The 144,179-nt window shown below is 40.7% G+C and overlaps 4 protein-coding genes across 8 annotated transcripts in view; 2 read left to right on the top strand and 2 right to left on the bottom strand.

Annotated features, from left to right (window-relative positions):
• Positions 1-18,117, bottom strand: part of LOC124124549 (calmodulin-binding transcription activator 2-like) — a 39,287-nt gene extending 21,170 nt beyond the window's left edge. For both annotated transcript variants that reach the window (XM_048402753.1, XM_048402752.1), the window contains exons 1-9: positions 18,057-18,117; positions 17,224-17,381; positions 13,924-14,019; positions 5,348-5,439; positions 4,306-4,373; positions 3,164-3,299; positions 2,299-2,370; positions 1,566-1,704; positions 502-548 (exon numbers count right to left, since the gene is read on the bottom strand). In XM_048402753.1, the coding sequence (XP_048258710.1) occupies positions 502-548; positions 1,566-1,704; positions 2,299-2,370; positions 3,164-3,299; positions 4,306-4,373; positions 5,348-5,439; positions 13,924-13,966 (597 nt within the window). In that variant the 5' untranslated portion in view covers positions 13,967-14,019; positions 17,224-17,381; positions 18,057-18,117. The remainder of the gene's footprint in view (positions 1-501; positions 549-1,565; positions 1,705-2,298; positions 2,371-3,163; positions 3,300-4,305; positions 4,374-5,347; positions 5,440-13,923; positions 14,020-17,223; positions 17,382-18,056) is intronic.
• A 3,127-nt stretch (positions 18,118-21,244) lies between these two features.
• On the top strand, positions 21,245-47,858 carry LOC124137696 (dnaJ homolog subfamily C member 11-like). Its single transcript, XM_046504110.2, has 17 exons — positions 21,245-21,350; positions 25,657-25,786; positions 27,442-27,515; positions 28,834-28,935; positions 30,165-30,241; positions 32,554-32,728; positions 33,036-33,103; positions 33,738-33,802; positions 34,243-34,367; positions 39,974-40,059; positions 41,020-41,136; positions 42,415-42,570; positions 43,139-43,208; positions 43,531-43,640; positions 44,945-45,038; positions 45,771-45,900; positions 47,093-47,858. The coding sequence occupies exons 1-17, from the start codon at positions 21,276-21,278 to the stop codon at positions 47,137-47,139; spliced, it is 1,701 nt and encodes a 566-aa protein (XP_046360066.1). The 5' UTR covers positions 21,245-21,275; the 3' UTR covers positions 47,140-47,858.
• Positions 47,859-52,734: 4,876 nt separating this feature from the next.
• Positions 52,735-85,013, bottom strand: LOC124137695. 4 transcript variants are annotated; one of them, XR_007223053.1, is made up of 11 exons: positions 84,826-84,966; positions 82,489-82,617; positions 73,511-73,667; positions 73,140-73,151; positions 69,259-69,344; positions 68,146-68,243; positions 56,267-56,343; positions 54,495-54,581; positions 53,535-53,609; positions 53,078-53,192; positions 52,735-53,018 (listed from the first exon to the last, which is right to left on the bottom strand). XR_007223053.1 is itself a non-coding variant. In XM_048402750.1 (10 exons), exons 2-10 carry the CDS (start codon positions 82,602-82,604, stop codon positions 53,136-53,138), a joined length of 765 nt encoding a protein of 254 aa, XP_048258707.1. In that variant the 5' UTR covers positions 82,605-82,617; positions 84,895-85,013; the 3' UTR covers positions 53,031-53,135. The 4 variants fall into 4 exon arrangements, 3 of the variants coding, with proteins under 3 accessions (XP_048258707.1, XP_048258706.1, XP_048258708.1); XM_048402750.1 differs by lacking the exon at positions 52,735-53,018 and having other exon boundaries at positions 53,031-53,192; positions 84,895-85,013; XM_048402749.1 differs by lacking the exon at positions 52,735-53,018 and having other exon boundaries at positions 53,031-53,192.
• Positions 85,014-85,259: 246 nt separating this feature from the next.
• Positions 85,260-121,528, top strand: LOC124137694 (delta-1-pyrroline-5-carboxylate dehydrogenase, mitochondrial-like). Its single transcript, XM_046504103.2, has 15 exons — positions 85,260-85,411; positions 90,856-91,063; positions 92,934-92,981; positions 93,448-93,603; positions 95,486-95,566; positions 97,387-97,458; positions 97,706-97,780; positions 99,348-99,535; positions 100,484-100,557; positions 101,207-101,448; positions 103,692-103,777; positions 112,415-112,481; positions 114,138-114,259; positions 115,977-116,095; positions 119,950-121,528. Exons 1-15 carry the CDS (start codon positions 85,371-85,373, stop codon positions 120,060-120,062), a joined length of 1,692 nt encoding a protein of 563 aa, XP_046360059.2. The 5' UTR covers positions 85,260-85,370; the 3' UTR covers positions 120,063-121,528.
• The last annotated feature ends 22,651 nt before the right edge of the window (positions 121,529-144,179 follow it).

The raw sequence follows: 144,179 nt of genomic DNA, 5'->3' as shown, positions 1-144,179 counted from the left end.
ATCACTCAGTTGGGTTTAACACCTCGTTCAACAGTATTTCAGTTATATTACGGCTTGTCACCTTAATGTGGGAGGAAAACCCAAAGTGATGCAGGTCTTAGTGAATATGGTACTACGCCGCGTTTAGCAATATTCCAGCACTATCACGACGATGGGCTTCACACATTGTACACATGTCGGGAATCGAACCTGGGTCTTCGGTGTGACGAGCGAATGCTTTAACCACTAGACTCCCCGGCCACCCCGATGCAGGTCTTAGATGTTCACCACTTTAGTGAAAGCTATAAACGTTTGGACAAACCTAGAAACATAATCAGAGTGAATCCAGGATTCAAACCAACGATCATAGGTTCCTGGCAACCCTAAGGGACGCAACTCTGCACGGTATATTTAGTGCCTTGGACTACTGGACCACCCATGCCTGTGATGTTAATCAGTATTTCTGGGAATCAGTCAAGTCCTGACAGTAATTACTCTCGTCATCAAGATGAATGATCTCACCATGTGTTCTTGCTCAGGACCAAGATCCACTCTCCTGCCACACGCCACTACAAGAGACACAGTTACAGCTTCATTTCAAGGAGTATGACTGTTGTTACTACAATATCAACATCTATACAAGGAATACAACAATGTCTTAAGCTTTTAATTCTTTCTGTCAGTTTCTGACATCAACAATTGAACTCATGTAAGCTTTCAACATCAGACAATGTCTGACATTGTGTCACCAGTGGGTTGCATATTAACTGCCCAAATTATCTCCCTTAGTATCTCCCAGTTTCACAAAGATGGGAATGGTTCCTGGGATACAGGTATTTTGTCTTCTAATTCTTTTAGTATTATGAGGTAGCATTCATAGAATATGTATCAGAATTTGTAACTATGTTTATTGGCATATACGCTAGGCGTCGTGCCTCAGTTTGGATCTTACCCTATATAAAACAAGTTGTTTTTCAGTGTCTTGCAATGAACACACAAATAAACAATACACTCTTTCACTGCTTCAAAACATAGTCCAGGGTAATTAACTAATCTTTGCTTCTACTAGTCTGTACAAATGATCAGCTTTACAATTGCCATAGTGAGTGAGTGAGTGAGTGAGTTTGGTTTTACGCCGCTTTTAGCAATATTCCAGCAATATCACGGTGGGGGACACCAGAAATGGGCTTCACACATTGTACCCATCAGGATTCGAACCCGGGTCTTTGGTGTGACGAGCGAACGCTTTAACCAATAGGCTACCCGACCGCCCCACAATTGCCATGGTAACCACGGCAGTCAACGATAGGAAATGAGTCCTTCCTGAAGTTTATCAGTCTTGGACTAAGAGATAACATTTCAATTAGAATTGATCTTCAGCAACCCAGATTAACAGGTGCTCCGACTCGCTGACTTGCTTGATTCATGTCACCATATCCCAAATGCTTAGATTGATGCTCATGATGTCAAACACTGGATTGTCTGGTCCAGATTCGATTATTTTCAGTTTGACATCGTACAGCTGGAACATTGATGAGTGTGGCGTTAAACAAGAAAGCTAATTCCGAAGCCCTCTGTCAACTCACACATCGGCCTGAGCTGATCAACAAGTTCCTCCTTGGTCCATTCTTTCTTCTCCATGTCGTAAGATAAAACAGGAATGCTCAGTTTGGTGTTGTCAGGGTAGGGGACATTCAGGTAGTGGACAAGAACGATGTCAGGATTCTGAAACAGGTCAGGCCATACAGGTACACAGGTACAATATATCGCAAATTGTCCATTTCAATATTATTTAAACTAATACAGGTGTGTGGGTTGCGAAACATAATGTAATGTGAGTGTCTTTCCAATAGTCAACTTTCCCTTATGTCTTTGAGCTACAATCGAGCATGCCCTTTCTTCCAAGATTTCAAAGAGCGTCATACGACTCTTGGTCAGAAGTTGTTTGATCAAGGTTACAACATTCAAGGCCTCCGTAAAGCTTTCAAAATGTTTTAAAAATGTGACACATCAGTGACAAAAATGGTGTCTGATGCAATTACCTATTTTGACTTACACCATATCTTCCTGTGTTTTTTCAGGTAAACACTTGACTTGTCTTTGTATGTATTGGTGACGGGTGCCACCTGTGAAACAAAATACACTCACCTTTTTGCGAAACATGGTATCATCACTATTTGATAGTGATTCATATACACATGCTCGTGACATTGTCGGAATCGTACAATCGACTCTGCTTTTGGTGAATTTCAGGTGAACATGGAAAGGGACCTGTCACTATTATTTACTGAACAGTAAGAAACTACACATTACACCCACCTGGAGCAACCAATAACAGCGTCTATGGAAAGTAGGGAGGATCGCCGAGTGCACGTATGAGCCATAGATACACTGAAAACAAACACAATCAGGACTCAATCAATTGAATATCAACAAATTATTCAGGTGTCCACCAACATTTAATTGTTCGCTTGTTGATTAATGCATGACGGCAGTCTGTAAATAATCGAGTCTGGACCAGATAATCCAGTGATTGACATCATGAGCATCGATCTACGCAATGGAAATACAAAGACATGCATCAACCAAGCCAGCGAACCTGACCACCTGTTGCCGTTAGTTGCCTCTTCAGACAAGCATAGTTGCCTGTTATGACAAGCATGGGTTGCTGAAGACCTATTCTACCCCAGATCTTCATGGGTCCCAATTACCTGTCAAAAGGGTTGGTGGGTATCAGATACATAGGGTCAGGAACCCATATTGTTCATGAACGGGAGGTCACATGTTTTTTAGAGGGGAGATCAATGGCCAAATGATCCTGTCTGGGTCAGACAATCCGGTGATGATGTTGCGAGTACCGAACCATGCCAGCTGGGCACAATGACACGTCTGAGCCTGACCCCCTGATCAATTCTGGTCAACGCTTACAACCAGCAGAGTGGTGGGATCAATTCAATCCTGGCATCCCAGTAATGTTAAAACAATGGGGAAATTAGGAAATTTGTACAAGCACACAGGAATTTGTACTAGCCCAGAGGCATTTGTAGTAGCCCCGGGTTAGTGGGAAAGTGGGCTAGTATTATTTCCAACCCTGATGTATCGGACACCTGTCATACAGATAGACTATTGCAGAGTGGGGCGTGAAGCCAGAGTGACAGCACAACGCCCCAGTTGTTCCCCTCACCTCCACCCCCTGCACTTTGAGCTTCATGTGATCCTCCCTGATGGTCTTGCCATCTCGCCGCTTCTTCCAGCAGTAGCCGTCCTTGCGGTACCTCACCTTGTTCCGACTGTACAGCAGCATGGAGCCACTCGGAGGCCTGAAACCATGAACCAATGCTGAACAACCATCCACATTCCATTTGCCCTTCCCACACTTCACTTGACTCATGCTAGCAGTCCAGCGTTAGTGTAACACTAATCAAAATTGGCCCTTCTAATGCTAATCAATAGCCCTTCCAAAATTTCACCTGTCTCAAGTTGGCATACCATTTTTAACACTAATACCTGGCTCTTCAAACATTTAACGTGTCTGAAGTTGGCACACAATCTCTAACACTAATCACTGGGCCTTCTAAATTTCACTAATCTAAAGTTGCCACACCATTTCTAACACTAATTATTGCCAGGCCCTTCCAAAATTTCACAGTTTCAACCTAGCATGCCAGTGTTGATTTTCTAATGACTGGCCCATCCAAACTTCTTTTTGGCTCAGGCTAGCAGAGCAGTGTAATTTCTAATGCCCTTCCAAAAAATGTTAATTTGCATCAGATTTGCAAACCAGAGTTAATTTCTAATGCTAATGACTCAAACCCTGGAAAGCATTTTAGCATTTAGTTCAAACCCAGCTAGCTGTAACAAAAGACGATGAGGGTTAATGTCCAACATTATTTACTTGCCCTTTTAATTTGAACTTGCCTCAGACTAGCAGACTAGTGTCAACTTGTAACATTAATCATGTTAATCACTGGCCTCAGGTTAATGCTTAGTTTACTGGAATGCTGGAAAGTTGGAACAATATGTATTGGAATCCTTTCATCAATTCCATTAAATAAATGAATACTGAAAATATATAATGTCTATGTTTTAGTATCAAGGGACATGTCAATTCCAACCACAAACTCTCTACTTTCCATTCATACTGAAAATCCATCTCTTCACCGTGACATTTAATACAACATCAAATAAATATGAGCCTCTGGCAAGCCATATTGCATGCAGATTATACACTGTTATGAGGAATTCACATATAGACAATTATTATTAACATTTTTTCTAATAAATTGTGCATCATAGATCATGATAGATTGCACACATTGAAAATACCTGATTTTGAGTTCTCTGATCTGCCATTCTTTGTGACGATCGAATGCTATCAGCACAGATGCTATCTCCTGAAAACAAATTGTCATTGTTAAAGTCACAAAGTCCTCCCTTGATTACTATTTAGTGCCAAGTTAAGGGAGGTGGATGGTCCCTTCAATCTCCAACATTCAATAGAATTATCTTGATCAGGGTTAAGACAAGAACCACTAAGGTCTTAACATCAATGCTGAGTTTTGAACACTGATTCGACTCAAAGAATCTTATTTCCATATGGACACAGTATGTATTGTACATTTTTGTGTTCCATCATGTCTATTCTTGACAATATCATAACACTGTTGATTCCAATAAAATAGAATGAATTTTCAGAGAAACTTTATTTCCATATGACACAACATGTTTTGTAAATTATGATCCATATCAGTATTTTATTCTTGACAATATCATAACACTGTCCATACCAATCAGAATCTTTTCTCGTAAAAAAAAACTATAATGGCTCCATTAGATTTAAAAGGCTGCTACAAACACATCAGATCAGAATAACAAGATAGTTTTGATATTGAACTTACAAAATAAACCAAAACAAACAGATAGTTACAGACAATGATAGACTATGACAGTATGATCACGTTCACTAAAATACCACACTGTATTTCCTCTAATAAAGTTAGCACTGACCTCACTGGTATTCCACTACTGTATTTCCTATATTAAAGTTAGCACTGACCTCACTGGTGTTCCACTACTGTATTTCCTATATTACAGTTAGCACTGACCTCACTGGTATTCCACTACTGTATTTCCTATATTAAAGTTAGCACTGACCTCACTGGTATTCCACTACTGTATTTCCTATATTAAAGTTAGCACTGACCTCACTGGTATTCCACTACTGTATTTCCTATATTAAAGCAAGTGCTGACCTCATTGATCATTGGTGACCACTGAAGTACTGACTCTATTACAATTAGAAAAAGCACTGACCGCATTGGTATTCCACTACCGTATTTCCTCTAATAAAACTAGCACAAGCACTGACCTCATTGGTGTTCCAGCGAGGTCTGAGAGAAGGGAACTCTGAGGCCGGAGGGATATTCGTCAGCTGATGAGGCAGAGTTATCTTGGAGTTTTCTGTAAAAGAAAAACATTGTCATTTTTTTGCTGGACATTAGAGGAAGTGAAAGAGTTATTATTGTTTTCTGTTGTTTTTTTGCTGCATCAGCAACATTCCATTTCGTGGCGGGGGATAATATATCCTAAGCGTCGTGTTGGGCAAGTAGACTCTAAAGGTTGGCACCGGATGCCAGACAAGTGTATGACCCACCAGTTGCCAGACAAGTGTATGACACACCTGATGCCAGACAAGTGTATAACACACCAGATGCCAGACAAGTGTATGACACACCAGATGGCAGACAAGAGTATGACACACCTGATGCCAGACAAGTGTATGACACACCTGATGCCAGACAAGTGTATGACGCACCTGATGCCAGACAAGTGTATGACACACCTGATGCCAGACAAGTGTATGACACACCTGATGCCAGACACATGTATGACACACCAGATGCCAGACAAGTGTATGACACACCAGATGCCAGACAAGTGTATGACACACCAGATGCCAGACAAGTGTATGACACACCAGATGCCAGACAAGTGTATGACACACCTGATGCCAGACAAAAGTATGACACACCTGATGCCAGACAAGTGTATGATGCACCTGATGCCAGACAAGTGTATGACACACCTGATGCCAGACAAAAGTATGACACACCTGATGCCAGACAAGTGTATGATGCACCTGATGCCAGACAAGTGTATGACACACCAGATGCCAGACAAGTACATGACACACGAGATGCCAGACAAGTGTATGACGCACCTGATGCCAGACAAGTGTATGACACACCTGATGCCAGACAAGAGTATGACACACCTGATGCCAGACAAGTGTATGACACACCAGATGCCAGACAAGTGTATGACACACCAGATGCCAGACAAGTGTATGACACACCAGATGCCAGACAAGTGTATGACCCACCTGATGCCAGACAAGTGTATGACACACCTGATGCCAGACAAGTGTATGACACACCAGATGCCAGACAAGTGTATGACACACCAGATGCCAGACAAGTGTATGACACACCAGATGCCAGACAAGTGTATGACACACCTGATGCCAGACACATGTATGACACACCAGATGCCAGACAAGTGTATGACACACCAGATGCCAGACAAGTGTATGACACACCTGATGCCAGACAAGAGTATGACACACCTGATGCCAGACAAGTGTATGACACACCAGATGCCAGACAAGTGTATGACACACCAGATGCCAGACAAGTGTATGACACACCAGATGCCAGACAAGTGTATGACACACCAGATGCCAGACAAGTGTATGACACACCAGATGCCAGACAAGTGTATGACACACCTGATGCCAGACACATGTATGACACACCAGATGCCAGACAAGTGTATGACACACCTGATGCCAGACACATGTATGACACACCAGATGCCAGACAAGTGTATGACACACCAGATGCCAGACAAGTGTATGACACACCTGATGCCAGACAAGTGTATGACACACCTGATGCCAGACAAGAGTATGACACACCAGATGCCAGACAAGTGTATGACACACCTGATGCCAGACAAGTGTATGACACACCTGATGCCAGACAAAAGTATGACACACCTGATGCCAGACAAGTGTATGATGCACCTGATGCCAGACAAGTGTATGACACACCAGATGCCAGACAAGTGTATGACACACCAGATGCCAGACAAGTGTATGACACACCAGATGCCAGACAAGTGTATGACACACCTGATGCCAGACACATGTATGACACACCAGATGCCAGACAAGTGTATGACACACCAGATGCCAGACAAGTGTATGACACACCTGATGCCAGACAAGTGTATGACACACCTGATGCCAGACAAGAGTATGACACACCTGATGCCAGACAAGTGTATGATGCACCTGATGCCAGACAAGTGTATGACACACCAGATGCCAGACAAGTGTATGACACACCAGATGCCAGACAAGTGTATGACACACCAGATGCCAGACAAGAGTATGACACACCTGATGCCAGACAAGTGTATGACACACCAGATGCCAGACAAGTGTATGACACACCAGATGCCAGACAAGAGTATGACACACCTGATGCCAGACAAGTGTATGACGCACCAGATGCCAGACAAGTGTATGACGCACCTGATGCCAGACAAGAGTATGACACACCAGATGCCAGACAAGTGTATGACACACCTGATGCCAGACAAGTGTATGACACACCTGATGCCAGACACATGTATGACACTGGATTCCAGACGTAAAGGCCATGACTAAGCTCTCTTAACTTTCATCCAGGTGAGCTAAATAATCCAATAACTGTCTAGGCATATGGTATACATGTAAATTAAATCAGAAGCATGACATATGAATTCCATGTTTGCATTGATGACTCAACAGCTTGGATGTATGTCTACTTTGAGATATTCACAAGAACGAAAAACTTCCAAAGGGAAATTGCGAGTCTGAAGTTTGCATCAATGGTCAGAGTGTGCGAAAGCCTTAAATGATTTACACCGATGATATTGCACATTGTAAAACACCTTTAGGCTTACAGCCAAAGCTAATCAACAATACATGTTTCCCTACAGCCAAGGCTATTGGCTGGCTGCCAAGTTGTCAAGCTCTCAATTGAGTATCAAAATCCTGATTAAACCGCTGGCTCAGCTAATCCGATACATGAGCTTTTTTGTGTATGTTGTGTTTCTATTGATCGTCTGTCTATTGTTGATCAAATTGGCAACAGCTTCAATTTTCAGATTAGTTTTCAACACATAATTTAGCTATGGTAAACATTAACCTTCTACAAACCATTTTGAATGATGCTATACCAACTGAATGCAGGGGTTGGGGTTAAATTAAAACATTAGGGATGGTTGCTTGGCAATTACTTGTTTCAAAGTATGTTTTACTGAAAATTAATTATTTAGGAAAGGTTAATAATGCTTGGGTCGGCACCTAGACTCACTTTATCCCCCTATCAAGTCTGCGACTTAGGCCACAAAGTCCGAAGCCCAAGCTTGTTAAAATAGTCTGAGGGGAAGGCCGATTGTAATGTAGGTGTTAGATGCTCGCCACTTTGGGAAGCCCTTGAGCATGGATATGGTGCTGACAAACCCAGAAACATGATCAGGGTGAACTGAGATTCTACCCATGATGCAACTCTGCACAACAAATTGCGGCACCTTAAACAACAGGGCCAGCCATGCCCTCATACCAATCTGAAACCATGGTAACGATATGCCCTTACACGGCCTTTTTGGCTCTCAATATCATCGATGTGGTAATTAACTAAATTATTAGTGCATTTTTACTGTCTATCAAGCCTGGGTGAATCTTGCTCATTATTCCTTACTTTCGTAATCTCATTAAAATCAGATCCTAGTGGTTGCTACTGCTACACAAAGATCTGAAGACATCCCATTACACAATGTCCGTGACCTTTCATCCAACCAAGCAGAGCATTGCTTACAAGATCGCGAAAGTGAAAGTCGAAATGTGCTTTCTACTCATGCAACCTTTGATTTGATGGAGATTGTTACATTTGTTACCATGACATCTATATGTGAGATCTTTACGTCATGAAACAAGAGTCATCAGAAGATAAGAAATCCCCCCGGCCCCCACAAATTCGAAAGAACAAATCATCTGACTGTTACTTTAAGTCCAACTTGATGAGAGAATTTCTATCTAATCTGTCTGTCCATATACAAGAGTAGTTATTGAGATATCAAAACAATATCCTAGAATTGGGATTCGGAACCATGATTTCTATGTCAGGTACACACCACTACGAACAGAGTCAAAATCAAACTTGTTGCCATGGAAACGGAAAATAAAAATTCTAAACATCCCTAAGTAGCAAACGGCATCATCTGGCAACCTGGTCTTTGTGTATGCACAGTTTCAACAAAGAATACCTATTAGTTTTAGAGACAAACCCGGACAAACACACTACTAGAGTCAAAGTCAAACGTGTTGCCATTGAAACAGGAAAAACTAATATTTTTTAAATTTCTAAATAGAAAAAGGCATGACTTAAGCCCTTGATTAATAATGTTGAACAGTTGGACATGGAACCACGGAAACGGAAAAATCTAATTTTGAAAAACTCCTAAACAGCAAAAGGCACCACTTCTGCCCTTGGTTAATACATGTACCAGGTTAGGATGAAAAGTCTTTCACAGTTTTCAAGTTGTGCTCCGGAAACAACACCTACCCCTCCTTTATGAGACTAAGTCCAAATGGTTTCCATAGAAATCGAAAAAATTAAAATGCCAAAAATCCAAAAATAGCAAAAGGCACCACTTTAGTATCTGTTTGAAATATCTGCCAATTTTTGTTGAAAGATATTGAAAGTTTTTTTAGTTGTGCTCAGGAAACGAAATCCATCCCACCTTTAGTGTCTATGTCCAAACTGTCTTCGTGGAAATCGAGAAAAAAAAAAGAAGCCAAAAAGCCATAAATAGCAAAAGGCACCACTTCAGGGCCTGTTTGATATATTCAGCGTTCCCGTTTACCGGTAATTACCAGTTTTGTACCGGTAAAATTAGGCTTGGACTGATAATTCATGTGACTGCCAGTCACTGTGGACCGGCAAATAAAGTGCCCAATAAATCTTTGTTGTCGGTGATATTCACACAAGTATATTTTACAAACAAAGTCAGCTTGTCTGTTGCCATCAGGGTTTCCCCTTGTCTATTTCTAGGTTAAATATCTATTTGTCGCAACTTTGTCTTGAAATATTAAAAAAAAAAGAGAGAGAAAATTGTGACTGAAGTTTGTGATAATGACTTAGAGATCTAAAGCTTCGTTACTTATCAACCATCTTTGAACATGATGTTGAAAGAATTAAAACCAAATAATTTCCATATGTTTTTTTTTTTGTTGAAAGTTGGGACTGGCAAAAATAAGGGGGACTGGTACATTTTAGTAACATGTATGTGGAACAGCTATGGAGTCCGACCTAACAACAGTTTAGTATCTCTCAAACAGCCAATTGGAGGTGAACCCACGGTCCAGTGCCAAGTTCCGGTCTCTGTCTACTGTCTAGACATTGTAATAACAATGATATCTCCCAGACATTGATTACATAAGGGTGTACCAAGGGTCAAACTTTCATTTTATACATTTGTATGGTGTTTCAATGACTTAAATCTTGCTATGGCTGTCAACTGGGCCTCTTAAGGGTATTATATTCAATAGGGTGAATAGTATGTAGCGTTTAGCGTTCATTGTTAGGATGTGGTTTTAGTAAGTCAGAGTGATCTCTTGTCTTTGAAGTTTTTTGAGGGGTCAATTTCCATATTCCATTAAAGTATTACAGATACTTTCTAACATGCCAGAAGAATGGTTTGATGTCTCAGTGCTACCATGACTGGTCATTAGTCTGATGAAGTAAATACAGATCAGTGATTTTGCTAGAGACGAATGCCATTGGGACATTTTCAGAATTCCATCAATTTTGGAAAGGACAATCTTCTGTCATGTCTGTATCATTACCAAATTTGAACAAAATTGCAAGACCCCCAGAAATGGGCTTCACACATTGTACCCATGTCAGGAATCGAACCCGGGTCTTCGGTGTGACGAGCGGACGCCTTAACCACTAGGCTACCCGACCCCCCCGTATAACAGCAGAGCAGCCTCCACAAACAACTAAAGGTATCCTGACAGGTAATGGAGTGAGGTCATTGCTTCCCAGCCAGGTCAGGATATGAGCACAGCCTGTAACTGACAAATGGCCTGTAGTCTATCAACATCCTGGACAGGGAGTACCCTGTGTCAACAGTTGTCGGGAGAGATACTCAAGCTGAAGGGTTATAACAATCTAAGGGAGTGCGGTTATCTGTCAATGATGATGGCAAGGTCAAGGTCAAGATCAAGGTCAAATGTCAGGACATGCGACAGTGTCAGTCAGGGCTAGACCTTAACCATTGAACTTTTACAATCTGCTTAAATATAAAAATAACGATGTCAACAATGTTCAAATTTCATTTGGACCAAACGCAAAATATGAAATTCATTGTACAATGAACATGATGAAGTATATTTATATCTTTGTCACACACTTAATATGGTAATGATTGCCAAAAAGTGTCTAGTCATTCTCTATGATGATGCAATACAACTCCATAACATAAAAAGCGTCAAATTTTCATATACATACACAGGACATATTTATAATCATGATAATGTATAATTTTACAACATTACTATTGAAATATTGTATTGCAACAAAACATCTCCGTACAAGTGAAATTGCAGAGTTTATTAAAAGACCCACAAAATGATTACCCACAGTATACTGTAAATCCTGAAATTTATGCCAAAATGTGAGTGAGTATGGTTTTACCCCGCTTTTAGCAATATTCCAGCAATATCACGGCAGGGGACACCACAAATGGGCTTCACACATTGTACCCATGTCGGGATTCGAACCCGGGTCTTCGGCGTGGCAAGCAAATGCTTTAACCACGAGGCTACCCGACCGCCCCCCAAAAATGTGAGAGTTGCTTGCATTTATAAAGTGAGGTGTATTTATCTCGACATATTGCAGTCTATTGTCATGTCCGGTGAATCGTGACTTTTTGTGTGGTGATACGATACACGATACGTTTTCTTTCTGTAGCAATACAAGATGATACACCTGCTGAAATAAATTACTTACTAGTCATTAAATGAGCCCTGGCGTTCTTGTCTGTCAGATATTGCAAAATGTGTTGTAATTATCATTTCAAGTTCACAGCTAAAAATAGCCACAACGAACATGTATCTACAGCTAGTTTTTCCTTTGGAAACTGCTCTTAAATATTTATTGTCAAGAAGTGATTTGACATAAACATGCGCATCTAAATATGTATCGTATCAAGACCTTTGTATTGTGATATGAATTGTATCGTGAGTCACGATATTAATTGTCCGGTGAATTAAACAATTTAAAATTAAACAATTCATAATTCATCATATTATGAATACGTAACAACTTGTAATGTGTAAAGTCGTACTAAAATACGCTATTTGAAGGGGGCATGGCCGAAATGCAAATGTCCGATTGGGATTTTAAATTTTCCGGACCCCTGATCGTGACCCTGCTGTATCGTTTGACCCCTAGTTATCATCCAGACTGTCCATGCCAACACTGACCAGTGGTGAGTAGTGTGAGAATCAGACAGCCTCATCACAAAGAGGTTTGCCACATGTTACGTTATGTTCCGTTGATCAATGAAGGATATTATCATCAAGCTGTTGTCCCTCTTCATGCTCACAAATAGATCAAACAAGCACTGAAGATTGATAAACAGAATTTAAGGAAGATGCCAAAGGAAAAAGGAAACAAGACAAAAAGATTTCTCTGTAAATAATTTGCAATGAAACAGATTGCAAACTGTCTTAGCTCTCTTGAAGCATTTCATAAACAATTCCAAAGTTGCCAATTATGATTTTTGATGGCTGTGCATTGTTTTATTAGATTTGTTTGTTTGTCTGTGTGTCTGTTGTTTAACAATATTCCAGCTATAAGACAGCAGTCTGTAAAATAATCGAGTCTGGACCAGACAATCCAGTGATTGACATCATGAGCACCGATCCATGCAATTGGGATCGATGACATGTATCAACCAAGTCAGTGAACCTGACCACCTGATTCCGTTAGTCGCCTTTTACGACAAGCATATTCGCCTTTTACAGCAAGTTAGTATGGGTTGCTCAAGACCTATTCTACACCGGAATCTTCATGGGTCTATTAAATAGATACTGTCAGTAGGAGTAATCCTTACTATTTACATGATTTACTTTTTAATCATAAAATTATGAAATGTGTGATGCCTTGCTTAGCATTTCAATCGGTGAAAAGTACTCTGTCCGTCAAATTGACATTTTATCGGTCTAAATAAGATAGCTACGCGATAAATCACAAAGAACAACGAATAACGAAGTGTGGTTTATTTCACGACAAAACATTGTATTATCATGATGTCATTTCTGGAGATTCTAACATGCAATAGCAACTGGAAGACGTCTTAAATTGGACATTATTTTTTAGAGGGAAGTGTTTAGTGAGGAGTTCCCCATTGATGTAGCTGGGCCAAGCAGATATACGCTTTGGTCGAATGATTGCATCCAAAAGTAAGCGAGATACAACAAAGGGTATTGGGAGAAAAGGTGCAGATAATCGAAGTGAAAATTGTGAGAATACAAAAGTTAACACCACTGTACATAAAATGGACTTGTCATTATTATTTACATCCATGTAAATGTTTTTAAAGCTTGTGCATTTTGACATCCTTAAAATGGCTGTACAAAATGTTGATATGTTGTTTATCAGCGAAGAGTCAGCATAAGAAATTGGCACAAGTCCTTTAGTCCTTGCCAAAGTGCCCAATGGTAAAGGTATCATAAGGACTAGTAGATCATTATAAGGACTAGTTGACGAAAACTGTTAGTTTCTACCCCTGAATTCTGAGTACCTGTGCAAGGGAGCGACTCACCTGACCTGTTGCCTGGAGCGGGGTTCCCTGCTGGCTCTTCCATGGGGTCAGGGTCACTCCGAACTCCAGTGAGAAGGTCCTTACATAACACTTAATCTGAAACAGTAATCGCCATTGAATGACACATGATACCAATGGTCAAAATATAGCAGAGAAGTCAAAGATCCATGCCACTGCTGTCATGTAAAAGGTTAATGATTTAGGGTGCCCATGCTCCTAAGTTTTAAGACTGGCTACCACAGCCAAAATCATTAGAGCCTTCCAGTTCACACTTGGCTCCTAGCATCATTTTCAGTTGATCTTAATGTTGTCATATTGATTATTATTAACTGTGGTAACCAGACCATGCAGACCAAGCTGAAGTTCACTAGACTCTCTCTTCAGTCACAGACTGACATGATCAACATGATCAATGTTATGGTATTACCTATAAACATGTATATAAAAAAAAAGCTCTTATTTTTGCTCAAAGGAGAAAGCAATTACAGTGCTTCAGATTGCCAAGAAGCCTGGAAGTTAACCCCCTGTAAAATCAATGTGAAAACATATATCACTGGTACCAAGCGACTGGGGCACAATGACACTTGACCAGTTAAAACACAGCTGGGAATTGATCAGAGAAAGTGAGGGAGTTGTGTCGAGGTATTATCACAGCTTTTTGTTTGTTTGTTTGTTGTTTAACGCCACACTCAGGAATATTGCAGCTGTGTGACGGCAGCCAGTAAATAATTGAGTCGGGACTAGACAACAAGGACAGTCCAGTGATTGATATCGGCAACAATCCACATCATCAGGGTACATTGACACACCATCAACCAAGTCACAGATCCTGACCACTCAATCCATTAACATGATTAAGTCACCTCTTGCGACCAGCAGGGATTGCTAAGGCCCAAGAGAGGTGACAGAATGATTTCCAGGTTAGAATTTGTCCTTGGGACAAATTCTAACCTGGAAATCATTCTGTCACATCTCTTGGGAAAGACATCATTGGTCATATCCAGTTTTGTTTGTTTATTTGTTGTTTAACGCCACACTCAGCAATATTCCAGCTTTATAACAGCGGTCTGTAACTAATCGAGTCTGGACCAGTCAATCCAGTGATTAACATCATCAGCACTGATCTACACAATTGGGATCGATGACATGTATCAACCAAGTCAGCGGCCTTATAAAAAAGGATTAAAAAGTGCATTTTACTTCATTCTGAGAGGAAAAATCCAGGAATTACGAGGAAAATTCTCATTATTATTATTATTATTATTATTAAAACCATGCTATTGCTACTAGCGATGCTGCTTGGGACACATTCTACTCAGGGCTACCACAGAGATATTATCACAGTGTGACACTATCATCATGTCGGAGGAATGCCCAAAGTGAACGAGTGATACATATGATTCAGGAGTTAAACAAACTGTGGAGTTGGGTTACCTGTAGATTTAACTACACCAGGTGAATTTGAATTGAATGCACAGCGTGAGGTTTCAAATGTTTACTTTAGTGTGGTTAAATTCACAAGTAAACAAGCTCTAAACTGACTGTTTGCCATATTCTCAGTGTTACATAACAGATTCTACAACAGTGAGTGTCATATATATAAGTTACAGTCAATGTGTAAAATCAGTCAATTTGTACAATTGTCAATTAGGCAATTTACAAAACCCCTAAATATTTCTGCCATTTTACAAATATCTTTTCCATTTATTATATCATAACAAAACTTTTTATACTTCATCACCCAGTGACTGAAAATTATAGGATTTAAATAAAACGGAAGTCAATGTATATTTTTTTACATTCAGTGAATTGTGATGTTTTTAAGCCCTTCAAACTTCTCAAACTTTTAATCAATCTTGCGGGAAAATAATTGTAAATTGACTGAAATGTTTTGGCGTCTTGTAAATTGTCTGACATTTAAGAATTGGCCTTCGCTTTGTGTGAGTTCATTGGAGTATGAACCTTCATAGAGTGAGGGCCAAACATTGTATGAACATCGGAGCTTGCGAACATATATACAACATGCTGTTTGATTGGTTGCCATGCCTCAGTATTACATAACAGATTCTGCAACTGTATGTGTCATATATACAACATGCTGTTTGATTGGTCGCCATGTCTCAGTATTACATAACAGATTCTGCAACTGTATGTGTCATATATACAACATGCTGTTTGATTGGTCGCCATGTCTCAGTATTACATAACAGATTCTGCAACTGTATGTGTCATATATACAACATGCTGTTTGATTGGTTGCCATGCCTCAGTATTACATAACAGATTCTGCAACTGTATGTGTCATATATACAACATGCTGTTTGATTGGTTGCCATGTCTCAGTATTACATAAGAGATTCTGCAACTGTATGTGTCATATATACTGTTTACAACATGCTGTTTGATTGGTTGCCATGTCTCAGTATTACATAACAGATTCTGCAACTGTATGTGTCATATATACAACATGCTGTTTGATTGGTTGCCATGTCTCAGTATTACATAACAGATTCTGCAACTGTATGTGTCATATATACAACATGCTGTTTGATTGGTTGCCATGCCTCAGTATTACAGAACAGATTCTGCAACTGTATGTGTCATATATACAACATGCTGTTTGATTGGTCACTATAGTCTTCTCAGTAATAAACAATAGATTCTACGATTGTATGTGCCGTACAACATGTTGTTTGATTGGTTGCTATGATAAATATGCTAGCTATGGTGCTTTACATGCTTTGTGTTACATATAACAGCTTCTTCAGTTTTGTGCCTGATAAAACTCACAAGCATGGATGAGGCGGTGACAAATCTAGAAACATCATCAGGGCAAGTCTGGAATTCAAACCAACATGGAATCCGAGCAGCACGTCTACATAGCAATGGCATTGCCTTGTCCTTAGAAAACTGCACCATCCCCCCTCCCCCCCCAAAAAATGGTTTTATTTTACTGCGTATTTCTGCATTTTTTATGCGTATTTTACACAGATACGCAGCTTATCTGGAGCTCTGGTACTTCAAATGAACCAATGTTGAAATGCTGGATGTATCCACTGTCAAGTTGGCAGCTTCGAGGAATCTTGAAACTTGTACCTTATCCGCCAATACATTGGCTCTTACACCTCTTGTCATAACGCAACAAATCATGATCAATATGGCTGTTGGAAAACAGGTGTCATTCAGAAACAGGGTACTTGATGATAATTAATTATTTCCTAGACATGCAAAACAATCCAGCATATCATAATATTATAAAATAGGGAGATAATCTGTAGAATATAATATCTTTGAACTCACCTTGACTGATGAAAGTTGAGGAAATATTCTATAGGTAATTGGTTTGTAGGTCAAGGCCAGTTATAATCAATATTTGTAATTTATCCTCTCGTGGTATCCATTGTTAAAATACACGAAGAGTGGGTGTGTCTAGATGACTGACATAAAGCACCATCTACCTGCAAAAGTGTGAAATATCATTAGAGTAGTCTAAGATAGTAGGCATCATATAACTATTTAGACCATCAAACAAGTGACACATCTCAAATTAGGTTACATTATAGGTCCCATTATAGTCAAAGCAAATAAATAATTGAACAAGTCATGGTTTATACACCCTTGAATTATTTAAAAGCTCTCTTATTCTAGTGATGAATAAAATAAGTATATTTCATGAAATAATTTTAAACATTCAGGATTATTACCAAACAATAACATCAAGATCTTTGACAAATTCAGTAAATATGATAGCAGCGAAAATAAGAACCAGGTAGGCTAGGCCTAATTGAAGAAAAAAATCAAAGGCAAATTCAGGACAATAAACACATGCATTGTTGCCAATGAATGTCTAAATCATTGAATTGGTGAAAACACGTATGGTTGAAACTCATATAGACTGTATTGCTGTTCGTTCGCCTATTTGTTTTCTTTACTTGCCAATGTTGACATATCCAAAAAATTGTCAAACGATTAACTAGACTTTTTACAACACAAAATGTTTTCCACACAAGCTGTGAGTTACTACAATAATGAAGCATGAATGTTCTTGTTGCATATACATATCATATACCAACAGCATATTTTGCTATTGAACAGAAGTGTGAAATTATTTTACAAAAACAATTTTCACTCACATCTTCACTTCCACCTTCTCGTCGGCCATCATAATCACTCTGCACATGCGCAACCGGAAACAAGATATAGCCGGATCAACAGTTTTCTGATAAAACCTCGCTTTTATGAAGGTATAGCTCGCTTGCAAACAAACGATACAACGAAATGGATCATCTGGTATTAATGTGCAGTTGTAAACTCGCTGCATTCGTAAATAAACTTACTTAAGGCAGTATCGAATCTTCCAAACAACTATTGTCAGCAAGATGCATCGTCTGCTAGTCAAACGCCAGTCACACGGCACAACAACTGAAATGAAAGCCACTTTGACATTTTCCGATGACATGATCTCGTTATTAACGGGAATGCTGGAGAAATTCAATCGTTAGTCCAGTGAAAAAAACGTGCTATAAATAGCGAACAGAAACATGAAAGCATATGCAATCTTCATTGTATTCACATCGCCATTGTGTAGTCACCTTTACCAGTAACTAAATATAATTACGTTTACTTTTTCAAGGAAGAAATGAAGGTTTGCTCAAGTAACCCAAATAGAAATCCGCACTGGATATTCTAAAATTACTCGCAGAGTAGTGTCACAGGTCTATTGTTTGTTTGACGGCGGTCTGTAAATAATCAAGTCTGGACCAGACAGTTCAGTGATTGACATCATGAGCATCGATCCACACAATTGGATACGATGACATGCTTCAACCAAGTCAGCGAGCCTGACCACCTGATCCCATTAATCGCATCTTACGACAACCATAGCCGCCGCCTCTTTCGGCAAGCTTGGGTTGCTGAACAACTATTCTATCCCGGATCTTCAGGGGTCCACGGGTCTGAAGAGCAGATTCATCGGCAGTATACCAGCAGGACGGAGCAGTTACCGTGGTTACTGTTTTCACGATTAAAACTAAATCAGAGGTTCATGTAATATTGTGAACAACAATTTTCCTTCACACATGCGTGGAACTTTTATATGGTAGACTCTTACACAAACATATATATATACACTATATATAGGGATCTATTCTGTCATTGAGTCTTTACTCGGCGGAGGTAGCGTGAAATGGGGTTAACGTCGGGTTCAACATTATTCCACTTATATTGCGATCTGCATGCATGTGTGTGTGTGTGCGTGCGTGCGTGCGTGCGTGCGCGCGCGCGCGCGTGTACTAGTCCGGATTAATGCTGGTTGTATAGTATACTTATCCATGCACTAAGATCCATGCCGCATTATAACATGGATACCCCACTCAGAAAGCATACTGACAATGAGCCAAATAGTCCTTGCTGTATACGCTAGTAGCGCCAGACAGGGTAACAACACGTACCATGTTTAACATCTTTTGTTATGAAGCGGCCAGGGAATCAAACCCACGAGCTTCAACTCTCCAGGCAGATGCTCTGCCTACTACACCACAGAGGCGGTCTCTTCACTAGGTTGGTTGGTTGGTTGGTTGTTTAACGCCGCACTCAGCAATATTCCAGCTATATGACGGCGGTCTGTAAATAATCGAGTCTGGCCCAGACAATCCAGTTATTAATATCATGACTCTTCACTGGGGGTTCCTGGAAACCGTACATTCACAATATACAATCAAACGATACTGGCCCCCCAAACAACATATTGTAACCCCGGACGGTATATATATATGCCTTGTCCACAAGCAATTCTCAGAATGGTTTTGAAGTGTGATGTTTAGCGCCGCACACAGCAATAGTCCAGCTATATGACGGCGGTCTGTTTACAAATAATCGAGTCTGAACCAGACAATCCATTTCTGGCATCATGAGCATTAATCAACGCAATTGGGATACGATGGCATGGATTGTGCATGAACCATGTCAGCAAGTCTGACCACCCAGCCCCGTAAGTCGCCTCTTACACGACAAGTGTAGTTGATTCTTACGACAAGAATAGGTTGTTAAATTCCGATTCTAACCGCTCTTCACGGGCACAATTCTCAGAGTGAACGTGTGGTTTACGCCGCTTCAACTGACGCTAGGTCTTCAAAACGTTGACCATTTTGGTGTCCTCGCTTTATACTGGGGAAACATACTCAAAATAGAACATTTATTACTTGACGCTCGACAGTGAGCGCTAAATCGTGATATTACTCTACTGGGTATCAGTTAAATGGTAGCTCGGAATACTGGGAATGGATCCTGCTTCGCCAAGTTGTATATGCATGAGTGTGGCATGCCGCCTCAGCTTGTAGAGTGAGTGTCACATGTCTTCTCAGGATGAGTGAGTTTTAGTGAAACCCACGTGCATGGGCGAGTGTCTGAAAACCAAGAAACATATCCATGTCGAATCTGGAATTCGAACCCACGATTTATGAGTTATCCAAAGGGACGCAACTCTTCAAAAATAATTGTGGCACCTTTTTGACAATTAGGCCACTCATTACTCATTGTAAGTGATATCATGAAATAAATTCAAATTTTCACAAATTCTTTAAATGGTATTATTAATTCATTTCACTATCATCAAGTATTCAGATGTAAATAATTATCGTCATATCACTAAAAGAAATGAATAAATGTTTATAAATAAAAAAATACTGACATCATTAAGTAAATATTGATATAATGAAAAGAATTGATATCAGTAGATCGGAAATTCAAGTGAAAATGGCTTGCCATATATTGCTGATTTATCATATTTTGTGATATCGTGAATAGGTTAGATTTATTGATGTCACCAGTTCCTTTATATCAGTAATTCTTTTATTGATATCTGTAACTCGATTTTCATTTTATGATATGATCAGTTGATATACAAAGATCAGTAAAATTGGATTAACGATAGTGTTATTTATTGTAAGTATCGTACTTAAAACTGATGACATTAATCCATTTCACGATATCATCCAATATTTGCTGATATATTTAATTCACTTCATGATAACAGTAAAGAATGAATTATATCGTCAATTGGATTACTAATATCACGAACTGGAGTCACTGAGTTTGAATAACCCAATCCGATAGGTCATCTCTTATACGCTAGCATAGAATAATTATCTTTTATAACCCGGAAACCCCACGGGGCTACGTATTGTAATTAATATATTTATTTCCTGAATGTTTCACTTTGATTTCTTTGATAACTCTAAGGACAGTTGCCCGTATATCTACATATATATTTTCTGTTGGAAATTACACAGCAACAGATAACTTCAAATATGTTGTTTGGATAGTAGCATACACTGTTACATCACTTCCACAAAATGGCTGCGCCCTTGGAGGACGACGAGGACCCGGTCTCCGAAAACTTTTACTCACTTTTGAATGTATCTACAGATGTAAGATTAATTTCATTTTTTTTAATTACAGGCAACGTAAAGGTTTGAAAATGATTGCTCAAAATCTGAAATCTTATGTGATGTATAAAACATCTGATGTAATGACAAGATGAGGCACGATTTTTGTTTGAAAACAGATGCAATCGGTTTCTTGATTCTCAAAGTTTATCTTAGCAACTTGTTTTACGTTCCTTCCGAAATATGTGCTGTTTTGATTCACGTGTAAAGCATCACCGGCAGCAGCTGGTATTTAGGGCCCATGGTCTCTGGTACGTATATTGCAACCTTACTAGGTTTCTCAATCAGCTGTTCGTTTTGAATCCTTATCATGGTTATGTAAAGATAGAACAATTTCAAAACGAGTCTTATTATAGCTAGTGCATATCCATATATCTATATATGTTATACAGCTATAAAGACCAGGAATTATGTCTATATTCAAATGATGACAACTCAGACAAGAGATGTCAGGGATAGCAGTAGAGTTACCTACCCTTGATTTTAACAGCTTGAGGGTATTTGTTAACTGCAGGTACAGAATCATGCTATTCTTAGCATCTTGGATTTTGGGGTTGGTGCATGTGTTCCACCTTTTGATGAGTTTTTATGTTGTTATTTTACTAAGGGGATTAGAATCTTCTTTAAAATAAACGTCAGTTTTATCTATGTTTCTATCTCTAGATAATGAAAAATATGCAAACCATGCCTGTCTTAAAGGTTCCTATCTTGGTCTAACCATTTGTTTAATTAGGTGTTAGAGTTATCCATCTTTATGTGGAAAGAAGTTAAATGAATGTTCCAATATCATATCAATTCTTGTCTTCCATGGAGAAAAGTTTTTTTGAGTCAACTGAAGAAAAAGTTATTCAAACTGAAAAAAGGTAACACCAAGCATCACCATATGAAAGTTTCCTGTATTTGGTGTTACCTTGTTACCTGTTACCAGAATCATGACAAAATGTCTTTGGTGTTACTTAATATGTCCTTGGTGTAACTTAATATGTCCTTGGTGTTACCACAAGTCAGCAATTATTAACTTAGAATGGGCAATGGCTAAACATGTCGTGTGACATTGACATTACTCTTTGATCATATTAACACTTAAACTTGTACTGTTATTAGAACACTCTAACTTAGAGTTAGATGAAGCTAAATGTCTTTGGTGTTACTTAATATGTCCTTGGTGTTACCGGGGCAGTCTGGTAGCCTAGTGGTTAAAGCGTTCACTAGTCACGCCGAAAACCCAGGTTTGATCCCCAACATGGGTACAATGTGTGAAGCCCATTTCTGGTGTCCCCCGCCGTGATATTGCTGGAATACTGCTAAAAGCGGCATAAAACCATACTCACTCACTCACTCACTTGGTGTTACCACACAAGTCAGCAAATAAAAACTTTGAAGATAGTGTTAGCGGGTAAAACATGTCTTTTGCCATTATAATTACAACTCTAAACTACTATTAACACTTAAACTTATGAAAACACTCTGACTTAGGTCCCTGTGTAATCACTAAATGTCTTTGGTGTTACCACAGGTCAGCAGTATTAACTTCAAAGAAAACGTTGTGAGGCAAAAATGTCTAATGTCATTGCAAATATGCATCACCAACTATATTTCCTACTGATAGATTATTGTGACATGAAAGAAAAGTCATTATGAGTAATGGTGTAACCGTTTTGTGTTTGGTGCTACCAGAGGAAATTCTAAAAATGATTCAGATAAATACACATTGCACAGCATGATTTTCAACAAGTACAAAGAACATGTTCAATAAATAAAGAATATTGAAATTATATCGATCGTTTAGTATTTATTTTTTATTTCTGCAAAAGATCAGTAACTATAATGGTTACACCAAGGACAATTAATTTCTACCTTTTCTCTGATATATTTAAAATATGACAAAATTATGTTTCTTTGTGTTGGCATAATTTACCCAGCTATTTGTTAAGTTTAGAGCTTTCTTCTTGACCAAAAGGGGTACAAATTTTTATAATGTCCTTTAACCAAGCTGTGGTCAAACATGTCAACAGCTGAGATGTAGGCGTCTCCTTTGTTTTCCTCTGGTTAGAAGTTATAACATGTTCAGTCCCACACCCTGGCCCAGTGCTGACTTAGCAACAGGACCAAAAGGGGTACAAATTTTGATAATGTCCTTTAACCAAGCTGTGGTCAAACACGCTTTTTCTGAAATCTGAACAAACTAATGCAAGTATTATTGGGCACTTTACATATTGTTTTGCACAATTATATACACATGCTACTACAACTGTGACAGTGAGCTGCGTGACAATATAGCTTTATACATCAAAGTGACTGTATCGCTAGCTCTCACATAGTAGCAGCACATGTTTTGCATAATTATATAGATATGGTACTACAACTGCGATGGTGAGGTGCACGACAATATATATTTGTACATCAAAGTGAGCTTCGATGGCTGCACGTGGAGCCGTGCAATCAATGTAAACATAGGATAACTACACATATGGAAATAGTTTTTCACGATTTAGGATATTTCACAATGAAAGTTAACCATTCATAAGTTTATCGAGATGTGGACTTGTCAAAAATGAAACAGATGAAGAACATATGAATCTTGAATAGACTGTAAGATGTGATGAATCGTCACATGGCGCTGGCCTGTGGCAGTGGTACCATACTGGCGGCATCATACTTTGATGGGAGGTGGTTTAGTAAAACGTGCAGGGAATATGACCACTATGTCAGATGGTCTTGTTTTTGTAGACAATACAGTGCAGTCTATTTTGATATCAATGTTAGGTTTGTGCTTTGTGTTATGGAACACTGAATACGCTAGTGTTCACTCAAATGAATGGTGTATTTTGTATTATACAGTCAAGTCTCGTAAATCCGACTCTCATTATTCTGACAATCGGTTTTATCCGACACTAATGATAGGAACCGATTAAATCAGTTCTATTTAGACCCGTTAATTCGACAGTCTCGCACTCCGACACACCTAATTTGCAGTCTCGTTTATCCGACACAGTGATCATCGTACGTACACAGCCCATGTTTTGATGCGAGACGAGTCTTAAGCTCTGCGGTACCAGTTTCAAACTTGCAACTTCCATTCCACACTATGTTTTTTTGAAGTATTTTGAATCAGTCGTACAGTCCGTAACAGTTGTTTTGTGTTAGGCTTTATATGTTGCATGATTAGAAAACATATTCCAGTAACAATGTAACATAACAATATGAATATTTCATTTTTATTTCTTTTTTTACGTGTTTATATTGCTATCTATCGGGTAGTTGTCCGATTTTCGATCGATTTTCGATTTACTTAATGTCGTTTATCAGACATACTCGTTAATCCGCCATAATCATATGCAACCGTGTTTATATTGTTATCTATCGTGTAGTTGTCCGATTTTCGATCGATTTTCGATTTACTTAATATCGTTTATCCGACATACTCGTTAATCCGCCATAATCATATGCAACCGACCATGTCGGATTAACGGGACTTGACTGTATTTTCCGTAAGATGTTCTGACAGGTGGTACAGTGAAGTCCATTGTGACATATTTACTGTCACAATAGTTAAATGAATAACAGGTTATGTTATGCAAGGGTACTGTAGACAAAAATAAAAGAAGCTTATATTTATTGCTCTTCACCTTCCAAGTTATAGATGAACCAGACATAAGCGTCATTTGAAAACAGGTTTTTTCAGACAAACTGCAAACCTACAAACTGATTTGGAAAGAAAAAAAAAATATCCTACGTACCTGCCATATTTGTTTTTTTCGACACTCATATTTTTGTGAGATGTGTGTGAGTGGGGTGAGGCGTGGGGTGGCACTTGTATCAAAAGGATTAGTTGATTTTTTTAATGGTAGCAATAATAATCATGATAATTGATTATGCATGTATGTAGTGCATCTTGTCCAGAAACAACTTTCTGATCAAAAGCTCTTGGAAGGTCCTGACTAGGTTCAGTTGAGGGTGCGGTCGGGTAGCCTGGCGGTTAAGGTGTTCGCTCGTCACGCTGAAGACCCAGGTTCGAATCCCAATATGGGTACAATGTGTGAAGCCCATTTCTGGTGTCCCTCACGTGATATTGCTGGAATTGGAATATTGCTAAAAGCGCGTAAAACCATGGGGGGCGGGGGGGGGGGGGGGGGGGGGGGTGCATGCCCCCAGACCCCCATAGAGTTTTCCTCTTTTCTGGGTCAACACATCCCTGCAATTAAGTAGTCGCAGACTTGCGGACAAGCGGAATTTCAAAGGCTGTAATTATGCTGCGACCATGTGGAAATTGTTACTTTCATTGCAGGCATCAACAGATGAAATCAACTATGCCTTCCGCCGACTAAGCAAGACCTACCACCCAGACAAACACACAGACCCAGTGAAGAAGAAAAAGGCGGAAGTTATATTCAATAAACTTAAACGTGCAAATGAAGGTTTGTTCCCATGTTATGTAGAGATGGTGGTGGTTGTCGTTAGGTTCTGCTTTGCATGGGGATTCTGGGTTAGAATAGGTCCCCAGCAACTTCTGCTTGTCTCCATTTGGGGATTCGGGGTTAGAATAGGTCCCCAGCAACTTCTGCTTGTCTCCATTTGGGGATTTCGGGGTTAAAATAGGTCCCCAGCAACTTGTGCTTGTCTCCCCTTGAGAATCTGGGCTAGAATTGGTCCCCATCAACATGTGCTTGTCTCCCCTTGGGGATTCTGGGTTAGAATAGGTCCCCATCAACTTGTGCTTGTCTCCCCTTGGGGATTCTGGTTTAGAATAGGTCCCCAGCAACTTGTGCTTGTCTCCCCTTGGGTATTCTGGTTTAGAATAGGTCCCCATCAACTTGTGCTTGTCTCCCCTTGGGTATTCTGGTTTAGAATAGGTCCCCAGCAACTTGTGCTTGTCTCCCCTTGGGTATTCTGGTTTAGAATAGGTCCCCATCAACTTGTGCTTGTCTCCCCTTGGGGATTCTGTGTTAGAATTGGTCCCCATCAACTTGTGCTCGTCTCCCTGTGGGGATTCTGGGTTAGAATAGGTCTCCATCAACTTGTGCTTGTCTCCCCTTGGGTATTCTGGTTTAGAATAGGTCCCCATCAACTTGTGCTTGTCTCCCCTTGGGGATTCTGGGTTAGAATAGGTCCCCATCAACTTGTGCTTGTCTCCCCTTGGGGATTCTGGGTTAGTATGCCGAGAGTAGCACCACATCTTTACACAGGTTGATTTAACTGCTGGCCCATTGGCCTGTGGCCAGTTAAAATTATACAGGGCTTGCTGAAATGTAAAGTAGATGGTCTGTCTGGCTAGTCAAAATTTCACCCCTTCTCCGTGTATGTTTAATTATTTTGATTGGATCATCTCGGTAAAATGACAACTGGCTGCAATTTTGTAATGTTGGGTACAACTACTTCTTTATTTGCTCACAAATCGCCATGAAATGAAGCAGATGGAAGCCAAGATTTAATCTCAGAGAGCAGGAAAAAAATCATTTTATGGGTCAGTTCTAAATTTCAGAGCCCTGCTTGGTGGCATTGCGACCTCAGGTTCTGCTACTTCGCACCTCCGTCTCTTACTTGTAGGTGGTAGTTGGAGGTGAGGTGAAATGGGGTTTAACGTCGCGTCCAAGATTATTGCACTTATATAGCGACGTGCATGCACGTGTGTGTGTGTGTGTGTGTGGCTGCTTGTACTAGTCCGGACTGATGCTGATTTATAGTGCTAGCTCACCGAGATACCATGCCGCAGTTTAACATGAATACCCCACTCAGACACAGTATACTGACTCCGAGCCGACCAGTCCTTGTTTTAGCCCCTAATGCTGAGCGCCTGACAGGGTAACAACAAGTACCATCTTTTAACGTCTTTTGGTATGACGCGGCCAGGGATCGAACCCCGGACCTTCCTCACTCCTGCTGGACGCTCTACCATTAGACCACGGAGACGGTCGGTGGTAGTTTGAAGAAAGGCCAGTTACTTTTTAAAGGAGCATCCCTGCTGGCTACATACAAATTTGTTGATAAATCTACCCCTGTTTACATTCAACATGTTCATTGGTTTGTGTGTAGAACACAGATATCACCATGTGCCTCTCTCTGTGTCCCCCAGTTCTGAAAGACCGACACAAGAGGACAATCTATGACATGTATGGAGAGAAAGGTCTTGAGACAGAAGGTTTGGAGGTGAGATAGTTGTGTCTTTAACTTATAAGCAAACACAAATTACTGTGTTTGTGTTTCTTGTGTGTCAAATTGAGAATAGCGCAACAATGGAGTTCAGAATTAATTGTTGCATACATTACAATGATTTTGATTAGGAATTATTTTCTTTTAAATTGAAAAGAAAATTGTATGTGACAGTCAGACAACCCAACCTTGGCTATTGTTAATATTGTGAAAAAGGAGAAAAGATCCCACATCAAAACTGCTTTAACAAATGTGGTGATAGTTTTCATGAATGTTTGTAACCATGGTTACCCAATGATTATCGAGATCGTACTGTCCTCTCACAAACAACATACACAGCCAATAAACAGCCAATAAACAGCAATGCATTAACTAGCCCCATGAGGATTCTAGGCTTGAATTAGTGTCGGGCATCCTGTGTTTATTGTACAAGTTGACTTAATGGATTGATAACTTGGTCGAGAGCATGTCAACATACCCTGAATGTGTTAACTGTTGGTCACAGAGCTCCAGATAACTTTTTGAGCAATTGAGTTTTTACTCTGGGTTTCTATTTTAATTAGGTTATTGCATTTTTAATTGGGTAGCCAATATAATTTTTCACTCATCTATTCATCACACTTTTGGGTTTTCCAAAAAGAGTGAACATTTTAAGATTTAAAAAAACATGAAATAATGGTTTTTATGTATATAACCATAATAACTGTTCTAAATATATAGGCTTGATTGGAAAGTACTTTAGCTAGTAACTGTGTTTCAGAACTTAGCTCCATTGTACGCATGCTGAAAAATCTTCAGTGGGTATTTACGCGTATGTTATACATTTGAGTTTTTCATTTAATGCATGCGTTTCTGTACGCAAGTTAATTGAAAGTAATTAGGTTTTGAATATTTTTGAGGGGTATTTTATGCCAATCTGCAGCTTATCTGTAGCTCTGCAGTCATTATATCAATCACTGGATTGTCTGGTCAAGATTTGATGATTTACAGGCTAACATAAAAAACAAAGACATTCAGCTCACTTTGAATGTACCTGCTGAGAAACAGTGTGCTATGGCTTTGTTTTTATTGTCCTTATGGGGGCGGTCGGGTAGCCTAGTGGTTAAAGTGTTGGCTCGTCATGCCGAAGACTCGGGTTCGATTCCCGACATGGGTACAATGTGTGAGGCCGTGATATTGCTGGAATATTGCTAAAAGCTACATAAAACCATACTCACTCACTCACTCACTTATGTCCTTATGAACTGAATTTGAATGTCATTGGGGTTTGTTATTCGTATAATTGAATTGATCCAATTTCTGATTTGCCAACCAGGTTATATCGCGGACCAAGTCTCCAGCTGAGATTATTGCGGAGTATGAGCGTCTCCAGCGGGAGAGAGAGGAGAGACGACTTCAACAGAGAACAAACCCCAGGGTGAGTGTCAATACCCCTCCATACATCCTTGCTGTTCATATAACCATCCCATTCATACATTCTTGCTGTTCATATAACCATCCCATTCATACATTCTTGCTGTTCATATAACCATCCCATTCATACATTCTTGCAGTTCATTTAACCATCCCATCCATATTTTCTTGCTGTTCATATAACCATCCCATCCATATTTTCTTGCTGTTCATATAACCATCCCCTCCATACATTCTTGCTGTTCATATAACCATCCCATTCATACATTCTTGCTGTTCATATAACCATCCCATCCATATTTTCTTGCTGTTCATATAACCATCCCCTCCATACATCCTTGCTGTTCATATAACCACCCCGTCCATACATCCTTGCTGTTCATATAACCACCCCATTTATACATCCTTGCTATTCATATAACCACCCCATCCATACATCCTTGCTATTCATATAACCACCCCATCCATACATCCGTGCTATTCATATAACCACCCCATCTATACATTCTTGCTGTTCATATAACCACCCCATCCATACATCCTTGCTATTCATATAACCATCCCATCCATACATCCTTGCTATTCATATAACCACCCCATCCATACATCCGTGCTATTCATATAACCACCCCATCTATACATTCTTGCTGTTCATATAACCACCCCATCCATACATCCTTGCTATTCATATAACCATCCCATCCATACATCCTTGCTATTCATATAACCACCCCATCCATACATCCTTGCTATTCATATAACCACCCCATCTACACATTCTTGCTGTTCATATAACCATCCCATCCATACATCCTTGCTGTTCATATAACCACCCCATTCATACATCCTTGCTATTCATATAACCACCCCATCCATACATCCTTGCTATTCATATAACCACCCCATCTATACATCCTTGCTGTTCATATAACCATCCCATCCATACATCCTTGCTATTCATATAACCATCCCATCCATACATCCTTGCTATTCATATAACCACCCCATCCATACATCCTTGCTGTTCATATAACCACCCCATCCATACATCCTTGCAGTTCATATAACCACCCCATTCATACAACCTCCCATCCTTCTATCCATATGACCTTCTATTGATTTGACCTTCTATCCATATGACCTCCCATCCATATGACTTTCCATCCATACAACCTTCCGATATTTGATTCCAGATTGCTGACATTGCCAATATCTTGTTTCTTATGCTTCCAGGGAAACGTGACTGTGGGAATCAATGCTACTGATCTGTTTGACAGTTATGGCAGCTATGACTCAGACCCTGACTATGGGTATGTATAGGAAATAATTCTGCATGATTTCCACTGGCTTGAGAATGTGTGGGTAGTCAAGTAGTCACTAGTCAGACCCTGACTGTGGGTATGTATAGGAAATAATTCTGCATAATTTCCACTGGTTTGAGTATGTGTGGGTAGTCAAGTAGTCACTAGTCAGACCCTGACTATGGGTATGTATAGGAAATAATTCTGCATGATTTCCACTGGTTTGAGTATGTGTGGGTAGTCAAGTAGTCACTAGTCAGATCCTGACTGTGGGTATGTATAGGAAATAATTCTGCAGGATTTCCACTGGCTTGAGTATGTGTGGGTAGTCAAGTAGTCACTAGTCAGACCCTGACTGTGGGTATGTATAGGACATAATTCTGCAGGATTTCCACTGGTTTGAGTATGTATGGGTAGTCAAGTAGTCACTAGTCAGACCCTGACTGTGGGTATGTATAGGACATAATTCTGCAGGATTTCCACTGGTTTGAGTATGTATGGGTAGTCAAGTAGTCACTAGTCAGACCCTGACTGTGGATATGTATAGGAAATAATTCTGCAGGATTTCCACTGGTTTGAGTATGTGTGGGTAGTCAAGTAGTCACTAGTCAGACCCTGACTATGGATATGTATAGGAAATAATTCTGCAAGATTTCCACTGGTTTGAGTATGTGTGGGTAGTCAAGTAGTCACTAGTCAGACCCTGACTATGGGTATGTAGTCACTAGTCAGACCCTGACTATGGATATGTATAGGAAATAATTCTGCAGGATTTCCACTGGTTTGAGTATGTGTGGGTAGTCAGGTCGTCACTCGTCAGATCCAAGACCTAAATTTAAATTCTCACATGGGTACAATGTGTAATGCCCGTTGTTGTCTTTGGAATTGATTTGATACTGCTGGAAAATGGCTGAAAGAAGCCATTCTGTATATAAATTTTGTCCATGTGAGATGACTGCATCATCATCTTTCTCATCATTCTAAGCCAAGGTATCCTCTTTCTTCTAGAGTGGTCTACACTTGTCAAAAGTGGTGACTCTGCAATACTGGGCAGAATGAGCATTTATACTCCCATGTTATATTCCCTGTAGACAGAGCACTACGGTAGATATACTCCATGTTATATTCCCTGTAGACAGAGCACTACGGTAGATATACTCCATGTTATATTCCCTGTAGACAGAGCACTACAGTAGATATACTCCATGTTATATTCCCTGTAGACAGAGCACTATGGTAGATATACTCCATGTTATATTCCCTTCAGACAGAGCACTACAGTAAATATACTCCCATGTTATATTCCCTGTAGACAGCACTACAGAAGATATACTCCATGTTATATTCCCTGTAGACAGAGCACTGTGGTAGATATATTCCATGTTATATTCCCTGTAGACAGAGCACTAAGGTAGATATACTCCATGTTATATTCCCTGTAGACAGAGCACTAAGGTAGATATACTTAATGTTATATTCCCTGTAGACAGAGCACTATGGCAGACATACTCCATGTTATATTCCCTGTAGACAGAGCACTGTGGTAGATATACTCAATGTTATATTCCCTGTAGACAGAGCACTGTGGTAGATATACTCTATGTTATATTCCCTGTAGACAGCACTACAGAAGATATACTCCATGTTATATTCCCTGTAGACAGAGCACTGTGGTAGATATACTCCATGTTATATTCCCTGTAGACAGAGCACTAAGGTAGATATACTCCATGTTATATTCCCTGTAGACAGAGCACTAAGGTAGATATACTCAATGTTATATTCCCTGTAGACAGAGCACTATGGCAGACATACTCCATGTTATATTCCCTGTAGACAGAGCACTGTGGTAGATATACTCCATGTTATATTCCCTGTAGACAGAGCACTGTGGTAGATATACTCAATGTTATATTCCCTGTAGACAGAGCACTATGGTAGATATACTCCCATGTTATATTCCCTGTAGACAGAGCACTATGGTAGATATACTCCATGTTATATTCCCTGTAGACAGAGCACTACGGTAAATATGCTCCATGTTATATTCCCTTCAAGCAGAGGACTGTTGCAGACATACTCCATGTTATATTCCCTGTAGACAGAGCACTGTGGTAGATATACTCAATGTTATATTCCCTGTAGACAGAGCACTTTGGTAGATATACTCCATGTTATATTCCCTGTAGACAGAGCACTATGGTAGATATACTCCATGTTATATTCCCTGTAGACAGAGCACTGTGGTAGATATACTCCATGTTATATTCCCTGTAGACAGAGCACTACGGTAGATATACTCCATTTTATATTCCCTTCAGACAGAGCACGATGGTGGAAATGAGCAGTATGAGTATCTCCCAGTCTGTGGAGTGTCCGCTGACAGTGAAAGATACCGCCATCATCTCGGGGAATCTCTCAACACAGAATGGAACCGGGACAGGAGCGTTTCTAGCTTCATGGCGGAGACTGACATCAGACAAAGGATGGATGGAGGCAAGTAGCTCAATCAGTGTCGTCATTTGCCCTCATTAGAACTATTTATCACATGGGTGGTACACTGAGATACTTTCCAGATAAAACGGGTAATATAGGATTATATGCTTGAATTATATAACTGGTACTGGGCTATTGTTTTTCCTGTAATCTAGGTGAAACCATGCCCACTATGATATGTCATTCAGAAAATTAACATTTACAAGTTTCCATTGTATTCATTTCTATTGTGTACAGTTTTGTAAAATGGATGTTGTGTATTCTCTGATGGAGATGGCAATATTTTGAAATGTGAATGTTATTTCAGGTCGAGACTGTGTTTGGAAATGGGCTTGGGGGAAGTATTAAAGGATTTCGCCAGTTGACCCGAAGATGGTAAGATACCAGGATGTTTATGGTCATATTTCCTAATGTAACTGTTGATCCCTGGCAACAAGAGATTTTACTTGAGAACATACTGTCTACAAGTTGGGTTAAGGATGTCTACTAGTCATGCTAGCAGGACATTGTGTTTTGTTGGACTGCTCTACATGGCTGTATGGTAAACTGTGATGTTTGTGTGATACTAAATAAGTGTACTTTGCATTACCTCGTGCTATAGAAAGCACAGAGATTCGGTATTTGACCTTGACCTACAAATCTAAGGGTCCAATAAATAATGACAAAGGTTCTTAGAGGATATATGAGGATCTTGTAAAGTAATGAGTGAGTGAGTATGGCTTTACGCCGCTTTTAGCAATATTCCAGCAATTATCACGGCGGGGGACACCAGAAATGGGCTTCACACATTGTACCCATGTCGGGAATCGAACCCAGGTCTTCGGCGTGACGAGCGAACGCTTTAACCACTAAGCTACCCGACCGCCCCTGTAAAGTAATGAAATGGTGTAGACAGATAGAACAATCTATTATATCATATACAGGTTGCTGCCTTGCATCATACTTTCAAAAGTCATTCTCTGGGATCCAAAGCTTCTCTGGAATTCAATGGTTTTATCTTATCTTTCAGTTACGGCACCTGTGCGGCATCTCTACAGGGGACGTCGCGAACACTCCGGCCAGTTCTCTCATCAAGTAAGTCAGGCTCCCTGTGCAGCAGAGAGGAATCTGGCCATCGGAACTGAAAAAGCTTCTAAGCTGAAAATATTTATAATCAGCATTGATGACACATTTTAGCCTTGCTTCCATACTGCACAAAAACGATGTTGAAGAACACCTAATTCTTATCTTATCTGATTTTCAATAAGTTTTGCACGTTTTTAGCTCTGCAGATTCTATATCATACCTCAACCTTCAAAGTTAATGGTACAACAATTCCTTTTTTCGGGGTGATTGGCTAGCCTAGTGGTTAATGTGTTCGCTCATCATGCCAAAGACCTGGGTTTGATTCCTGACATGGGTACAATGTGTGAAGCCCATTTCTGGAGTCCCCTGCTGTTATATTGCTGGAATATTGCTAAAAGCAGTGTAAAACCATACTCACTCACTCACTCACTCACTATTCCTTTTTTCAGCAATAGCATATCAGTTCGACCGGCATCTCCAAGGTCGTATGACATGGAACATGGGCTTCCAGTCGTCCATGACGACCGCCATGGTGTATGACTCTCAACAGTATCATAGCGCACTGGTGTTGATGGTGGGTTGTAACTTGATTCATTAGTGATGAAAAATAGTATCTGAACTAATTAACTGTACATTAGCAAAATAATTACATTTCATGACAAGACTGATTTTTACTTGTCTCTGGAACTAAGAAGAGTTATCTCCCCTTGTCAAATTATCAGGCAGAAGATACATACTAAATACAACGTTCAAATTTACGTATCAATAGCATTTCTTTCAACATTTGGCAGGACTCAAAATTGCGACTAAAACGGTGGCCAATGCAACCTAAATTTCAATTTGTCTTCTGTCTAAAATGCAAAGGTAGCCAAATGAGTACCTTCAAAAATATCTTGAAGCGACTAAATTCTATTGCTACACATATGTAGACACAAAAATAAACACGTCTGCTACTAATTGTACTTGCAAATAATTCCTCCTGAAGTCAACAATGGACCGAAATGCATAAATATTAATGTAATTAGTATTTTATTTTAGTTGATAGTTTATTGGATACCTATATAATCTAGTAACATAAATTGCATCATTGTTGAGTCACAAATAACAAAACTCAAGTACAGCATGTACAGTTTCCAAGACTAGTGCTATGACTTGTACATATAATAGTTATTTGATAAAAGATAATTTCAAATGCTTTTGGCTACCTACAATATTGGCTTGACTTCTTGATGTTTTAGTCTGTTTTCAGTCGTACAATTGGGTATCTCATACCTCTAGTCGCACGTTAAAAGGAAGCTAGAAGCTGGAATGTAAACAATAAACTTGTTTCCGTCCGGTTGCGCACGCACCTCCCGATGACATGCCACAAATCTCTCAGCGCGCCTCTGAGCTGGTCGCTCGAGAAGGACTTTCGCGATAGACTGCTAGTTTGTATTCTACTAGTCCGTATCGTGTGTCTACAGTTGTTGTTCTAATACAGTAATAATACTATGTCTTACCTGTAGACTCCTGGAATGTAATCATTGGTAATCCATTGTTTGGGTTCAACACGTGTTTCACTTGATTATACACGTGGCAACATGTCGGGCATTTGTGCCTCGTGTCAAGGACAACTGTCTAAAGTAGATCCTCACAAGTATTGTCCTTCCTGCATAAATAAGGACAGGCTTTCAACGTGTTCGTGGAATAAACGTTGTTAAGAATGTGAGCATTTGTCTTCTATCAACTTTAACTTGAATCTTCGTGCGTTGGCGAAGCGGGCTACTGACCAGCGCTACAGGCAGAGGAGGTCATCGGGTGGATCCTTGGACTCTGCACCCCCTACATCTGGCCCTGGGGGTGGCGCGTCGACCACACCCAAGAAATCAGTTGAAAAAGACCCGCCTCAGTCAACTTATGTTTTTTGACAAGACACGGGACCGTTCGCCTGCTGATGATACTACCCGCACGACTGATCTTCGTCAATCGGTTGATCGAGAGCGTCACTCAGCCACCCCCGTTACGACGGGACCGGGTGGTGACGAGGACCACGAGGGGACTACGGTCCCCAGTCGGTCCGTCTCTCGTCCTACCAACGACGATAGGAACGTCGTGCGGGTCGACAGTGAACACAGATCCCTCTCTAGAAGTCGTTCCCGTTCACGGGACGACAGGTCGAGGGCCTCGTCGAGTGACAGTAAACGACACGAGGACGTTCGTCGCCTTTGAGGTCGTCGGGAGTTCGATTCGGACGATAACTACGATGGGGATCGTAGTACTTCTACAGTTAGAGATCGTAGCCCTCGTCCCCACGGGGACGTGCGACGCCTTCGAAGGGAGTTTTTGGGAGATCAGCGTCGTAGAGATAATGATCGATCGTGACCCTCGTCTCACTTTCATATCGACCCGGCTTTGATAGGCCAGATGACAGCGGCGGTACTCGCCTTGACAGCGTCGACCGAGAAGGGTTCGTCTACGTCGGAGGTCCATGGACCATCGTCCTGTACACCGGTTCCTTCATCTACGCCTACACAATCGACGTCGACGATGGATTGTGACGACAGCGTCGTAGAGATAATGATCGATCGTGACCCTCGTCTCACTTTCATATCGACCCGGCTTTGATAGGCCAGATGACGGCGGCGGTACTCGCCTTGACGGCGTCGACCGAGAAGGGTTCGTCTACGTCGGAGGTCCATGGACAATCGTCCTGTACACCGGTTCCTTCATCTACGCCTACACAATCGATGTTGACGATGGATTGTGACGACAGCGTCGTAGAGATAATGACCGATCGACACCCTCGTCTCACTTTCATATCGCCCCAGCTTTGATAGCCCAGATCACGACGGCGGTACTCACCTCCAGGGCGTCGACCAAGAAGGATTCGACTACGTCAGAGGTCCATGGACCATCGACCAATACACCAGTACCTTCATCTACATCTACACAATCGACGTCGACGATGGATTGTGACGACAGCCTGGCTATGGCTTGGCTATCTCACTTTTCTGCCTGAGTTATCAAAAGATGATGACAAACCGACGTGTGCTGGCTTAAAGGTTGGAGATACGCCGCAGTCTCTTCAGTCTTCTCCTCCCAATGTCTTCAGAGCCATGGTTCACGATATGGACCAGAACTTGCCTCTGCTCTGCCGGGGCAGAGTTTCAGCAAACCACCTGTTCGATCGCGTTACCCGATCTATGGCATGCCGTTTTCGTCACCCATGAGTAGGGACTTGGATTGGGGGCTACTCTTCAAGAAACCAGCGCCCTCCAAGATTCTTGTAGTAGACAGGCATTGGGGTTCCATGGACACTTCTGTTCGTCTCCAGCTACAACCGCTTGCTATGCTGTCGACAACGAGCCGGCGGGGGAGGTAATGAGGTCCCTTTTCCCCGCCGTCACCGTCGTCGGAGCCTACTACCTTTAGACGAGCTACCGGTAGGGGGAAGACTTCATCACACGGATCATGAAGACGGTCGTAATATGGCTCCGTCGGCAGGCGATCAGGGTCGCCTTCTACCTAGACGAGCCGTCTCCTACGGGCGACAGGCTCACTAAAATACCGGAATTGCAGAAAATTCTACGTGCCTTCATGGTTGAAGATGAGTCACATTAATTCCGCCTGCCGGCCTGGGACCTCGATATCGTTCTGCGCTACCTGTCTAGTTAGACTTACGAGCCTCTCGATCAGGTCGCCTTCGACATTGTCTCCGACTAGAAGTACTGCTCGTATTTTTTAGTTACCTTGTATACTGCGAGTTGCTCTGTAACTAAATTATGCGCCGACCACACTTCGATCGCATTTCATCTGTCGTGTACAGTTGTCATGTCGCATCGATAATTTGTTGTGTGTCGAAGAGCATTAACCATGCTATTTTTCGTTACCTTGGATACGACGAGTCGTTCTGAACCACTTTATATACCGTCCACACTTCGATCGCAATTCAACTGTCGTGTGCAGTTGTCCTGTCGCTTCGATAGTTACTTGTGGGTCGAAGAGCATTAAACATGCTGTTTTAGTTACCTTGTATACTGCGAGTTGCTCTGTAACTAAATTATGCGCCGACCACACTTCGATCGCAATTCATCTGACGTGTGCAGTTGTCATGTCGCATCGATAATTTGTTGTGTGTCGAAGAGCATTAACCATGCTATTTTTCGTTACCTTGGATACGACGAGTCGTTCTGAACCACTTTATATACCGTCCACACTTCGATCGCAATTCAACTGTCGTGTGCAGTTGTCCTGTCGCTTCGATAGTTACTTGTGGGTCGAAGAGCATTAAACATGCTGTTTTAGTTACCTTGTATACTGCGAGTTGCTCTGTAACTAAACTATATGTCGACCGCTTCGATCGCCGTTCAACTGACGCGTGCAGTTGTCCTGTCGCATCGATAATTAGTAGTGTGTCGAAGAGCATTAAACATGCTGTTTTAGTTACCTTGCCTACGACGAGTCGTTCTGTAACTACATTATAAGCCGACCACGTTTCGATCGCACCTCAACTGACGTGTGCAGTTGTCCTGTCGCATCGATACTTACTTGTGGGTCGAAGAGCATTAAACATGCAGTTTTAGTTACCTTGGATACGATGAGTCGTTCTGAAACTAAATTATATGCCGTCCACACTTCGATTGCAATTCAACTGTCGTGTGCAGTTGCCTTGTCGCATCGATACTTACTTGTGGGTCGAAGAGCATTAAACATGCTGTTTTAGTTACCTTGTATACTGCGAGTTGCTCTGTAACTAAACTATATGTCGACCGCTTCGATCGCCGTTCAACTGACGCGTGCAGTTGTCCTGTCGCATCGATAATTAGTTGTGTGTCGATGAGCATTAACCATGCTGTTTTAGTTACCTTGCCTACGACGAGTCGTTCTGTAACTACATTATAAGCCGACCACGTTTCGATCGCACCTCAACTGACGTGTGCAGTTGTCCTGTTGCATCGATACTTACTTGTGGGTCGAAGAGCATTAAACATGCAGTTTTAGTTACCTTGGATACGATGAGTCGTTCTGAAACTAAATTATATGCCGTCCACACTTCGATTGCAATTCAACTGTCGTGTGCAGTTGCCTTGTCGCATCGATACTTACTTGTGGGTCGAAGAGCATTAAAGATGCTGTTTAGTTACCTTGTATACTGCGAGTTGCTCTGTAACTAAACTATACGTCGACCACTTCGATCGCCGTTCAACTGACGCGTGCAGTTGTCCTGTCGCATCGATAATTAGTTGTGTGTCGATGAGCATTAACCATGTTGTGCGTTCGTGATAAACAATTTGTCTCGTCCGTGCATCTGGTCGAATGTTCTATTGTCACTACGGGGGTGAGGAACTTGGTACATTCGACGTGCAAGAGGTCACTTCCGGATTACTTTCCAGACCCTCCTTCCAGTGTTCCGTCGAATTCTACCCAATTGTACGACTGAAAACAGACTAAAACATGGGTTTTTCAGATTAAAAACGATGTTTTATTGGTCTGTTTTCAGTCGTACGTTCCCACCCAGCCATCCCCACTGGGAAGTAATCCAGTCCAGTCCTGCTTGATGGCTTATTCTTCGAGATTTGTGGCATGTCATCGGGAGGTGCGTGCGCAACCGGACGGAAACAAGTTTATTGTTTACATTCCAGCTTCTAGCTTCCTTTTAACGTGCGACTAGAGGTATGAGATACCCAATTGTACGACTGAAAACAGACCAATAAAACATCGTTTTTAATCTGAAAAACCCATTTTTACCACTGGCATACTTGTAGCCATATGGCTACTTGGTAAAAATTTAAACTTTGAGGCCTGCATGGTTGAATCACAAGAGAGATATGAACTTCATAGCAGACACAATTTATGGATAGCAACTCCTATAATATACTATTAAAGCCGTGTTTCTGTATAGATCCGTATACTGTTGCCAAGCAAGACATGGAGCTAATATACTAAGTATATCAAGGAATTTATTATCCAAAAATTGTGTCTACTTTTTCTTTCATCAAATTCCAAGAAATGCTAAAAAAAGGATGAACTTTGTAACATTGTGTTAGGTGACTCAATGAAATAGACATTATTTGACAAGGTGAGCCAGTAATGCTATACTTTAGGCCATGTTAAGATTTGTTTTGCTGAAAAGAATTACCAAGAGGAAGATACTATAGATGATGTTGGTTTGATAACATGAGGTTCTTGTCTTGTGTGTAGATGGGCATGAGGAAGGCGTGGCACGTTCAGGCCAGCGTGACGAGGAAGTTCCAGGAGCACGAGGCCAAACTCAGAGTTGCTGTAAAGTAAGTACACTCACTCACTCACTCACTCACTCACTCACTCACTCACTCACGCAAGCACGCACGCACGCACGCACTCACTCACTCACTCACTCACTCACTCACTCACTCACTCAGTATATTTGGTCTCAATCCTAAAATGTTCAGTTGTGTTGCTGCTGAACTATTTATGTGTCATTTGTTGCATTAAAGTAAAAAAAACACTCATAGCATCCTCTAGCCTTGTGGTTAGATCGTTCGCTTGTGAGGCCGAAGCCCCGGGTTCAATTTCCCACATGGATACAATGTGTGAAGCCCATATTGCTGGAATATTGCTTAAAGCAACATAAAACCATACTCACTCACTCACTCACTCACTCACTCACTCACTCACTCACTCACTCACTCACTCACTCACTCACTCACTCACTCACTCACTCACTCACTCACTCACCCACCCACCCACCCACCCACCCACTCACTCACTCACTCACAAAGAGATTAATTTGGCATTGGATCGTGGGGAAAAGTCATTTGATTTAAGTTAAACTCCACAATTTCCTAGTCCTTCTGTCATGTCTATGTCTATTGCTTGTCATAATGGATGAGGGTGGTTGGTAGCCTTGTGGTTAAAGCGTTCACTTGCCACACCGAAGACCCGGGTTTCGATTCCCCACATGGGTACAATTTGTGAATCCCATTTCTGGTGTCCCCTGCTGTGATATTGCTGGAATATTGCCAAAAGGCGTAGAACCATACTCACTCACTCACTCACTTACTCATAACGGGGGACTTAATAAGATGGGCTCTGTGACAGGACTGATTGTGTTTCGTGTTGTCATGATGTTTGCACGGAGTTTCCTCATCCAAAATTATTTAGAGGCCACCATGATACAGATGGAATATTGTAGACTGCAGAGTTAGACAATATTCACATATTTGTAGCCCTGTTGTTATTTTGAATCTCAAATTCGTTCATTTCAGAATTGGTTCCCATGGTTACCTACTAGAGTATGGTTTTGAGAAGAAGATCACCCAGTTCAGCTTCTTGGGCGCCACCATGGGGATCAGCCTCCCCCATGGCATCCACCTCCGAGTCAAGTCAGTACACACTTTCTTCTGAAGAGCCGGGGTAGAATAGGTCTTCAGCAACCCATGCTTGTCGTAAGAGGCGACTAACGGGATCGGGTGGTCAGGCTCGCTGACTTGGGTGATGCATGTCATTGATCCCAATTGCGTGGATCGATGCTCATGATGTCAATCACTGGATTGTCTGGCCCAGACTCGATTATTTACAGACTGCCGTCATATAGCTGGAATATTGCTGAGTGCGGCGTTAAACAACAAACAAACTAACAACTGTAGAAATTCCATGGGAAATCTGGTTGAATAGGTTCCCAGCAACCTATGCTTGTTATATGGGGTGGCACAATGGACCAGGTGGTCAGCCTCCCTGGCCTGCTTGACTACATGCCCACTGGATTATCGTTTCTGGATGTCGGTTCTCGAGCATGTCTTGAAAACTGTTCAATATTTCTTCACCAAACTTAGATAGGTCTTGTGGTGAACCGGTGTCTTTTGATAGTTTGGGATTTTATGAAAAAAACAATTTGAGTTTGCATGGCAACAAGTTTGACTTAGCCTGGAAATAGTGGTAGTGTTCATTTCCGTGCAGATCTTGAAAACTGTACCTTCTCCAAACTTGCCACATAGATGCGTCTGGTGGTGAATTGGTGCCTTTTGGTTGTTTGAGATTTTCGGAAAATATATTTTTCGAGTTTGCATGGCAACAACTTTGACTTAGGATGGAAATGGCAGTCGTGTTTGTCTCCAGAGCAGATCTTGAAAACGGTACAATAATGCTTTTTGATAGTTTCCATGGCAACAAGTTACAGAAATAACTAGTAGACATATTCACAACCACCGTTTACCTTTGCAGTGGATATCAGTTACTTTAGTCCTTTGCTGCCCATTTGTTGTTCCCGAATTGTTTCCAGGAACATATAAGGGCGGTCGGGTAGCCTTGTGGTTAAAGCGTTCGCTTGTCACGCCGAAGACCCGGGTTCGATTCCCGACATGGGCACAATGTGTGAAGCCCATTTCTGGTGTCCCCCGCCGTGATATTGCTGGAATATTGCTAAAAGCGGCGTAAAACCATACTCACTCTTTCCAGGAACATATGAAATGAATGATATTACTTGAAGGCGTCTTGGGAGTCCATTTAAATTCAGAACAATGAGAGTGTTACTCTGAAATTAATTTGACAGGAATATCTTGTTAAAAGGTTGCAGAATTAAACCCTTTTAAATAATTAAGGTGGAACTGATGTCTTGGTTATTTGGTACATCACGTAAAGGTGGAAAATAATCTTGTTTGCAGATTGTTCCGTGGTACTCAGACATTCTTGTTCCCAGTCCACCTCTCCGAGACATTGTCCCCAGCGGCAGTATTCTATGGAACAGTCCTTCCTGTGATTGCCTTCTTCGTTGTCCGCAACCTCATCGTCAACCCCTTCCTGAGACAGCAGAAAGAAAAGTAAGTTGACACTCTAGTCCTCGCCACATGAAATAGAAAAACGAAATATCACGATGATCAATTAATAATTGCTGTATGTGTGCTTATAGAATAAAGTGAAAACAAGCCATTCCACCAAAATGGAATTTTACTTACAATAATGAAAAAAATTGCAAAGTACGCCTTTCAAGAAATGTCAACTTTCGTAGCGATAAACATCATCATTGAGTTTTGATCACGTGGTTACAATCTGGGTGAGAATCGATAGTTGGGTGACTGCAAGCGGTTATATTTAGTGGTGACCTTTGTCAGTAGCGCATTAAATATTACATCTGCACATGTATTTTTTCTTCAGCTGGTAAAGTACGTACACTGCCCATACTGCTAAATAGTTGCTCGCTGACCTTGCAGTTGTAGAGGTTTGATGTGGTTGTGTAGACTGAGGAAGTTAGAGAGGTTTGATGTGGTTGTGTAGACTGAGGGAGTTAGAGAGGTTTGATGCGCTTGTGTAGACTGAGGAAGTGAGAGAGGTTTGATGCGCTTGTGTAGACTGACGAAGTTAGAGAGGTTTGATGCGGTTGTGTTTCAGGGAGCTAGAGAAGACGAGAAAGGAACACTCCGAGAAACTGGCTCAGAGGAAAACAGAGGCTGAGGCTGCCGTGAGTAGACAGGCAGGGCTTGGGTGGGCTTCTCAGTTGTGGCAGAAATATCTGGCAGGGGTTCCATACCCTGACGTACCTCAATAACGATCCATGTGTTTCAGCACCATGTGCATTCTTGTGGATTCACCAGAGCTGACCTGTGTCACTTTGGGGTTTCCTTCCCCCATGCTCTCACATCCTGTGATAAAACTTGAGAAGTAAAGATGGGATGAGCTCATTTCATTTTGGCTCAGCCGTAGTATCAGTTACCCTTTGCCCTTTCTCTAGGTAATTTACTTAAACCTTTTTAATGTTCAGCATATCCCCATGTGTTGTGTAGGTGGAGCTGATGAAGGAGACAGTGGAGAGGAGTCTGGAGGCGGAGGAGAAGAAGGGGGGTCTGGTCATCATCAAGGGGCTGTACGGCAAGCTCATCACTGACGATGATGGGTACGTTACACTCGGAGGGGGATCAGGAGGATCTGGCTTGAATTGCCATGTCAGAACTTAAATGTCAACCTTATTCTGGGTCAGGAGATTTCTTGGGTAGTTGTTTAGGAGATAAGCAAGATTTTTTTTTTTATTATGATTTGATATGTGTTTGCTGACAATTGACAATTGATATTGTCTTTGGCCATATCTTGTATCAATGGCTTAATCAGTCATTATACCTCTAATGATGTAGCTGTCATATCTGTTACAAGCACCACCCACTCACTGACCGTATCTGTTACAAGCTCCACCCACTCTCTGATTGTATCCGTTACAAGCTCCACCCACTAGCTGACTGTATCTGTTACAAGCACCACCCACTCACTGACTGTATCTGTTACAAGCACCACACACTCACTGACTGTATCTTTTACAAGCACCACCCACTCACTGACTGTATCTGTTACAAGCTCCACCCACTCACTGACTGAATCTGGCCCAAGCTCCACCCACTCACTGACCATCTGTTACAAGCTCCACCCACTCACTGACCATCTGTTACAAGCTCCACCCACTCACTGGCTGAATCTGGCCCAAGCTCCACCCACTCACTGACCATCTGTTACAAGCACCACCCACTAGCTGACTGTATCTGTTACAAGCACCACCCACTCACTGACTGTATCTGTTACAAGCTCCACCCACTCACTGACTGAATCTGGCCCAAGCTCCACCCACTCACTGATCATCTGTTACAAGCTCCACCCACTCACTGATCATCTGTTACAAGCACCACCCACTCACTGACTGTATCTGTTACAAGCACCACCCACTCACTGACTGTATCTGTTACAAGCACCACCCACTCACTGACTGTATCTGTTACAAGCACCACCCACTAGCTGACTGTATCTGTTACAAGCACCACCCACTCACTGACTGTATCTGTTACAAGCTCCACCCACTCACTGACTGTATCTGTTACAAGCTCCACCCACTCAGTGACTATCTGTTACAAGCTCCACCCACTTATTGACTGTATCTGTTACAATCTCCACCCACTCAATGACTATCTGTTACAAGCTCCACCCACTCAATGACTATCTGTTACAAATCCACAGGGGCATGGGGTAGCCTAATAGTTAAAGTGTCCGCTCATCACGCTGAAGTCCCGAGTTCGATTCCCGACATGGGTACAATGTGTGAAGCCCATTTCTGGTGTCCCCCACTGTGATGATGCTGGAATATTGCTAAAAGCAGCGTAAAACCATACTCACTCTCACTACAAGGTCCACCCACTCACTAACGGTATCTTTTTCCAGGGAGCTGATTGACAGAGAGTGTTTAGATGTCAGCATCCCTCTCCAGGCTCTGGTCAAGGAGTCCAAATTGATCCTCCCGGAGAACACAACAAAGGTAGGCTTGACCTCTCTGTGTGGGTGGCCCTGAAAGAGTAATTGTCCATCACATGTTTGCCAGGTGAGGCAAACAAAATGAAGATTTGTTGGCCACAATGGCTGCTGAATATGAATATTTCATGAGCAGATTCAAGAAGAGCAAACTGTCGGTTGTTACTTGGCTAAATGAACACTCCAGCTCTCATCCACTGGTTTGTTTCCGCAATAAACTCCACACAACTCGACACAATCAGTCTGTGTCATAACTTATTGTTGGATACTATTGTGAAAGGATAAGGTATGCTTCATTATTACAATTAACATGTTTGTTTATTTGTTTGTTGTTTAATGCCGCACTCAGCAATATTCCAGCTATATGACGGCGGTTTGTAAATAATCGAGTCTGGACCAGACAATCCAGTGATTGACATCATGAACATTGATCCAAACAATTGGGATCAATGACATGCATTAACCAAGTCAGCCAGCCTGACCACCTGATCCCGTTAGTCGCCTCTTACGACAAGCATCGTCGCCTTTTGCATCTGGTATGGGTTGCTGAAGACCTATTCTACGCCGGATCTTCATGGGTCCAATTAACATGTAACGACATTGATATATACATGAAGTGGAAAAAAAAAGCTTTGATAAAAAAAACCACTTGAACGTGTGAATATATATGGGGAAAAGCTCCCAAGTGCTAAATGACGAATATAGCGTTCGTTGACTTACCACTGTTTACATGTTACAGAGTGGCCTACCAGGGTTCTATGACCCGGTGATTGGGGAGACAAAGACACTGTTTATCAGATACAAGTTCCGACACCGGTTCCATCAAGTCACCCTCGCAGACACAGAACCAATCAGGCTTCCCCAGCAGAGTAAGTACCTCTCATGTCAAATTCAGGCTTGTCTGGTGGGGGGTCTGTCCCCTTGGTTTTGTGGGAGTGTTTTTCCCCTTGAAATGTTTGGAGTTATGGGCCCTTTGTGTGGCCATTGCAGAATTCCAGATAACTTTTTGAGCAATTGAGTTTTTACTCGAAGGTTTCTAGTTTAATTGGGTTTTTGGGTAACCAATATTTTTTCACTCATCTATTTATCACTCTTTTGAGTTTTTCCGAAAATGTGTAAGCATTTTGAGATTTAAAAAAAAAGAAATAATGTTTTAGATGTATATAACGGTTCTAAATATAGGCTTGACTCGGAAAGTAAATTAGCTCGTAATTGTGTTTCGGAAAGTAGCTCCGTTGTACGCATGCTGAAAAAGCTTCATTGGGTGTTGACGCGTGCTGTTTTCATATAATTGAGTTTTGCATTTAATGCATGTGTTTCTGTACGCAAGTTAATTGCAAGTAATTGGGTTTTGAATAGTTTTGGGCGGTATTTTACGCAAATACGCTGCTTATCTGTAGCTCTGCCATTGGTATGATGAGAGTTACGTGCCGTTTGTGTGGCCAATGGCATGATGAAAGCCCTTGGAGTGATTGGAGTAGTGGCCCTTGTAATGATAGGAGTTGTGTCCATTGGTGTGATTGGAGTTGTGTCCCTTGGTATGATGGGAGTTGTGTCCCTTGGTATGATGGGAGTTGTGTCCCTTGGTATGATGGGAGTTGTGTCCCTTGGTATGATGGGAGTTGTGTCCTTGGTATGATGGGAGTTGTGTCCCTTTGTTTGATGGTGATGTTCACCACAAGTACTGCCTGCTTGTCCAAATACTGTAATGGGAATCAGATGGTCAGGCTTTGCATCTTCATTGATTCTGTGTCATTGTACCCCATCAGCGTGAACCATCATTGTGCCATCCACCAGAGTCATTATTTACAGGCCGCCATGACATAGCAGGAATAGTGCTGACTGCGGCATGAAATAGCAGGAATAGTGCTGACTGCGGCATGAAATAGCAGGAATAGTGCTGACTGCGGCATGACATAGCAGGAATAGTGCTGACTGCGGCATGAAATAGCAGGAATAGTGCTGACTGCGGCATGAAATAGCAGGAATAGTTCTGACTGCGGCATCAAATAGCAAGCATCCATATTCAACTGAACAAAATGTAAAATGTTTTTCTTCCAGAGCATCTTATCAAGGACGAGCTTACATCATCATCTTCGAGATCTTGACACTCGGAAGCAGCATCATTTGTACAGAGTGTGACTGTGATGCCAGTGTATGAGTGAGTGTGAATGTCGACGGTTGTGTGATTGTGTAACCTGCTGTGATCTGCCAAGGTACTAACAGAGAACCCAGCTCACTCCTGCCAACCTGCATCGACCTCCCTCTTATTCCAGGCCGAGATCCTCCTTATCAGGATAAATAACTCTTTGGAGCACTTGACCAAATAACATAAGATACCCACAAATGAACGTTCTCTTGCTCGAAGGATATCCAAAACGGGAACTATACTCAAACTCAGATCAGGAATTGGTCTAGATAGTGCAAGGTGAGCTATATGTGAAACTGGGAACCTGCCGTGAGAGTCTAGTCTGTAAACATTAGTGTGTTAGTGGTTTTCTGCTGTAGTGGAGATAGGGAAGGGGGTGGTGTGGCAACATGGAAGGACAAACTTTTGGAACAATTATTTTCGGAGAAAATTCCAGGCCCCCACCCCTCTGAACATCATATGGTTGGTCTCTAAAGATACCAAGGATGTTAATCTGATTAACATTGAAATAACTCTTCTCTGGAACAAGAGGATGAGTGAAATGAGCAGAATATTGAGATACAGGAACTGAACTGTACAATGTTGTCATCTTGCTGGAAATAGAGTGTTTACAGTTAGGCCAGGCATTTTTTATGTTTAGGATTACAGATTTTTCAGCCCAAAGTCCAGGGTTGGAGGGAAAAAAAAGAAAAGCCAAATGCATTTTTTTTATAATGCAGAATGCCGCTGGCATACTCTATGAACATATTCTGTGCTCAAAAGACTGCCATTTGGAATGATAAAGCCCCTTGTAACAATACAAATTCTACCACTTACAACACGGACAATGACAATTGTCAAGGGAGACTATTCATGTTTAGCTTCGAGATCATAAAGATCGATTATGTATTTCTTTACTTGTTTACAACGGTAAATCCATATGTTGTTTTTTTAAAAGGTGATGATAACAAATAAAATAACTGACTACGTGGCTTTGGGCGGGGAAAATAAAATGGAAATCTGATTTCTTTTTTTTTTTACATTTTCTAAAAAATTAGAGTCGGCGGGTACGTAATCCGAAATATATAAAACGCCTGGCCTTATAAATGAATATTTGTGAAAAGCAAAGGTAGATCTAGACGAGGCCACCGAGATGTTTCGACTATATGTTCCTTTGATTGCATGTTTGTATGAATTGTCAGGCATTGAAACATCAGTTGGAGTTGAGGTAGAATTAAACCTACTGTAAACATGGTAAAATATTATTGAAAATGAATCAAATTTTTTAGTTCATTTTGTTGCCAAAATTTTTTGGTGAATGTTGTATGGTTATAGGTATTGTTAAACTATTTTTGTATTTAATTTTAAATCAAAACCTTGTTTGTTGAACAGTGTTACATATTTAAGCAACTGTCTCTCAGTGATGTCATATTTGCACTAGAACTGTCAGAAACAAAGCAGGAATCTCATATCTGTTCAGGATTAGAGTATTGAAGTATTGAAGTATGAATTGTGTTATATACAGCGAGCGGTGGGTAGCCAAGTGGTTAAAGCATTCGCTTGTTACACCAACTGCCGGGTTCGATTCCCCACATGGGTACTTACGTGTGAAGCCCATTGCTGGAATATTGCTACGAGCAGCGTGAAACTATACTTACTCAGACTGTCATAAAAAGGTGTTTATAGCGATCCTCTGGAAAACCGTGGTTCAAAATGTACCGGCTTCGACTTTTCTGTTACATGACATCAGTAATGCTGTTGCACAGGGACAACCCTGCATTCAGTTTGCGACCAAAACAATGTCTGCTTTGAACTGTCATGACCTGAGAACCAGTTATACCATATTCGACGTAATAAGCGCCCACGGTGATATTTCCTAATATATTGGCTAGTGAACAATTCCAATTAGTACCCCTTCCGATTGATCAATCTACACAAGACTTACTTATTCGCGTATAATACGCACTCGTGTGTTATATGCACCCTTAATTATGGGCAATTAAATTCTGGAAAAATACATTTGTCGTATAAACATTTCATGCTGTCAGCATAAACCACGAAATTTGTCTTTTAACTCTGTTTTTTTCCACAAAATTAATATTCTAATAAGAGCCCCCTGTTTCTAATTTTGAGAGCGCCCTGGGTGCTTAATACGTCGAAAACGGTATATCACATGATCACTTTCTTACTATCAACCGAAGTCATGAATCTGTTTGTTGAAGACATACTGCGTAACAGCTCCATAGGAAACATGTGTATCTGATGTCCCTCATTTCATTTGCTTTATTAATGTACAGGGTCGGTGGGGTAGCCTGGTAATTAATGGTTCCCCTCGCCATGCCGATGGTTGAAATAAGCATGTTCCCTTTCTGATCCTAGACGTTTATTATGGCAAATATGGTATCACCAAAGCTAAAATCATTGTTGTCATCAATATTTCACAGCACATTATTATCTGTGGTTGAGGGATATCTTATGCAACAGATTTTGGTGTGAAATTTTTTCCAAAAATTTGCTACTCAACATTTGACAGACCTATTCTACCCCAAATGACCAGAATGTGTTATTGGTCCTTAGTGATGGGTGCCGCAATTCGCTGTGCAGAGTTGCGTCCCTTTGGCATATCAGAAACCTATGATTGTGGGTTCGAATCCCGGTTTGCCCCGATTATTTTTCTAGGTTTGTTAGCACCATACCCGTGCTCGTGGGTTTCACCAAAGTGTTAAATGTCTGAGACCTGCATATACGTCATTTGTTGCATTAAAGTAAAAAAACAACACTCATAGCATCCTCTACAAGGGTGATGGGATAGCCTTGTGGTTGGATCATTCGCTCGTGACGCCGAAGTCCGGGGTTCAATTCCCCACATGGATACAATGTGTGAAGCCCATATTTGGTGTCCCCTGCCGTGATATTGCTGGAATATTGCTTAAAGCAACATAAAACCATACTCACTCTCACTCACTCACTCACTCAGCATCGTCTGCCAGCTTGGAGTGTGAGGAAGAGCTGACCAAACGGGGATCTGGTGTTCACAATGGCTGCTCCTGACATCAGGGGGTACCACGAAGGAGGGACGACCAAGCCACAGAGACCCTTGTGATTGTGTGTCATACCCAGAGAGCATGGATGTCAGCCTCACTATAGTCAAAATGATAGCACTGTAATTTGTCCCATTAAACAACACTTCTTCCACCGCCTCATGGAATGATCTGGAACTGCTGTAAAGAATGTCGTGAGGTAGCCTAGTGGTTATGGTGGCCACTCATTTTCATGAAAGTTTGATTCCCATTGTATGAAATGCTTGATTGGTTCTTCAAAATGTTTGCTAGTCTCAACGAAGGCCTGGGTTCGATTCCCTCATGGCTACAATGTGTGAAGCCCATTCCTGGCGTTCACCACCGTGATACTGCTGGAATATTGCTAAGGCTTAACAAAATAAAAGAATTGGTTCTCAGGCAATGACTTTTGAAAATAAAGTGCGGGCAGGTGGTGTGTTTGTTGTTGTTGCTTGTTCAAACTAGTATGTCACCAAATAAACTGGTGTACCATCAACCTGGGAAAGGGCCTCCCTACATAAACAAGCATACAAACTCCTATTGCTGCCATGGCAACAACACGAGATGCGCAGTAAAGCAGTGCGCATGTAAAGGGAAGTAACTGGGTGCTCTGTGGGATCACATTGTTTTTAAGTATTAGGAATTTTTAATTTTTGTGAAAATGGAAATACAAATTAAGGAGCGGCAGACTTTATGATGATGATGTGGTCGGTGCCTGCGAACCAAGACTATCATTTTTTTTAGCCTAAAACCAACTCACTCACTCACTAGTATGCAAAAATACATGATGCAGGTATACCAGGATCATTATTTTATTTCTTTACAGTGACCTGAAGGGGCTTAAATGAAATATCAGTTCAGTTTTCTCTACATGTACAATTTAGCCAATACATGACTACAATGCTGATGTATATGCAAATTTATTACGCTACCCCAGAAAATTCTAACATTGTGTACAGTTACCTTCTCCTGGCCTATGTTGGGGTTGTTGGACTCATCTGTTATGCATACTTTCATGAGGTTGTTCACACTCTAGTTGTTTGTTTTCATATGCAGAACGGCAAAACAATAAACATATAGAAAACAGACATCTTTGTTCTCATTTCTGTGATAATTGCTGGACCTTGTACTTGGAAAGACGGTCCCTGGGAGGCGATGCATCACAAATATTTTTGTGACAAACAATTTTCACTGGGAGGAAACTCTCTATGTTGAAAAGCAGGAGCAACTGTGATCTGAATGTACTGACAACTAGTAATAGTTACAATGACATTGTCTTGTGGATAGATTAAGAGGCGACTAACGGGACTGGGTGGTGAGGCTTTCTGACTTGGTTGATGCATGTCATCGTATCACAATTGCACGAATTGTCTGTTTCAGACTCAATTATATACAAACCACCGTCATATAGCTGGAATATTGCTGAGAGTGCATTGAACAACAAACAAACAAACAAACAGTGGATAGATTGTCTGCCAAGCCCCAGCTGTGTCATACTAAAAGATATTAAAAGATGGTACTTGTTGTTCAGCATTAAGGGAATAAAACAATGACTGGTTATCTTGGAGTCAGTTTACTGAGTGGGGTATTCATGTTAAAAATGTGGTATGGTGTCTCAGAGGCTATAAAATACTATTAAACTGGTATTTGTCCGGACAAGGAGCCAAACACACACATGCATGCTCATCGCTATAGACGTGAAGTAATCAGGATGCGAAGTTAAACCCCATTATAGACAGATCAATTTTCTGAAGAAGTACCGGTGACGCTTGATGCTGTTTATGTGTCCTCACAAACTGCTTTACATCTCTGATGGAGAATGACTACAGATCTTGTTATTAGTCAACCGCCTCCGTGGTCTAGAGGTAGAACATCCACCCGGAGAGCGAAAGGTCCGGGGTTCGATCCCCGGCTGCATCATACCAAAAGACGTTAAAAGATGGTACTTGTTGTTACCCTGTCTGGTGCTCGGCATTAAGGGGCTAAAAGAAGGACTGGTCAGCTCGGAGTCAGTATACTGTGTCTGAGTGGGGTATTCATGTTTAACTGCGGCATGGTATCTCAGTGGGCTAGCACTATAAATCGGCATCAGTCCGGACAAGCAGCCACACACACATACATGCACGTCGCTATATTAGTGCAATAATCTTGGACGCAACGTTAAACCCCATTTCACCTCACCTCAACTCTTATTACTAGTCAGAATTTGAAAACTTAAGGTATGTTGGTACACCTACAAACAACAAACAAACAAACACTCTTCCATAAAGAGGTCAGAGATCAATCCTAAATAACAGTCCACTGCTGTACTCATTGTCCATACTTTACAGGTTTTGTATACATAACATTCCTCAACCCGTGAATGCATGCCGACACTTTGCTGTGCAGCCAGTACAGGCCAATGAGTGCTTAGATTACATCGCACAAACGGCAATATATCTTGTGCAACTTGTGCCTTGAGGCTATCAACATTGTTTCAATGTCCGACAATGGTTGGGTTTGCACAACGTTCATGGACAGTGTGGACTCATTTTATTAGCTGACTAAATACACACACGTGTCGCTACTACACTGCGAAGTGGTTGTATGTTGTCACGGGTGATGGAGGAACATACAAACAAGACCCCGTTCCACAAAGCGATCGTAGCACTACGATGGTCGTAAGTCTATGTAAAGTATGGGAGTTGCGATTGCCTTAGAGCTACGATCGCTTTGTGGAACGCTGTAGTGATGATGTGCTGTACTTGGAAACACAGGATCCACATGTCATCAGTTGTTGACCACACAAATGTCATCATCAACATCATCATCATCATCATCAATCGTCGTCGTCATCATCATCATCATCAATCGTCGTCGTCATCATCATCATCATCTGAATAGATCCCATGACATGAAAAGCTCAAGGTAATGTCATTCAGACATACATCAGGGAAACCATGTCGTCTTCGTTGTCGGGGGAATCTCGATACAGCTGAAATATGTAAAGAACATGATAGTTCCTTATTGAAATTTTTCCCAAAAAAATGTAATAACCATATCTATCTCTAAACATCTTCATCAAAATTCAACTGGTATGCTTTGAAGCTAAAACATACTGGTTTACAACGTCTATAATTACAGCGCAGAAATAACTTTAAAAATGATCATCCCAACGTCAGTGACGAAAACAACCATGTACATGTATATTTGTCATAATTCACCACAACACTTCATGAGTAGACTAAGTGCCTCCCTGACATATCTAGAGTCTCTATACATTTATTCTTTGGCTTTTCTTACAAATAAAATTTCAAATATAAATTTGATCAGTCACCATATCAAGACTCAGCTGTCTGTCAAAGCGGAGGTTCGTGAGCTCCTCCAGTGTGTGTTGGAACAGACAGATCATCTGAAAACAAAGACAGAATGGAAGAGAAATTTATGAATGTCAGCTTCTTTATTATGTTCACCTGATGAAGGAGTAAGTATATACCGGATACATTGTGTTCCTCAATATAAAAAAGTTCAAATCCATAAATTTCTCTTATTTCCGATAATTACACTATTCACTGATGTTCTAGCATTTGAACTCCCCACCAGTGCATCCTGACCGCCGACATCAAAGTGTATTGGTGGGAAAAATAATCAGAAGTTTCTGCACCATTGGTCTAGAGGTTTCTGAGGATATGGGTCCGTGAAGATCCGGGGTAGAATAGGTCTTCAGCAACCCATACTTGCCATAAAAGGTGACTATGCTTGTCGTAAGAGGCGACTAACGGTATCTAGTGGTCAGGCTCGCTGACTTGGTTGATGAATGTCATCGATCCCAATTGTGTGAATAGATGCTCATGATGTCAAACACTGGGTTGTCTGGTCCAGACTCGATTATTTACAGACCGCCGTCATATAGCTGAAATATTGCTGAGTGCGGCGTTAAACAACAAACATTGTTCATAAATCTGAGGATAGGCTTACAGAGAGAGGAAAGTGCAAAGGTTAAATAAAGATCAAAACTTACACTATACTGAATAACGGAACGTGTGTTGAGCCCCCCACCCCCAGTGCAATCTCACTGGTCATTATCAGAAAAAAGTACTGTACTGCTCCTTGTAGTGGCATATTGTGCCACCACAATTGAAAGACTCGTGTTGTAGATTTGGAATTTGGTGCCAAACTAATGAAAACAAAACCAAGACAAGAGGACCTGAGCGCATTATTTTAAGCCAATGACAATGCAGGATTGGGAGGACCACCTATAAAAGAGCCCTGGCTCTAGAGGATGGTGTGGATGTACCTGGTGAGTTCCGTCCTCGGTGTTGGCTTTTCCTGACGTGACCCTGTAGCCAGGAGTGATGAGACAGTTGCATGCCATCCCCTCTATCTGAAATGTCATGGGACGTTGCTCATATCGATCACTGGATTGTTTGGTCCAGATTCAAGTAACTATAGGCTGCCTTCAAAGAGTTGGAATGTTGCTGATTGTTAAACAACAAACAAACAATGGATCAATGCGTAATAATAAATGTTAACAGCTTCAGTCTTGATTTTATCGTATCCTAATTTTGTGGATCCATGCTCATGACGTCAATCACTGGATAAGACCTGGGTCAGAATAGGTCTTCAGCAATCCATGCTTGTCGTAAGAGGCGACTAACGGGATGAGGTGGTCAGGCTTGCTGACTTGGTTCATGCAAGTCATCGTATCACAGTTGTGTGGATTGATGCTCATGATATCAATCACTGGATTGTCTGGTCCAGACTTGATTATTTACAGACCGCTGGAATATTGCTGACCGTGGCGTTAAACAACAAACAAAAATAATCACTGGATTGTCTGGTCATTATTTCATAGCAAAATGTAGTAAGTACGTAGTAAAACAACAAGAAAATAAAACACCGAATTAATCTGTTTTCATTCACAAGGTTCATGATTACAGTCAGTGAGTTGTACAACACAAACTCACTCTTCAATCAAGTCCGGCAGACATTACAATACCTCCATTAAACCAGTTGAGCTAACAAAACTGCATGTTCAAGATATTTTCCTTCCTACACTTGTAGGGGGCACGGATGGCCCAGTCGTCTAAGGCGCCGCGATTCGCTGTGCAGGGTTGCGTCCCTTGGGCACGCCAGAAACCTATGATTGTGGGTTCGAATCCCGGTTCGCCCCAATTATGTTTCTAGGTTTGTCAGCACCATACCCGTGCTCGTGGGTTTCACCGAAGTGGTAAACGTCTGAGACCTGCATCACTTCGGGCTTTCCTCCCACATTAAGCTGACACGCCATGATATAACTGGAATACTGTTAAAAGCGGCGTTAAACCCAACTCACTCACTCACTCCTACACTTGTACAAGATGGAAAATGTCCTGGGTCCCGTTCCACAAAGCGATCTTAGCGCTACGACTATCGTAAGCCAGTGTAAAAGTATGGGAGTTGTGATCACCTTAGCGCTAAGACTATCGTAAGCCAGTGTTAAAGTATGGGAGTTATGATCACCTTAGCGCTAAGACTGTCGTAAGCCAGTGTTAAAGTATGGGAGTTATGATCACCTTAGCGCTAAGACTGTCGTAAGCCAGTGTAAAAGTATGGGAGTTATGATCACCTTAGCGCTAAGACTATCGTAAGCCAGTGTTAAAGTATGGGAGTTATGATCACCTTAGCGCTAAGACTGTCGTAAGCCAGTGTTAAAGTATGGGAGTTATGATCACCTTAGCGCTAAGACTATCGTAACGGGGTGTAAAAGTATGGGAGTTATGATCACCTTAGCGCTAAGATCGCTTTGTGGAACGGGGCCTAGGACTAATTCCACAAGTGATCTTAGTGCCAGGACTTTTATAACTCCCATACCATGATACTGAGGTAGGACTGCCTTGTGTACTGGAAAGCTTGGAAAACAGATATTCCTTTTCAATTCGAAGGATACTGGTCACTTCCCTGAATAAAGCTTGACATGTTTCAGAATCAATGTCAAGCTTTGGCAAAAGCTCTGTCAAGCAGAGATGACCTTTTGAAAGGATTCAAACTCTTGAATGTTGGGAGTTGTTGTATCACAACAAAGTTTACCTGTATCATCTGTATCATGGTACTGAGGAATGGATCGCAGATCTTCGTGTGGCCAGGAATGGGGGGATGAGACGTCACTACAACACAAACAATCCTGGTTCATGATGAAGGTCAAAGAAACACACTGTGATGTTTTTAATGAGGAATGAGACGTCACTACAACACAAACAAACCTGGTTCATGTTGAAGGTCAAAGAAACACACTGTGATGTTTTTAATGAGGGATGAGATGTCACTACAGCACAAACAAACCTGGTTCATGTTGAAGGTCAAAGAAACACACTGTGATGTTTTAAATGAGGGATGAGATGTCACTACAACACAAACAATCCTGGTTCATGTTGAAGGTCAAAGAAACACACTGTGATGTTTTTAATGAGGGATGAGACGTCACTACAGCACAAACAATCCTGGTTCATGATGAAGGTCAAAGAAACACACTGTGATGTTTTTAATGAGGGATGAGACGTCACTACAACACAAACAATCCTGGTTCATACTGAAGGTCAAAGAAACACACTGTGATGTTTTTAATGAGGGATGAGATGTCACCACAACACAAACAATCCTGGTTCATGTTGAAGGTCAAAGAAACACACTGTGATGTTTTTAATGAGGGATGAGATGTCACTACAACACAAACAAACCTGGTTCATGTTGAAGGTCAAAGAAACACACTGTGATGTTTTTAATGAGGGATGAGATGTCACTACAGCACAAACAATCCTGGTTCATACTGAAGGTCAAAGAAACACACTGTGATGTTTTTAATGAGGGATGAGATGTCACTACAACACAAACAATCCTGGTTCATGATGAAGGTCAAAGAAACACACTGGGATGTTTTTAATGAGGGATGAGATGTCACTACAACACAAACAAACCTGGTTCATGTTGAAGGTCAAAGAAACACACTGTGATATTTTAAATGAGGGATGAGACGTCACTACAACACAAACAATCCTGGTTCATGATGAAGGTCAAAGAAACACACTGTGATGTTTTTAATGAGGGATGAGATGTCACTACAGCACAAACAAACCTGGTTCATGTTGAAGGTCAAAGAAACACACTGTGATGTTTTAAATGAGGGATGAGATGTCACTACAACACAAACAATCCTGGTTCATGTTGAAGGTCAAAGAAACACACTGTGATGTTTTTAATGAGGGATGAGACGTCACTACAGCACAAACAATCCTGGTTCATGATGAAGGTCAAAGAAACACACTGGGATGTTTTTAATGAGGAATGAGACGTCACTACAACACAAACAATCCTGGTTCATACTGAAGGTCAAAGAAACACACTGTGATGTTTTTAATGAGGGATGAGACGTCACTACAACACAAACAATCCTGGTTCATACTGAAGGTCAAAGAAACACACTGTGATGTTTTTAATGAGGGATGAGACGTCACTACAACACAAACAATCCTGGTTCATACTGAAGGTCAAAGAAACACACTGTGATGTTTTTAATGAGGAATGAGACGTCACTACAACACAAACAATCCTGGTTCATGATGAAGGTCAAAGAAACACACTGTGATGTTTTTAATGAGGGATGAGATGTCACTACAGCACAAACAAACCTGGTTCATGTTGAAGGTCAAAGAAACACACTGTGATGTTTTAAATGAGGGATGAGATGTCACTACAACACAAACAATCCTGGTTCATGTTGAAGGTCAAAGAAACACACTGTGATGTTTTTAATGAGGGATGAGACGTCACTACAGCACAAACAATCCTGGTTCATGATGAAGGTCAAAGAAACACACTGTGATGTTTTTAATGAGGGATGAGATGTCACTACAACACAAACAATCCTGGTTCATACTGAAGGTCAAAGAAACACACTGTGATGTTTTTAATGAGGGATGAGACGTCACTACAACACAAACAATCCTGGTTCATGATGAAGGTCAAAGAAACACACTGGGATGTTTTTAATGAGGAATGAGATGTCACTACAACACAAACAAACCTGGTTCATGTTGAAGGTCAAAGAAACACACTGTGATGTTTTTAATGAGGGATGAGATGTCACTACAACACAAACAATCCTGGTTCATGATGAAGGTCAAAGAAACACACTGTGATGTTTTTAATGAGGGATGAGATGTCACCACAACACAAACAATCCTGGTTCATGATGAAGGTCAAAGAAACACACTGTGATGTTTTTAATGAGGGATGAGATGTCACTACAACACAAACAAACCTGGTTCATGTTGAAGGTCAAAGAAACACACTGTGATGTTTTTAATGAGGGATGAGATGTCACTACAGCACAAACAATCCTGGTTCATAATGAAGGTCAAAGAAACACACTGTGATGTTTTTAATGAGGGATGAGATGTCACTACAACACAAACAATCCTGGTTCATGATGAAGGTCAAAGAAACACACTGGGATGTTTTTAATGAGGGATGAGATGTCACTACAACACAAACAAACCTGGTTCATGTTGAAGGTCAAAGAAACACACTGTGATGTTTTAAATGAGGGATGAGACGTCACTACAACACAAACAATCCTGGTTCATGATGAAGGTCAAAGAAACACACTGTGATGTTTTTAATGAGGGATGAGATGTCACTACAGCACAAACAAACCTGGTTCATGTTGAAGGTCAAAGAAACACACTGTGATGTTTTAAATGAGGGATGAGATGTCACTACAACACAAACAATCCTGGTTCATGTTGAAGGTCAAAGAAACACACTGTGATGTTTTTAATGAGGGATGAGACGTCACTACAGCACAAACAATCCTGGTTCATGATGAAGGTCAAAGAAACACACTGGGATGTTTTTAATGAGGAATGAGACGTCACTACAACACAAACAATCCTGGTTCATACTGAAGGTCAAAGAAACACACTGTGATGTTTTTAATGAGGGATGAGACGTCACTACAACACAAACAATCCTGGTTCATACTGAAGGTCAAAGAAACACACTGTGATGTTTTTAATGAGGGATGAGACGTCACTACAACACAAACAATCCTGGTTCATACTGAAGGTCAAAGAAACACACTGTGATGTTTTTAATGAGGAATGAGACGTCACTACAACACAAACAATCCTGGTTCATGATGAAGGTCAAAGAAACACACTGTGATGTTTTTAATGAGGGATGAGATGTCACTACAGCACAAACAAACCTGGTTCATGTTGAAGGTCAAAGAAACACACTGTGATGTTTTAAATGAGGGATGAGATGTCACTACAACACAAACAATCCTGGTTCATGTTGAAGGTCAAAGAAACACACTGTGATGTTTTTAATGAGGGATGAGACGTCACTACAGCACAAACAATCCTGGTTCATGATGAAGGTCAAAGAAACACACTGTGATGTTTTTAATGAGGGATGAGATGTCACTACAACACAAACAATCCTGGTTCATGTTGAAGGTCAAAGAAACACACTGTGATGTTTTTAATGAGGGATGAGACGTCACTACAGCACAAACAATCCTGGTTCATGATGAAGGTCAAAGAAACACACTGGGATGTTTTTAATGAGGAATGAGACGTCACTACAACACAAACAATCCTGGTTCATACTGAAGGTCAAAGAAACACACTGTGATGTTTTTAATGAGGGATGAGACGTCACTACAACACAAACAATCCTGGTTCATACTGAAGGTCAAAGAAACACACTGTGATGTTTTTAATGAGGGATGAGACGTCACTACAACACAAACAATCCTGGTTCATACTGAAGGTCAAAGAAACACACTGTGATGTTTTTAATGAGGAATGAGACGTCACTACAACACAAACAATCCTGGTTCATGATGAAGGTCAAAGAAACACACTGTGATGTTTTTAATGAGGGATGAGATGTCACTACAGCACAAACAAACCTGGTTCATGTTGAAGGTCAAAGAAACACACTGTGATGTTTTAAATGAGGGATGAGATGTCACTACAACACAAACAATCCTGGTTCATGTTGAAGGTCAAAGAAACACACTGTGATGTTTTTAATGAGGGATGAGACGTCACTACAGCACAAACAATCCTGGTTCATGATGAAGGTCAAAGAAACACACTGTGATGTTTTTAATGAGGGATGAGATGTCACTACAACACAAACAATCCTGGTTCATACTGAAGGTCAAAGAAACACACTGTGATGTTTTTAATGAGGGATGAGACGTCACTACAACACAAACAATCCTGGTTCATGATGAAGGTCAAAGAAACACACTGGGATGTTTTTAATGAGGAATGAGATGTCACTACAACACAAACAAACCTGGTTCATGTTGAAGGTCAAAGAAACACACTGTGATGTTTTTAATGAGGGATGAGATGTCACTACAACACAAACAATCCTGGTTCATGATGAAGGTCAAAGAAACACACTGTGATGTTTTTAATGAGGGATGAGATGTCACCACAACACAAACAATCCTGGTTCATGATGAAGGTCAAAGAAACACACTGTGATGTTTTTAATGAGGGATGAGATGTCACTACAACACAAACAAACCTGGTTCATGTTGAAGGTCAAAGAAACACACTGTGATGTTTTTAATGAGGGATGAGATGTCACTACAGCACAAACAATCCTGGTTCATAATGAAGGTCAAAGAAACACACTGTGATGTTTTTAATGAGGGATGAGATGTCACTACAACACAAACAATCCTGGTTCATGATGAAGGTCAAAGAAACACACTGGGATGTTTTTAATGAGGGATGAGATGTCACTACAACACAAACAAACCTGGTTCATGTTGAAGGTCAAAGAAACACACTGTGATGTTTTAAATGAGGGATGAGACGTCACTACAACACAAACAATCCTGGTTCATGATGAAGGTCAAAGAAACACACTGTGATGTTTTTAATGAGGGATGAGATGTCACTACAGCACAAACAAACCTGGTTCATGTTGAAGGTCAAAGAAACACACTGTGATGTTTTAAATGAGGGATGAGATGTCACTACAACACAAACAATCCTGGTTCATGTTGAAGGTCAAAGAAACACACTGTGATGTTTTTAATGAGGGATGAGACGTCACTACAGCACAAACAATCCTGGTTCATGATGAAGGTCAAAGAAACACACTGTGATGTTTTTAATGAGGAATGAGACATCACTACAACACAAACAATCCTGGTTCATACTGAAGGTCAAAGAAACACACTGTGATGTTTTTAATGAGGGATGAGACGTCACTACAACACAAACAATCCTGGTTCATACTGAAGGTCAAAGAAACACACTGTGATGTTTTTAATGAGGGATGAGACGTCACTACAACACAAACAATCCTGGTTCATACTGAAGGTCAAAGAAACACACTGTGATGTTTTTAATGAGGAATGAGACGTCACTACAACACAAACAATCCTGGTTCATGATGAAGGTCAAAGAAACACACTGTGATGTTTTTAATGAGGGATGAGATGTCACTACAGCACAAACAAACCTGGTTCATGTTGAAGGTCAAAGAAACACACTGTGATGTTTTAAATGAGGGATGAGATGTCACTACAACACAAACAATCCTGGTTCATGTTGAAGGTCAAAGAAACACACTGTGATGTTTTTAATGAGGGATGAGACGTCACTACAGCACAAACAATCCTGGTTCATGATGAAGGTCAAAGAAACACACTGTGATGTTTTTAATGAGGGATGAGATGTCACTACAACACAAACAATCCTGGTTCATACTGAAGGTCAAAGAAACACACTGTGATGTTTTTAATGAGGGATGAGACGTCACTACAACACAAACAATCCTGGTTCATGATGAAGGTCAAAGAAACACACTGGGATGTTTTTAATGAGGAATGAGATGTCACTACAACACAAACAAACCTGGTTCATGTTGAAGGTCAAAGAAACACACTGTGATGTTTTTAATGAGGGATGAGATGTCACTACAACACAAACAATCCTGGTTCATGATGAAGGTCAAAGAAACACACTGTGATGTTTTTAATGAGGGATGAGATGTCACCACAACACAAACAATCCTGGTTCATGATGAAGGTCAAAGAAACACACTGTGATGTTTTTAATGAGGGATGAGATGTCACTACAACACAAACAAACCTGGTTCATGTTGAAGGTCAAAGAAACACACTGTGATGTTTTTAATGAGGGATGAGATGTCACTACAGCACAAACAATCCTGGTTCATAATGAAGGTCAAAGAAACACACTGTGATGTTTTTAATGAGGGATGAGATGTCACTACAACACAAACAATCCTGGTTCATGATGAAGGTCAAAGAAACACACTGTGATGTTTTTAATGAGGGATGAGACGTCACTACAGCAAAAACAATCCTGGTTCATGATGAAGGTCAAAGAAACACACTGGGATGTTTTTAATGAGGAATGAGACGTCACTACAACACAAACAATCCTGGTTCATACTGAAGGTCAAAGAAACACACTGTGATGTTTTTAATGAGGGATGAGACGTCACTACAACACAAACAATCCTGGTTCATACTGAAGGTCAAAGAAACACACTGTGATGTTTTTAATGAGGGATGAGACGTCACTACAACACAAACAATCCTGGTTCATACTGAAGGTCAAAGAAACACACTGTGATGTTTTTAATGAGGAATGAGACGTCACTACAACACAAACAATCCTGGTTCATGATGAAGGTCAAAGAAACACACTGTGATGTTTTAAATGAGGGATGAGATGTCACTACAACACAAACAATCCTGGTTCATGTTGAAGGTCAAAGAAACACACTGTGATGTTTTTAATGAGGGATGAGACGTCACTACAGCACAAACAATCCTGGTTCATGATGAAGGTCAAAGAAACACACTGTGATGTTTTTAATGAGGGATGAGACGTCACTACAACACAAACAATCCTGGTTCATACTGAAGGTCAAAGAAACACACTGTGATGTTTTTAATGAGGGATGAGACGTCACTACAACACAAACAATCCTGGTTCATGATGAAGGTCAAAGAAACACACTGGGATGTTTTTAATGAGGAATGAGACGTCACTACAACACAAACAAACCTGGTTCATGTTGAAGGTCAAAGAAACACACTGTGATGTTTTTAATGAGGGATGAGATGTCACTACAACACAAACAATCCTGGTTCATGATGAAGGTCAAAGAAACACACTGTGATGTTTTTAATGAGGGATGAGATGTCACTACAACACAAACAAACCTGGTTCATGTTGAAGGTCAAAGAAACACACTGTGATGTTTTTAATGAGGGATGAGATGTCACTACAACACAAACAATCCTGGTTCATGATGAAGGTCAAAGAAACACACTGTGATGTTTTAAATGAGGGATGAGACGTCACTACAACACAAACAATCCTGGTTCATGATGAAGGTCAAAGAAACACACTGGGATGTTTTTAATGAGGGATGAGACGTCACTACAACACAAACAATCCTGGTTCATGATGAAGGTCAAAGAAACACACTGTGATGTTTTTAATGAGGAATGAGACGTCACTACAACACAAACAATCCTGGTTCATGATGAAGGTCAAAGAAACACACTGATGTTTTTAATGAGGGATGAGACGTCACTACAACACAAACAATCCTGGTTCATAATGAAGGTCAAAGAAACACACTGATGTTTTTAATGGGAGATGAGACGTCACTACAACACAAACAATCCTGGTTCATAATGAAGGTCAAAGAAACACACTGTGATGTTTTTAATGAGGGATGAGACGTCACTACAACACAAACAATCCTGGTTCATGATGAAGGTCAAAGAAACACACTGATGTTTTTAATGAGGGATGAGACGTCACTACAACACAAACAATCCTGGTTAATGATGAAGGTCAAAGAAACACACTGGGATGTTTTTAATGAGGGATGAGACGTCACTACAACACAAACAATCCTGGTTCATGATGAAGGTCAAAGAAACACACTGTGATGTTTTTAATGAGGGATGAGACGTCACTACAACACAAACAATCCTGGTTCATGATGAAGGTCAAAGAAACTCACTGTGATGTTTTTAATGAGGGATGAGACGTCACTACAACACAAACAATCCTGGTTCATGATGAAGGTCAAAGAAACACACTGTGATGTTTTTAATGAGGGATGAGACGTCACTACAACACAAACAATCCTGGTTCATGATGAAGGTCAAAGAAACACACTGTGATGTTTTTAATGGGAGATGAGACGTCACTACAACACAAACAATCCTGGTTAATGATGAAGGTCAAAGAAACACACTGGGATGTTTTTAATGAGGGATGAGACGTCACTACAACACAAACAATCCTGGTTCATGATGAAGGTCAAAGAAACACACTGATGTTTTTAATGAGGGATGAGACGTCACTACAACACAAACAATCCTGGTTCATACTGAAGGTCAAAGAAACACACTGTGATGTTTTAAATGAGGGATGAGACGTCACTACAACACAAACAATCCTGGTTCATGATGAAGGTCAAAGAAACACACTGATGTTTTTAATGAGGGATGAGACGTCACTACAACACAAACAATCCTGGTTCATAATGAAGGTCAAAGAAACACACTGTGATGTTTTTAATGAGGAATGAGACGTCACTACAACACAAACAATCCTGGTTCATGATGAAGGTCAAAGAAACACACTGTGATGTTTTTAATGAGGAATGAGACGTCACTACAACACAAACAATCCTGGTTCATGAAGGTCAAAGAAACTCACTGTGATGTTTTTAATGAGGGATGAGACGTCACTACAACACAAACAATCCTGGTTCATGATGAAGGTCAAAGAAACACACTGTGATGTTTTTAATGAGGGATGAGACGTCACTACAACACAAACAATCCTGGTTCATGAAGGTCAAAGAAACACACTGTGATGTTTTAAATGAGGGATGAGACGTCACTACAACACAAACAATCCTGGTTCATAATGAAGGTCAAAGAAACACACTGTGATGTTTTTAATGAGGGATGAGATGTCACTACAACACAAACAATCCTGGTTCATGATGAAGGTCAAAGAAACACACTGTGATGTTTTAAATGAGGGATGAGACGTCACTACAACACAAACAATCCTGGTTCATGATGAAGGTCAAAGAAACACACTGTGATGTTTTTAATGAGGGATGAGACGTCACTACAACACAAACAATCCTGGTTCATACTGAAGGTCAAAGAAACACACTGATGTTTTTAATGAGGGATGAGACGTCACTACAACACAAACAATCCTGGTTCATGATGAAGGTCAAAGAAACACACTGTGATGTTTTTAATGAGGGATGAGACGTCACTACAACACAAACAATCCTGGTTCATGATGAAGGTCAAAGAAACACACTGTGATGTTTTTAATGAGGGATGAGACGTCACTACAACACAAACAATCCTGGTTCATAATGAAGGTCAAAGAAACACACTGATGTTTTTAATGGGAGATGAGACGTCACTACAACACAAACAATCCTGGTTCATAATGAAGGTCAAAGAAACACACTGGGATGTTTTTAATGAGGGATGAGACGTCACTACAACACAAACAATCCTGGTTCATGATGAAGGTCAAAGAAACACACTGTGATGTTTTTAATGAGGGATGAGACGTCACTACAACACAAACAATCCTGGTTCATGAAGGTCAAAGAAACACACTGTGATGTTTTTAATGAGGAATGAGACGTCACTACAACACAAACAATCCTGGTTCATACTGAAGGTCAAAGAAACACACTGTGATGTTTTTAATGAGGGATGAGACGTCACTACAACACAAACAATCCTGGTTCATACTGAAGGTCAAAGAAACACACTGTGATGTTTTTAATGAGGGATGAGACGTCACTACAACACAAACAATCCTGGTTCATAATGAAGGTCAAAGAAACACACTGTGATGTTTTTAATGAGGGATGAGATGTCACTACAACACAAACAGTCCTGGTTCATGATGAAGGTCAAAGAAACACACTGGGATGTTTTTAATGAGGGATGAGATGTCACTACAACACAAACAATCCTGGTTCATGATGAAGGTCAAAGAAACACTCTGTGATGTTTTTAATGAGGGATGAGACGTCACTACAACACAAACAATCCTGGTTCATGATGAAGGTCAAAGAAACACACTGTGATGTTTTTAATGAGGGATGAGACGTCACTACAACACAAACAATCCTGGTTCATGATGAAGGTCAAAGAAACACACTGTGATGTTTTTAATAAGGAATGAGACGTCACTACAACACAAACAATCCTGGTCCATGATGAAGGTCAAAGAAACACACCGTGATGTTTTTAATGAGGAATAAGACGTCACTACAACACAAACAATCCTGGTTCATGATGAAGGTCAAAGAAACACACCGTGATGTTTTTAATGAGGGATGAGACGTCACTACAACACAAACAATCCTGGTTCATGATGAAGGTCAAAGAAACACACTGTGATGTTTTTAATGAGGGATGAGACGTCACTACAACACAAACAATCCTGGTTCATGAAGGTCAAAGAAACACACTGTGATGTTTTTAATGAGGGATGAGACGTCACTACAACACAAACAATCCTGGTTCATGATGAAGGTCAAAGAAACACACTGGGATGTTTTTAATGAGGGATGAGACGTCACTACAACACAAACAATCCTGGTTCATGATGAAGGTCAAAGAAACACACTGTGATGTTTTTAATGAGGAATGAGACGTCACCACAACACAAACAATCCTGGTTCATAATGAAGGTCAAAGAAACACACCGTGATGTTTTTAATAAGGAATGAGACGTCACTACAACACAAACAATCCTGGTTCATGATGAAGGTCAAAGAAACACACTTGGATGTTTTTAATAAGGAATGAGACGTCACTACAACACAAACAATCCTGGTTCATGATGAAGGTCAAAGAAACACACTGGGATGTTTTTAAGCCAAGTAATCATTCGATATTTTGTTTTCAGTTAAGAAAAAGGTAAATACTGACTTGTGAATTTGTGATAACATTGAAAATGTTACTTTTAGCTTATTATCTATATTTTGTCATTTATTACCAATTTCCTTAGGCGCTGACATCAAATGATATTATTTATCATATTTGGTATACCTAAGAAGCCAGACCGCCCAAATCCAGCCAATCACCAATCACAACATACATCACGTGACGATCACGTGTGCAATATTTTTTTCACCCTGAACATGGCGTGTGTAACATTGAGATGTAAACAATTTCTTTTCCCAAGTTAACAATTCTTATTTCAATGAAGCTTCAGTGAATCAGCATACAAATTTCAAAGGTATCGAGCCTGAGCCGAGTCTTACCCCTCAGGTACTCGAGTCCATATTTTTGGACCTGTTGAAGCCCTACTCTGAAACTATAAGGCCAAGAGAGCTGAAACTGTGTATGAATCATCCCAGTTAAAGTTTCTCTGAAAGCTTCTCACAGAATTCCGATGTGACTTAAAACATGGATTTACCTGGTGATGTGTTGAATGTGTTGAATGTATTCTCCAGCATGGCGTGGTCTGGGTTGTGTTCTATGTCAACATGGAGGCTTCACTTACCTGGTGATGTGTTGAATGTATTCTCCAGCATGGTGTGGTCTGGGTTGTGTTCTATGATAACATGGAGGCTTCACTTACCTGGTGATGTGTTGAATGTATTCTCCAGCATGGTGTGGTCTGGGTTGTGTTCTATGTCAACATGGAGGCTTCACTTACCTGGTGATGTGTTGAATGTATTCTCCAGCATGGCATGGTCTGGGTTGTGTTCTATGTCAACATGGAGGCTGCACTTACCTGGTGATGTGTTGAATGTATTCTCCAGCATGGCATGGTCTGGGTTGTGTTCTATGTCAACATGGACGCTTCACTTACCTGGTGATGTGTTGAATGTATTCTCCAGCATGGCGTGGTCTGGGTTGTGTTCTATGTCAACATGGAGGCTGGTCAGAAGTATCATCTTCTCAACTTTACTGAAACAAACAATGGACAATATACTATCATATATAATATACCACTATCCGGCAAGTGCATTTGGTCAATATTAAGTGAGCAAGTGATATGTTGTTTGTTTGTTTGTTTAACGTCGCACTCAGCAATATTCCAGCTTTGTGATAGCGGTCTGTAAATAATTGAGTCTGGACCAGACAATCCAGTGATTGATATCATGAGCATCGATCCACACAATTTGGGATACGATGACATGCATGAACCATGTCAGCAAGCCTGGCACTGGCATGATCTCACACGCCCTTCTATAAATAGATTTGATCACTAAGATCTCACTCACCCTTCTATACAGAGATTTGATCACTAAGATCTCACTCACCCTTCTATACAGAGATTCGATCACAAAGATCTCACTCACCCTTCTATGCAGAGATTTGATCACTAACATCTCACTCACCCTTCTATACAGAGATTTGATCACTAAGATCTCACTCACCTTCTATACAGAGATTTGATCACTAAGATCTCACTCACCTTCTATACAGAGAATTGATCACTAAGATCTCACTCACCCTTCTAAACAGAGATTTGATCACTAAGATCTCACTCACCCTTCTATACAGGGATTTGGTCACTAAGATCTCACTCACCTTCTATACAGAGATTTGATCACTAAGATCTCACTCTACCTTCTGTACAGAGATTTGATCACTAAGATCTCACTCACCCTTCTATACAGAGATTTGATCACTAAGATCTCACTCACCCTTCTATGCAGAGATTTGATCACTAAGATCTCACTCACCTTCTATACAGAGATTTGATCACTAAGATCTCACTCACCCTTCTATACAGAGATTTGATCACTAAGATCTCACTCACCCTTCTATACAGAGATTTGATCACTAAGATCTCACTCACCCTTCTATGCAGAGATTTGATCACTAAGATCTCACTCACCCTTCTATACAGAGATTTGATCACTAAGATCTCACTCACCCTTCTATGCAGAGATTTGATCACTAAGATCTCACTCACCCTTCTATGCAGAGGTTCATTATTTTCCTGGCAACATAGTGACACTTGTCACCGGGCAGGTGAGTGTTGACAACTACCACAGAGAACTGGAAAAATAGCAGCGTGTGACAATCATGTGACAATCACGTGACAATCATGTGACATTCATGTGATAAAAGAAAAACTTCACATAAAGTCACATAAATATAGAAATTCCACTAATGACTTTTCTTAGCTGTTGAACAGGTGGCGATTCAACTCTTGGTTATTCAGGTTCTTTTACCACCATAACCATAGTGAGTGAGTGAGTGAGTGAGTGAGTGAGTGAGTGAGCTGGGTTTAACTCCGCTTTGAACAGTATTCCAGTTATTTCACAGTGTGTCAGTTTGATGGGGGATATAACCCCAAACTGATGCACCTTAGACAACTGGGCCACCCCTGCACCCCAAAATCATAAAACTGGTAAATAAATATATAATTACCAATATTCAAGGTCTTTTCTATGTATTTTTACCGTATAGCAGGAATATGTAGGCACACAGTGTACATACTGCCATGGGACCTGTTACACAAAGTGATGTAAGTCTATGTTAAAGTATGGGAGTTACGTCTTAGGGTAAAGACGGCTTTGTGGAACAGAGCCCTGGATGACCGAGGATGAGGTGAGACCTCAAAATTAATAACTGTTTAACTACACTACACTACGTCAATAACGAACACGCTTATAACAAACTGACAGATATAAAGAATGAAATTTTTGGTCAGCTGCATTTGCTGTATTTATGTTGTATATCTGCTTTTAACGAACTGTGGTAAAAATGAACTAAAATTAGTTGTCCCTTTGAGTTTGTTAGAACCGTAGTTTCCTGTACTGTACTCTAAAATAAACAGTTAAACCATGTGAGCTTGAAGTTATTGGAATCATCGAAAGTATATCAAGTTATTCGTAGAAATGAAAGGAAAGATGATATATAGGATGATATATAGCCAGCCAGGATTCTACTTGAACATGAGTGTTGCATCATGTTGTACAGTATATCAAATTAATGTTAAGTGGGTTTAATTGTACAGGAAACTGAAATATTGAAAGAGCCCAATAACATAAATAACACCATCCAAAAGTAGGCAGACTGTTGTCAAAGAAAAAAACTGTGATACCAGAAAATAAGTGCATTTTGTGGTATTGTTAGTGCTACAAGTACTGTTCAGTGAAAAATACTGAAAAATTATATAATTCAATAATTGCAAGCTTGAACCCACCAGACTGAAAAATACACAATTTTAATATCCGACCAATAACTTTGTGTTGCCTAGCTTTTCTTGCAGTCTGGCAGGAGAAATAATGTCTTGTGAGGGTTGTAACAGACTGTTTAGTTTGGAAAGAATATGACGTACAGTGAAATCTATTCATTATCAATTTTGGCTTCTCAATAATGAAAACCCTGTTTCAATCTATCCACTGTAGTCTGGCATCCCCCCCCCCCCAACACACACACACACACCCCACCCACCCCACCCAGCACCCCATCCCTCCAACAACATTGGCCTAGAAAATTGGTAAAACAAGAAACAGAACTGGTCTAGCCTTAGCCATCTTCCTGATGCAAGGGAATTAACTGACTATAAAAGTCCATTTTCCACCCTGGCCGAACTAGGCTGTAATTATGGAATTACGTTTTTGCTGGACTAACGAGTCTATGCATAGTCAAATTAAAATTGCGTAATGAAATCAACATATGGGACATTAACTGTCATGCAGATTTTGGTCGATTGCATGATTTGCAAAGCATGTGTACTATCAAGTTGGTGTCAACATTAATTTCCAAATTTTTCATGTTTTTAATCAACATGATCAAGGTGCTAACGTGATTTGATGCACTTTGCGAAGTAAGACCCGTTTTATTACAACACAGATCTTGATTATCGATCAGATTGTCTTCACTGGGCGACACCATTTTATTTGAAGCAAATGCAAGTGATATGAGAGGTGGACTCTGATTGGTCAATAGGAGGACATAGAAGTCACATAAATCATAATAGCCACTGATGGTGCTACAATCGAGCCCAAAATATTCCGGCCTAGTTCGGCAAGGGTGGAAACTGGACCTTTGCAGTCAGTTAACTCCCTTGCCTCAGGAACATGATACTTATCTGAAATAAGTTTCACAACAAAATCATAAAAGCAAACTGCTCATAAAATAATTAGCATCAACTAGACACAAGCCATCATGAAATAATCTACAGAATCCTAAAAGAAATTGTGTTGATATCAAAGAGAAAATTTGGAAAATATGAATAGCTGTTAATATCCTTTGCTTAATCAAATTTATGTGTTTTCATGGATACAGTGTATTATACGACATTTCATTGACATTGATATAAAGTTCATGTCACAGTTATACCATTATGATTATGATGATTATTTAGTGATGCCATGCTTAACCAATCTAAACTATCAAAACTTCAGCCTGCTTTATCTGGAACCTGTACTGTCAACTATGTCGACGTTCATCTTCAAGAAATGCCTGTCAAACAATTGACTTAAACGTACATTTGTTGAAGCTGGGATAGCATGACCACTGGCTAAACAGCATCCAACTCATTGTGCTCACCGCAGGAACACACATCTGCATCATAGCACTGTTTTTATCAGACCCGTGAAGATCCGGGATAGAATAGGTCTTCAGCAACCCATGCTTCCCGTAAAAGGCGACTATGCTTGTCGTAGGAGGCGACTAACAGGATCGGGTGGTCAGGCTTGCTGACTTGGTTGATGCATGTCATTGATCCCAATTGCATGGATCGATGATCATGATGTTAATCACTGGATTGTCTGGTCAAGACTCGATTATTTACAGACTGCCGTCATATATTTGCAATATTGCTGAGTGCGGCGTTAAACAACAAACCAACCAACCAACCAATCCTTCACGTAATCTTAATAACAAATCCTAAGCAAAACATGTTCATTTTTCAATTGATATTACCGTATTCGATGTAATAAGCGCCGAGGCGATATTTCATAATATATTGGCTAGTGAACAATCCCAATTAGCACCCCTGCCGATTGATCAATGTACACAAGACTTATTTATTCGTGTATGATACGCACCCTTAATTATGGGCAATTAAATTCTCGAAAATATATCTATCGTGTATAATACGCACAGATTCTTCTTTTATATCATTTCAGGCTGTCAGCATAAACCACAATATTTACAATCTTTCAACTTTGTTTTTTATTTCACCAAAATTATATTCTAATAAGAGCCACCTATTTCTTATTTTGAGAGCGCCCTCGGCGCTTATTACATAGAATACGGTAGTTCGAATGAGTTAGTGAGTGAGTGAGTGAGTGAGTGAGTGAGTGAGTGAGTGAGTGATAGTTGACCAACTTTAATTGGCTCTGTGACATAGTATTGATTACCTTCTGCAGAGTTGTTATTGAGACAAGTTCCAAATAAACTAAATGTTCAAGGCAAAAAAGAAAATAGTCTTGGTTCTCAGGCACTGCCCACATATCATAAAGTCTGCCGCACATTTCGTTTTTTATTTCCATTTTCAAAAAAAAATTAAAATCCTAAAACTGAAAAACAATGCGATCCAATATAGCACACAGTTACCTCCCTTTACATACCCACTGCTTTACTGCACATCTCGTGTTATGGCCATGGCAGCAATAGGAGTTTGTATGCTTGTTTATGTAGGGCGGCCCTTTCCCAGGTTGATGGTACACAACTGTTTATTTGGTGACATACTAGTTTGAACACACAAAAAGAAAAAACCACACCGCCCGCCCACACTATATTTTCAAAAGTCATTGCCTGAGATCCAATTCTTTTATTTTTTTAAATCTAATCAGTATTAAAATGTGAAAAAACATTCAGCAAATAATTGTTTACCTCCTCAGCATCCTGTGCAAAGATCAGCAAATCATATTTAATACATTTTCTCATATCTTATGGCTTACAAAAGGTATTTTTAAACCAACAGGCCTTATCAAGGCATTACTTCAAATACAATGTCTCTACAGAATATGACTAGAGAAATTGTGGAGGTATGTATCAACATTAACTACTAAGAACTTTGCATTGTTTAACTTGCTAAGTACTCGTGAACTCAGAATTTATCTGTCTAACAAAATATATACTATTCTAAGGAAAAATATGAATGCGCTCCCAAAATGAGCTATCATCATGATTGTTTTAAAAAAAAATTTCCTTTAATATCTTCATGACACTGACTCGGGGTGACCTTGACCTTGACCTCTTACCTGTTCATATTTACAGTTGAGAACTTGGATCGACTGGAAGTTTTGTTCAGTGGGTTCCGGGGCCGCGTCTCGCACGCATGCTGGTTTATAATTGGCGATCTCCGGGACTTCTAGACTGTAGTACTCTTTACGCATATTGATTCCAAGCAGGGCACGACTTAAAAAAATAAGAAAAAAATCATTTATAGGGTCTGCAGCTCACACTGATTGTGTTAGGAACCGTGGAGGTTTTACTGCTTGGTTTTTTAGAGTCCACGGACCCATTATGTAGGGCTGGGGCGGGTAACTCGGGCTCTCAGGTCGGGTGGGTACTGAGCAGGACCCGGGTACCCACAGGACTATGCACGCATCCCTTCTGACTTTTATATGTTTGAAAAAGAAGATAAAACTTCATGCAGTAAACTTCAGCGCATTCATGACCAGATCGTTTTATATGTGTATCTAAATCATTTTTGCCAGGGTTACAGTCAATCTTTTCGCAATTGGAAAGTTTTTACCTATCTCTAGCGATCTACAGCGGGTTCCTGGATAGGGTCGGGTAACAGGGGGTGGGTACCTGAGGTAGTAAATTTGGACTCGTCCCAGCCCTACCACTGAATCTATTTTTTAACATTAGGGTAAATGCAACGACCCCTTGACTTCCATTCTTAATTTTAAGCACTGCATTAATATTAATGAACAACTGGGTTGCATCTATAATTGATTTGAGGGATGAGTGAGTGAACTTTCACTTAAGATGTCTGACCTCCTTGATCTGGTTGGCTATCCAACTTGATCAAGCAAATTACAAACCAATACAGATAGTTAAGGTGTGAATTTGGACCCTTTTACACTTACCATATTCGACGTAATAAGCGCCGCTCTAATAAGCACCCACAGCGATGTTTGCTAATATATTGGCTAATGAACAATCCCAATTAGCACCTGTTTCGATTGATCAATGTAATACGTGTGTTATATGCACCCTTAATTATGGGACATCAAATTCTGGAAAAATATATCTGTCGTATATAAACATTTCAGGCTGTCAGCATAAACCATGAAATTTACGATCTATCAACTCTGTTGTTTTTCACCAAAATAATGTTCTAATAAGAGCCCCCTATTTCTAATTTTGAGTGAGTGAGTGAGTGAGTTATTATTTAACGTCACATGGGCCTAATTTTGAGAGCGCCCTGGGCGCTTATTATGTCGAATACGGTAATTGACTATTTAGGTTGATCTATGTTGACATTGCCTATGTCGTGTCTATAAAAACTAGTCTTCATTTAATTCATAAATATTTAGACAGACTTATTGTCCAGAAACAGTTATCAACAAAGCCATGATAGCACCCATTGACCTAGATGACACTGACTGACTATCGAACCTGACCTGACTTTCACAAGTTACATAGGCCTTCTTAACTGAAGGAATTCGGATTATATTAGTCAATATTTCTTGACATTGTTGCTCAAAAAGATTTCCTGGTTACAACATGCATCATCAAGACTCAATAACGTTGATCGATTGAATGAGTGAGTGAGTGAGTTGGGTTTAACGCCGCTTTTAACAGTATTCCAGTTATATCACAGCATGTCAGCTTAATGTGGGAGGAAAGCCTGAAGTGATGCAGGTCTCAGACGTTTACCACTTCGGTGAAATCCACGAGCACGGGTATGGTGCTGACAAACCTAGAAACATAATCCAGGGCGAACCGGGATTTGAACCCACAATCATAGGTTTCTGGGGTGCCCAAGGGACGCAACTCTGCACAGCGAATTGCGGCGCCTTAGACAACTGGGCCACCCGTGCCCCCTCGATTGAATGAAAGTTATTGAACTCCACCTGATTTCAAATACTTGAAGTTACATTCAAGTCATTTTCAGGTCACAACTGACTGTTTGCCATATAAGAGAAGGACCACGAAATAATAATTTACTTAACATTTATGTTTGTAACTAGTGTGTAATGATAAATCAACCATGTGCTGTGATGTGAAGGATCTACACACTGAAAGCAAAATGTGAAAAATTTTCCTCTCTGAAAATGGCACATGAACCTCATTGTAGATGATAAATAGAGATGATTACACGAGCATGTGTGTCATACTGATTTTATGAGTGTGAGAGGGAGGGTAATACATGAATTCTTAGACAAATCTCTTCAAATGGGTATGACACACATGCAAACATAATAACTTCTTCAATACCCATTATTTCTTAATTTTTTGGGGTCCCCTCAAGACACAAACATGGATTACGATCGCCGCCTTAAAAACCAAAAATGTTGAATAAAGTTGACAATCTTCAGCTATGATGTCATTTCTAGTGTGATGTCATTCAGACCTTACATCACGATAAGATTCGGGCGGTCGGGTAGCCTAGTGGTTAAAGCGTTCGCTCGTCACGCCGAAGACCCGGGTTCGATTCCGACATGGGTACAATGTGTGAAGCCCATTTCTGGTGTCCCCCGCCGTGATATTGCTGGAATAGTGCTAAAAGCGGCGTAAAACCATACTCACAATAAGATTCGAAATGACGTCAATAACGTCATCCGGATGACGGAAACAATGCACCGATGCGCGTGAAGTGATATCTGCACCTGTGCACATATGATTTTTATGAACTCGTTATCTTAAACTCCATGAGCAATGAAGCAAGTTATTACGGTATTGGTGGTAGCAGGGAGCTTGACTCATTATGGATGGACATGTAACGTGTAATATGGATGGACATGTAACGAATGTGTCAGTGTGCCAGCAAGGAGAGCTGAATCAGCACATGCACAAACATTAGTCAGCATATTCCTCACAGGGATGACCTAGGATTCCAAAGTGCTCAGACATTAGTCAGCATATTCCTCACAGGGATGACCTAGCATTCCAAAGTGCTCAGACAATAGTCAGCAAACTCCTCACAGGGATGACCTAGGATTCCAAAGTGCTCAGACAATAGTCAGCAAACTCCTCACAGGGATGACCTAGGATTCCAAAGTGCTCAGACATTAGTCAGCAAATTCCTCACAGGGATGACCTAGGATTCCAAAGTGCTCAGACAATAGTCAGCAAACTCCTCACAGGGATGACCTAGGATTCCAAAGTGCTCAGACATTAGTCAGCAAACTCCTCACAGGGATGACCTAGGATTCCAAAGTGCTCAGACATTAGTCAGCAAATTCCTCACAGGGATGACCTAGGATTCCAAAGTGCTCAGACATTAGTCAGCAAATTCCTCACAGGGATGACCTAGGATTCCAAAGTGCTCAGACAATAGTCAGCATATTCCTCACAGGGATGACCTAGGATTCCAAAGTGCTCAGACAATAGTCAGCAAATTCCTCACAGGGATGACCTAGGATTCCAAAGTGCTCAGACAATAGTCAGCATATTCCTCACAGGGATGACCTAGGATTCCAAAGTGCTGAGACAATAGTCAGCAAATTCCTCACAGGGATGACCTAGGATTCCAAAGTGCTCAGACAATAGTCAGCATATTCCTCACAGGGATGACCTAGGATTCCAAAGTGCTCAGACAATAGTCAGCAAATTCCTCACAGGGATGACCTAGGATTCCAAAGTGCTCAGACAATAGTCAGCATATTCCTCACAGGGATGACCTAGGATTCCAAAGTGCTCAGACAATAGTCAGCAAATTCCTCACAGGGATGACCTAGGATTCCAAAGTGCTCAGACAATAGTCAGCATATTCCTCACAGGGATGACCTAGGATTCCAAAGTGCTCAGACAATAGTCAGCAAATTCCTCACAGGGATGACCTAGGATTCCAAAGTGCTCAGACAATAGTCAGCAAATTCCTCACAGGGATGACCTAGGATTCCAAAGTGCTCAGACAATAGTCAGCATATTCCTCACAGGGATGACCTAGGATTCCAAAGTGCTCAGACAATAGTCAGCATATTCCTCACAGGGATGACCTAGGATTCCAAAGTGCTCAGACAATAGTCAGCAAATTCCTCACAGGGATGACCTAGGATTCCAAAGTGCTCAGACAATAGTCAGCAAATTCCTCACAGGGATGACCTAGGATTCCAAAGTGCTCAGACAATAGTCAGCAAATTCCTCACAGGGATGACCTAGGATTCCAAAGTGCTAAGACAATAGTCAGCAAACTCCTCACAGGGATGACCTTGGATTCCAAAGTGCTCACGGCAGACAAATAAAAAAACAACAACTTTTGTTCACAATTGAGATTTTTCCAAAGTTCATATTTTCCTGAAGTCTGAGGTATTTTAACACTGTACTTTGGCATTGCATTCAATGCAATAATGTAAAACTAGGCATTATAGCCTCTTTATTTTTCTTGGTCCTGTTATCAATAAAATACAAGTAAGGCCAGGCTTTTTTTATTTTTAGGATTACAGATTTTTCAGCCCAAAGTCCAGGGTTGGGGGAGGGGTAAAAAAGAAAAGAAAAAAAGCCAGATGCATTTTTTTTAATGCAGAATGCCTCTGGCATACTTTATGAACATATTCTGTGCTCAAAAGACTGCCATTTGTGACAATAAAGCCCCTACCGCTTACAACACGGACAATTGTCAAGGGAGGCTATTCATGTCCAGCTTCGAGATCAACAAAGATCGATTATGTATCTCTTTACTAGTTTACAATGGTACTGTTTTTTATTAAAAGGTGATGATAACAAATTAAATAACTGACTACACGGCTATCGGCGGGAAAAAAATGGAAATCTGATTTATTTATTTTTACATTTTCTCAAAAATTAGAGTCGGCGGGTCCCTAATCCGAAAAATATAAAATGCCTGGCCTAAACTCTACAAACCCATAACAATAGTTATAACTGTAACATAATCGGGATATTCCAATTTGGTAAATTTCCCTGACATTTGCTGCAGACTTGGGGCCACATACTGGCCTCTGAGCTGATGTAGATAAATCCATGTTCAATAGGGGTGGCACGATAAATCGAAATATCGATATACTGCTATTGTTAAGCACTTAAAGTCAATAAATCGATTGTTAAATCAGTTTCGTTAATAGTATCGATTTCAGTTTGGAATTTCGATAGTTTCGATTGTATTTACCATATCATTGAGTGACCGAAACGCTTGCGAACGCAGTCGAGTGAGGATTAGAGTTAACTGCCCTTGATGCTTAGCAACCGGTCTTTCTTAAAGTAAATTGGCGGTGGGTGACAGTCACGTGGAGTTGACAAATTTGGGTGGAAAATCGAGTGTTTGGAAGTCTTATGACTATCACATTCACAGGAAACTTCAGTTCCAAGGTTTAATTCAACTCTAAAATCCATCTACAATGATACACTGAAAACTATCGATATTTATCACAATATTGCTTGCAATATCTCAATAGTTTCTTTGAATGTCAATAGTTATCGCAATAGTGATTTCCAGACCAATAGTCGCCCCTAATGTTCATCATGGTCTCAAATCAAGTATGAATTGGAGGTGTGAGTTTGGTGTTACCCTCCTTTTAGCAATATTTCAGGAACATTACGACAAGGCCACCATAATGGGCTTAACACATTGACGAGCAAGTATTCAATAACTAGGTTCCTGCAACTGCCCCCTCTGAGCTGAGGTGAGGTGAAATAGGGTTTAACGTCGCTTCCAAGATTATTGCACTTATATAGCGACGTGCATGTACGTATGCATGTTTATGTGGCTGCTTGTACTAGTCCGGACTGATGCCGGTTTATAGTGCTAGCTCACTCAGATACCATGCCGCAGTTTAACATGAATACCCCACTCAGACACAGTATACTGACTCCGAGCCGACCAGTCCTTGCTTTAGCCCCTTAATGCCGAGCGCCAGGCAGGGTAACAACAAGTACCATCTTTTAACGTCTTTTGGTATGACGCGGCCAGGGATCGAACCCCGGACCTTCCGCTCTCCGGGTGGATGCTCTACCACTAGACCATGGAGGCGGTCCGATTTGAGATGAGACTACAATAATTAGAAGACAAAGTTTTCATGTAATCAGCTCCACACTACTTATAAGTTATCATGATGTAACATTCATACAAATTTTCACACAATTATGGAACAGCAAGTAATATATATTAGGATCCAGAAAAAATGCAGATACAAAATTTAAGTACCGTATTCGACGTAATAAGCGACCAGTGCACTCTCAGAATTAGAAATAGGGGGCTCTTATTAGAATATATTATTTTAGTGAAAGAGTCAAAAGATCGTTAATTTTATGGTTTCTGCTGACAGCCTGAAATGATACAAAAGAAAAGTCTGTGCGTATTATACACGACAGATATATTTTTAAAGAATTTAATTGCCCGTAATTAAGGGTGCATATATGGCACACGAGTGCGTATTATACATGAATAAATGTACACGAATTGTTAACATTGATGAGTCAGGAGAGTGCTAATTGGGATTGTTCACTAGCCAATATATTGGCAAATATCGCCGTTGGTGCTTATTAGAGTGGGGCGCTTATTACGTTGAATACGGTAGTTTCAGATATAGCTTTTAGATAAATACTAGCCTAAGGTAACAAGAACCCATCTGACAGACATAATATAGAAAAAGAGAAAAGTTATGTCAACATAGTTTAATAGATTCCCTGAACTTTTTTATTTAAGTAAACCAGTCATCACCTATACTAGAACAGCATTAAAATAATACTTCAATTTAGACTCATTAAGGTTTAGCTCGTCTATAGTGATATCATAATGTCTTTCCAAGCACCCAGTAAATATGCCAACAAGATTGGTGTCAGTCAGGATTAAGTATTCCCCTCTGTCTAGCCATTCATTAACTGTAGGGCACACCCCATTGTGTATCAACCAATCGTATTCCTTTTACTGTTCTAGTTTTAGTTAAACAGATAGAGAAGCAAGATGTTAGGCAGTAGGGGTTTGATGCTCAAACCACGGTGACCTCTTACCCACAGCCCAGAGGCATCCACAGCTATATTTAAGATATTGTTCATTGTTCATACTGTTATTGTAAATAAAATTGCAATTAGTCTCCTGTGACTCTGGCTCTTTGTTGACTAATTCCCCATGAAAACCAGCACTTGGAAGGTTTTGAAAATCAGAACAGCAGATTCATAACAATCCCTTTGAATATATTATTAAAACAAGTACATGTGTATCACATTTCTGATCATAACTATCAAAACTATGACTAATAATAACAAATGAAACAAAAACTGATTTCTCAAACTTAATGATTATTCCCGATGTCAACAATCGAGTTATAGTAGATATATACTCACCGCCAAAAGCAACGCGAAGAAGTAAGTACGTTAAGAAGGGATGTTTCCAATGTGTACCACTTAATGTCAAAACTAACAATCAGTCAAGTGTTACTACAGTGTCTTTATTCTTATTATGATATGCTGTATGTGATTTCCAAATGATGCATCGCGAGTTACAGATCTATGACGTCACAAGAGAGGCGTTCTAAACATTGATTCACACAACATACCAGTATGTACGTCTGTGCATTGGACCAATCTAATATCTCTTGAATATGAGTAATTCTTCAAATATTAACCAAAATGCATGGTTTTCGCGTTTCTTTTGTCAGTGAGTATAATTTATCAAATTGTCATAAGAAACAAAACTACAACTACAACTTAATTCAAAGTCTGATGAATGGTTAAAAAATAGTCATAAGAAGAAGAGAAAAAAAGAAGAAGTTAATTTATAATTATTTGCTTGAACCCATTAACTTTGAAGATTCTAAAAATAAGAAACTAAAATAATTCAGAAGTAACTGTCACTTTTAATATTATAAAATAAATTTGATTCTTATGTACCCCATGACCTCCTTCGGCTACAGCCCCTGCGAATCAAGTTGTAAAAAGATGACATTTGAGTTGAGAAGTTGTTTCTAAACAGTGCTTAAAAAATTATATTGATCAGGGATTGGGGCAATTGTAAACAAATACATGTTTATCTTATTTTGACATCTTCCCGAGGCAAGGGAGTTAACTGACTCTAAAAGTCCAGTTTCCACCCTTGCTGAGCTAGGCTGGAATTTCTCGGCGCAGTTGAAGTGCCACCAGTGGCTATTACAAGTCATGTCCCTTCTATGTCCCTCCTATAGACCAATCAGATTCCACCACTCATATCACTTGCATTTGCTTCAAACAACATGGCGGCGCCCGGTCAAGATGATCTAATCGATGATCAAGATCTATAGTGTAATAAAACAGTCTTACATTGTGAAGTGCATCAAATCATGTGAGCACATTGATTAAAAACATGAAAAGATTTGGAAAATATCTGTCGACACTGAGTTTTTGGTACATATCTTTTGCAAATCTTGTTGTAGATCGAAATCTGCTCGTTAAAATCCCTGTTGTTTACGGAGCTAATGTCAATTTCGTTTCTCGAATTTGACTGGACTATCCATACACTCTTTAGTCCAGCCAAATTGTAATTCCATAATTGCAGCCTAGTTCTGCAAAGGGTGGAAACTGGACTTTCACAGTCAGTTAACTCCCTTGCTTCGGGAGGATGTATTGCGAACAACACAAGCTCTTGGTTTACAAAAAACGTGCAAAGCATGAAACAAAATATTGCCTAGAACATCCTGTAGAGTAATTGCCAACAGCAGGCCATGCATTGATCTGGAGTATGGAACATGAGCTGAGGGTGAATATCTATGTTAATATTCGACGTAATAAGCGCCCCGCTCTAATAAGTGCCCACGGCGATATTTGCTAATATATTGGCATGTGAACAATCCCAATTAGCACCCCTTCCGATTGATCAATGTAAACAAGAATTATTCATTCGCGTATAATACGCACTTTGTATATGCACCATTAATTATGGGTAATTTAATTCTGGAAAAAAATATATCTGTCGTGCATACTAGTATACATTTCAGGCTGTAAGCATAAACCACGAAATTTATACTTCAACTCTGTTTTTTTTCACCAAAATAATATTTTAATAAGAGCCCCCTATTTCTAATTTTGAGAGCGCCCTGGGCGCTTATTACGTCGAATACGGTATTTGTCCTACCTGGCAGCAGCTGTCACATCAGTGTAGGCCAGGAATACGGTCTTCTTCAGATGGAGCTCACCACTGTCAGCAGCAGGCTCTACGGTGGCCTTCACAGTCTGTTCTCCCGGCATCATGCGACTTTCCCCGCGGATGAAAACAATCTCAAATTACTGAACATATCATGTGGTTGTAGCAGGGAGTGGAGTCATCCCACAGATTGCATCCTTACCTTGTCAGCTTGCTGACCGGGTTAACCTCTTTGGTCATGTGGACAAGGCGTCCGACCTCGGATCAGAAGGTCCGTGGTTTGAATCCCATCACGGGACTCGGAAATTTTATGGCTGCTACATTGGCGCCCAACGTGGGGCTGAGCACGTTCATATTAAATTTGAGCAAAATAAGCCTCAGTACCCTACTATGCAGCCTGGGACGTGCCTTCTGTCGACGGGGGAGTATGTAGCAGGGCGTGGAGTCATCCCACAGATGATATCCTTACCTTGTCAGCTTGCTGAAGGGGTTAACCTCTTTGGTCATGCGGACAAGGCGTCCGACCTCGGATCAGAAGGTCTGTGGTTTGAATCCCATCACGGGACTCGGAAATTTTATGGCTGCTACATTGGCGCCCAACGTGGGGCTGAGCACGTTCATATTAAATTTGAGCAAAATAAGCCTCAGTACCCTACTATGCAGCCTGGGACGTGCCTTCTGTTGACGGGGGAGTATGTAGCAGGGCGTGGAGTCATCCCACAGATGATATCCTTACCTTGACGGGGTTAACCTCTTTGGGCATGTGGACAAGGCGTCCGACCTCGGATCAGAAGGTCTGTGGTTCGAATCCCATCCCATCGGACATTTTATGGCTGCTACATAGTCAAGTCTTTGAAAAGCATTTGTTTTTTCACTTCACATCACTTTATTCAGTTCTTGTTGGCTTTTGATTCACAAAAGCAGTTTTAACATAATTGCATATTATCAAAGTTGGAGAATTTGTGTCCTTACAGAATTGGCAAAAAAGGCATTTAGAAGTGATACACACAAGGAAGAGAATTTATGGATGTCAAATTCTTTATAATGAGGAACACAACATAAAACCCTGAGATAAAAACCAGACGGCGGTCGGGTAGCCGGGTTCGATTCCCGACGTGGGTACAATGTGTGAAGCCCATTTCTGGTGTCCCCCGCCGTGATATTGCTGGAATATTGCTAAGAGCAGCGTAAAACCATACTCACTCACTCAAAACCAGAAGTTGTACATCACTGTTCCTTGTTAAAAGGATTAGTTGCATCAGTTTAGCTCTTAAATGAGAAGATGATACTGTGAGATGCAAGGAGTCGAGGGGAGGTAATATGGGGGTTTAACGTCCAATGTTACTGCACTTATATAGCGACGTGTGTGTCTGTTTCATCCCCTTATTTACTCTGTGTGCCAGGGAGGGTGACTAGACACAGAATCTGTTAGTGTCTTTTGACATGACGCTGCCTGGGATCTACCCCGCCAACCTTCCACTCTCCAGACTAACACTCTGTCCACCAGACTGTGATATATGGACTATATTGCAAGACTCACCACTACCCCACTAGTCATATTACCGACATTGGGATATCGATACGGGTTCTTTGTACCGCCATTGCTATACAGTAACCATGTAGACTCAACACGCTCTCGTTATCTATACATAGACTCACGATATTAGAGTGAGCGAGTGAGTATGGTTTTACGCCGCTTTTAGCAATATTCCAGCAATATCACGGCGGGGGACACCAGAACACGATATTAGAAGCCTCGATAGCACAGAAATATTACAAAGACTACAGAGGCGATGTATACAAGGATAAAGAGGTGTCAAGACCGAAGGCAAGGCTACTAAAAAACATTTCTTCACTGGAATTAAACCAACATTGTATGTCCTACCTGTTGAGATATTATGTGCATGTAGTTGTGTCACTTATTTATGTCAGTTTTATCAGACTGGGAAGTAATGTCACAATATTGTGCAAATGTGCAGTTTATGCATGCATATTCATGTATTGTAACAACATATCGTTACAATATGACTTTCACATTAGTTTGGCATGAATGGGGAGGCGTACATTTCTTGGTTAACATGAATCTTAATCAAAAGAATAAAAAAAAATTCTGTCGATACTATTTCCATGAATGAAAACGATTTTCAATAAATGTCATATTGTTTAATTAATTTGGAAATTTACTAACGTTAAACATGCCATTAGGGTTATTCACGGACGTATATACAATATATATATATATATATTCTATATACGTCTTTGGGTTATTAAAACAATGATTGCGTCCACAAATGACAGTACAACATTCATGAATTATACATAACATACTTATAATTAACAACAGTAATATGCACACTCTGTGAAACTATGAAACAGCTGCAGGAAATATGTACACACAGAAGCTAGAGTTCTGTTACTCCAACACGACTTCATTCATTTCTGGGGACATCGGTTATTTGTTTCTTGACCAATAATTGGTTAATATTTTCAATGTTTTGATGAATAAAGCATTTTCGTTGGTTGACCGATAAATATGTTAAACCCATTCTCATTGGCTAGCATATTACACACCTCCAAAACCGGATCACTGTTTGTGTATGAATACAAAACTTCACTTTTGTAAATTTATACGTTGTGTATGCTGGCGATTCTGAAAATATACGTCATGTTATAGTATACGTAACTCTACTTAACTGAAGTTATCGAAAAATAAAACGGAGGCTATATTTCGTTAGGACTATATTGTTTGCGTAGTATTGCGGGCACCTGTAGACGTAAAGCGGAACTCACGCCGAGACCTTGAACGGTTATACAGTTCGTGCTGCTGTGACATTAGGTGAACGAGATATTGTCTTCGCATCATAACGGTACTCATGGCTTTTCTGTTGAAAAGGAGCAAGTTCACAGTAAACTGGTGAGTATGTCTCTGTCTGAAAATATTATAGTCATAAATTAAATGATCGTCGTTCAGTAGTCGCTTCTCCGTTCAATCATTTTCGAGTGACTTCCAGTACAACTTTCAAGGCCAAAAGGGGGCTCACAGTTCAAACTCTTATAACAGTCGTCACTTCGCTCGTGATACTGCATATGGTTTTGTATACTTTCCGTTTGCAACATACAACAAGTATTAAGGACATTTTAAAGTAGCTCAGCTTTAGGATGATCGGAATTTTATTTAATGTAGGAAATGTAACCTCCAATAACAATTGTTAAGGTAGATCTACATATGAAATTTTTCTTTTTATAGAATATGTAATATTTTAATATCCAATAATAGGGTACATGTTTCAATCAGAGGGGGTTTATTGTGATTTGATAACCTGTGATTGATTAATCAGAATCAACTTATTTCCTAATTCATGGAAGAATTGATGTGTAGTGTTTTCTTAGCTGCCATATCGCTGTGCAGCTCTCTATGATTATTAATGATTTTGACATGTCGCCACATACAGCAACAGGCTGTCCCTCAGTGTTTTCCTAATACATTCCCGATCCAATACAATCACAAGATATGCTTTAGCAAAGCGCATGCATCATGATCAATTACCTGTACCGTTTCTCCCAATACAGATCGTCATATCTCTCACGCTTTTGGATACGATCATTTTTCAATCATGTTTATCTGTGTCGCCCTGCTCCATCTATGGGGAACAATTCACTAGACACTCCCCTCTCAAAAATAACTTTGTCCAGTATACGTCATCATCGAGTTGTGAAGACCTGCTCAAATCTCCAGAAATGTTGTCTCGATAGAACAATGTCTTATCATGAAATAAACCGAACTACATTTTTCAATAATTTTTTAATTTGAAGTTTACACGATATACGGCTTTTCCATTGTACGAGAGGTCGGTCACATGTCCGTGAAATTGACGTTCATACGTTTTTCACGAGACCGTGTTCTTGAAATGACGTAAACACTGACGGACTACTTCCACATTCCTGGGAATTCCCTAGCACGAAAACATACATAAGCTTTCTTTCTGATCATGTAGAACCTTTATTCTTGGTCTCAGCGTTTCAGTATACATTGAGAAATGTCAGAGAGCGTGACTGCATGATTGTCCTCGCTACGGCCTATCCTAATGAACAAACGAAGAAATGCACATCTAAAATATCGTAGTATCGACTCGATCCGTGTATAGGCTGACAGTGACCGTCTCCAGCAATCTATGAGATTACCTTAGTGTCTGTTTGACGCATCTTTATTCACCTTTCAATGATCGGCTAGTTGATCAATGATGACTAACACATGTAACCGCCACACGTTCATTAACAACTTCGGAAATCTCTCCTGTCATGTTTATCGTGGCAGCCATTTTGACGTCTTGTACTTGATGTAAATGCATTACGACGCGCTGTCATTGTCACTGACTTACTGAGGCAGTTCTTTACAGACCTTTCTCATCTAATGGTGATATGATTTGAACACATGTGCTGCGTAAAATGTTTCCGAAGAGCAAGTTGTACATCCACACGCTCATGTCACCTCTCTTTTTGAGGAACTGTTTTATTCCGTGATATAGCTGGTTGTTGTATGTCTGTCAGTGTAAACATAAAGTCACACGTACTAAATAAAATTGTGTTTAGATCTTGGCTCACATCCTTTGAGGTATGAAATTGTGATAAAATTTTTTATAAGAATTGACTTTCACTTTGTGTGAGTTCATTGGAGTATGAACCTTCATAGAGTGAGGGCCAAACATTGTATGAACATCGTCGCAAGCTCCGACGTTCATACAGTTTGGCCTTCACTTTTTTTTATCGATCACAGTCCAGTGTTCCCTTTTAAATTAGGCTTTGACTGGTAATTCATGTGACTGCCAGTCCCTGTGGACCGGCAAATAAAGGACCTTATTAATCTTTGTTGTTGAACAAAACATCTGTGATACTTAAGTCAGCTTGTCTGTTACCATCAGGGTTTCCCCGTGTCTATTTCTAGGTTAAATATCCATTTGTAGTGACTTGTCTCAAATACATGTATATAAAAAAAAGAGGAGAAAATTGTGACTGAAGTTTGTGTGAATGGAATGGAATTTGTATAGATCTAACTAAGTTACTTCAGAGATGACATCTTTGCACTGAACATGATGTTGAAAGAATTAACACCAAATAATTTTCAAACAAGTTTTTTATTTGTTGAAAGTTGGGACGGGAAGAAAATTAGGGGGTACTGGTAATTTTTAGAGATGCCAGTCCACAAGGACTGGCAGTTTCAATAGCCAGTGGGAACACTGATGACTCATATATCTTACCAAGTTATTGAGATGATGTCATTGCATTTGTCAGCTGTAAAAGTACACGGCATTGAACATGATGTTGAAAGAATTAAAATCAGGTAAATTTTATGTTTTTGTTGAAATGTGGGACTGACAAATATTAGGTGGGGGGACTGGTATTTTTTAGTGTTGCCAGCACGAACACTGCAGTCACACACTAAGTAAAATATATCGATTCTCACCTCAAATTTTTGCTTTATCTGTTCCATTAAACACTAATCAGTAGTGCAAGTTAATAGTGAAAACATAAATATTTTCGTTTGTTGTGCCATACTTGACACTGCCAACTGTAAATCGTCAGTGTGCCAGGTATTTGGCCATCCTGTCTATGAAAAAGATGGCTTATGCACTACAGTTAAGAGCACATGCAAGTATCGTGATATGAAGTGCATCGTGAGTAGCGATCGTGATACATATCGGATCGTGAATAAGGGAGTAATGCGGGGGAGTATTGATAGGAATATGCTGGGAGTAATGATAGAAATATGCTGGGAGTAATGATAGAAATATGCTGGGAGTATTGATAGGAATATGCTGGGAGTAATGATAGGGATATGCTGGGAGTAATGATAGAAATATGCTGGGAGTAATGATAGAAATATGCTGAGAGTAATGATAGAAATATGCTGGGAGTAATGATAGAAATATGCTGAGAGTAATGATAGAAATATGCTGGGAGTAATGATAAAAATATGCTGGGAGTAATGATAGGAATATGCTGAGAGTAATGATAAAATTGTGATTGGTGCAATCTACAGAACAGTTCACATGATTTGGCATATATATTATACATATTGAATTATATTTTTGGATGTAATTAATGAAATGAATCATAAACAAATCTCCGGAAATACACTGATACTTTCCAATACAGCATAGTGTAATAACATAACTAGCTGTGGTCGTACCATTCAAACTGCCACACTTCACTTCCTGTCTGTTAAAACAAACATATACAGTGGTCCCTCGCTACAATGCTACCAATGGGGTCCAAATAATTGGTAGGCGTTATAGACGATGAGCCGTTTAACCGAGGCCGAGGCGGGGGAGCGCGCTCGGCAAATCTCACGATCTTCTCCTTGTCTCGCACATTGCAATGATACAAGTTTTTTTACCGTTCATAGTGTAAAAATATATATCCATTATGTTTTCGCTGTTTGTTATTATTTACAAGCCTTAACTGTCACATTCAATGTGAATGTAGTCTACTTACATGAAAATATCGATCAATAATGGTAGTAACCTGGTAACAGACGCTATGAGTGAAGAGCCAATCACAATTCATTACACAAGTACAGAGTGATTCAGTGGCATTGATTGGTCATGTTGCTTAAAATACGGAAAACGAGTTTTGACCAGCACTACGCGCATTCATACACATTCATGCAAATATAGATACACATTCAAGCCAGATTAATTGGTTTGATACGGTTACTTGATCATTGTTGATCCGAATCAAAAGGAATGACCGCCGTGTTGTGACAGCAACTACATGTGAGTTGACAGTGTCACCTCAAATTGGATTGCCCACTAATTAAGAAAATAAACTTCGCTTGTGGTTCTCTTTTATTGCATGCATGCGCTTCTAAGATCAAAGGATGTATAGTGTGAAAAGTTAACTAGTAGAACAATTGTATTTCCGGGACTTGCCGCGGATGTTTTCAAACAGATTATTAGAACTCCATTCAGCGATAAATGGTTGATTATGCAATGAGAAGCGTTATGTGCAAATGAACAACGAACAACAATACAATTATGTCTGTGTAAAACTCTCAGTATTAAAAGTGTACATAAATTTTGGGAGCCATGCGATACCGCGCGTAGTAACCGAGGTAGCGCTTAAGCGAAGAGCCCAATAGCGAGGGACCACTGTACAACCCATCTTCACCAGTTGTACCAAGTTTGGTTCCAGCACTGTCCAATTCTGTACAAATTTGACTAAATCTGGCTTGACCCTCAAAACAATTGATATTAAATTTTGTTGATGGTTAGGTTGACAATAGTTAGGGGCGGGCTGGTAAATTTTAAAATTGCCAGTAAACCAGGACTGGCAGTTCCAAAAGCCAGCAGGAACACTGTATCAGATACACAAATTCATTTCATTTGAACCTAACGAATGTGTTCAAAATCTTGTGGATTGTGTAGCCCTAGTGGTTAGAGTGGTCCAATTGTCATGCCTAGGGCCCGGTACGGGGACAATGTGAAACTAATGTCTTGTCCCCTACTTAAATCCCAGGAATATGGCAAAAAGTGGAGTAAAGCCTTAGTCACTCACTCACTCTCTCTCTCTCCCACTCACTCACTCACTCAAAAAACTTGTAAAAGCATTAGTGGCCTTAGTCACTCACTCACTCACTCACTCTCACTCACTCACTCACTCACTCACTCACTCACTCACTCACTCACTCACTCACTCACTCAAAAAACTTGTAAAAGCATTAGTGGCCTTAGTCACTCACTCACTCTCTCTCTCTCCCACTCACTCACTCAAAAAACTTGTAAGAGCATTAGTGGCCTTAGTCACTCAGTCACTCACTCTCACTCACTCACTCACTCACCCACTCACTCACTCACTCACTCACTCACTCACTCACTCACTCACTCACTCACTCACTCACTCACACTCACTCACTCAAAAAACTTGTAAAATCATTAGTGGCCTTAGTCACTCCCTCACTCACTCACTCACTCACTCACTCACTCACTCACTCACTCACTCACTCACTCACTCTCTCTCACACTCACTCACTCAAAAAACTTGTAAAAGCATTAGTGGCCTTAGTCACTCACTCACTCTCTCTCTCTCACACTCACTCACTCACTCACTCACTCACTCAAAAAACTTGTAAAAGCATTAGTGGCCTTAGTCACTCACTCACTCTCTCTCTCTCACACTCACTCACTCACTCACTCACTCACTCACTCAAAAAACTTGTAAAAGCATTAGTGGCCTTAGTCACAATGTTAGAAGATCTGGGCCCCGTTCCACAAACCAATCATAGTGCTACGACTGTATGGGAGTTACCATCATCTGATCATTTGCAACCACTGTTCCACTGTATACAACCGTGTGTTCCAGTGCGTACCAGAGCTTTCGATGTCTCAGCACACCGGCGTTTCAGACCTTCGTTGCTGAAAATGAACCCATGTACGATTATGCCCCTGGCAGTCCCGAGAAACAGCAGCTGGACGAGGCAGTGAAGCGTCACAGCGGACAAGTAGCTGATGTCCCCATCGTCATCGGCGACGAAGAGATCCGAACGGGCACTGCTAGGTACCAGGTTGAGGTAATGGAACAGGGAAGTCAGTTTGTAGTTAGATTTATGAATACCGTATTCAACGTAATAAGCGCCCAGGGCGCTCTCAAAATTAGAAACAGGGGGCGCTTATAAGAATATTATTTTGAGTTGAAAGATCACAAATTTTGTGGTTTATGCTAACAGCCTGAAATGTTTACATACGACAGATATATTTTTCAAGAATTTAATTGCCCATAATTAAGGGTGATATAACACACGAGTGCGTATTATACATGAATAAATAAATCTTGTTTACATTGATCAACCAGAAGGGGTGCCGACTGGGATTGTCCACTAGCTAATATATTAGCAAATATCGCCGTGGGCGCTTATTAGAGCAGGACGCTTAATACGTCAAATACGGTATTCATTATGGATTATGCTTTTATATAACAGGAGTATTTTTTTAAATTTGTCCATGACCATCCTTGACAATTTCCTTTGTATTACATGCTTAAGAATGGTTGAAGTCCCCAGGAAGATCTGGGAACTGAGTCCCCAGCAACTGTTGCTTGTAAGAGGCGACTAACAGGATCAGGTGGTCAGGCTCGTAGACTTGGTTGATGCATGTCATCGCATCCCAATTTCGTAGATTGATGCTTATGAAGTCAATCACTGGATCGTCTGATCTAAAATTTATTATTAACATACTGATGGAATATTGCTGAGTGTGATGATAAAAAAACGAACAAAGAAACAAAAACTGTAACAAGCTCACTTGGTTATCTATTTGTTTGTTTGTTTGTTGTTTATCATCGCACTCAGCAATATTCCAGCAATATGACGGCGGTCTGTAAATAATAAAATCTAGATCAGACATTCCATGATTCCTGTGATTGACATGAGCCTCGATCCATGCAATTGGGATATAGTGACATGCATCAACCAAGACAACGCGCCTGACCACCCGATCCAGTTAGTCGCCTTTTACGGCAAGCATGGGTTGCTGAAGACCTATTCTACCCCAGATCTTCACGGGTCAGTTCGTTATCTGATCTTCGTAGTTGACATAAACATATTAGAATTCAGTGAGTTGATACCCTTATGAGGACGAGGTAAGGATGAAAAATGTTTCATTTTCTGGTCTAATGTCCTCTGTCATGTCTATGGGGTATTTCTGTGACTTGATTGTATGTGACGATGAGGATTGGGTGACTAGTGTGGCATTCATGTTCCATGGCGGTGTGTGACAATACTCAGCTATCAACCACTGTTATGTCTGGCCCGGGCTGCAGGCATGTAGACTGAAAGATTTTGACTTTGACTTAAAACAACATTCACTCACTAATGTACATGTTTTCTGTCCCTATGTTCCCAGTGATATCAATAATGTTACCACAACCCATGTTTGTCGTAAGAGGCGACTATGTTTGTCGTGAGAGGTGACTATGCTTGTCGTAAGAGGCGACTATGCTTGTCGTAAGAGGCGACTATGCTTGTCGTAAGAGGCGACTATGCTTGTCATAAGAGGCGACTATGCTTGTCTTAAGAGGCGACTATGCTTGCCGTAAGAGGCGACTATGCTTGTCGGAAGAGGCGACTATGCTTGTCGTGAGAGGCGACTATACTTGTCGTAAGAGGCGACTATGCTTGTCGTAAGTGGCGACTATGCTTGTCGTAAGAGGTGACTATGCTTGTCGTAAGAGGCAACTATGCTTGTCGTAAGAGGCGACTAACGGGATCAGGTGGCCAGGCTTGCTGACTTGGTTGAAACTATGTATCTAAACCTTTGATTTTGTTACCAGCTGCATTTTCACAGTTTTAATATTTTCCATATTTGGTAACCATAGTAACAAGGTCCTCTATTTTGTTGATGCTCAATGTGTTAACCAGTGCTAATATGATCTTGTGTTTTCAGCCCTTCGATCACCAAAAGAAGATAGCCAAGTACTATTATGCATCTCCAGTAAGTTATGCGTAGACATGTGTTATATGTATGCCTCTTCACGAGCCTATTTAAATGTTGAGCATGCCTCCCAATCTGTGACAAAGTTAAGTTATGCAACTGGGAGACTGTAAACAGACACACCATTTGCTGAGCACGCTCAATGCTGTCTTGAGAAAAATTCCTTGGCCATGCTTTTCTCTCAGAATATTTTACCTGCACATAAAGCAGAGAACATTATTATTATTATTATTATTATTATTATTATTATTATTATCATCATCATCATCATCATCATCATCATCATCATCATTATTATTATTATTATTATTATTATTATTATTATTACCATCATCATCATAATTATTATTAACCAAGTGTATTAATATTGAGTTCCCCTGCTAAAATAATGCATTATACTGGAGATAATAATCGACATGCAAGTAAAAACATTTTAAACATTGTTCATTTTTCTGTACCTAATTAGGAGCAAGTAAAGAAGGCCATTGATGTAAGCCTCGCAGCTCGGGAGGCATGGGAGAGGACGCCTTTAGAGAAGAGGTCGGAGGTGTTTCTACGCGCTGCTGACCTCATGAGCACCAAGTACAGATATGACCTTCTTGCAACCACGATGTTGGGCCAGGTGAGGGATGAGGACGAAGACAGTTACCCTGTTCATCTGGACATGACTGTTACCACTGAAATTGCCTGATTAACAGATGTCTGGATAAATGGAGCATGGCGATTGTAAATCATCCCTTTGTCATTATAAGTACCTCGGCAGTATGCGGTTTTGGAACCGTGAAGATCCGAAGTAGAATAGGTCTTCAGCAACCCATGCTTGCCGAAAAAAGGCAACTATGCTTCTCATGAGAGGCAACTAACGGGATCGGGTGGTCAGGCTTGCTGACTTGGTTGATGCATGTCATCGTATCCCAATGGCCTGGATCGATGATCATGATGTCAGTCACTGGATTGTCTAGTCCAGACTCGATTATTTACAGACCGCCGTCATATAGCTGGAATATTGCTGAGTGTGGCGTTAAACAACAAACAAACAAAGAAACAATATGCAGGCCCTGTAAAGTAATGAAATGGTGTAGTGTACTGTACATTCTGATAATTACTTTAGAGCATGACTGATGGATAGAATAACAGACACCAACAACTGGTCTTGATGCGTTGTAGGTACAATGAACATTAATGTGCGTCCCTTGGGACACAGTATATGTTATTTCTGCCCACATTCTCTGCAACTGTGTGTACTGGATGCACATTTGTGTCGTACGTAATACGTTTTATTAGAGCAGCGTGAAAATCAGTGTTTAAAATTTTGGGCTTCTTGTCATAACACAATATATCAGAACTGAAGAGGGGGCGGTCGGGTAGCCGAGTAAATGTTAAAGCGTTCGCTCGTCACGCGAAAGACCTGGGTTCGATTCTTGACATGCATACAATGTGTGAAGCCCATTTCTGGTGTCCCCCGCCGTGATATTGTTGGAATATTGCTAAAAGTGGCGTAAAACAATACTCACTCATAACTGAAGATATAGGGGGTCCCTAGGTTCAAATACTTTACCAGTATATTTTATGGCCCCTCTGTCCCCTTTAAAGACAGTATTAGTGCTAAGGCGATGAAAACTCCCATACTTGACTAAGGCTTGCTACAATCTTAGCACTAAGACGATGATAACTCCCATACTTGACACATGCTTGCTACAATCTTAGCACTAAGACGATGATAACTCCCATACTTGACACATGCTTGCTACAATCTTAGCACTAAGACGATGATAACTCCCATACTTGACACAGGCTTGCTAAAATCCTAGCACTAAGACGATGATACCTCCCATACTTGACACAGGCTTGCTACAATCATAGCACTAAGACGATGATAACTCCCGTATTTTACACAGGCTTGCTACAATCTTAGCACTAAGACGATGATACCTCCCATACTTGACACAGGCTTGCTACAATCTTAGCACTAAGACGATGATAACTCCCATACTTGACATAGGCTTGCTACAATCTTAGCACTAAGACGATGATAACTCCCATACTTGACACAGGCTTGCTACAATCTTAGCACTAAGACGATGATAACTCCCATACTTGACACAGGCTTGCTACAATCTTAGCACTAAGACGATGATAACTCCCATACTTGACACAGGCTTGCTACCATCTTAGCACTAAGGCGATGAAAACTCCTATACTTGACACAGGCTTGCTACAATCTTAGCACTAAGACGATGATAACTCCCATACTTTGACTGAAATTGTCAACTGGTGCAATGAATGATAGACAGTATTGTTTTTTTAATTAATCTGTCATTCCTATTGTAGCTCCACTCTGTCCACTGTGACTTCAGTCTTCAGTATGTGGTGTTGCACGGTGGTTGTAAAGGGTTAAAGGAGGTATTAATCAACAAAGAACATTCGTCAGAATTCAATGAGTTAACCCTTGCCTCAGTAAGTTGTCAAAGATATTGTTACTAAGTCCGGATGATTCATTACAGGCCAAGAATGTCTGGCAAGCGGAAATAGATTCAGCTGCAGAACTGATTGATTTTCTGCGATTCAACATCATGTATGCCAGGGTGAGTCACTTCTAGCAGGGTTTACAATGTGGGGAGTTTGACCTTAGATCCTAAAGACTGGGGGCACGGGTGGCCCAGTGGTCTACGATGCTGCAATTCACTGTGCAGCGTAACGTCCCTTGGCCGTGCCAGGATCCTATGATCGAGGGTTTGAATCTTGGTTCGTCCCAGTTATGTTTCTAGGTTTGTCAGTACCATACCCGTGCTTGTGGATTTCTCCAAAGTGGTAAATTTTTGGGACCTGCATTTCCTTGGGCTCTCTGCCACATTAAGCTGGCATGAAACCCAGCTCACTCACTCACTCCTAAATACTGTTAAATGGTCATTGATTGCAATGTGTCAACTGGCTGATTTTATGAAAGTTTGGATCAAGCACTGGGTTGCCATGGCCAGTCTCAGTTATGTATGAGTTCCATGATGTAGGTAGAACATTGCTGGCCCCACTCACCCGACTCGACTCGACTCGACTTGACTGTCTGGTCCAGGCTTGATTATTTACAGACTGCCATCATATAGCTGGAATATTGCTGAGTGCGGCGTTAAACAAAAAAAAAACGTCACTCACTCACTCACTCACTCACTCACTCGACCACCCACCCACCCACTCACTCACTCACTCAAACACTCACTCACTCAACCATTCAACCAATCACTCACTCAACCACTCGACCGCCTCCGTGGTCTACTGGTTGAGCGTCCGCCAGGAGAGCGGAATGTCCGGGGTTCGATCCCCGACCGCGTCATACCAAAAGACATTAAAAGATGGTACTTGTTGTTACCCTGTCTGGCGGTCGGCATTAAGTGGCTAAAACAAGGACTGGTCGGCTTAGAGTCAGTATACTGTGTCTGAGTGAGGTATTCATGTTAAACTGCGGCATGGTATCTGAGTGAGCTAGCACTATAAATCGGCATCAGTCCGGCCGAGTACAAGCAGCCACACAAACACACACACGTACATGCCCGTCACTATATAAGTGCAATAATCTTGGACGCGACGTTAAACTCCATTTCACCTCACCTCATCTCACCTCACCTCACCTCACCTCACCTCACCTCACCTCACCTCACCTCACCTCACGCACTCACTCACTCAGACACTCACTCACTCAGACACTCACACTCACTCACTCACTCAGACACTCAGACACTCACTCAGACACTCACTCACTCACTCAGACACTCACTCAGACACTGACTCACTGACTCACTCAGACACTCACTCACTCAGACACTCACTCACTCAGACACTCACTCACTCAGACACTCACTCACTCAGACACTCACTCACTCACTCACTCAGAAACTCACTCAGACACTCACTCACTCAGACACTCACTCAGACACTGACTCACTCACTCACTCAGACACTCAGACATTCTCACTCAGACACTCTCACTCACTCACTCAGACACTCACTCACTCACTCAGACATTCTCACTCAGACACTCTCACTCAGACACTCACTCACTCAGACACTCACTCACTCACTCAGACGCTCACTCACTCACTCACTCACTCAGACATTCTCACTCAGACACTCTCACTCAGACACTCACTCACTCAGACACTCACTCAGACATTCTCACTCAGACACACTCACTCAGACACTCACTCACTCAGACACTCACTCAGACACTCTCACTCACTCACTCAGATGCTCACTCACTCACTCACTCAGACACTCACTCACTCAGACACTCAGTCACTCACTCACTCAGACATTCTCACTCAGAAACTCTCACTCAGACACTCATTCACTCACTCAGACACTCACTCACTCTCTCACTCACTCACTCACTCACTCACTCTTTCTTCTACAGGATGTGACAAAGTTCCAGCCAGTGAGTCCCTCCTCCAGCATCAACAACCGGTCAGTTTACAGAGGAAACGAGGTCAGTTGGCTGTAGGATATTCAGATGGGAGATTCAGATTACAATAATTACCCAAGAACTTCAAAGTTTCAATTTGTTGCCAAGTTCAATTTAATTTGTTTCAATCTACATGTCACCAAGTTCTATTCTGAAAACACAGTATGTTATCTCCCAATTGTTTCTCTTTGTATTCTTTTCTAGTTGCCTTATTTTCTCAATTGGAATGAAATATGGAATTGTGTTTACATTGTGTGAGAATTTGATTCAGGGTTTTTGGGCTGCTGTGACGCCATTCAACTTTACAGCTATTGGTGGTCATCTTCCGGCCGCTCCAGCTCTTATGGTGAGTAAAGGGGTAACCATGGTGATGGTGAATCAATGAACTATTTGATAGGCATTACTTTGAAGTTGACGGATGCAAAGTAGATACAATTTATGGATAACAACTTCTTTATTTACTGTTAAGGCGAAGTTTTGGTATAGATCCTAATACCGTTGTCAAGCAAGACTGAATGAACTGAACGCAACCAGTCCAACACCACGCTGCAACCCAACACAACAACACGCTGCAACCCAACCACGCTGCAACCCAACACAACACCACGCTGCAACCCAACACAACACCACGCTGCAACCCAACACAACACCACGCTGCAACCCAACACAACACAACCCAACACAACACCACGCTGCAACCCAACACAACACCACGCTGCAACCCAACACAACACCACGCTGCAACCCAACTCCACGCTGCAACCCAACACAACACCACGCTGCAACCCAACACAACACCACGCTGCAACCCAACACAACACCACGCTGCAACCCAACACAACACCACGCTGCAACCCAACACAACACCATGCTGCAACCCAACACAACACCACACTGCAACCCAACACAACACCACGCTGCAACCCAACACAACACCATGCTGCAACCCAACACAACACCACGCTGCAACCCAACCACGCTGCAACCCAACACAACACCACGCTGAACCCAACACCTTCTCTTCAGATCCAGGTCAACAACAAACTGCACTCAAAGACCAAGGGGGCGGTCGGGTAGCCTAGTGGTTAAAGTGTTTGCTCGTCACGCCGAAGAACCGGGTTTGATTCCTGACATGGGTACAATGTGTGAAGCCCATTTCTGGTGATGCCGTGATGCCGTGATATTGCTGGAATATTGCTAAAAGCGGCGTAAAACCATACTCGCTCACTCACTCAAAGACCAACGTCAACCACATTAAGAAGTTCCACCTCCTCGCCAACAAGCCCCAAACCGGCACAAGTTGCCCTAACGACAAACAGCACCACCAAATGACTGTTGTCAACCTCAGCAACACCCTTGCTTGACAACAGTACAAAGATCTATACTGAAACATTGTCTTTACAGTGAATACAGTTGTTGTCCATAAATTGTGTCGACTTTTGTAAATGTATGCTTCACCAAATGTGTGAAGTGAAAGTTATGTCATTAGAGCTCTCCAGTGTTAAGCATCCTTGCATCATTTTTAGAGGGACAGCCTCCGTGGTCCAGTGGTGGAGTATCTACCCGGAGAGCGGAAGGTCTGGGGTTTGATCCCAGGCTGTGGCATACCAAAAGACGTTAAAAGATGGTACTTGTTGTTACCCTGTCTGGCGCTTGGCATTAAGGGGTTAAAACAAGGACTGGTTGGCTCGGAGTCAGTATACTGTGTCTGAGTGGGGAATTCATGTTAAACTGCGGCATGGTATCTCAGTGGGCTAGCACTTTAAATCGGCATCAGTCCGGACTAGTACAAGCAGCCACCCATACACGTGCATGCAAGTCGCTATATAAGTGCAATAATCTTGGAAGCGACGTTAAACCGTATTTCATCTCATTTTTAGGAAATGAATTGTAAATGTTTTTTCGTTTCCCAGGGTAATGTGTCGCTATGGAAACCGTCCGACACGGCTATCCTGTCCAACTATACGGTGTACAAGATCTACAGAGAGGCGGGGCTCCCGGCCGGTGTCATCAACTTCCTCCCTGCTGAAGGGCCTGTATTTGGCGACACTGTCACCAGCTCGCCACACCTGGCTGGCATCAACTTTACTGGCAGTGTCAGGTACGTCACCATTGTTACAAGCACAAGAATTACTCAAGCTGGACAGGTTTTAAATGTCACCAGACTGGAGTGATTTGGAGTTAACATGGCAGACATGGCACTTAATGGGAGGGGGAGGTCGGGTAGCCTAGTGGTTAAATCGTTAACTCTTCACGCCAAAGACCTGGGTTCGATTCCAGACATGGGTGCAATGTGTGAAACCCATTTGTGGTGTCCCCCCGCCGTGATATTGCTGGAATATTGCTAAAAGCGACGTAAAACCATACTCACTGACTCACTCACTGAGGTATGAGGCTGACAGAGCAACAAATTACTATAGTTATCAGGTAAAATCTGATTTCAAACCCCTGATTAGCAGATCCTAGCACTAATGGACATAACTCATGCAATTTCATGCAATATTGTGAAAGTGATGATGTGTTATTTTGAATCTCATTAAAATCAGATCTTGGTTCTGACTACCGCTAAACAAAGATCTGGGGACATCCTTACTAGGGGTCACATCCAAACGACCTTTCATTCGACCAATCAGAGTGTCGCTTACCAGATCATGAAAGTGACAGTCAGAATGTGATTTCTTATAATGCAACCTCAAAAACTTTTAACACGGGCTATTCCGAACGATAGTTACGGGCTTAACGACTGTATCCATACAAGCTAGATAATCTATTAGCCATTTCAGAATGTTCTTTTGTTCAGGTTTCAAATTTTTAATCAAGAATTTGTCAAAGTATCTTTCAGAGTGTAGTCGCCAATTTGAAATTAGTGCCATAAAGCATGAGAAAGCTGCCTTCTGATTGGCTAATGTCGACTTCTTGTCAGTCATTCCATTGGTCGGTCAAAGTTCGCACAAGGTCGGTCTGACATGACCCATAATGGGTTCTCAGATCTTTGTTTAGCAGTAGCATTGATCTGATTTTAATGAGATCGGTGTTATTTTGTATGCAGGACTTTCAAGCACTTATGGAAACAGGTGGCACAAAATATGGATGTCTACAGAACATACCCCCGGCTCATTGGAGGTAAAACACTTTTAGACACATGGTGAATAACGTGAATTAAGTCCCATAAATGTTTGTATGAAATAAATACTGTAAATCGTGAAGTTAATGCGAGGGTGAATTAGATGCGAAAATGCGAGTGGTCTTTGCTCACATGGTTCAAAAATCGCATTTATATCTCATGACTGTCTGTTGAGCATCACTTGTAACAAGTATAGAACAAATGTCATTCGAACACTAGAAATTACATAATGAACATAATGAACATCCTGTGAATTGTCAAGTGTCAAAGTATGCATCGCTGATTACTCCATGGAGTTTGAGTCCAGACAGACGCCACCCATGCAACACTGCGTCTTTGTTCTTTGCGACTGCGTTAAAGGCCGACACGACCCAGCACACTTATCCTCAGATCTACAGTCTTTGTCTTGTCACCTGCCTTAATGCCAGTCAACAGAATAAACACATGAATCATCTGTTGTCTTTAGGAAAACACTATGTATTGTTCTTGCCGAACGACTCAACTCGGCGCTAATAAGCGGTGCCATTTGATTGGGGTAGTCGCACTCATAGAGTCTCGGTTTTGTCTAGGGGCCAGCAGTTCATTTATTTGGAGATTTACGGTAAACCCATGCAGAGGGTATTGTACACACATCCCTTCTCTTTTCAGAATGCGGCGGTAAGAACATGCACTTCATCCATAGCTCTGCCAATTTGGAATCGGTCATCAACGGTACCGTCCGAGCCGCCTTCGAGTTCAATGGTCAGAAGTGCTCTGCGTGCTCCCGGATGTACATTGCCGAGTCCATGTGGCCCAAGGTCAAGGACGGCATGCTACAGATCCACAAGGAAATAAAGATGGGCTCGCCATTAGAGAAGGAGTCTTTTGTTACGGCAGTGATTGATGATAAGGTAGGCAACAGTTGTAATGCCGAGCATAGGCGGATCCAGAGGGGGTCCGGATTTTGCTATTTTGGACCCCTCCCTCTTTATAACACTATGGTGATCCCTCGCTACAACGCTACCTTTAGGGTCGAAATAATCGATGAGCGTTATAGACGATCAGCGGTTTAACCGAGGTGGAGTCGTAGGGGGTAGATGACCAACAAAACAGTATACATGCACTGCCTACCTAACACGATCTAAGTTGCACGTTTCTGTGTTTAAGAAAAGAGTACAATAGTGGTAGTTTATGATTCATAGTGTAAAAAAAGATTTATCAAGTGTTATGCGCTTAAAAAACCCAACATCGTATCCCTTCTGGTGAAGGAAAAGGTATAACAGGCTTGTAGTGATTGGTGCATTTTTCTAAAAGATTATGAAATAACGGGTTATAAAGAATGTTACACTCACGTGTGTCATACTGTTTTGACGAAACATGTGTAAGAATTCATGCATTACCCTCACTCTCACGCTGGAAATACAAGAATTCAGACACTCATTTCGTAAAATTAATATGCCACATATGCTCGTACATATAATCTCTGTGTAAGCACAACATGCCTACATCACCTGTGAATACATACGTGATGTAGTCCCTAGGTTTAACCAGCAAGTCAAATGCCAGGTTGCAGAGAGGGGTTAGGTGAATTGGGTTATTGGCGAGTTCAAGATTATGGGACCGCCTCCGTGGTCTTGTGGTAGAGCGTCCGCCCGGAGAGCGGAAGGTCCGGGGTTCGATCCCCGACCGCGTCATACCAAAAGACGTTAAAAGATGGCACTTGTTGTTACCCTGTCTGGCGCATTAAGGGGCTAAAAGAAGGACTGGTAGGCTCGGAGTCAGTATACTGTGTCTGAGTGGGGTATTCATGTTAAACTGCAACATGGTATCTCAGTGAGCTAGCACTATAAATCGGCATCAGTCCGGACTAGTACAAGCAGCCACACAAACACACACACGTACATGCACGTCGCTATATAAGTGCAATAATCTTGGACGCGACGTTAAACCCTATTTCACCTCTCCTCACCTCACCTCACCTCACCTCACCTCACCTCACCTCAAGATTATGGCGACCTGTGAAGATACGTAGAATAGGTCTTCAGCAACCATGCTTGCCGTAAAAGGAGACCATGCCTGTCGTAAGAGATGACTATCGGGATAGGGTGGTCAGGCTCGCTGACTTGGTTGATGCCTGTCATAGTATCCCAATTGTGTGAATCATTGCTCATGATGTCAATCGCTAGATTATATACTTTATTATTTACAGATCTCCGTCATATACCTTATTCGACGTAATAAGCTCCCACGGCGAAAATTGCTAATATATTGGCTATTGAACGATCCCAATTAGCACCCCTTCCGATTTATCAATGTATAAAAGATTTATTTATTCACACTCGTGTGTTATATGCACCCTTAATTATTGGCAATTAAATTCTGGGCAAATATATCTGTCGTATATATATAACATTTCAGGCTGTCAGCATAAACCATGAAATTTATCTTTCAACTCTGTTTTTCCACCCAAATAATATTCTAATAAGAGCCCCCTATTTCTAAATTTGAGAGCGCTCTTGGCGCTTATTACGTCACATACGGTAGGTGGAATATTGCTGAGTGCGGTGTTAAACAGCAAACAAACAAGATTATGGTACTTATATAGCGACATGATATTGTCTGAGATACTATATGCCACTGTTTAATATGAATACCCCCCTCAGAAAAGGTATACTGACTCCGAACCAGCCAATCCTTGTTTTATCTCCTTAAAAGCCAAGCACCAGGCAGGGTAGCAAGAAATACCGTCTTTTAACATCTTTTAGGATGCAGCCAGGGCTTGAAGCAAAGACTCTTCACTAGACCACAGGATGAGTCTGCTGTGAGAGAGAGACCAATAACCCGAAGTAAGGGAGTTAACTGACTATAAAAGTCAAGTTTCCACCTTTGCTGAACTAGGCTGGAATAAAGTAGTTATACTTTAGCTAGATTAAGGAGTCTATGCGTAGTCAAATATATATTACATAATGAAATCGACATTGGTGCAGGTTCTGATAATAATTTAGGAAAGAACTATTATTACTAGTTGTCATTTCAAAATCATATAAACCTGGGTTGGTTTTTCTGCGGGAAAATAATTCAGAGAAATGATTGATACAGCGAGGGGACTGCTGAATATTTGTCCTGTTACGACGATGCAGTTTCTCTGTTGCAGGCGTTTGCTAGGATTAAGGGTTATTTGGATCACGCGAAGTCTTCTCCGAACCTGAAGGTGATTGCCGGGGGTAACTATGACGACAGGTAAGGCAAAATAACCTGACTTTCGTCTCTTTTGTAACATCTGAAGCTTGTCCTCAGGAAAATTTGTATCAAGAACAACACAATGGACTCATATAGGTGAAGGTCGCCTGGAATGCAAGTGGTTCTGGAAGAAAAATGGGAGAGGGGAACCATTGATTTCCGGAAATGCCCACATTGACTTGTTAACCCTCTTGGTGCCGCGGGACCATAATGTCCCTTTCCAACTGTGAATTATGATGTCAAACACAAGATTAACATTATGGCCATTAGGGGTGACTATTGGTCTGGAAATCACTATTGCGATAACTATTAATATTGAAAGAAACTATTGCGATAACTATTGATATTGCAAGCAACAAATAAATATCGATGGTTTTCAGTGTATCATTGTAGATGGATTTTAGAGTTGAACTAAACCTTGGAACTGAAGTTTCCTTTGAATGTGATAACCACAACAACAAATATAAAGTACAGAGTGAGATATGACTGATTTGTTTTTTCTTTACCCTAATATTTTAAGAAAAAGAAACTTCCATATTATCAAGTGTAAATTACTAACACTCATGATCAAAAGAAACACAAATTTGAACAGCATTTGACTCAATCGCATGATATGGTAAATACAATCGAAACTATTGATATTCCTAACTAAAATCGATACTATTGATCGGAAACTGATTTAACAATCGATTTTTTGACTTTAAGTGCTTACCAACAGCAATCCATTGATATTTCGATTTATCGTGACACCCCTAATGGCCATCACAACCTCAGAATATTATTTCGTAAAATTTGATAATTGAGAAGAAATGAGAACATTGTGACACTTTTGAAACAAGGTATACGGTTTTGTAACCATGACGTCAGCATGGCGCGGCACGGCACTGAGCGGTGTACAGACCGATTGATGATCTGGCACCATGAGGGTTAAACAGCCATGCATGACAGTATCTTACTTGTGCTTTATGACGTGTCAGATTCTGGCGGATGGGTAGCTTGTTTATACACTAATAAAATATATCTACGCGTTGTAGCACTGACAGCGAGCGGTTCCTTTGATCTAAGCCGTGTTGTGTACTAGATAAAGCCCGGCTGTGCCACGTTCAGCGAGGCCGGCTCACAATTGGCTAACGTTACAGCAGCAAGCCCAGCCTAGTCAAGTGTATACAAATATACAACATTGTATTGCAAAAGTTGCAACAATGTTATGGAACTTAAGTAACAGGTTGAACATTGTAAAAAATAGGAATTGAGAAATCAAGACAGTGTTTATTATTGTCAAGTAAATGAACAAGTTTTCATTTAAGGATTGACTGGGTTTTTATTTCGTCTCATTGAGGTATGAATCGAAAAAATGATGTGCAAACTGTAGCGGATTCTTACAAAAGTTTGCACATCAGAGTCATTATTTAAATACAGGTAAATATTTTTAAGGCGGGTACTTTTTACTGATATCCTTATCCTGTACGTAATATTGATATCTCATTTTAAAAAAAAAACGATGAGTGGGAGTTGTTTATCATACAAAAAAGCACTGCAGGGAGAATTACCCTGCACCCCTCTTGGTTCATCAGTGTTTTATTGTACGATAAACAACTCCCACTCAACATTTATTTTTTAAAGAAAAGGGACATCCTACTTGTCCATATGGAACCTGTCTGTGTGGTCAGTCTTTTTGTTACCGTATTCCACGTAATAAGCGCCCAGGGCGCTCTCAAAATTGGAAAAATAGGGGGCTTTTATTAGAATTTAATTTTGGTTAAAGAGTTGAAAGATCGTAAATTTCGTGGTTTATGCTGACAGCCTGAAATGATACAAAAGAAAAATCTGTGCGTATTATACACATATTATAGACATATTTTTCCAGAATTTAATTGCCCATAATTAAAGGGGCACTGATCTAACGCAATTCCCCGGGACTGGTTGTTGCCTTTGTTATTGTTTTTTCCCAGTGAGTACCCGGATGTATAGCAGAAATCTAGACTAGTTCGCGACCTCTGCTGCGCCATTCTTAAGCGCATTAGTCACTTGTATGGGTAGTAATAAGGGCGTATGGTCCCATTGATCAACAAAATGAAATAGAGTTTTCGAGATAATAAGGAAATGTAGGTATCTTTGTGGGTAGCATCGGTAATGGTCACGAAGTTTTGATAAGACACTTGCTTGGTAATTTTGCGATTTTCGTTTACACTATTTTGACTTGCAACACAAAGTAAATATTTCACCTGAGCATTGCTTTTATATAGTGTGTATATTTTTTTACTGTCAAAATGTGTAACATTTTCAAATTTATTAAACGCCTAAATATTCAGTTATTTTACAAAGTGACTGAAAAACATTTCCATCTGTATTATTATGATAACGAATTCCAAACATTTTGATGCTTAATTTCATCACCAAGAGACTGAAAATGTTACGTTGAAAAGTACATTTCTATGTTGTTTGGCTTCTAATCCTACATAATAATCTGTTGTGATGTTTGTAGGCCCTTTTGATCGTCTTAATCAATCTGAACAGATTTTTTAGTCAAAATGACTGAAATATTTACACATTTTATAAATTGCCTGAGAGAATCACGTTTTACAAATTGACGGTAATATATACACGCTTACAAAGGAAAAAGCCTGTGAAAACAACGTCTATCGCGCATTGAAGAATTTCCCAACCAAGACGTAGAGAAACAAGGACGAATCGGTTCAATGCTACAGCAAATGAAGGAAAACAAAATGCAAATACCATAATTACAACCTACCAAATTTATGTGTATAAATTTTAGGCAGCTTCCTTGTTCGAGGAATGTATCCATGAATATCAAAACAAAAGAACAATATCCCACTTGTCTGCAGCTGTACAAAGAAACTTATTTGATGTCACGTGTCTCTGTAACAATCACATATTTTAAAAAATATATATTGTTTGGGGATATTTTAACCCGTGTTCGTTTCTTAAAGCTCTGCACGCTAACGTCGAACCCATTCGACAGAGGTGTCCATCCCCGTGCATCTGATGTCGAACCCATTCGACAGGCGAATAGCATAACAACACCCCAAAATAAAACTCGCCATATCTATTTACCAAGAAGGCTTTGCGTAACATTTAAATTACGTATGACATGCATAAATGCTCAGCATGCTCAATATCAAAACGTTCAGTCATTTATTTACCTCAAAAAGAAAATATCGCGAGTTAAAAATGTTTCGGCCAAACTTCTCGGCACACAACTACCAGAAACGGCCATTGTTGACTTTTGGCACTTCACGTTGAGCGGCATGCACTCCGATATTTTCTTTATAATTTCATCATTTTTCCTATTCGATCATAATTTTTTGTTTGCTGACGAAAGGAAAACACTCATGTTCCTTAATTTCTAAAAATTAGCAACTTTCGGTGTAACTAATTGTAAACAAAAACAATCTGAATCGTAACATCATCGATTGGATGAAACTTGTACTATCATGGCAACGGCGGTAAACAAACAACTCCACATGCATAGTTATCCCGTTAGACTATTACAATCATTTTGTTACATCTAACTTAATTTTCTAGAATTATTGACACATATGTATAAATCTTTGTAAAAAGAATTTCATTTTTAAAGAGTTTGGAAATGATTTCTTTTGATAAACTTTCCGACACATTGACAAGCCGACAAACAGCTGACAAACGTCAGTGATACGTTTGGGCGTGGCCTAACTCGCGATTTGTTGAGTTGAACAAAGTCAACAAACACTGCGAAAAATGACAAATATTGGATGATACGCAAAATCTGAACTGATATACATTCTAGGTAAACCATTCAATAGCAAAATAATGCATTTTACGAGAAATAATCAAAATACTTGCAATTTTCGCTATCATTTCTGAAACCGGAAGCACGTACCGCATGTGACACATGGAAGCAAAATATGCAAAAGTTGGTAAGCTATCATAAAGAAATTCCGAAATAGATTCACATTCAAAAGAAAATACATAATTTACTATTTTTCGTCAACTCTTTACTATTTATTGATCTGGAGAGCAGTCTTCACTCCTATTTGTTTCATATTTCTTCGTGATTGTCGCCATCAAATGTGTAAGTCTAAATCCGAAACCGTAATGGATTTCACGCTCGATGATTTTAATTTTAAAATATTTTCTAAAAACGAACGCAAGGGAGAGCGATACAACGTATTGATATGCCATAATAATAACATAATATTGTTATAGGTCTAACATTACAAAAAGAAACAATTTAAATATTAAAGATGTTGTTGAAAACTTTCTGAGAACCTCCCGTCCAGTGAACCGATAAAATTTTGGTACACAACGAGGTAGGCTAGTGTAAATATATATAGATTCTAGGTTCCTATGTGATTTTGTACCCAAAACAAATTAAATTGTACCCAAAATACTTTGTGAATTTGTACCTAAGAAAATAAGAAAATAGATCTATAATTATATTTATGTTTTCATGTAGATGAACAGAACACACAATAAAATATTTCATCAAGTTCCAAATATGATTATGACGGTGATCCTTGAAATTGATTGTTTAGTTTTGAGAGAAAATTGACTTCTTTCCACTGAAGGAGAGGCCAGTTAAGTTGGTTAAACCTAAGTTAGAATGAATTGTTTTGATAGGAAAGTGATATGTTAAGTTTAAGACACCAAATTAATGTATATCTTTGAAATAATTCTAGGAAGATCTACAAAATCACATACCCATTTGGGTAACAAATTACTAGAAATTTTGGGTACAAAAGTCACCACTGTACATTTCAACTGATTTTCGTGAATCAATGGGATAAAAAAAAATCGTCTGAATGATTCCTTTTCTCATTTTTTAAAACAAGAATTTGTTTTACATAACAAAACAGGCAGATCTACACGGATCACGTTTAGTCCTAAAAATGTTTAAAATATGGACACCTCAGAAATGAGGGCTTATAAGGTTATAATTCTACCTAACTAGTCACATGGTTTGACTTAGATCTAGGTCTACCTAAGAAAAGTCCTTATGAAAATCTGTTTTTAATTTTTTTATGACACTGACATTTCTGGCACTTAGACAAAGAGTATTCAAGGAAAGACAGATATGTTTTTGAATGAAAATATGACTTTCCTTTATAATTCTTTTTTCATGATGACAGGGGAACCTTTATACACACCAGCTGAGGAAGTTGTGATACTGTGATTCCATACAAAGAAAAAACAGGTTGGAAGCAGTACCTGTATGTATAAAATAGACCACATAAGGTGAACAAAAGTAATGGATTGGCTGACTGGAAAAAATACATCTGGCAAGGGTAAACATGTACACAGGCATGTTTTTTTTCATTCCAACCAGAAGACTAGCTGAGATAGCATTTTCTAAGAAACCTATGGCAAACTTACCAGCTCATGTGCCACCATGGTTCTTGTGATTAAACAAACAAAAATGTCATGTACTGTTACAAGTACTGTTACTGTAATTAAATTAAATTAATTCCTATTAAATTATATTTCAGAATTGTTTTATTTGGAAACAAACCACATAATGCACAAGATTAATGTCCATATGGGTTTAGTATGTATATGTTAAGGATCTGATTTATTCATTATTCAGGGAATACTAAAATTAAAATGATGACATCAGAGAGTTACTTATTCACATAGTTGATTTTCAGAGTGCAAGATAATAATTGTTGAATAAATATGTTTAAACTAAAGATAATAATTGAAGTTTGATCAGTTACACTGTGCTGATGCAAAGACTAATATATACTGTCCCCACACACCATCATTGTGGGAAAAATAACTATTAAATATAACTTAAAATTTTAAAACCTGTAAACAGCTGTAAATAATTAAACAATTACAAATCTATCATCAATACGCAATCATGGTGGTCTTCATATTTTTGGAATAAATTTAGAAATCCTTCGTGTAACTGTTCTAAAATCATGCTAGAATCTATGAATGTATTCCCGAAAGGAAAACTATCCTAAATGTAATGTGGAACTAACGCCGAAAATATGTACGTAGCATTTTATTGCTCATATATACCCTATCATATTCAGCAACGCGGGGATGTTATTTTGAATCACGTTTTGTCAAGCCCATTTTCGCGCACCTGTTGAAGAGGGTGATCTTGCTGATCGACGATATCCATAGACGTATTACGTGGGATACACTTGTTGTAGTGAAACTTATCAGCGTGTACATCGCAGAAATATGAATCATGTCCCATTTATACTCACAACATTGAATGGTGATTCTTAAATATCAACAGAAGTTCAAATAAAAGATACCGAGAAACTTGCATGTGGCATATGTTGATTTATCGTCTACCGTTTCCGGGTCACGGGAGCATGCAAGGTCAAACGGATTAACTAATACGCGAATTATATCGTCAAAGTCACATTTTTATTTCATGTTAGTGGTGATTACTGATACTGTGTATCGACTTATGTTTTTGCTGTATGTGATAGGCGAACTATTTCAAAATTTACTGTAATTGTTTTGTTTCGAAAGCTTATCAGCAGACTACCCCTGTCTGTGACATCACATCCGGTGACCTATGCACTTATTGAAATAGTGCTGTCAGAATTCACGATCTTTATTTTCATTTTTCTCTCGTCATATTTATTGGAATATGACGAATAAAACATTCTTCGATTGAGAAAATCGTCAACTTTCGCCAAGTTATATTTATAAAGGCAATGTAAACTTTGTTGATATTAAAATAGCAATAAGTTATGCGGAGGTCGGGCGAAGCGCGCCATGTTTGATTTTAGGACGTCTGCTAGCATCATGACACGGGTTGTTTATTTTTGTATATCGTAAATATTCAACCAAAACGCTTGAAATTAGGATTAGTGAATATTTATAAGTCATTAATTGTTTCCTGCAAATTTTATAACATGACACGTCAGATTAACCCGAATATTCGTATTTCTGCAACCGACATGATGACTTCGAAAATTAAGTTATTTTTCTGTTTAACGTTTAGATAATAAATTCACTGAAATGGTTCATAATTTACCATCGCGCTGATATATGCCGATTATAAAACCCGAATTTTTACTCAATTAAAATTAAGATATCGGAGATATGATTATTGAAATCAATTTGCAAAAATGTTACGATATTAAAAGGTTCCTAGCATGAAATGCAAACCACCTTCAATAACGCAATTCAGGTAAGTTCAAGAAAATTTACAAATTTTGTGTTCGCTTTGGTCTTAACCTTGGTATGATTGAAAACACCAGAATATTTTTATATAGAATTGTGTAGTTTTCTATCAGGAATAAATGTGCAAAATATTTCTTCAATTGGCCCTTGTTTAATGAGGCACCGACTGTTTGAAATCACCCACCCTCTTTAGAGCGCCTTATGCTAAAATTAATCCAGCAGGCAGGGGTAAGAAGTGTGAAAATAATTCAGCAGGCTAAAGGTCAACTGATCACTTGGATTGTTTTAGGTGTTTCACACAGGTGTCAAGTCTCAAGGGTCAGCTGAGAAAGCCAGTGTGACAACTATTTTCATAACGTCCACAGTTCCTAAAAAATCCATTGAGTGATAGATAACAATGATCAATCAATCAACGTATTATCAGTTAACCCTTTGAACAAAGTATGTTGTTTTTACATCGGCACTTCACGCCATGATATGAGTGTATTCCCTTTGTTTTAGTAAACCTAGACATGTAAACACTCACTTTTGACATATCCACTGTGCAAGATAACAGTGATTAATCAATCAACGTATTTTCTGTTAATCCTTTGATGACTAGGAACGATCCGTTGATTTACAAAAAAAAGTAAATCAACTGATCATTCACCTCTTGCTGTAACACACATTTCACCTCACTTCAAACCTGGATTTAGATTGAATAATTACCCCAGACACAATAAATGCCAAATGGGAACCTTTGTCAGTAATCTAAGTGGTGCTACCACTAATTGTACCTGTAATAAATTCATTAACTGAGCATCAAGTGAATGACGACAAATACACAAGTGTAGGGTTATTCGAGAAAACGTGGATGACAACAAGGGAGTAGTAATCGTATTATCGTATTATCGACGCAATCCGAAATCCGAAAATGCTTTCACTGCATGGATACTTATTTTTAGTATTAAACTATAACCATCTGGGGTATTTCCAAATGACGACATCCGATGAGCTCCGCCGTTCTTTTTGTCTGTTTGTTTAGGTTGAAGAAATTAAATAACATGCGCCCTTTGTCGAAATCTTTATACATCACGGTTAACCAATCAGTGTTTATGCAAAAATGCGTAAAACAAATATTGCCTCCAGCCTCCAAGTTTATTTAGCTGTCCTTGCAGACGGTAGCCCAGTCTCTGGTCACGCTCAGTTGCGTTGCGTATCATCCGGGTACTCACGGGGAAAAAACAATAACAAAGGCAACAACCAGTCCGGGGAATTCCGTTAGATCAGTGCCCCTTTAAGGGTGCATGTAACACAAGAGTGTGTATTATACACGAATAAATAAGTCTTGTGTACATGGATCAATCGGAAGGGAGCTAATTGGGATTGTTCACTATATATATTAGCAAATATTGCCGTGGGCGCTTATTAGAGCGGGACGTTTATTACGTTGAATACGGTATTTGGTTTTGTATGTCTGCTTATTGAAAGTGTTCTCTGTTCCAGTAAGGGCTACTTTGTGGAACCAACAATAGTGGAATCCAGTGACCCGCAAGATAAAATAATGACTGAGGTAGGAAACTGATTTATTCTGCAAACATAACAAGGTCTTAACAAGTCTGCGATGTCCCAAATTCAGCTGAATGTTCGTTGTAAGGATGTAAAGAAGGTGCCTCCTGTTATTATCTGATATAAGGGGCGGTTGGGTAGCCTAGTGGTTAAAGTGTTGGCTCATCACTCTGAAGACATGGGTTCGATTCCCACATGGGTAGAATGTGTGAAGCCCATTTCTGGTGTTCCTTGCCGTGATACTGTAAATCTTGAAATTAACGCGGGCGTGAATTAAATGCGATAAATGCGAGTGGTCTTTGCTCTCATTGTTAAACATCGCATTTATATCAACAATAAGACATTTTGGATAGCAGAAATTACAACTTAGACATATTCTGAAAACAAACAACTATGTATTCCACATCAATGTTTATCACTGCAAGTCCAGACAGACGCCACCCACCCAACACGGTGTCTTTGTTCTTTGCAACTGCGTCAAAGGCCGACACGAGCATGCATGTATTGTTTTAGCAGAAGTACTCTACTCAGCACTAAAAAGCGGTGCTATTTGGCATGTGATTGGATTAATGTAAGGTTAGATTAAGGTGAGGATTCTCCTGTAAACCTGACAGAGGACATTTCTTTTATATATATCCACTGATGCTTGAGAGGAGGGGGGTGTCGCATTCATATTGAGTCGCATTTTTGGCTTGGGGCCAGCATTCGCATTCTTTTGGCGACACATTAATTTCATGATTTACAGTAGTGCTGGAATATTGTTACAAGTGGCATAAAACCTCACTCACAAGTGTCTGATATAACATTACAAACGTTTTCTGAATGGATACACATGCGTGTGTTCGAGAAGGTGAACTTTGGTAAACAAGCAGAAGTAAAGGTCTAATGCAGATATCCAGATAAGCTGCGTATCTGCGTGAAATACGCATCAGAAATGCAGAAATACGCAGTAAAATAAAATCCAAGCGTATCAAATACGCAACGAACATTACAGATACGCTACAAAAATAATATTTGTGCGTATCATCAAAATATTGTGAAGTAACCCTGCGTATTCGATTAGCAAATCAGCAACTTATTTTGAAATTATAAACGGGCATTTCGTCAACCTTGCCAAACTCCATGATGACAGTCACATCATGATCATTTGCCATCACACTTTCGTGTGGAAGTATCGTGTAATTTTTGAGTCCTTTAAAGCTCTCAAACCCACACGACACCAGTTTGCAGGGACTGGATGAATAGTGTTTTTAAATATTTAACTTAAATACCCACATGTGTAAAAACTAGTGGGTAACAGAAATTTGAATACGCAGATAGAATTACTGATACCCAATGATTTTAAAATGCATGGGTAAAATACCCACAACACCAAAAGCTTATCTGGAGCTCTGCTAATGGTAATTTTACGTTATATTTACAGCTGTTGATATTATCAGTAGTGTAAAGTGGCGCTGATGCTAACTATTGATATATTGACTTGTCATTGATGTGTAGACATTTAGGAGGCATCAATAGTTGGTAAACTTGAGGGGTGTACATGGAATATAAATTTGGTAACAATACATTGTTGAGTGGACAGTTTTGATCGTCTGTATCTTTTCTATTCATTTGCCTGTTCTGGGGAGGGCCATTTTGAATTTTGAGAATTGTGTTTCAGGAAATATTTGGCCCTGTTGTTACAGTCTACGTGTACCCTGACGAGAAGGCAGAGGAGGTTGCCAAGCTGGCCAACAATACATCGCCTTTCGCACTGACATGTGCCATATACGCCGAGGATGAGTAAGCACCATGCATACCATGATGGACCCGTGAAGATCCGGGGTAGAATAGGTCTTTAGCAACCCATGCTTGCCAACCCGTGAAGATCCGGGGTAGAATAGGTCTTTAGCAACCCATGCATGCCATAAAAGGTGACTATGCTTGTCATAATAGGCGACTAACGGGATCGGGTGGTCAGGCTCGCTGACTTGTTTGAAGCATGTCATCGTATCCCAATTGTGTAATTGTATGTCAATCACTGGATTGTCTGGTCCAGACCCGATTATTTACAGACCGCCATCATATAACAGGAATATTAATTAAGTTATTTTTCTGTTTAACGTTTAGATAATAAATTCACTGAAATGGTTCCTAATTTACCATCGCGCTGTTATTTGCTGATAAAAAAACCCCGAATCTTTACTCAATTAAAATTAAGATATCGGAGATATGATTATTGAAATCAATTTGCACAAATGTTACGATATTAAAAGGTTCCTAGCATGAAATGCAAACCACCTTCAATAACCCAATTCAGGTAAGTTCAAGAAAATTTACAAATTTTGTGTTCGCTTTGGTCTTAGCATTGGTATGATTGAAAACATCGGGATATTTTTATATAGTACTGTGTAGTTTTCTATCAGGAATAAATGTGCAAAATATTTCTTCAATAGGCCCTTGTTTAATGAGGCACCGACTGTTTGAAATCACCCACCCTCTTTAGAGCGCCTTATGCTAAAATTAATCCAGCAGGAAGGGATAAGAAGTGTGAAAATAATTCAGCAGGCTAAAGGTTAAACAACAAACAAACCAATATAACAAAGCATAACATGCTGTCCTTGAAGCACAAGATGACAGAGTTAGTACTGAAATAAGTGACACTGTGCTTTGAAGTCGCTACAAATATATGGTTAACCTCGAAACAAAGTGAAATGTTATTTCCTTGCACCAAAACTAGACAAGGGCCAACCTTGATGGTAACAGACACGCTGACTTCGTTCGTAAAATATACTTATATGAGTGAGTGAGTTGGGTTTAACGCCGCTTTTAACAGTATTCCAGTTATATCGCGGCGTGTCAGCTTAATGTGGGAGGAAAGCCCGAAGTGATGCAGGTCTCGGACGTTTACCACTTCGGTGAAACCCACGAGCACGGGTATGGTGCTGACAAACCTAGAAACATAATCGAGGCGAACCGGGATTCAAACCCACAATCATAGGTTTCTGGCGTGCCCAAGGGACGCAACTCTGCGCAGCGAATCGCGGCGCCTTAGACGACTGGGCCACCCGTGCCCCCCTACTTCTATGAATATCGCCAATGTTGTGTTCAACAACCAAGATTTATAAGGTCATTATTTTGCCGGTCCACAGGGACTGGCAGTTACATGAATTACCGGTCCAAGCCTAATTGTACTGGCAAAGACTGGTAATTACCGGTAAACGGGAACACTGGTCCTGGGTAACAAAACGTCCCAAGCTCTCCGTTGTAAGCTGCTTGTTGTAAGGACTCAGTCAATCAGATCTTGTGTTTAGGAGTTAAACGCATGTCACTCACTCACTGAAAATCTCTCTATTGAAAAGGGCTTAGTGGTAGTGGTTGTTTCCCAGGTCTGGGTTTGATTCCCACATGGTAACGATGTGTGCAACCCATTTATGGTGTTCCCCTGCCCTGATATTCTGGAATATTGCTGACTGGGGGGAAAACAAACTCACGTTCACTCGAATATATTTTATTCCAGGAAAGCGAAAAACAAGCTGTGTGATATTTTCCGTGATACTGCTGGAAACTTCTACATCAACACCAAGTCTACCGGGTCCGTGGTCGGCCAGCAGCCCTTCGGCGGAGGTCGCCTCTCAGGTAACGATCAGAGCAGTCATTGTATTATACAGTATAGGATACAAATAGCAGCACTTTCTGGAGTTTCTGCCTGGTACTATGGAACCACCAGGGTGGTGTAGTGGATAGAGCAGTTGTTATCCTACTAAGGCTGGGACGGGTAACTCGGGTACTTGGGTCGGGTGGGTCCTGAGTAGGATACCGACAGGACTACCCAGACCCGTGGTTAGACACGTGACATGTTGTTTAATGACAAAACTTACCTAAAACTCTATGGTTACCCTATAAGTCACTAATGTTCCCATTTCTTTCTGACAATGCACCCATTCCTTCTGACTTTTATGTGTTTGAATAAAGATAAAACTTCATGCAGTAAACTTCAGTGTGTGCATGACCAGATCCTTTTACACGTGTATCTAAATACATTTTGACAGGGCTAAGGTCAAACTTTTCCAAATCGGACAGTTTGTACCTATCTCTAAATATCTACAGCGGGTACCCCGGTAGGGTCGGGTAATAGGGAGGTGGGTGCCTGGGTATTAAATTTGGACTCGTCCCAGCCCTATATCCTACATGATACGTAGCATTAAAGGGGATAGAACAGGGACTGGACATTCGTCTGGATTAACGGATCTAGTACCGGGTACCTTGGTGATCATAATGTTTTTTTGAAAAATAAGGCAAAAAAGGAAGTGGAGAAGACCTGATTTTTTGTAAGTGCAGTAAACTATGGATATAACAAACTGACTGATATATCAAACTTATTTTTTTTGTCCCGACCATCTGCTGTACATGTGCTGTATATTTGCTTATAACGAACTAGGGTTATAACGAACTAAAATGAGTGATCCCTTTGAGTTCGTTATAGCCGTAGTTTACTGTATAGTTAATCTGTCGTGGCCTGTGGGTATTGCAATGCTCAGCCTTCCAATTCTGGGTGTTCTTAAACTTTTTAGTGGCAGTACAAAAGACGTGATCACTCAGTTACATTGATTCATTAATCTGGACAATAGAACCAGAATAGGAACCGTCCATATTAACAAGGTGTCACTTTACACTATTTCAGAGTTAAAATGGGTTAGTGTTTTCCAATTCTGAGGCGACAAAGAACACAAAGGCTTTTTTATTTAAATTAATAATTTAATGACCATTTGTATTAAGGGTGATATGGTCAACAATAGAAAGCCTGGCAATAGATTTCAATATTTTTATTATGCTAATCAGAACAATACTGATCAGGTGAGTGACGAGTGTCATTTCAAGTATTAGCCAGGGTTGGTTGATGAGATTATGAACCAAGTGTGTTTTGTATCATAAATATATACAGTCAAACGCCATTGTGTCGAACTTACAGTTGTCTCCAAATGAAAGCTTGGTAGTTGGGTGTTTCTTTGTTATTCATCATTTTCGGTTTTGTCGAATTTCGGACAGCTCGAAAAATGTACGTAGTCCCTTCTCCTTCAACACTGCTTTTGAGCCTCACCTGTTTAGAGCCCTAAACAATACGTCATCACACGCTAAATAACGTAATCAAGGTAGACGCTTCAAAGCTCAATGAAGACATCATAGTGTCAACCACTTGTCGCTGAAGTTAAGTTACGAATTAAGCTACACGAGGTAAAATATTCAGTAAGTAATGAAAACTGACTTTTGTTACTAATGCACATTTTAATCAAACTTGATGATAATTTTGCATCAGAACAATCGTATACACTAATGATGTATCGGCCGCTGTTTGATAACTTCCTGTTTGTAATATCATGCATCTTCCCGAGGCAAGAGAGTTAACTGACTATAAAAGTCATTTCCACCCTTGCCGAACTAGGCTGGTATTATGGAGTTACATTTTGGCTGGACTAACGAGTCTATGCATAGTCCAATCAAAATCGTGCACCGAAATCGAAATCCGGTTCGTAAAGTGTCATGCACATTTTGGTCGACTGCAGGATTTGCAAAGCATGTGCACCGCTAACTCGTTGTCAACAGATATTTTCTAAATCTTTTCATGTTTTTAATCAAGGTGCTCACGTGATTTGATGCACTTCGCGATGTAAGACTCGTTTTATCACAATATAGATCTTGATTATCGATCAGGTCGTCTTGACTTGGCGCCACCGTTTTGTTTGAAGCAAATGCAAGTGATACGAGAGGTTGAATCTGATTGGTCAATAGGAGAGGCATAGAAAGGACATAACTCGTAATAGCCACTGGTGGCGCTACGATCGAGCCCAGTAATTCCAGCCAAGTTCGGCAAGGGTGGAAACTGGACTTTTAAAGTCAGTTAACTCTCTTGCCTCAGGAAGATGAATGTCATGTGACAAGATGGCGCCTGATCGACTCGTCAATCTAGGCGAGGCATTGTCACTATGAAATTAACAAGACATGGTTATATGACCATCAAAGTGTTAACAGAAATAAATGTTCTCAAACGTGGGACTTCATTGTAGTGTACTGGGATTGTTATAAGACACACTGTGCGAAATACTTATTAGGGGCTCGAAAACCAATAACACAAGGATATAGAATAGTCACAAACTAGACGTCTGGTTCGTAAACAACATGGATTTCAATGTGCATGTTTCGATCGAATGCAGGATTTTCATCATTTTCAAACAGCATGTGTTTCGTCATTTGGGTGACATTTTCCAGATCTTTTCATGCTTTAAGCAAGATGCACTTCTAGAGATGCACTCTGATCGTCTTGACTGGGCTCGGCATTTTGTTTGGAGTAAATGCAAATGATATGAGAGGTGGAATCTGATTGGTCAATAGGAGGAACATTGAAGGGATATAACTTTTAATAGCCACTGGTGGCGCTACGATCGAGCCACGGCATTCCTGCCTAGTTCGGCATGGTGGAAACTGAACTTTTGTAGTCCGTTAAGTCCCTTGCCTCAAGAAGATGGCCTAATGTATGATGTTTATTTATCAATAGCCAAGCATGTCATATCTACGATACGGAAAAATACGAGAGTAATAATCTGTTTATCATATTTTGGATGTTTAAGAATTTCACTCAATGAAATATCTTTAGAAACTGCATATGAATTTGTGATTTAATCAAACTATTTATCCTATAGTGCCAAATAACTTGTGGTCCTACTTCTTGCCATGTTTTGGCACATTCGACACATTATCTAAGCATATTGGGGATGTTAGTCAATAGTTTATTAAGAGAGTAGGCAATGCATTGATGAATTGAACTTGAAAGTAGTTCCTGTAAGGTGACCTCATTTGCATACATATCAGATCGTGATACCAAGGTTAACGGACTGCACACTCTGTCGCAGTGGTGACTCAGCATAACACCACTGCCACAGGCTAATTTGCATATCACGTGACAGGACTTTTCTCTTGTTTGTAAACAAACACGCTTTTTCAGAAATCAGTATAGAACGGACTAATGCAAGTATTTGGGGGCGCTTTACATATTGTTTTGCATAACTATATAGATATGCTACTACAACTGCGACAGTGAGTTGCATGACAATTTATATTTATGCATCAAAGTGACCGTGTCACTAGCTCTCCGTTGGGCTTCGATGACAGCACGTGGAGCCGTACAACCAATGTAAACATAGGATAACTACGCAAAAACAAGTAGATTTTTACGTATTTGCATACTTTCTTGATGAAAGTTAACCATTCTTTGACATTTGTTTATGAAAATGTGTAGACTTGTCAAACATGAAACGGATGAAAAGCATATGCAATATCTTGAATGGACTGTGAAAGATGTTACGAATCGTCACATGGCGCTGGCCTGTGGCAGAGGTACTATGCTAGCTGGCTGCCGGCCGCATGGAACTCTGGGTAGGAGAGTGGCATTGATAACACGATCCAGTGTATGATAGATGTGTCTTCTGTCTACGCAGGTACGAACGACAAGGCTGGCGGTCCCTACTACATGTTGAAGTTTACGTCTGTCCAGTCGGTCAGCGAGGCGAAAGTGCCACTCAAAGACTGGCGATATCCCTCCATGAACTGAACAACCAATCAACCGTCGGAATTCAGAGGGAGAGGTTCTTGTGTTTTGTGTACGAAAGTGTGGATGATGAACAAGGACCGGCAGTATATTCCATATTTCAGTGCTAGGAAATATTATATTTTGATTGTATTGCCGGCTGTGTTGAGCTATAGAACAAAGGAACTAATTTTAATCAAGTTGGTATTGGCGATACAATTTATTGGTATGAACAAAGCCATGTGGAGATTGAAAGCAGTGGTATTAGCATGATTTTTTATATAGTGGGGAAAACGGGTGGCCTAGTCGTCTAAGGTGATGCAATTAACTGTGCAGAGTTGCATCCCTTAGATGTGCCAGGAATCTGATTGTGGGTTGAATCCTGGTTGGCCCTGATTATGTTTCTTGTACAATACCTGTGCTTGTGATTATTTTTCTTGTACAATACCCGTGCTTGTGGGATTCTCCAAAGTGGTCAACGTCTGGGACCTGCATCACTTCGGGCCTTCCTCAAGCTGACACGCCGCGATATAACTGAAATACTTTCAAAGTGGCATGAAACCCACTCATTCACTTTCATATAGTAATAGGTCAGTGGTCTAAGGCACTACAATTCACTGTGCAGAGTTGTGTCCCTTTGATTGCAGGATCTGCTAGTTGTCATTTGAATGTCAACAGGAATTTGAATGACAATATCAAACACCCCTCTCAGAGTTTGTATATGGAGGGTGTTCCATCGTAACAATTATACAATTTCACTGTTTGAATGAGTGCTTCAGATTGCTGGGCATGTCGTATCCTCAGCAGTTATGATCCTTGATCTGTTAACTCTTGGTTAAAGTGATAACCACTTCTTGTTGCCCCTATACTACTGTCAACTATGCAGCTGCTGAAGTAGAGATAAACATCACACTCCAAGTGAGATGTAATGAATGTTATTTAAGGCTAACAAAATAATAGTCTTGGTTCACAGGCACCGCCCCCACCATCAAGATCTGGGGGTGGTCGGGTAGCCTAGTGGTTACAGCGCTTGCTCGTCATGACAAATGCCCGGGTTCGATTCCTGACATGGGTACAATGTGTGAAGCCCGCCACAATGTGTGTCCCCTGCCACGATATTGCTGGTATATTGCTAAAAGCGGCGTAAAACCATACTCACTCATCATAAGATCTGCTTCACGTTTTCAAAACAAACAAAAAATCCTTAAATATTTCATGTCTCTAACACACAATTCATTGTAAGTAGTCCAGCGGTAGTCCAATACTGTCTTCTAGTCTTTTACGCGTCAAAGAATACATTTATGTAGGGAGGCCCTTTCCCAGGTTGATCGTACACAACTGTCTATATGGTAACATACTTGTTTGAAGAAGAAGAAAAAACACCGCCTGCCCACACTATATTTTCAAGGGGCGGTCGGGTAGCCTAGTGGTTTAAGCGTTCGCTCGTCACGCCGAAGACCCGGGTTCGAATCCCGACATGGGTACAATGTGTGAAGCCCATTTCTGGTGTCCCCCGCCGTGATATTGCTGGAATATTGCTAAAAGCGGCGTAAAACCATACTCACTCACTCACTATATTTTCAAAAGTTATTGCCTGAGAACCAATTCTTTTATTTTTTTAATCCTTAAGTAGCCTATGAACATAGTGAATAGTATCTAGTCTGTCTTGGTATTATAACTGATCAGTCCCTGTTAATACATATTTTGTTCATGTATAACTTTGTATATTGTACTGTGCTTGTGGGTTTCGCCAAAGAGGTAAACATCTAAGACCTGCATCACTTCGAGCTTTCCTCCCACATCAAGCTGACACGCCGTGATATAACTGGAATACTGACCGAAGCGGTGTTAAACCCAACTGACTGACTTACCTACAATTGTATGTTGTATATAATAGAAGTACACGTGTATCTACATATAGAGTATAAGTGTGGGAGAAAGGTCTAAGGTGCAGAGTTGCATCCCTTAGCTGTGTCAGGATAAACTGATCATTGGTTTGAATCCCAGATTTGTCCTGATTATGACCCAGAGTCTTTTACAACATACCATGTACCTTGGTTAACCAAAGTGGTAAATATCTCAAAAAAGGATGATATGATATGATACAGGAATGTTTTTATTTTTGTTGTTAAAACACATTATTAGTATTTTGAGTTTATGTTTAGATCTCTAAGGATGCTTGTAGTCTTGTAGCATCACGAGTTGGCACCACATGTGGGACATTTCTTTCAAGGTTTTTATTGACTTGAGCTGTTGAAGCAAACCATCATTTTTAGCCATAATGAATTTTTTAGATTTTCATCCTGGCTGCCTTACTACCGGTAAACAACACCCTGCTGCACATACAGGGAGTGGAGTACACGGATGTACATCTTCCCGAGGCAAGCGCGACCGCTACCCTTTTTATCAAAGTCTTGTTTCCATCCTTGCCACATCAAGCCCACTTTCCTGCGCTAAATATGATTGGACTATCGCACATATCGTAGTCCAATCAGAGAACGTTTCACAAAATCATCATCCACGACTGGTACACCTTCGTATAAATGATTTACCACTGAAATATGTCTTTTTCATCTTTTAACCCCCCCAACGATTGCCTCTGTTTTGTGTTGGGATGAAATCGTGTTTTAGTGTCTAATCGACTTGGTCGTTGCCTATGGTAGTCGGCATCTTTGTGAAGCTATACGAGATAACAGCGATCTGATTGGATATCCTGTTTTCATTACAAGGGGCACAACTCATGATCGACACGAGGTTGCACAAGGGTCGAGCTAAGAAAAGTTGCCTTGATGTGGCAAGGGTAGAAACTAGGCTTTGATATAGGCTAGTGGACACGCTTGTCTCGGGAAGATGACAGATCCATTGCACAGTTTGTTTGAAAAAATTATATAAATTAAAATTCCTCCCACTTTATGTTATTTTTATGAAAATATATTAATGCATTTATTTTGACTGTGTTTGATTATGTATTTGTCTATTCCACTGATTTTCTACAACGATCTGACTTTTTTAAAAACCAGAAATAATAAACATATCATTATTTACAGGATGTATACTTAAATACACTGTATTAGCTTCAGTGGCTCTCTGTTATAAGCATTTGTTTCTCATGCTTGTGTTTCGGCTTGTTGTTTTATGATTATCATGATTATAACATTATTGATATAAGTGAATGTTGCTAGGGTCAAGGGCAGCTATAAGCTGGAACGCTTTGGCCGATTCTCTCAATTTAAATCAACTGTTTTTCTGATTTTTTTTTCAGGCAGTTTATGCCAGTGTGTGTTTTTATGAGAAATATTTGGATAGCTTCTTTTGGAGATGATCTCATGGTTCAAACATCAGTAAAGACATTACATGAACCAAAGAAAATATATAAAGCAAGAAATTAATTTGATGTGGCCTGAGTGTAGTTAGATATATTGGTTTTTAAGCCTTATTATTGGCATGTCTATAAAATGTGTTTTTTGTAAAATAGGTTTGGATGATCTCAGTAATAACATTATGTGACCCCAAGAAAAAAAAAGAATTTTTTGGTTGTTGCCTGAGTGTATTGAGATATTAGTACTTTTGTTTTTAGAGATTATTATCTGCATGTTTATGAAATGTACTTGCATCGTTTGCTTGGACAGTATTGTTTTTTCCTAGCTGTGTATAGGATGTACTTTTGTATGTTCTTTTTATTAACCGTTTTCATGATTGACATATTCTGTGTGAACAAACAGCTGATTTATCAAAGAAAAGAACAAAATGTGGAAAGATCAAGACAAATTATTTCGACCTATTTCATGTTAAGGGTGGCCCAGTGGTTTAAGATGGTGCTATTCATTGATACCTTGTAATCATGGGTTCAAGTCCCAGCACTGCACAATATATTATTCCTGATAAAATGATAATTTCAGATACAATTCTTCTCATCATTGTATCAAAATTCATTAAAGTTATATGATTGGGTAATTTTTAGCCGAATCACTGGTAGATTACGACAAAACATGTTTACAGCTGATTTCTGCTTCCGGCTAAGGTTACGAGACAATACACTTGGTAATCTTAATTCTGCATATACAACAATGCCAATCAGAACAGGAAATATAATTTAATCGGTGAATCATGTCTATTGATCTTTTATCCCAAATTTCAAATTTGTATTGACCAAGTTTATCTATCATCGGTTCGTTTCCCTGAATTCTATTTTGTTCATTTTCCTGAATTCTCTGAAGGGATACGATGTATTCTTTTTCTGCGGAAGATAAACGTGTTATTATTGCAAATGTTGGGATGTTGTATGCGCTGGTGATGTGCTGCATCCAATTTGCTCTACCGACGGGTATATAAATAGGGATTGATTTAGAAGTTTTTTTACAGGGGGGTTGCCTTATAGGTGGGGCTGCTTTATAGACGGCGATATACGGTACTACTCTTGTAGGTTGTACGACAGGGGTATGCAGCTATTCTCGGGTACTCGGGTACTCGGGTCCTCGGGTCGGGTGGGTATTGAGCAGGACCTGAATACCCACATTGTTTAATGACAACAATTATCCACAACTCCATGGTTGCACTACAAGTCACTGATGTTCGCATTTCTTTCTGACTATGAACGCTTCCTTCTGACTTTTATATGTTTGAATTAAGCTAAAGCTTCAGTCAACTTCAGTGTATGCGTGACCAGATCATTTTTATGTGTAGCAGTGGGTTTGATTTAAGCTGGTAAGACGGCAACGTGGGTGGTGGGTGACCTACCATGCCACACTATTATCAACCCTCTTCTTGCACGTAATGCACGGACATAAGGTGTGCAGGGTTGCCAAGAAGCGGACGTCTACGTGTAACTCTGTTATGTCAAGACAAGGCTATTGACTGTTCTCACCTGCCCTGCGCCAACGCCACCTACCACTGTCGGCTGCTTCCAGACAGAACCGAGTCGGCAAATACTGTGCGTCTGTCAGCGGTATGTGCCAACATACATTATGTAGTGTGTGCGTTTCTTTTGGAATTGAGCATATAGGGTTGTCATGTAATTATACCACCCACATTTTGTAGGGGTGGCTATCGATACAGATTATAGAGATCCATAATCATTAACTAAATATTGATCAATTTTCGATAAATATCCGAAAAGTATCTTGGAGCAAATACGCAAAAAGAAATCAACATATTTCACATCACTGGTGAGTGGTGCACATTTATGCAGGGATTACTTTGTGGACATTTGAGATATAACAAAAACAGTCACTTTCCCTCTTCAGTAATTAACATTTTTGACAATAACAAGTCTGTTTGGTAAATCTAAACTTTATTTCATCACAATAGTTTATGTAATGTATTATCGATGACACAATTTTCATATCGATAATCATTAGTATTTCTTCCCATCGACGATAATTCCGATTATCGATCTTTTTTGCCAGCCCTACACATGTGTATTTTGCATGTACTATGAATGGGTACCCGGTAGGATGAGATGGCAATGTGATTGTTAACCTTCTAGCGCCTCCCAGGCAGTTTGGGTTGTATACTCCCCAGGGAGCCGAGAATGATGATTGAGTGCACATTATTATTATTATTATTATTATTTTTTTTTTTTTATTTTTTTTTTTTTATTATTATTATTTATTTTAAAACCAGTAGGAATTCAAACTTGACCACATCAGCAACCGTTTTTTCAGCATAAGCTAATATCAATCATTCCATTGGGTAAATACGGCATATTTTATGATTGTAGGTTATGTTTAATTCAAGTCAGGGCGGTCGGGTAGCCTAATGGTTAAAGAGTACACTCGTCAGACCGAAGACCCTGATTCGATTCCCGACATGGGTATTTCCGGTGTCCCTCATCTTGATATTGCTGGAATATTGCTAAAAGTGGCGTAATACCAAACTCGCTCACCAAATTCAAGTCAGGTTTGTCCCTTTCAAGACTCCAGAATAGAATGACGCCATAGTCGCCAATGCTTGTCACAAGATCAACTTAAATGGATTGGGGTGTCGGAGACTTGGCTGATTGTTGTCACGGGTGACGTGTGCTGTAATATAGCGGGAAAATCGCTGACAGTGGCGTATAACAACATTCACTCACATGTACTCCTGACCTAACATGCAGTTTGTCACAGGGTTAAACTTCTCGATTGCAACGAAGTCTTGTTTTTGATGTTTCTGCATGTTTGCAGTGGGTATTTGATGGTGTTGTGTTGTTACTACAGTCTTGTACATGTCTTTTGTGCCTTGGAATGTTTTTATTCCTTATCAGCATGATCAGTTTAAATGTTTTTTGTTAAGAATTTGAATTGTACCCCACCAGGAGTAAAGAGACCTTATGGGTGCTGGGATACAAGAGTGCGGGCACGTCATAAAGACGTTCAAAGTTAACTTACTTCAGTGAAGATTGATATGTAATATCACTGTAATAGATAGGAATTGAAGCTTTTGAATTGTTTTTTTGTGTTGTAAAGATGCTGTAGTTTTGAAATATAATGAAAAGTGAAAATGTGATTTTTCACCCATAAAGTCCCTTAGCTCATGGTTGGTCACAGTTTATATAGGATTATGAATGCAGCTGCAAACAGTATGGCTGTGCAGTGACGGTGCTGCAAGTACTGATGTTCTTATGTATAGTGCACACTTTGAGAAACAAGAATAGCTGTGCAGTAAAAGCATACTCACTCACTCACTCACTATTTCTCATTTAATACTAATCCAAGGTGACAAATGCTGTTTTCTTTTGTTTGTCTTTTCACAGTATTAATACAATATTAGTTATATCACAAAAGTTGTTTCACAAATTATTTTTCTCCATTTTAAATGTCTTATTAATTGTTCTGTTAAAACAAGCCAAGAACTGCATTTTTTCTGCTATTCTTTGAATAGCACTATTATTCCAGAGAAATTCACTACTGATGAATTTTCTGATGAAGAGAATGATTGTGATGAATTTGTGAAATTTTTTAGCTGAACACGTCTGGGTATAAATAACATTATTCCAAGCGGCATTAAACCAAATTTAGTAATGTAAAAAATGTCTTGATTATTTCATATTTCGTGTTAAAAAATAGCATTAATGTAGAAAAGTTTGACAAGTTTTTATTTAATGTGGAAATCAGTGACCATGTTTCTATTGTTATGATTGCTTAGAAAACAAATGATGAAATGTTAAGGTGTCTCTGAACACAATAAATAACTTACTGTATAAACATTTGTTTTGTGTTTCATCAAAGTTGACATATTATTTTTCAGGATGAAAGATTTGTTGGAAAATTAGCTAACTGACAGTTCACAGCTCCTGATAACCTACTTATTTGTCTGCACCTGTGAAGATCCGGGGTAGAATAGGTCTTCAGCAACCCATGCTTGCCGTAAGAGGCGACTAACGGGATCGGGTGGTCAGGCTCGCTGACTTGGTTGATGCATGTCATCGTATTCCAATTGCGTAGATCGAAGCTCATGATATCAATCACTGGATTTTCTGGACTTGATTATTTACAGACTGCCGTCATATAGCTGGAATATTGCTGAGTGCGGCGTTAAACAACAATCAAACAAACAACAGCATTCATTGGTCCTCACTATCCAATGAAAACAAATAGACCATGTGATGTTTGTTTGAGGACTAACCTTGCTCTTGCCCAAATTAAATCACCACAGCACTTTATGATTTTTATCGCCCATAGCTAACGAGGTGTGGAGAAGTCTCCATGTTTGTTTACATCTATCACTAAGGACACTGTATGCCATTCAGCTATGGTACAAATCTGTACATCTTTTATTACTGCCTGTTTGTTAAAAGTGGCAAGCTTGCTGTACGAACCACCAGTTTATCCAAGAAGTTGAGAAACGGGTGAAAGGACTTATTTCAGCTCTACACCATTGCCTTCCCTGCCGCCCCAAATGTATCGAGACTCCACACTAAGCACCTTAACCTACCAAGTGTTGATTTTCTGGCTTCAGGTGATGTTTAAGGGGCTGCCAGCCCCCTTTTGTACGCGGATCTCGGGGGTCTATTTAGAGGGTATTTGGGACTCGGCAGTGCAGTACGTGGGACACAAATACAATCATATTTGGTACAGATTCAACATTTAAAATAAATAATGGTGTACGTAAAAAATGACTTTATATATTTAATATGCTCGATATTTTTTTAATAATTTCAAACTTGGAAGTTTTACACTGTTTCTTTCATGCTGAAAATTTAAATCTAAAATAGTATCTATTTAATTACTTGTTTTACAGATTTATTAAAAACTTGAAAGCAGGAGATGGGAAAAGTAAAAACAAAAACAAATATATATTTTTTATGAATAACTAATAATTATCCCCAAAACTATAATTTCTATAAATACAAAACCTCTATTACATTATATTCCCCAAACCCTGTATTTTGTCTGCCATCCCACAAAAACATCTTCCGATTTTCAACAGAAATCCTCTTCACGGGCATGGCTAGTTGTGCAAGTAATAGTTTCTTGCCTCCGATGCCTCACGTAAAATACATGTTTTTTCTAAATGTTATCCTTTCATATCAGGTGACCTGAGGTCGCAAGAACAGATATAGTTACAAGGTCAATGTTACCAATACTTCGGATAAAAGACCCGACACTAATATTTCCAGAGTCTTAAAACATATTTGTTGAAAATGGCTGCCTGATCTGTAAAACAAGTAACGAAATTGCTCGGTACTAATCTAATCTTCACATTATATTTGACATGAAAGAATAAATCTTTCGACATATATTCGTCATAAACGGTACTGAAACATCTTTTTGTCACTGCCGCTAAATCTAAAAATTCTCTCGTGCCTTTTGGTCACTACATTCACATCACTGACTGCCTTGTCGCTGTGTCACTGCATACAGTGAGTGAGTGAGTGAGTGAGTTTGATTTTACGCCGCTTTTAGCAAAATTCCAGCAATATGACGGCGGGGGACACCAGAAATTGGCTTCACACATCCATGTGGGGAATCAAACCCGGGTCTTCGGCGTGATGACACTTTCATTAACAGAAAATATGACAGCTGTCAAATATGTGTGTGTGATTCACTCCATATAGTCCTGCTGAACGTGCACCTAGCGAGTGGGTTGGTTAACGCTGCTTTGAAAAGTATATTCGTAGATAACAGCATGTCAACTTGATATGGGAGGAAAGCTTGACGTGATGCAGGTCTTGCAAGGTACCACTTACGTGTCACCAATGAGTGCTGACAAACCTAGAAACATTATCATGATTATCAGGGATTCAATCCCACAAGTGTAGGTTTTTAAATTCTTTAGCCACAGTGAAATTGCTGCCCCCTGTTAGTTAATGTTAGGATAACACCAACACACCATTTTGATCAGATTTCAATTATATCACAGTATGTCGGCTTGACATAGGTTTGTTTGTTTGTTTGTTAGTTTGTTTGTTGTTTAACGTCACACTCGGCAATATTCCAGCTATATTATGGCGGTCAGACTCGAGTCTGAACCAGACAATCCAGTGATTGACATCATGACCATCGATCCACGCAATTGGAATACGATGACATGCATCAACCAAGTCAGCGAGCCTGACCACCTGATCCCGTTAGTCGCCTCTTACGACAAGCATGGGTTGCTGAAGACCGAGTCTACCCCGGATCTTCACGGGTCTTCTGACACATGGCTTCACACTTTAGTTTTTGATCAATGACAGCTTCTCTCAAACCACTGCTTTAAAGTCTTTGACCAAGCAATGTGGCGCACTTCCGACGTGTTGCGGCAGTAGCGTAGATCATGTGCTGGCTGGGGTCTTGAGTTTCCTGTAGTGGTTATTCACCTCCTGCAGCTGGGCGGGGAAGGGGAGGCCATGCTTCTTGTACTGCATCTCAACACCAACACAAACTGAGCATTCTTCAGGATGAACTTGTGCTGCAAGGGAAAAAATACCTGAGTATTTTAATATGTGTATCATCCAAAATGGCATGTGTGTTATCAAGTGATATCGCCAAGGCAACTTGCTACAGTGAAACTGCATCACAATGCTTTGCAGACCATTGTGACATCATTAGTCGCCATGACATCATCAGTCACCATAACATCATTAGTCACCATGACATCATCAGTCACCATGACATCACCATCACATCATCAGTCTCCATGATATCACCATCACATCATCAGTCACCAGTCACCATGACATCACAATCAAATGACATCACTAATATCTCTGTTCTTAGTTGTCATTTCCTTACAAAATCAGCTTGGAACAAAGACATGTTAAAATATGAAAAACTGCTTCCCGAAAACCTCTTTAATAAATCTGCATTTTTAGTGTGTCGAAATATACAAAATTAAAATATACTCACTGCCAAAGGAAATGTGAACCACAGAAACATATGAAGAAGTATGTACGTTATGAAGAGATGTTTCCAATGTTTACCAGTTAATGACAACACTAACAATCAATCAAAATGAACGAAAGCATTTTTAGGAATCTACATACATATATAAAGAAAACAAAAAGGTTTGAGTGAGCAATGTGAATGTACATATGTTTCTCTCCATCGCCACGTTGCCCCACGTGTAGATGTACGTCATGAGACTTGGAGAGTCACACACCGCTCTCCATCGCCACATTGCCCCACGTGTAGATGTACGTCGTGAGACTTGGAGAGTCACAAACCGCTCTCCATCGCCACATTGCCCCACGTGTAGATGTACGTCATGAGACTTGGAGAGTCACACACCGCTCTCCATCGCCACATTGCCCCACGTGTAGATGTACGTCGTGAGACTTGGAGAGTCACACACCGCTTTCCATCGCCACATTGCCCCACGTGTAGATGTACGTCATGAGACTTGGAGAGTCACACACCGCTTTCCATCGCCACATTGCCCCACGTGTAGATGTACGTCATGAGACTTGGAGAGACACCCACCGCTCTCCATCGCCACATTGCCCCACGTGTAGATGTACGTCATGAGACTTGGAGAGTCACACACCGCTCTCCATCGCCACGTTGCCCCACGTGTAGATGTACGTCATGAGACTTGGAGAGTCACACACCGCTCCCCATCGCCACCTTGCCCCACGTGTAGATGTACGTCATGAGACTTGGAGAGTCACACGCCGCTCTCCATCGCCACCTTGCCCCACGTGTAGATGTACGTCATGAGACTTGGAGAGTCACACGCCGCTCTCCATCGCCACCTTGCCCCACGTGTAGATGCACGTCATGAGACTTGGAGAGACACACACCGCTCTCCATCGCCACCTTGCCCCACGTGTAGATGTACGTCATGGGACTTGGAGAAACACACCCCGCTCTCCATCGCCACCTTGCCCCACGTGTAGATGTACGTCATGGGACTTGGAGAGACACACACCGCTCTCCATCGCCACCTTGCCCCACGTGTAGATGTACGTCATGGGACTTGGAGAGTCACAAACCGCTCTCCATCGCCACCTTGCCCCACGTGTAGATGTACGTCATGGGACTTGGAGAGACACCCCCCGCTCTCCATCGCTACATTGCCCCACGTGTAGATGTACGTCATGGGACTTCGAGAGACACACCCCGCTCTCCCTCGCTACATTGCCCCACGTGTAGATGTACGTCACGGGACTTGGAGAGACACACCCCGCTCTCCATCGCTACATTGCCCCACGTGTAGATGTACGTCATGGGACTTGGAGAGACACACCCCGCTCTCCATCGCTACATTGCCCCACGTGTAGATGTACGTCATGGGACTTGGAGAGACACACCCCGCTCTCCCTCGCTACATTGCCCCACGTGTAGATGTACGTCATGGGACTTGGAGAGACACACCCCGCTCTCCCTCGCTACATTGCCCCACGTGTCAGTTATAACCGTAGTTTACTGAATGTCTAATGTGTATGTGGTTGTGTCAGTTATTTGCACACGCAAGTAACCAGGATGTGTCACCATGGACGCCATGTTTTACGTGTACAATTTGCAACATGTGTAACCCTTATTAGACAATATTTTGGCAAGAACGTATAACGCTCTTTCAAATATTTATCGAAAGAGCACGTGCAGTTAAGTGTAGACACAAAGGCTGGAGCTGATGGATTATGGCTCGACATAAAGAGAAAAGTTGACCATTGGAAAATTGAAAGACTTCAATTCCTGTAACAAACATAAAATCACAAACATGCTTGTCCCTGTATACACACGTCACACAACAAGTCCCCATCTACATAACGGTACAAAATACCGTTGCATGTCTTGTCCCTCAGAGCACCCAGCCATGTCTGTAATAAATAGATAACCATTTCTTTAAAAATGAAACAATATTTACAAAATAAACATTCTGGAAAAAAGAAACAAATTGCAACAGACAACGCATCCACGTTTCCCCAGCACTAGTTTACAAACAAATGGGATGTGGAAGTATTCTATGACGCGTTTATATCATATACGATGAGAGTCCATATTTTCACTTTTACCCTATTCCGTGCGTATTTCAGGTGAACAATTGGCTTGCCTTTGCATGTGTTTGTGACGGATGCTACCTGTGGGGCAGGATACGCTGACCTTTACGCGAACATCCGTGATCATTACTATTTGATCCTGGTCGGAATCTTGCTTTTGGTTTAGATTTCTAATTTTTGGTTGAGATTTCTTATTTTAAGTTGAGATCTCTTATTTTATGGAAATATTTCCGTCGCTTTTATTTAGACAATCACATCAGCTGACTACATCACCATACAACGTCCCGTGAAGATCCGGGGTAGAATAGGTCTTCAGCAACCCATGCTTGCCGTAAAAGGCGACTATGCTTGTCGTAAGAGGCGACTAACGGGATCGGGTGGTCAGGCTCGCTGACTTGGTTGAAGCATGTAATCGATAACAATTGCGTGGATCGATGCTCATGATATCAATCACTGGACTGTCTGGTCCAGACTCGATTATTTACAGACCGCCGTCATATACCTGTGCGGCGTAAAACAACCAACCAACCATACAACATTTACTCACATCAGCTCAGTACATCACCACACATCATTTATGTATATATTTATTTCCTTGTTTGGTTTTTTTTTTCTCTCAAAATCATCGAGTTGGTAGTAGAGATAAAAATAAAACTGCAAAATATATAAATGGTCACTAAATAATATACTCTGTAGGATAATGAATATAAAATTACCAGGCTCTGGGATCATGAAACTGACTTAAGACCAAATTTTGTATTAAACGGGGACCACGAAGCTCAATCTATGAGAATATCTTAAGTCTAAGACAAAATTAGATATAGTCCTAAAACTGCCTCTGAGTAGACTTAAGACAAAATTTGTTGCAAGAAAGATGGCGGATGTTGTTCGCCTCATGCGTCGCCAAGGGGCTAAAAAGGAAAAAAATACCAATTCAGCGGACATTTTGAGACCGCTTCAACCCTCTTGATATGTACAACGACGAAGAGCTCTTTGAAAGATATAGATTTCGTCGGCCTACCATTTTGTTCATCATTGGTTTAATCGGCGATGAACTGGCATAGATTCTACCCCACTCAGCGTTCCCACAGTCTGCCACCTATTATTCAAGTTTTGATATTCCTTCAGTTTGTTGCCACTGGGGCTTTTCACCTTTTAGTTGCTCAGTCGTTTTGTGTCAGCCATTCTGGATAGTCTTTACAAAATCACGTTATACGTACACCGGTATTGAGACGCCAATACCGTCCGTATATTTCAAAATCAGCTGCGACACCTACATCCTTGAATTCCTCATACATTTTAGAATCAAATGACAAATGGTCTTTGTCACCAATATAAATTGTCTAGATTTGATGATACAGCTAGTCCTCCATTAATAATGGTGAAACATTAGTCAAATTACACTTGCACAATCAGGAGAATGATGGACTAATATGTTATCCTAACCCACAGCTAATTTTCACCAAGAGAACTTAATTACAATAAACTAGTGCTAAGCTTAGCGGAGTTATGCCCCCTTTTCTTTGAACGTGTGTAACCTCTCTGTCGCCTTTTGGCGTCATAGAGGTAAATCAGTTTTCGTCATTTACGGCAGGCAATTTTTTGCGTTGACCTTATGTCGTTATACATACGCATATAACTCCATTTGATATATGTTGATCAGACATTAGGCAGTATTTTGTTCGCTCACAGTTTCGGTAAAGCTGCTAAATAAAAAAAAAAGTCGCACAGAACCTTTATTGGTGTATGCTAAAAAGCGGAGATATTTCCTGTTTTTTCAACGCAGAATAAATTCTCGGACAGCATATAGCAGGTACTTTTTTCAAACCGGTTTAATATTTACAGTTATATTTACACCATCAGATAGGAAATATAATATTCTACATCTCTGCGTAATTTTATAGCCGGAGGTACATCCAGTGCCGCGTGAGCGCAATTCTCGCACAACCTTCACTTTTCCGATCTTAGCAAAATGTGCGTCAGATGACATCCAATGATTACCGTAGTACGGTATAACGTTCGAGTGTCCCCATGACGATGCCAAGACCGTTTCAAGATCCAGTCTTCGACCGAATCTAAGCTAAGAAAAATCTTAAAAACTTCGTGCTTAGCAAATTTTGAGCTAAGGCGTCTTTCATGATAACAACTATTAGAACAAAGTGAGTGAGTGAGTGAGTGAGTATGGTTTTACGCCGCTTTTAGCAATATTCCAGCAATATCACGACGGGGGACACCAGAAATGGACTCACACATTGTACCCATGTCGGGAATCGAACCCAGGTCTTCGGCGTGACGAGCGAACGCTTTAACCACTAGGCTACCCGACCGCCCCATTAGAACAAAGTCTTTCCGTAACAAGTAAGCAATATTAACATTTCTCTACACCCCTACTCTCACTCATATCGTGTATGGTCCGCACCTCGAACTTGGGCCAGTGTCCGCCACGCTATTATTTTGGATTACTGAAATATAAAAACGGACTTTGACGGAATAAAACTGACTATTAATATAATCTGAATTTTGTTGTGAAATTATGGATCCGTAAGCCAAACGCCTTAGTAACCAAACCAAGCCAGGCCGAGTTTGTACGCGTTGATCTGCCACGTGACATGATCTCAATTAAGTCGATAAGACAATTAGTCATATGTGACCCAACTTCTGCCCCAATTCGGTATTCACCAAATGACGGTGTAAAAGGTTGAAGCGGAGGACGTATTCAACGATGCCTTGCATATAAAGTTCCGCTTGTAGTCATGGTGACGTAATTTGTTAATTTAACTTAATGGGTTTCATTTCCTGGCAGCCGTTTGAAAGATGACCGGTTAAGTGTACATAATAGTGCTAATAATGTCATGCTCTTAATTTGACGATGAAGAAAATGATAATCGTCGCAGATGATGGGTCTCCCCCCTTTTGAAAGATACCTTAAAATCACAATGCCACGGTTGAGGCCTGTAACCCAAGTTGTAAAATGGATTAGTCCCAATCAAACCCCATCACACCCCATTTGTCAGAAACCTCATGAGGGAACTATACTTGTCATAAGAGGCGACTAACGGCATCGGGTGGTCAGGCTCGCTGGCTTGGTTGATGCATGTCATCGATCGCAACTGCTTGGATCGATGCTCATGATATCAATCACTGGATTGTCTGGTCCAGACTCGATTATTTACAGATCGCCGTCATATAGCTGGAATAGTGCTGAGTGCGGTGTTAAACAAACAAACAAACAAACCTCATGAGAATATAACACTTATAATAATTGACACTGACTAAAACATTATTTTCTTGTTTTATGAAAAGAAAACAGTTATTGTTATCTTGCAAACTTCAAGTGTTTTTTTTTTAAAACGATAATTAACATGGTTACAATAGTTTGGCCCAAACAAATACATATACAAACTCAATTTGTGATGGAAACATATATGTCAGTATTGCCACATTTAGAGGTGATGTTGAACGCGTACCTGGGACGTGTCTCTCTTTGATGTTACAAAGTGAACTTTCTGCAACCCTGCTGTGTTTGTGACAAATTCAGATATCCCCGACAGTACATGCACAATTTAGTTAAAGTCATCTAAATTGAGGAGGCCCGTGAAGATCCGGGGTAGAATAGGTCTTCAGCAACCCATGCTGGCCGTAAAAGGCGACCGTGCTTGTCGTAGGAGGCGACTAACGGGATCGGGCGGTCAGGCTCCCTGACTTGGTTGATGTATGTCATCGATCCCAATTGTGTGGATCGATGCTCATGATATTGGTCACTGGATTGTCTCGTCCAGACTCGATTATTTACAGACCGCCGTCATATAGCTGTAATATTGCTGAGTGCGGCGTTAAACAACAAAACAACCAACAACCAACTAAATTGAGGAAAAAATAAGACGCTGAGGCGAGAGCACACAAATTTAGTTTTTTTACGATTAAATGGTCACATTTGTTTAAACTTTACGGATAAAAAATAAAGCAATTTATTTTCTTATTTACATATCTTATTGTATTTGAGTAGTTCAACTATTTTACCCTTTAACTTAAAACGTCTTTATCTGTTTGATCTAAATTATGCAGAGGATTAAGTCTGGTCCAATACCACAACAGATAAATCTCCCATTTTGACACCGACATGGGTACAATGTGTGAAGCCCATTTCTGGTGTCCCCCGCCGTGATATTGCTGGAATATTGCTAAAAGCAGCGTAAAACCAAACTCACTCACTCACTAACTCACACCTATTTTGACAAGTCATTTATACTCCACTGTCTAACAACTGGGTATCTGACAACTGGGGTATCTGACAACTGGGGTATCTGACAATCTGACAACTGGGGTATCTGACAACTGGGGTGTCTGACAACTTGGGTATCTGACAACTGGGGTGTCTGACAACCGGGGTATCTGACAACTGGGGTATCTGACAACTGGGGTATCTGACAATCTGATAACTTGGGTATCTGACAACTTGGGTATCTGACAACTGGGGCATCTGACAACTGGGGTATCTGACAACTGGGGTATCTGACAACTGGGGTATCTGACAACTGGGGTATCTGACAACTGGGGCATCTGACAACTGGGGTATCTGACAACCGGGGTATCTGACAACTGGGGTATCTGACAACTGGGGTATCTGACAATCTGACAATTGGGGTATCTGACAACTGGGGTATCTGACAACTTGGGTATCTGACAACTGGGGTATCTGACAACTGGGGTGTCTGACAACTGGGGTATCTGACAACTGGGGTATCTGACAACCGGGGTATCTGACGGCTGGGGTATCTAACAACTGGGGTATCTGACAACTGGGGTATCTGACAACTGGGGTATCTGACAACTGGGGCATCTGACAACTGGGGTATCTGACAACTTGGGTATCTGACAACTGGGGTATCTGACAACCGGGGTGTCTGACAACCGGGGTATCTGACAACTGGGGTATCTGACAACCGGGGTTTTCTGACGGCTTGGGTATCTAACAACTGGGGTATCTGACAACTGGGGTATCTGCCAACTGGGGTATCTGACAAATGGGGTATCTGACAACTGGGGTATCTAACAACTGGGGTATCTGACAACTGGGGTGTCTGACAACTGGGGTATCTGACAACTGGGGTATCTGACAACTGGGGTATCTGACGGCTGGGGTATCTAACAATGGGGTATCTGACAACTGGGGTATCTGACAACAGTGGTATCTGACAACATGGGTATCTGACAACTGGGGTATCTGACAACCGGGGTATCTGACAACTGGGGTATCTGACAACTGGGGTATCTGACAACCGGGGTATCTGACAACCGGGGTATCTGACAACCGGGGCATCTGACAACTGGGGTATCTGACAACTGGGGTATCTGACAACCGGGGTATCTGACAACCGGGGTATCTGACAACTGGGGCATCTGACAACCGGGGTATCTGACAACAGGGGTATCTGACAACTGGGGTATCTGACAACTGGGGTATCTGACAACTGGGGTATCTGACAACTGGGGCATCTGACAACTGGGGTATCTGACAACTGGGGTATCTGACAACTGGGGTATCTGACAACTGGGGTATCTGATAACTGGGGTATCTGACAACTGGAGTATCTGACAACTGGGGTATCTGACAACTGGGGTATCTGACAACTGGGGTATCTGACAACTGGGGTATCTGACAACTTGGGTATCTGACAACTTGGGTATCTGACAACTGGGGTATCTGACAACTGGGGTATCTGACAACTTGGGTATCTGACAACTGGGGTATCTGACAACCGGGGTATCTGACAACTTGGGTATCTGACAACTTGGGTATCTGACAACTTGGGTATCTGACAACTGGGGTGTCTGACAACTGGGGTATCTGACAACTGGGGTATCTGACAACTGGGGCATCTGACAACTGGGGTATATGACAACTGGGGTATCTGACGGCTGGGGTATCTGACGGCTGGGGTATCTGACACCTGGGGTATCTGACAACTGGGGTATATGACAACTGGGGTATCTGACAACTGGGGTATCTGACAACTGGGGCATCTGACAACTGGGGTATCTGACAACTGGGGTATCTGACAACCGGGGTGTCTGACAACCGGGGTATCTGACAACTGGGGTATCTGACAACTGGGGTATCTGACAACTGGGGTATCTGACAACCGGGGTGTCTGACAACTGGGGCATCTGACAACTGGGGTATCCGACAACCGGGGTATCTGACAACTGGGGTATCTGACAACTGGGGTATCTGACAAATGGGGTGTCTGACAACTTGGGTATCTGACAACATGGGTATCTGACAACTGGGGTGTCTGACAACTGGGGTGTCTGACAACTGGGGTATCTGACAACTGGGGTATCTGACAACATGGGTATCTGACAACTGGGGTGTCTGACAACTGGGGTATCTGACAACCGGGGTATCTGACAACTGGGGTATCTGACAACCGGGCTATCTGACAAATGGGGTGTCTGACAACTGGGGTATCTGACAACTGGGGCATCTGACAACTTGGGTATCTGACAACCGGGGTATCTGACAACATGGGTATCTGACAACTGGGGTATCTGACAACTGGGGTATCTGACAACTGGGGTATCTGACAACATGGGTATCTGACAACTGGGGTGTCTGACAACTGGGGTATCTGACAACTGGGGTATCTGACAACTGGGGTATCTGACAACTGGGGTATCTGACAACCGGGGTATCTGACAACATGGGTATCTGACAACTGGGGTATCTGACAACCGGGGTATCTGACAACATGGGTATCTGACAAATGGGGTGTCTGACAACAGGGGTGTCTGACAACAGGGGTATCTGACAACCGGGGTATCTGACAACTGGGGTGTCTGACAACTGGGGTGTCTGACAACTGGGGTGTCTGACAACAGGGGTATCTGACAACCGGGGCATCTGACAACCGGGGTATCTGACAACTGGGGTATCTGGCAAATGGGGTGTCTGACAACAGGGGTATCTGACAACCGGGGTATCTGACAACTGGGGTATCTGACAACTGGGGTGTCTGACAACTGGGGTGTCTGACAACTGGGGTATCTGACAACTGGGGTATCTGACAACATGGGTATCTGACAACTGGGGTATCTGACAACTGGGGTATCTGACAACCGGGGTATCTGACAACTGGGGTATCTGACAACCGGGGTATCTGACAAATGGGGTGTCTGACAACTGGGGTATCTGACAACTGGGGCATCTGACAACTGGGGCATCTGACAACTGGGGTATCTGACAACCGGGGTATCTGACAACATGGGTATCTGACAACTGGGGTATCTGACAACTGGGGTATCTGACAACTGGGGTATCTGACAACATGGGTATCTGACAACTGGGGTGTCTGACAACTGGGGTATCTGACAACTGGGGTATCTGACAACTGGGGTATCTGACAACTGGGGTATCTGACAACCGGGGTATCTGACAACATGGGTATCTGACAACTGGGGTATCTGACAACCGGGGCATCTGACAACAGGGGTATCTGACAACTTGGGTATCTGACAACTGGGGTATCTGACAACCGGGGTATCTGACAACTGGGGTATCTGACAACTGGGGTATCTGACAATCTGACAACTTGGGTATCCGACAACTGGGGTATCTGACAACTGGGGTGTCTGACAACTGGGGTGTCTGACAACTTGGGTATCTGACAATCTGACAACTGGGGTATCCGACAACTGGGGTATCTGACAATCTGACAACTGGGGTATCTGACAACTGGGGTGTCTGACAACTGGGGTATCTGACAATCTGACAACTTGGGTATCTGACAACTGGGGTATCTGACAATCTGACAACTTGGGTATCCGACAACTGGGGTATCACACAACTGGGGTGTCTGACAACTGGGGTGTCTGACAACTTGGGTATCTGACAATCTGACAACTGGGGTATCTGACAACTTGGGTATCTGACAAATGGGGTGTCTGACAACTTGGGTATCTGACAACTGGTGTATCTGACAACTGGGGTGTCTGACAACTGGGGTGTCTGACAACTTGGGTATCTGACAATCTGACAACTGGGGCATCTGACAACTGGGGTATCTGACAACTGGGGTATCTGACAACTGGGGTATCTGACAACTGGGGTATCTGACAACTGGGGTATCTGACAATCTGACAACTTGGGTATCTGACAACTTGGGTATCTGACAACTGGGGTGTCTGACAACTGGGGTATCTGACAATCTGACAACTGGGGCATCTGACAACTGGGGTATCTGACAACTGGGGTATCTGACAACTGGGGTGTCTGACAACTTGGGTATCTGACAACTGGGGTGTCTGACAACTGGGGTATCTGACAATCTGACAACTGGGGCATCTGACAACTGGGGTATCTGACAACTGGGGTATCTGACAACTGGGGTATCTGACAACCGGGGTATCTGACAACCGGGGTATCTGACAATCTGACAACAGGGGTGTCTGACAACCGGGGTATCTGACAACTGGGGTATGACCTGTAATAAAGAGTATTGGTTCGACACTATACAATGATACACTTTATGTAGGTCTGTACATGTCTCTACGGACCCGACTAAAGCAATATCACCCGAGAGGGGCGGTCGGGTAGCCTAGTTGTTAAAGAGTTCGCCCGTCACGCCGAAGACCCGGGTTCGATTCCCCACATGGGTACAATGTGTGAAGCTCATTTCTTGTGTCCCCCGCCGTGATATTGCTGGAATATTGCTAAAAGCAGCGTAAAACCATTCTCACTCACTCACTATTAACCGATAATGAAGTGAGTGAGTTGATGTCATGAAATATAACCCTTGACAGTATTAATTCATCATTTTAATTCATAACCAATTGCAATAATGCACTCCGAACTTAATAACGGGCTCTCCGTATTTGATCTTACTGTCATAAGAGTGAGTGAGTGAGTGAGTGAGTTGGGTTGAACACCGCTTTTAACAGTATTCCAGTTATATCGCGGCGTGTCAGCTTAATGTGGGAGGAAAGCCCGAAGTGATGCAGGTCTTAGACGTTTACCAGCTCGGTGAAACCCACGAGCACGGGTATGGTGCTGACAAACCTAGAAACATAATCGGGGCGAACCGGGATTCGAACCCACAATCATAGGTTTCTGGCGTGCCCAAGGGACGCAACTCTGCACAGCGAATCGCGGCGCTTTAGACGACTGGGCCACCCGTGACTGACTGTCAACAACGTCTGACCGTGGCCGAGACGTCTCAAAGACTAGGGTTAGAGTAGCTTCCCTTTGACAAAGGACAGTTACTCTAGCGGACAGACCGATGGATTGCCGCGAAAGGCAATTAAAAACAACTGTTGTTTTGCGTATATTTTGCTTCGCCACTGTATAAGAAACAGATTTCAGTTGGAACTATATTGGCTACTGTCACTGTCCGACTGACACATCACTTACCCTGTGACGTAATAAATATGAATGCGCGCATTCCAGGAAAACTCGCAATGTTTCGGTAATGTTTGTGAGAGAGGGAAAGCGATTAAAGAATGACATTATATGATGAAGAGGTTATCACGCTTGTGTGTTTGGGGATGGTAAATATCCTGTATTAGCACCACACCCGTACTCGTGGATTTCACCGAAGTGGTAAACGTCTGAGACCTGCATCACTTCGGGCTTTCCTCCCACATTAAGCTGACACGCCGTGATATAACTGGAATGCTGTTAAAAGCGGCGTTAAACCCAACTCACTCACTCACTTACAGGGACAAGACCACTTGCAAATAACTGAATACCAAATGTTTTGTAAACCATAGCTTCAATATAGCAGGCAATAAACTTACTGGGTGGCTTAGCAATAAAGACTTTTGTTATCAGTATAGAGAAACTATTAGTTTATGCAGAAGACAATTGTTCTTAAATGTTGAGAGGCCACGACATACATATTAATGAAAGCTACCTGTATCCAAGAATTGTGTCATTAATGGGTGAGCTACATTTGGTACTACTTTCAATTGGGCATAATTTTTTACTATAAAGCAATACCAAAAGTTTTTAGAACGAACCCCTTCCAAAAAAGAGGTGAGGTGAAATGGGGTTTAACGTAGCGTCCAAGATTATTGCACATATATAGCGACGTGCATGCACGTGTATGTGTGTGTGTGTGTGTGTGGCTGCTTGTACTAGTCCGGACTGATGCCGATTTATAGTGCTAGCACACTGAGATACCATGCCGCAGTTTAACATGAATACCCAACTCAGACACAGTATACTGACTCCGAGCCGACCAGTCCTTGTTTTAGCCCCTTAATGCCGAGCGCCAGACAGGGTAACAACAAGTACCATCTTTTAACGTCTTTTGGTATGACGCGGCTGGGGATCGAACCCCGGGCCTTCCGCTCTCCGGGTGGACGCTCTACCATTAGACCACGGAGGCGGTCTTCCAAAAAAGAGACCTTCTGATGACGAGACACACCTAATCTTGCATAACGCTAACCTTGATAGTTATTTGTTCATCATCGACCAGGGCTGTGAGATAATAAACAAGATCTTGATTGAGAACTGTGCCTATTAGCACTCCATCTTTCTGTTAACATTGTGTAATGACGTGAGAGGCAAACAGTCCCAATCTATCCACTTATCAACGGATTATGTTCAGTTTGCTTTCAAAGTTCCTAAGTTCTGTCTAAATACTCAAAGTGATCATCAGTTAATCCTTGCTTTAATCAATCAATGGGAATGGGCCCTTGTCCGACCTCAAGTCGTTAGCAAACAGTTAATGGGAAATGCTATGTACAAAGTATGTTTTTTTCTCATGAAAAGGACCAAATAATGTCAACCAAGGATGAATGGTGTACATATACAGTTCACTGGTGGCAGTTCCATAAACGTTTTTTGTGTTTAATAACAAAACGTTAATTAAAAACATTCACTAATATTTATATATGGTTATGTTAGGTAATTTGGTTATGATAAAACGGAAAATACTCAGATGTTGTGTGTGTGTGTTTGTGTGTGTGTGTTGTGCTAGTGCGTGTGTATGTTGTATGTTTTTGTGTGAGTTTGTTTGTGTATGTGTGTATATGTTGTGTGTGTGTTTGTTCGTGTGTGTGTGTATGGGTGTTTGTGTGTTTGTGTGTGTATGTGTGTGTTTGTGTGTATGTGTGTGTATTTTATTAACACTGACCCTCATAATCATGCTTATGAATAAATACACAGCTACAAATATCTAATATTTCTCTCTTTTTACAAACATGACAAAAGGAAAAAGAAGAATTTGAATTTATTTTTTTTCATCACCCTTTTATACTTACAAAAAACATTCATAATAGCTAGTGTTAAAAACAAACAAGGCCAACACACAATATGCCAGGTATTAACACGATTGAATGCCATCAGCGGACCCGTGAAGATCCTGGGTAGAATGGGTCTTCAGCAACCCATGCTCAGACTCGCTGACTTGGTATCAACTTGCATCAGCATGTCATCGTATCCCAATGCTCGATGCTCATGATATCAATCACTGGATTGTCTTGTTCAGACTCGATTATTCATAGACCGCCGTCATATCGCTGGAACATTTTTGAGTGCGGCGTAAAACAACAAACAAACAAACAAACAAACATACAAACGACTGCAATCAGTGAGTGGTATGATGCGGCCATGTTGTTTTACTTTTATATGAATTAACAGCCGCGCACGTGCTATACATGCGTCATGAAACAGGTGTATCTCGTTTATCGCTAGGTGGATAAAAATATATACCTTTCAACAGCGAGTAGATAAG

Source organism: Haliotis rufescens, unplaced genomic scaffold (genome assembly GCF_023055435.1).
Source record: "Haliotis rufescens isolate VD_foot unplaced genomic scaffold, xgHalRufe1.0.p SCAF_29, whole genome shotgun sequence".
NCBI classification, from domain to species: Eukaryota; Metazoa; Mollusca; class Gastropoda; order Lepetellida; family Haliotidae; genus Haliotis; species Haliotis rufescens.
Note: the sequence above shows the minus strand (reverse complement) of the source record. Positions and strands in the feature narration are given on the sequence as shown.

Coding starts and splice junctions, on each gene's coding strand:
- LOC124137696 (XM_046504110.2), top strand. CDS start 21,276: ATGGCTGCGCCCTTGGAGGACGACGAGGACCCGGTCTCCGAAAACTTT. Junction 30,242..32,553: donor GACTCAGACCCTGACTATGG/GTATGTATAGGA, acceptor TATTCCCTTCAG/ACAGAGCACGATGGTGGAAA. Junction 41,137..42,414: donor GGCATCCACCTCCGAGTCAA/GTCAGTACACAC, acceptor TCTTGTTTGCAG/ATTGTTCCGTGGTACTCAGA.
- LOC124137695 (XM_048402750.1), bottom strand. CDS start 82,604: ATGATGCCGGGAGAACAGACTGTGAAGGCCACCGTAGAGCCTGCTGCT. Junction 68,244..69,258: donor ATGAACCTCTGCATAGAAGG/GTGAGTGAGATC, acceptor TGTTTGTTTCAG/TAAAGTTGAGAAGATGATAC. Junction 53,193..53,534: donor GACAGCTGAGTCTTGATATG/GTGACTGATCAA, acceptor TACATATTTCAG/CTGTATCGAGATTCCCCCGA.
- LOC124137694 (XM_046504103.2), top strand. CDS start 85,371: ATGGCTTTTCTGTTGAAAAGGAGCAAGTTCACAGTAAACTG. Junction 99,536..100,483: donor AACTTTACTGGCAGTGTCAG/GTACGTCACCAT, acceptor TTTTGTATGCAG/GACTTTCAAGCACTTATGGA. Junction 112,482..114,137: donor AAGATAAAATAATGACTGAG/GTAGGAAACTGA, acceptor ATTGTGTTTCAG/GAAATATTTGGCCCTGTTGT.